Source organism: Artibeus jamaicensis, unplaced genomic scaffold, assembly GCF_021234435.1.
Source record: "Artibeus jamaicensis isolate MK-2021 breed Jamaican fruit bat unplaced genomic scaffold, CSHL_Jam_final contig_490, whole genome shotgun sequence".
NCBI classification, from domain to species: domain Eukaryota; kingdom Metazoa; phylum Chordata; class Mammalia; order Chiroptera; family Phyllostomidae; genus Artibeus; species Artibeus jamaicensis.
In genome coordinates this window covers 14,543,941-14,655,416 of record NW_026521861.1, presented here as the reverse complement: position 1 = coordinate 14,655,416, position 111,476 = coordinate 14,543,941, and the positions used below count along the sequence as shown (strand labels likewise).

Sequence of the window (111,476 nt, the reverse complement as noted above, 5' to 3'; positions counted from 1 at the left end):
AGGGATGTGCTGCTTTAAAATGGGTTTCGGGGAAGTTTCTCTCCGAGGAAAGGCTGTCTGAACCGAGGTCTGAATGATGGAGAGGAGCCAGACAGTGTGGGTGGCTCCAGGATCCCGCCTTCTGGATCCTCTGCACCTTTACCCCCAGATCACACAAAACTAATTAGGGGGGTCCCTGGTGTCTACAATCCCACCCCCATGTCGTCTACTAATTTTTAAGTGTTCAAAATAAAATATTTCATACATAGGTACCAATCTAAGAAAAGCATGTGGTGACCACTCAACTTAATCGTTATTGTAAATGTAGTTGAAATACTTTCCTTCTCTCCCTGATCTCCTGCCCTCCCCTGCCCTCCTCTGCCCTGCCCTGCCCTGCCCTGCAGAAGGAACCGCTATTCTCAGTTTGCTGATTGTCTTTTTATTACATGTTTTTAACCTTTGACATATGTGTATGTTTCACTCAACAAAATACTGTACTCCTTTTCAAACATCCCCCCACTGCAACAATAGCTGACATTTACTGAGTGGTGGGCCCTGTCCTGGGCGTTTTACTTGTGTTACTTCCTCAAACGCTCAGAATCCCCCTGTGTACACATCCTATTACGACGCCCAGTCTACAGGTGAGCAAATGGGAAGGTGGCACAGTTCGCCCAGGATCATGCAGCTTGCGAGTGGCGGTGCCCGGAAGTGGACCGGGACAGTGGGGCTCCCACCACCCCGCACAGCGCTGTGCTGCCTCGTCTCCTGTTCTGTCACGTGCTGTTTGGAGTCATTGGTAGAATGCTTTTCCCCCTCAAATGTGTGTTTTTACAGATTTATCCATATTAATAGAGTTCGGTTCAGTCATTTTAACTGTTGAATGATATTTTGTGTATGAAAATATAGTTAGTTTCATCATCTGTTAATGGACATCAATTTGTTTCCTGTTTTGTTTTGTTTTGTTTTACTTTATCATCAGTGCTGCTATATTTTGAACAAATCTCCTTGTTGTACCTGCTCCTTACCTTGGGAAATTCCATATCGTGAAGGCTCAACTGCCGTTTCTCCCCTAAATTCAGGCAAAACTAACCTCTCCCTCTTCCGGAGTCTAATAGCATTTGGCCATAGAGCTAGGAATGGTGTATAGTTAGTTGTGTATGGCTCTTCTTTTTCTCCCATTGAACTAACCCCCCTGGGGGCAGCATCGTGAACTATGCAACTTTGAATTCCCTGTGCTTACTATTGTAGTAAATGTTTATGTTTCTAGTTCTCAGCAAAAATACACATGTATTCAGGGCTGAGGAGTGGGGACACATTCAGAATTAATTTGGGAGCCAAGAAGACACTTGCACTCATGTTTCATAGGCCTTCTAGGGAGTTTCTAGAGATAAGCAGATCCTCTCGTGGGTTTCCTTTAACAACAACCTCAACAATAACACTAGCCTGTGTTAATCTGCACCTTAAATACCTGGTGGAACACACATGCACACAAGTATCATGTGCAAGGATGTTCATTCAGTGCTGCTGGTAATAGTGAAAATGTGCAAATTACCTAGATATCTGCTAATGAAGAAACTGGATACATGATGGCTTAGTCCATATTATAGAATGCTACAAAGTCATTGAGGCAAGGGAGGCAGACGTATTTGTACTAACTCACTATGATCCCAGTGTGTGTAATACTTCAAGCTGATATATTGAGGTATGTCCAGAAGATAACTAGCCACATAATATGATAAACAGAAACATTTATTGAAGATACAAGATGCAAGAAACATCGTACATAGGAAAATGATGCCCTTCCAAGTAGGCACCTTGGGACCTCACACAGTTCTCCAGTCACCATCAGCTGCCCCATCATGTTTTCCTGAATTTCATCTGTGATCTGAAATTTCCTCCCTTTCAAAGGTGACTTTAGTTTTGGGAAAAGCCCGAAGTTGCAGGGTGCCAAATCTGGTCTGTAGGGGACTGAGTCACCAGGGTGACTTGATGTTTTGCCAAAAATCTCTGCACAAGACATGATGCATGAGTGGGCACACTGTCGTGATGAAGCTGCCAATCACAGCTTGCCCATAGCTGTGGCCTTCTGCATCATCCATAGTTTCTGCGGAGGAATGTTCAAGTTTAACACGGAATTTGATGCAGATTTGTTGCTCTGCTTGCTCAGTCATTTTGAATGCAACAGCCATACAGTCCACATGCTCACTCAATGGCGTCTACCGCCCCTACTGACTAGTGCAGTGAAGTCGTCATTGTTCACGCATGTGCATTCCAGTCCACTCTTCACTACTCTGCAGTGTGAAGGGCTGTGTAGCTGTGTGAAGGTGGAGTAGAGGTACAGTGAGCACCGAACTGTGAGGTGTCTTGAGACCAAGAAACAAAGCAGGTGAATTCATTGAATATGACGAATTTATAGTTGGGTAATTTACTTACAGGGAAGATTGGGTTAGAATGGAAAAGATGACCCAGCAGTCTACACAGACGCTTTTCCGCTACTCTACAGTTAGTATAGTAAATGTTTTATAGTGTAGCTGAGCTACTAAGGATTGACAAGGCAAAGGGACAAAGAATGTGGCTCGAGCCAGGAACCACACCTCCTGGTGGTCCTATGGTGGATAATTGCTTACAGTTGGTGCCAGTACCTAGTCTGATAGTTGTCTCAGTTGCTATTCCATTCTGGCCACTTACTGACAGGAATCTTGGTGACAGGACACAGCTAATCACTAGCTATGAGGCTTTGGTGCTGGCTGAGGCTACTCGGAATCCTCAGCATAGAAACTAGGAAGAACTTAGGGGGCACACAAAGATGGGGTCAGCTTTGTTTACATCGACATCTATACAGTACCCCAAACACTGTGAATGGCATAATAAAAATCCCAATGTATTTAGAAATCTGTTATATAAGCATCTATATTAATAAATACTTATAAGTGCATATATGTAATAGGTAATGCATATTAAATATATTACAGATTGTTCATAATGGTAAAAATGTCATTGGAAACATTGAAGGTATTCAAAGTCTAATAACAGATACTAATAAAAGGATTTGCTGACCTGGCTGGTGTGACTCAGCAGATTGAGAACCAGCATGCAAGCTGAAAGGTCCTGGTTCAATTCTCAGTCAGAGCACATGCCTGAGTTGTGGCCCAGGTCCTCAGCTGGGGGCGTGTGAGAGGCAATCTATCGATGGATCTCTCACACATCAATGTTTCTCTCTTTCTTCCTCCCATCCCCTCTCTAAAAATAAATAAATAAATAAAGTCTTTAAAATGGATTGCTTTAGGTAGGTAAGACTTCAGCAATTTTTCCTCTTTTACTTTATTTCACAATTTTAAAAATACTGTATTTACTTCAATAGTTCAAATTTTTTAATTTGTAAAACTGGGATGCATCCTACAATGATAACTTTGAGTGTTTTTTTAAGATTTTTATGTATTTATTATTTTTTTTAAGAGAGAGGAAGGGAGGAAGAAAGAGAGAGAGAAAAACTGATTGGTTGCCTCTTGTGCACACCCAACCACGGGCCTGGCTGCAACCCAGGCTTTTGCCCTGACCGTGAATTGAACTGGTGACCTTTCAGTTTGTGGGACAAGGCCCAATCAACTGGGTTACACGGGTCAGGGCTTTTCTTTCTTAATGGTATACAAAATGATGTGTTTAATCATTAATGGTGCATCTAGATTTGGTGACACATAATAAACAGAAAAACCAATGCGAAAATATGTTAAATCCGTAGACCTCAGATCTCCAGTCTTTCCCATTTCACCAAAGTCATTTGCTGACTCTTACAGACAGACCCTTGCCCAAAACATGTGTATAATTGCTCATGGTATTTTGGCTGGAAGAATCACTTTCCATAAATTAGCAAGACTGTAGGATTGGCAAGACTCGATTCTCCTGTTGAGTGTGCAAACATTCACAAAATAGGCACGGCATGGGCTCAAGGGTGGGGAGGTGAATACAGATGCAACCTTAGCAGGGTTCTTGCCTGTGGCCACCTTACAATCAGGAGGAAAAACAGAAAGATGGAAGGAAGGCATGACCAGAGCTATGGCTTCCGGGATTTCAGACCTGGAGATGCAAACCTGAGTAAAAAGAAAACGGTGCTGAGTGTCAGAGGTGGAGCAGGATAAAAGTGTGCTGGGTGTACCGCCCCTCCTTGTTCCCAGTGGGGTTGTTCATGTCGTGTCTCCCGCGGTGCCTGACCCTGAGTATTTCTTCTTCAATGATATATCAGGGAGCAGCCTCATGCGGCCAAGGCCCAGGGTGCCACCTTCGTCTCTGGCATACAGGAGACACCCAGGAAATGCTGAGGATAAAGATGCTGCTCGATAGATTCTAAAACAAAGGAGCAGAGTGAGAGAGGGGTGGGCACAGGGAAGGGCTAATGAAGGCTGTAGCTGGCCCAGGGGGAGTGGGACACTGGGCCGGGGCTGGGAAGGTTTTCTGTGGGTAGAAGGATGACTGGAGCCGGTGCCTCCCTCCCTCCCGTTTTACCCCTCGGTGCTGTCAGACTGGCCAGACAAGTTCCCCAGAGTTAAGAGGAAAGAAATAAAAAGGTAGAGAGAAGAGACATATTCCCAACCTTTAGCAATAAGACTGTCACCGACACAAGGAACTGGGGTGTGGACACAGACAAACTGGAGCTCTGATCCCAGTTCTGCCATCTTTACTTGCGAAACCTCACTCACGTTGCCTGTCTTCTCTGCACTTACATTCTCAGTGGGCAAGTGGAGCTATTCATAGTGTCCTCTGTGCCTCTTCCAGTGAAAATCTGAATCAAGAAAAACCTTTATGCTATTTTTATAGGTAAGGATAGCCTTGTGCAGGGGGTCCCCAAGACAACCCCCAGATTCTATTATTTTGGGGAGACCCACGTGATTCAGCACACAGCTATCCTCATGCCTATGATTTATTACTGCCCAACAATACAAAGTCAAATCAGCAAGGGAAAGAGCCACATGAGGCGGTGTCCAGAGGACAGTAGGCCCACGCTTCTTGGAGTCCTCTCCTAGTGGCGTCACATAGGATGCACTTAATTCCACCAGCAACAAGTTGGGACAACACATGCGAAATAATGGTTGACCAGGGAAGCTCATTAAAGACCTAGTGCTTATTAGAGACTCGGGGTTTTTATTGGGGGACCAGTCACGTAGGCATCTTCTGCTGAGCACATACCAAAATTCCAGGCTCTCGGAAGGAAACAGGTGTTCAGCATGAACTCCACTGTTTGTACGAATTGTTTAGGCACAGTCAGTCACTCCTGCAAATTCTGGGAATGGTGGGAGCACTCCTGAGGCCGAGTTCCCAGACCCCAGCCACGGGCCTCCCTGCCAGCAGACGTCAGGGATGGCAGTGTCAGGCCTGCTGTGTCCTGTTTGCACAGCCCGCCCACTCCCTGCTCTCCAGGAAAGGAGCAGGAAGCGGTTGGCATGGATGCGGATCGGGGAAATGTCCCAACGTCTGGGCATGTAGATAAGATGTTCTAACTTCCAGGTCCCTGGGAGCCAAGTGGGCTCTTCATCTTTTTCCATAATTGGATTCAGTGAGAGATGAGGCATGTGCCAGCTAAGGGAGCCACCGAGGCTGGTTCTTTGAAGGGTTTCCAGGCCCACTGGGGCACCAGGAAGTCACCCCTGGAAAGAGCTTCATCAACTTTCCTGACGTTCTGTCCTGACAGTTAACCGACTTCCAGCAAATCTGAGGTTTCCAGAACGTTCCCAAAAGGAGATAGTCCTTGGGTTCTTCACAGATTTAGGGTGCTGATATCGAAACTTGAGCAGATCCCAAACCCCAGGGAGCCCAGCACTGGAACCGTAATAAAAGAAATAGTTCAGCAAGAAAAATGTAATGAAAATAAATACGGATCCTTACCTGAATTTTTCAAAGAACATTAAAGAGGATAAAATTCATTACCTACAGTGATATACCTTAAAATCCCTTTCCTCTCATATTTTTAAAATAAACTTTAAATCTTATTTCATTATTTATTTATTAATTTTTTGGTGCCAAAGCCCAGGATAAACTTTTTTAAAGAATACTTTTAGGTTTACAGAAGAGTTACAAAGATAATGCTGAAAATTACCATGTACTCCTCATCCAGTTTCCTGTGTTATGAACGTCTCACATCAGTAAAGGATATTTGTCACAGCTAATGAACTAACACTGATACATAGTAACTAAAGTCCGTGCATACTTTATCCTTGGTTTCCAGATTTCCTTAGTATCCAGGTTTCCTTAATTTTGAACCAAGGTCTTTTTTTTCTGTTTCAAGATCCTATTTAGGATACCATGTTGTATTTATTTAACATGTCCTCTTGGCTGTAAGTTTCTCAGACTTTCCTCGTTTTTGATAACTGTGGCAGTTTGGGGGGGGTGCTCTCAGGGTATTTTGTAGATTGCCCCGCAGTTAGGATTGTCTGATGCTTTTCTCATGATCAGATTGAGTTACGCGCTTTGGAGAGAAAAACCCCAGAAGTCAAGTGTCATCCTTCTTTTGTCGTAACCGGGGTCCATCAAGGTGATAACCTTGCTCGCCCTGCTGAGGCAGAGTTTGCTGGGTTTCTCTCCTGGAGAGTTACTCCCCCCGCCCCCAACTTTATGCTGTCATCCTTGCGTGGAAGTCACTATGCACAGCCCACAGGTGGGGAGGGGAGAGTTATCTCCACCCCCTGGAGGGCAAAGCATCTACCTAAATTATTTAGAATGTTTCTCCATGGGAGATGTGTCTATTCTTTCCCATTTATTTACATATTCAATCTTTATGTCTATCAGTATGGGCTCCCTCCATATTGCAACTAACTATCTCTCATTCATTCAGCACAGGCTCTGAAATCTCTGAGCTCTCCTCATATTTAAATAACTCTCCCTGTTGCCAACTTCTCTCCTCTTTCCTTTTCTTTTCCATTAGCCTTTTCCTATGCCCTCTGTTCTCCCTCTTTTATCTCAACCCTTCTTTATTTGAATTGCCCACCCCACTTCCCCAGGTGTCCTCCCAATTTGTTACCCCATGGACCTAAAAAAGTGGGAAAAGGGGGAAGGCAGGAGTGGAAAATGCTTATTAGTCAATATCAGAATATTATAGTAGGGGAGAAAGAAACTGTGACTGTTCCATGCATCGATTTTGTCCCTCTTCTGTTTATTTATTTATTTATTTATTTATTTTTAAGATTTTATTTATTTATTTTTAGAGAGAAGGGAAGGGAGAGAGAGAAAGAGGGAGAGAAACATCAATGTGTGGTTGCCTCTTATGTGTCCCCCTGTTGGAGACTTGACTTGCAACCCAGGCACATGCCCTGACTGGGAATCGAACTGGCAAACTTTTGCTTCAGAGACCTGTGCTCAATCTGCTGAGCCACACCAGCCAGGGCCTGTCCCTCTTCTATTTGTATATGTGAAAATGATCTCCCCAGAGGTCGTGTCAGGAATTGTGCTGAATGCTACTGGTAGTATCTCATTTAAGTCTCAAACGAACTTATCATGTTTATTTCATAGATGATAAAACCGAGGCTCAGAGAAATTACTTGCCTAATGTCATAGTGCTAGTAAGTGGCAATGCTGGGGTTGGAAGCCATGTCACCCCCAAACCTGGCCTGCCTGCAGGATGAGCTGAGGTGCATTTGCAATCCTAGTTCTCCAGGAGAGAAAGCACACCCCTGCATTCTAAAACAGCAGTGCGGGCCTCCGAGTCCTCCCACGGGGCTCTTGCTCCAACAGTCTAAGTCTGTACAGTTTCACCCAGTTTGCCCTTTCCCTTACTGAGCTGTACTTTTCATTTCATGCAAGGCGAAATCACTTTAGAGTTTTAGACTCCATCCGTGTTTCATTCTTCTTTCTCTGCGTTAATATGGAGAAAACCACAAAGGTCTCTGGATTAGTTTTCTACTGCTGTGTAACAAAATGACCACAAACTTAGTGGCAATTGGAAACATTAAACTGTGACAATGTGAGGAGCTAATAACTCACAGTGCTGTGGAGTCTGAGTCCAGGTGTGGTGTGGTGGGGTTCTCCCATCAGGGTCTTGCCAGGCTGAAGTTCAGGTGTTGGTGAGGCTGTATTCCTTTCTGGAGGCTCTGGGGAAGAATTTATGTCTGAACTCATCCAAGTTGTTGATGGAATTCAGTTTCTTCAACAACTGTAGGACTGAGGACCCTGTTCCCTGGCTGGCTGTTGGACAGGAGGACTGCTCTCTGCTTTGACAGGTCGCCTGAAGTTCCCTGCCACGCCGCTCCCTCCATTTTCCCTCTCATGCTTTGAATCTCTTTGAATGCTTTAAAGAGATTTTCAGTGCTCCTGAGATTGGTCAGACCAACCCAGGTAATCGACCCTTCTTCCAGTCCATTGTAACACATAACATAGCCTAATCATAGGAATAATATAACCCATCATATTTACAGTCCTGGGTATTCTACAGGGTACGTTCATCAGAGAGTTGGAGTCTCGGGGGGCATCTTAGAAGTTGCCTATAACAGTTTCCATTCCTTTATTTATTCACACATCGCATATTTACGTGCCGGGCACAGTTCTAGGAGTTGGAGACACAATGGTGACCAAGATAAACTTGGTCACTTAGAGCTTCCCAGCTAGTGATGGGAGACAGACAGTAACCAAGGAAACCAAGAAAACTATCAGTAATGAGAAACTCTGCTGAGAATTAACAGGATGGGATTTGGGTTAAATTGGGTGGCCAAGAAAGGAGGAGGGAATCTCTGAGGAGGTGCCATTTCAGTTGCTCCGGGAGAAGATAACACAATCAAAAGGTCCAAGTAAAGATTGTCTAATATCCACAAACCCAAGATGAAGCCACGCCCTGTGGTTACAGGGTTCCTTCTAAACATGTTTTATATGTTTAACAGAGTAGCCTGTTTCCAAGCCACACCCCAAACCACTATGCACATTGCCTTACTCACTGTTTTCTTGGCCCTAGCTGGCTTATGTAGCTTTGGGCTCGACCTCCTCAGTTCCCACGCAGAAGCTGGGCTTCAAGGCATGCCAATGATGGCTTGTATAAGGACGTGCTCCAATTCCCACAAACATGCTTCTAACTTCCCCTCAGCCGTCTCCTGCAGTCTGGCAAAATATGAACGGGTGAAGACTCACAAGTGTATGTATGTGTACAAATACTACCAGGACATGTTTCTGATAAAAACACACTGAGCCGAACCTGCATTCCCACTGCCTGCTTTAAATTTGCAGAACTTAAAGATTCTGGGAGAACTGCCTAGCACAGGAACAGCGCACCCCACACCTGCCCTTGGGTTGCTGCTGTTGAAAAGATTTCCAGCCCCAATTGGACACTTGCCTGCATGGTTAAAAATGCAAGGCTGTGAGGTTTGTTAGTTATTGTGCAGTTGGAACCACCAAGATGCTCTGAAACATACACTAAACAAAACAAAACAAAACAAAACTCTTCTGGGTGTTGATCATGTGCCAGGTGCTGTCCACACACAAAGATGAACTGTCCTAGTCATTACTTTCAAGGGACTTCCAGGGTCATACTAGAGACCAACGTGCAGATGGGCAATTATAATATGGGAGGCTTGCTTTAACCAATTACATCACAGACTACTTCCTCTGTGTGAGGCAGTTATAGACACCAGAGACAGTGTGGTTAAACAAAATAGACACAAATCCATGCCCTTATCAAGCTTATTATTGTCTAGAGGGGTAGACAGTAAAGGCATAAACTCATAAAACATATTGGGAATCATGAGTTAATAAGCAACTAAATGCTATGGAGGGATATAAAGAGAAGGTGTCTGAAAGGGCAGGAGGAAGGGAAATTATCACTGCATTAAAGAGTTGAGGGAAGACATCATTGAAAAGGGATATCGGTGTGACATGGGAGGGACATGGGGAGGGAAGGGGAGTTGTGTAGGGCCTTGCAGGTCATTAGAAGGACTTTGCCTGGAACTGCATGAGCTGGGGAGCCACAAGAGGGTCTTGATCAGGGGACTGACATGATCCTCTCACTTTTGTTCTGAAAGAGTCCCCTGCTTGCTATGTGGAGGGTAAAGAGAAGGGAAACAAGGGGAAACAAAAAGACAAGTTAGCAGGTTATTATACACTCCAGATGAGAAATGAGGGTGGCGGGGGTCAGAGTAACGGCTGTGATCCGAGAGGGTGACAGGTGGTAGACACCTCATTGAAGGACTGGTTGGATGTGGGGATGTGACCAAAAAAAAAGTAGAGTCAAGGATGTCTCCAATATTTTTGGCTGGAGCAGCTGTAGGAACAAGGTTGCCATTATCTTACATGGGGAAGGTGACAGGAGGAGCAGGATGGCTGCAGAAGCCACCAGAAGTCTGGTTCGGGGCAGGTGGGGTCATGCTTTGTGTCAAACATGTAATGTATGTGTCAGATAGACATCTGGGTGTGAGACTGGCTTTCAAGAAAGAGGCCAAGTGCTCGCGACACCACTTAGTACCTTAAAAGCATAAAGGTGATATCTGAAGCCATGAGCCAGAGCCAGGAGATGAATGTAGGTGGAGGAGGGAAGAGGTCCAGGGGCTGAGCCCTGGGACCTGTCAGTCTTAGAGGTCAGAGTGATGAGGAGACATCAGCAAAGGAGGTTGAGGAGTAGTCAGAGAGGGGGGAAGAAAATCAGGAAAGAATGATTCTGGAAGCCAAGTGAGGGAAGTGTTTTCAGGGAGGATGGTGTGATCAACCCTGCATGAGAGTGGAGATGGGATTTGATGCGTTAGTATGTAGAGGCTGCGTTTAGATCAGAGCCCCAACTGAAGAGTAACAGGAAGTAAGGCAGGTTGCATGAGCACAGGTGCAGGTGGGTCGGTAGGTGGTGGAGAACCAGAGTTCCCTTCCTATTACTCCATTGTTGGCAGTCCTATAGAAAATGAGGCCATTGGCTGAGAGCAGAGGATTGGTGAGAGGAAAGAGCATGATATTGTCAGCCGGAAGAATGGAGACATGGCCTAGGGAACTTTAATAGGAGGACTGAAGAGCGACAGGGGGCTCGTTGAGGTTTGTGGCTGGGAATGTGAAGTGCCGATTGTCAACAGGGTTGTGAATTTCATCCCACTCATGACAGGTTGCTGGCAAAGAATAGGTGGAGAGTTGGACTGGCCAGGGTTTAGGTAGAACAAAGGGAGAGCCAATCAAGAAAAGGACTAAATGATGGAATCCAGGCTGCGTATGGAGGAAGTAGAGCACACAGGGGTGAGGGGCAGGGAAAAACCAATAGGATTGCTGGATGGACTGTGGGGCTCCATCAGGCAGCGGGGCCGTTAGGCTGGGAGGGCAATGGGGTTAACTTCAAGAGGTAGCAGCTGGAAAATGAGATACTTAGAATCAAGATGTGGGAACTGAGATAGCTGGTGTGACCAGGGCTACGGTGAGGGTCAGCAAACCATGATCTGCGGGCCAAATTTGGCCTGCCACCTGTGTTTATGCAGCCTCGAGCTAAACCTTGGGTTGGGGGTGGGAAGACACTGGGTGTGGTGAGAGATGGGCTGGAGAGACACTGGGGACCCAGATGGGAGTGGTGTCTGTCTTCATGGAGCTTCTGGCCAGTGTTTGAAGTTTTTCTCTCTCTAGAAAGCAAAGTCCAAGAAGGGAGAAACTCTGTCTGGCCTGTTCACTGCTACGTACTATGGGTACTTACTTCCCATGTCTGATACATGGTATGCACCTCGATAATGGCGTGTTGAATGAATCCGTGAACCTTGGTTTACCTCTCTGAAACTTATGTTCATCGGTGTACACATCATCGCTACAGTATTCTTGTAAACAAAACAATGAATGTGAAGCATTTTGTGAACTGTAAAACATAGTACCTGTTTTAAAGCTATAAGATTTCATGTTGCAAATATGTATAAGGTAATGTCTGTTGTGCCCTTAACTGTTTTTTTTTTGAGAATCTTATTTACTTCACTCAAGTCAGAAAAAAACCTCAAAATATTGAAATAAAGAAATTATCCAGTCGCATGTAGCACAAAAGTAGCTTCTTTAGGAAAATCTTTCATCAGCCTGATCACTTCCTTCTACCATTTCCTAAAGTGACTTCTGACATACTCAGGTTGCTTGTTTTCTACTAAGTGAGCATTAATCAACAGCAAGTAATTATGCTTTTCTCCTGGCCCAAAATGTTACATCCTATCTTGTCCCTCCTGCACCAGTGAATCATTAATTCCTTGAAAGCAGGCATTTTGTATCTATTTCCAGCATCTAACATCATGGCTATCAGTTAGTACTGAATACCTGTTGGTTGAATTGAATAGGTAAATTTAGCCTGGAAATTGACGTTCTATTTTTACTTATTCACAAATACTGTACTAGGCTCTAGTTATTTTTACTTAATGCACTTTAATGATCATTGGCTATTATATTACCAAATGCTTCATATATTTTAAATAGCTTGAAAGAGTTAAGGTAAAGAAAGATATAGAGACACTGGATTTCATTCTACCTTCCAATTTTCTAGTGTTTATCTTGTTTTAGATCTACCAAGTACTGAGTATTAATAAGGTAATTTTGCCATTTTCACTCAATATGGTAACAGAAAGTTAAGAATGTTTGGAAAAGTTTTTCTGCTATTTAGGACAAGTTTTCTTTTATTTTATTGTTACATCTCTCTATGGCCTACTAGTTTTCTATCCACAGCATTTAAAAGCTATAATTGTTCTTAGGTGTAGCTTTTTAATTTTGACTTTATTATATACACAAACAAGTCTCTTGATCTTGCTCCATAAAACAGTTACTACAGCTTCTTAGTATTTGTTGTTCAACCCCATCTGGCTCCTAATTTTTGGAGAGTGACCTCCGACATTTACACTGGTTTAAGCATTTTGGAGGAGGAACTCTCTGAATTTTAATTTTGAAATAATCTTTTTTCTTAGAATTTGTGATTTATTTTTTGTCTGCCTTTCCCAGCTTTTCTTGCTTTACATTGATAAATGTAGATAGAAAAAACCTCTTTGCTGAGCTAGAAAAAATCACATGGGGGAATGCTTTTTATGTACTGTGGTTTCTTCCTTCGTGAATGTGGTACCATCATTAATTCACATATGCCCCTCATTATTACAAAATATGTAATAAAGTTGCAACGATGTATTCCACTGCTGCTTCCTGAATTCTTCTTCTGAACTCTTCAATTTCATACCAAGGGCTTGAGTAATTAGGTTTGGTTTAAAAGACTTTCATATTCTAGGTCTAAATAGTTAATGTTTGGACATTAAGAGTATAAATAATAAAGACTGCAGCAAAGGGTCTATTAAAAATCGACGCTCTTTTCACTAACGCTGTTTCTGAGGTTTATGATATGTGCTGAATGTAAATGCGACAACACGCCATGTATTTTCAAATATGCAGGTCTGTCCTGCTGCAGCGGGGCTTTCGTCTTCTGCCAGATAGCTCTGTCACTAGTCTGTCCCCATCTTTAAAGCCTCGCCTTGCCTGAGTGCTCTCATTCCTCAGGCAATGTCTGTGTCACCAACTTTTAAAGTTTACCTGGATATGAAATAAGCTTGCTTATTTGTCTAGTTATCTACTGCTTCCCTCCTCCTCAAGCTAGTCCGTGGTGTGACAGATCACCACTTTTTCCAGTGGTGAGCAGCGCTGACCTAAAGATACCTGACCAATGTATTTCCGTTAAACGGAAAAATTCCGCATTTTCACTCCAAGTCGCGCCATTCCCTAGGAGGCTGGGACCTCATTGTAACTTTGCATGACACCGCACAAATCACGGTAAAAATAAATCTGTGCAGACGCCTGTCTTCCAGCCGAACAGAAGCTCAGTCCCAAATCTCACCTCTCCCACCCCAAGTCTCGCTTGAGGAGTGAGGGCCCTGAGAATCGCCCTGCTAACGTTTAACCTCGGAGTTCCAAGCCGCCCCAAACGCTGCGAACTCTCTCTCGCCGCCGCCACGTCAGCCAATGCGCCTAAACCCCAGGGCGCCTGCGCGCGGAAGAAGGGCGGTGCGCAGGCGGAGGCCCGCCCTATATCCGGGGCCTTGGCGGCGCGGCGACGCCGCCGTACGGACGTCACGTGGCTCCCTCCTTTCCAGCTCTGGCTAGCTGGGCGCGGGCCACTGCTAGCGAGGCGCGTGGAATCTCGCGCTGGTTCCCCTCCGTCTCCTCTCCCGCCCCGGGCCACTAAGAGTTCACTGGCTCCGTGTGAGCCGACTCTACCGCCAAAATGCCGGCCTATTTTCAGAGGCCGGAAAATGCCCTCAAACGCGCCAATGGTGAGTAGGAGCGCGAGGCGCACCGGGCTGGGGCGGCCGAGGCCTCAGAGGTCGAGGGTCCCGGGCCTGCTTCTCGCTGCTCCGCTGCCTGACTGCGGCGCGGCCGGAGAGGGGGTTGATGCGGCCTGCCCGCCGACGTCCCAGCCCGTGGTTGGGCTTGGTTTCTGTAATCGCTCCAACCAACCGGGGACAGGAACTGTCGCCCTGGGGACTCTGCCTTCCCCCCGCCGCTGTATGCTGCGTCTTGGGGGCCGCGGCCGGGGAGACTGGGCTACCCGGGCTGGTGCTTGTCCACCCTGTCTTCCTCTGCCTTGCTCTTCTGGCCACGGGTCTTTCGTCTGCTTAGGCCCTGCGCCCCGGGCCGCCATCTGGGAGTGCCGGGGAGGAAGAACATGGCTCCCTCCCGGGGACAATGCACGCGAGAACCTCGACTCCACCTCCCGCTGGGGCCGGGAGCCGGGCAGTCCCACCTCCAGCCCTCCCACGGCCCCTTCCGCCCCTTAAATCTCTCGCGGTTCTTTGCTGGGTCAGGGTCCACTTACCCTTCCTCCAGCCACTGTGTCTCTGCTTTGGGGACTCTGACCCATTTAACCTGTTTTCAGTTTTTTTCTGGCACTGATTATTGGCAGCCAAAAAGCTTATTCGGAATCACAGGAAGTTGGAGTTAACACTGTAGAAGGGAGGTTTAGACGTTCTCTTTTAAAGATAACGAAACTGAGGCCTAGAGAGAATGGTTTGCCCAAGGTCACTCGGGAAGTTAGTTGTTGGTCCAGGGAATAAAACTGTGAGGTCTCTTGACTTCCAGATGAGTCCACAGCGTTACTGCCTGCAATTTGTATTTCCACATGTGCACTTAAGCCGCGGGCCGTCTCGGGAAAAACTTGTGCCTGTATTCAGTGGGCATTTATTACGTTGACATTAAGGGGCTGCAAGTGTATTATACATATCTCTGGTCTTGAAAAACTTTATCGTTTAGGGTCCCCCTACCCCCAAGACTAACTGTGTTAGGGCGTCCAAAGCCTTTCTTTACACCCTCCTCCCAGGCAAGTCTTGGGTCTGATCCATGTCGTAGATGGATAGACCGTGTGTGGTGCAGTATATTTGTGGAGCTTATTTTGTAAGGTGGTTTGAAAATTCCTCTTGTGAAAAGTCAGTGTCAGTCATGACCTAAAATTGATACTACTGAAGATCTGTCAGGGCCTGAGATCTGTTTGTCACATGCTTATTATATTAACTAAAAGTAACAATTTTGGGGGAGGGTTAACAGTCTGGGATAAGATAATTCTACATTCTATGGAATGCTGTAATTGTTTAAGAAAATAGTTAAAGGTACAATTTAGGGTCTGATCCCTACTCATTCTAACCAGCCATCTAATGGTTAGAACAGGGGGGAAGTTTAAGTTTATAGGAAAGACATCAGATGGAAATTGATCACTACCAGATAAAAAATAACTGTAGCAAAGTTTAAAGTTCAGAAATTTAGGATTGTGTTAAATAACTTGGGTAAAATTACTACTGGATTTGCTATTGTGGATCTGTTTTATAGTCATTTGGATGCTTTTACTAACAGGCATTCCCCCCACCCCCACCCATAGGGTGAAGCACTGTAATCTCCATGGCCTAAATATTACACATTTGATGTGTTCAGGTCTTGTTTTCTTTTTCACTCCTCCCTTCTGAATCTTCACATGAACTTAATATTTAAGTAACTTTTGAAATTTAGTAGAGATACATGATGTGTAACGAATCTTCAAACTTTTTCCCCACATTTCTGAAGTTGAAATTGATTTGATTCATAAAAAGAAAGGTGGGGAAAGCATCTTAAAGTAGGCAAGATGAGAGGGGGATACTGCTTGGGTGGGCAGAGTGGATTTTGTTTCTGTAGTTTCAAAAAAGGCTGTGTTGACTCCTCGCAGCCTTTTTAAGGTGTAGGATGGGTGTTTCTGTGGTTGAGATGATGCCCTACCCAGTCAGGTAGTAATTTCTGTGCCTTTGATCTTTTGAATAAGAGGTATTTTCACACAAAGTATCAAGGTGAGCAGGATGTGGACAGCATATGGCACTGATCATTCAGTGGATATAATCTCATTTTATCTAAATAAGTGATTTATCAGTAACATTTGTAACCTCAAACACATTTAGACCTAATTAATTGCATTGTCTCAGTAAAATGTGAATACATTTAAGTAGAATAGTCCTTGGGACACCCTGTTTTTGGAAACAATTGCAGTAGATGGAAGATGAGAGCTTGGCCCAGCAGTTACAGGCAAACAGTTCAGACCCAAGCATCACTTGGGAAAAAGCCCTTTTCCCAGAGTATGTTGTTATGTCCCAAGTTAGCTAGTCCTAACCCTATAATAGCTTTTTAATTAAACTACACCCAGGATTTAAAAATAAAGTTGTTATTAAGCCCACAAATTGTATAACATTATAGTTTATCTAATTGGTCTGTTGCATAAATAAACTAGTAAAATTGAAGGGTTCACCTAAACTTTTCCTTTATGGACAGATACATAGTTTCAGTCATTGTGTCTGAAAGGTAAACTTAGAATGTTCACCCTCCTGCTAATACAGTTTAAAATTCCAGAGTTTTTATTTTTATTTCAAGAGTATCAATTTGGAAAGGAGCATTCTTTAAACATTACAGTAGAGCTTTTAGTGTGTGACTGTTTCTTCCAGCCTCAGTTTCCCCCCCAATCTTGATAATTAATTCAGAGGAACTAAACCCTCTCTTCTGGTCTATGTTAAGGTAAAGGCACCATGGATTATCATGAGAAATCTGTTGCCATTCTAGTTTTTCTTTTAAAACATCCTTTGCTGGTATCCATGTTGTGTGTGTGTGTGCCTGCCTGTGAGTGTGATAGTTGAGGGGTTTGACCTGTAAAAAGTTATTTTTTAATGCATTTTCTTTGGCTTTTTAAAATCTATTTCAGAGTTGGTAGTATGGTGTGAGATTTGGAATCATAAATTTTGATCGGCTGTTTAGGTAGTAAGAGATACTTTTAGTTCTATTTCTTTTTTCTTTTTTTTTAAAGATTTTATTTATTTATCTTTAGAGGGGAAGGGACAGAGAGAGGGAGAGAAACATCAATGTATGGTTGCCTTTTGTGCATCCCCTGCTGGGAACTGGCCTGCAGGGAACCAGCCTGCAACCCAGGCATGTGCCCTGACTGGGAATCGAACCACGATTGTCTGGTTCGCAGGCCCGCGCTCAATCCACTGAGCTACACCAGCCAGGGCCTAGTTCTATTTCTAAACAAGACATTTTATTTTTTAGAATGACACAAGAAACCATACTTTCCCATTTAAAAATCAGAGGTTGGGAAAGTGAATTATTTTAGACAATTTAGTATTTTCTCATGCTGGGGCCAGCTCTCAACTTTAAACTCTCTTTGTGCCTATTTTATGTTACAAGATATTGACAGTACTTACATATACTAGTATAAGATTTAAACCTTCAATATAAAATTGGGAATTGGATAAAATAGTTTATTTGGGTGCTGATGTGATTTTTTAAAAGATTTTATTTATTTTTAGAGAGAAAGGAAGGAAGGGGGAGAGAGGGGAAAAGAAACACGGATGTGAGAGAAACATGATTTCTCTCTCATGCATACCCCAACAGTGACCAGCAACTCAAGCATGTACCCTGACCCACGCCCTAGGCATGTGCCCTGAATGGGAATTGGACTGTGACCTTTAGCTTTGCAGAAGGATGCCCAATTAACTAAACCACACCAGTCAGGGCAGTTCTGGTATTCATTTTAAAAAAAAATATTTTATTTATCTATTTTTAGAGAGAGGGAAAGGGAGGGGAGAGAAACATCAGTGTGTGGAAGATGGAGATACATTGATCAGTTTTCTCTTGCACACCCCCAACTGGGGACCTGGTCTGCAACCCAGGCATGTGCCGTGACTGGGAATTGAACCAGCAACCTTAGGTTTGCAGGCTGGTGCACAATTCACTGAGCCACACCAGCCAGGGCTGTTCTGGAATTCCTAGTGTAAAAGATAACATTAAACTAAAAACATTTGCTCCTCAATTTTTGGCTAATAGATACTGTTTTCTTGTTAAATAATTGTGAAAAACACCTACAGTTCTGTTGGGTTTTAGGAAATAACCCTATATGCATGCTCCAGTAATAAACTAGGTAGGTCCACCCCTTAAAACAGGCAAGGTTTATTATTCCAACAAGGAATGTGGTTGTTTTACATCTTTGTTTCATTTTGTAGGATTTGGGAGAGGGGTAGTAAAATTGACAACTGAAAATGGACTTTCTCTCACAGTGGCGAGATGAATATTGAGTTTATTAAGTATTGAAGAGAGATTTGCGTTCATTTACATGTGAGGACTGTGACTTGATGTAGTATGGGGTGAAGTAGGATATTGTGTAAAGGTACTTGTTCCAGTATGTTGTGTTGCGATTTGTCCTGTTGCAAGCTCTGAACATACTAGAGACTCAGAATATTGTTTGTAGCTTTCCTGTGGGGAGGAATGTTCACAGTCAACATTCCTGAAAGGTGTTAGTTGGAAGAAGAAATGCTGGAGAATTACTAAACCTGTAGATCTAGTAAAACTCAAATACGGGCTCTTTTTGGCTATTCTTTGCCTAAATAGAGTTGCATGGTAGATAATGCTATATACTTTGTTAGTTTAACTCTTAAAGAATTCTTTGTCAAAAATTTTTTTAAAGATTTTACTTGTTTTTAGAGGAAGAGAGAGGGAGGGGGAGTATTGATGTGAGAGGAAGATCGATTGGTTGTCACTCATACGTATCCAGGCTGGGTGCCAAACCCGCAAGCCAGGCATGTGCCCTGACCAGGAATCGAACCTGCCACTTTTCACTTTGCAGGGCAGCGCCCAACCAACTGAGCCACTTTGGTCAGGGCACAAAGTTTTTTTTTTTTTTTTTTAAGGAGAAAAGATAAATGACTTTAAAATTTGGAGATGTTGTGGTTTCATACTTTTTTTTACACTAGTAGTGTAAACTAGTGTTTTAGTTTTCCCAAATTATTTTTCAAGTGTTCAGTGAAAAGTTTCTGTTTAAGATTTTATTTATTTATTTTTTAGAAAAGGGAAGAGAGAGGGAGAGAAACATCAGTGTGTGGTTGCCTCTTGCGTGCTCCCCGCTGGGGACCTGGCCTGCAACCCAGGCATGTGCCCTGACTGGGAATCGAACCAGCAACCCCTTGGTTCTCAGCCAGCACTCAATCCACTGAGCCACACCAGCCAGGGCAAAATGTGGCGATTAATGAATTTTAAGTTGAACATAAACAGATGACTTACGTTAAATAACCTTTTCCCTCCAGTTTATTGAGGGTTTGTGCAAAGGAAAGCCAAAATTGAGGAAAAAGAAGATAAGTTTCAACTTAAGTGAGAAATAATGTGATAGAGGAGCCTTTGCTTTTGACCAAATTTCACAATGAGCAATACACATAAAACATGGCATCAGAACTGGGTTTTGAAATACTGCTACATAGAGAATGCCTTCACGTTTAAGTGGTGGTAAACTCAAGAATATAAGTTTCTTTGCTCTATATTCTGAAATGTTTTTTCCCAGTTTTTAATTTTGAGATTTATAGAATTATTACAAAGATAGTATAGCATTCCCATATATATATATACCACACACATTTTCTCCTATAAATATCTTTTATCAGAATGATGGTACATTTGTCACAACTAATGAATAAATACCGGTGCATTATTATTAACCAAAGGCCGTATTTCATTCCTATTTCCTTAGCTTTTCCTAATGTCCTTCTTGTATTTCAGGATCTCATTCAGGATGCATCACCTTAAGTTGTCCTGTGTGTTTAGGCTACTGGTTCTTACAGTGTAGACTTTCTCGTGAGGGCTACTCATCTGTATTCTATAGAATGTCCCTCAGTTTGGATTTGTTGTAATATTTTCTCATGTTTAGACTGGGATAAGTAAAGAGATACTCTGTGCTCATGTGTTGGAAGACTAAACTTTGTTACATTGTTGGTTCTTCCATACTTGAAGTATAGAATATCACAATTGAAGATCCCAGTGAGCTATCTTGTAGGTATTTAGAAACTAATTACAAAGTTTATATGGAAAAGCAAAAGACTTACTATAGCCAACATAACGTCGAAGAACAATGTTGGAACACTCTAAGTGGCTTCAAGAGTTTACCGTGTGTTCTTCTTCAAGACTGAAGTATTAGCAAAAGACTAGACACGTAGATGAATACAGAATGATCAGAATGGAGAGCCCAGAATTAGACTGACAAAAATAGTCTCATGTATTTTTCTGCAAGTCTTAGGATGAACTAGAAAAAAATTACATCAGCCAGAGCACTGGTGACTAAAGTCGTATTTTATTTGTGGGGAGTATTTTTTCCCTTCATGACTTTGAGCTTCTGGAATTTTAAAATCACTTGGAACTGAATGAAATCTAGCTTTACCTGTAGACCAGATCTTGAGACAATGCCAGGTTTTCAGTTTTACCTTTGATAATTTTGGCATAGCTTTAGAAGTCAAAAATAAATGTGACCTAAAAAGAGATGGTAATGAGTTTGGAAATTAAGACAGGCTATTTAAAAAGCAAGGTTGAGACTTTGTATAGTATATATCACTGATTTTAATTCTCCTGACTTTTCCAGAATTTCTTGAGGTTGGCAAAAAGCAGCCTGCTCTGGATGTTCTTTATGATGTTATGAAAAGTAAGAAACATAGAACATGGCAAAAAATACACGAGCCAATCATGTTGAAATACTTGGAACTTTGTGTCGATCTTCGCAAGAGCCATTTGGCTAAAGAAGGATTATATCAATATAAGAACATATGTCAACAGGTATGAACAGAGCTGGGTTTAATTTCTGATAAGTGCTTTTAGTAATTTTGAGTTTACCTTTTTAAAGAAAAAATTATTTATTTATTTTTAGAGCATGGGGAAGGGAGGGAAAAAGAAAGGGGGAGAAATATCAGTGTGTGGTTGCTTCTCGCATGCCCCCATCTGGGGACCTGGACTGCAACCTGGGTGTGTGCCCTGACTGGGAATCAAGCTGGCGACCCTTTGGTTTGCGGGCCGTCGCTCAGTCCACTGAGCCTCACTAGCCAGGCCTCTGCTTCAATTGAAATAAGTTAATATGTTGGAGAATTTACTGCTTTGGCCAAAAAGTTTGCTTCAGTTTTTAACCTTAACTGTAGGAAATCATACTTCATCTCCTTTGGGTAAACCACTAAAGATGCCCAGAGAAAGAGATTGTAATTACTTTTAATGATACTGTTTTTGCTATATTAACTTTTGTTAGTCCACAGACATATCTGAAAGTCATAACTACATAAGTGTATTTTCATCTTTATCAGTTAGAAACAGATTGTAAAGTGAGCAAGTAGGTTTTTTTAAAAAAGGTTTTATTTATTCATTTTTAGAGAGGAGAAAGGGAGGGAGAAAGAAAGAGAGAGAAACATCGATTGGTTGCTTCTCCCACACCCCCATACTGGGGACCAGCCCTGCAACCCAGGCACGTGCCCTGACTGGGAATCGAACCAGTGACCCTTTGGTTTGCAGGCTGGCACTCAATCCACTGAGCTACACCAGCCAGGGCTACTTTACCTTTCAAAGTTAATGTATGTTGTATCATAAGATTTACTTTGAAAATATTTCATGGTTTGTTGGGACGTGTTTTAAGTTCCTTTTTTGGGGGGGGTTAGGTGAACATCAAATCTCTAGAAGATGTTGTCAGGGCATATTTGAAATTGGCGGAGGAAAAAACTGAAGCCGCTAAAGAAGAGTCGCAGCAGATGGTCCTAGACATAGAGGATCTGGACAACATTCAGACTCCCGAGAGGTAGGTGGCCAGTAGTCTCTCTTCAGTGTTTGTCTTTACATGTGTCTCCCATTCTTGTTTGAGGTGGATGTTTATTAGAAGTGCTGCTTACCTTCAAAATGTTAAATGTATAATAACCAACACATCATGTCACTCAGAATTCATACAGGTGGCAAATTGCAGCCTGCAGGTAAGTGGGTGTGTGCTCGTTGCAGCGGTTGTACTGTAGGTTGGGGAGTCGACACTCGGGTGCTCAGCGTGACAGCTCTACATGTGTCCGAAGTTGTGGGAAGAGCTTCCGCTGTTTTGTAATCATCGTCTGGTTTTGGTGTTTTAGCCACATGGCAAAGCAGGAAAGCATGTCTAACGTGTTTTTGCCATTTTCTGTTTTTGTAGTGTCCTGCTAAGTGCTGTAAGTGGTGAAGACACTCAGGATCGTACCGACAGGTTACTGTTAACTCCATGGGTCAAGTTCCTGTGGGAGTCGTACAGACAGTGTTTGGACCTCCTTCGAAACAATTCTAGAGTAGAGCGTCTCTATCATGATATTGCCCAACAAGGTAAAACGGGAACTGATTTGAAATGTTGAGTTAGAAATAGGTTTTGCCAAAGATTAACTGTTAACATTAACCTCCTTTTCTCCATAGTACTTATTTTACATAGCTTTTATTCTTACTGAAAAATTGGCATTCATTTGAATATTAAATAAGTGACTATAAGAAATTTGTTGTACTATTTAAGGTAATGGTATGTAAGATTTTTTCCATTAATGGCTGAAAGTCATTTTGGAATTTTTAACTTTTTGATTGCTTTTTGATAAATGAGTTTTACTTTTGTCTTCACTGCTGCATATTCTTGGGAAAGGTACTTAACTGCACTGGATTTGTAAGGTCTTTTAAAGCTCAGGACTTAAGATAGTTTTCTTAAACGGTATTATTAAACATAGAACAAGCCTTTTTGATGACTCTGGGTCATCATTAAAAGTGCTCCATTGTTGGCTGCTCTGTCTGTGGTGTGGCCCATTCTCTCTAATACATTCACTCTCATTTTAAACTGTACAAAAAAGAAAAAGGATCCAGTTGTTACACTGCCTATACTTCTGATCTGAAGAAAAGAAAGTATTTGTTCTCCTAATCAAGTGACAGCCTTACTGTCACTTGTCTCGTCAGTACAGCCCTTTAACGGCTGTATGTGGGACTTGAGGGTGGCTCTCAGCTTTTTTCTCCTTTGGCCTCGGCCGGAGCTTGGGCTGCCGTTCCCTTTACCGTGGGAATGGTTGGCATTTGTCGGTTCAGGCTTTAAGGGACTTTGTGATTATGGATGTTTTACTAGGAGTATTAGAACCCGTATTCTGTTTTTGCTTATGGCTAGCATATATGACTTTTCACTTAAAACAAGTAAATGGGCTTTTTGATAACTCTTGGTGTAAATAATTATCTTAAAGTTAATTGGCATCTCTTTGAGGCCTATTGAGATAGGAATACTGTTTTTTTAGAGATGGGCAGCAGAGTTCCCCCAAATTGTTCTACTATTGCATATATGACAAAAATGCTACTTTAATTTGTAATTTAAAATCATTAAGTAAATGTCCATTTATTAATAAGTAGATGATTAAAATAATTGATATTTTAATGACAACAAGTAGTGCACATGCACGTCTGGATGGAGTTGAAATTAGGTCACCGTAAGCCCCCAATACGTGTATTTTTATTAGTTACAAAAGCTTGCTGTCTTTGTAAGTTAGATAAAAAACTTGATTGTACATTTGATTCTTGAACAACACGGGTTACGGGCACCCGGCACCGCCCCCCCCATGCAGTTGAAAATCTGCATAGAACTTTTGACTCCTCAAAAACGTAACTGCTAACAGCTTACTTTGACTCGCAGTCTTACCTATAACAGTGAACACGTTTTGTAGGTAATAAGTATTACACACCCTATTCTTATGCTAAAGTAAGCCAGAGAAAAGATAATTATAAGGAAGACAAAATAAATTTGCAGTACTTATTGAAAAAAATCTATCTGTGTATAGTTGAACCTGCATAGTTCAAACCTGTGTTTAAGGGTCATCTGTATGTCAGGCTAGAATTTTTTTTTTCTCTTGGGATTTGAAATGGTGTTAGAAAGGTGAATCCCTGCTAGACCTAAATTTGAATAATTTCCCATTCGCAAACTCAGAATTATATTTTAGTCCTGGAACAGGACTGATGACTGTCCAAAAGGGGGTCAGGGCACACAAAGTGAGTTGGGTAAGTCTTGTTAAAATAACTGATCTTAATACATGAAATAAAACCTCTTCCAGGACTTGGGTTGGTGATGGAAAGTACCTAATATGTCTTACATTTATGCTTATAGCTTTCAAATTCTGCCTCCAATATACCCGTAAGGCTGAATTCCGTAAGCTGTGTGACAATTTGAGAATGCACTTGTCTCAGATTCAACGCCACCATAACCAAAGTACAGCAATCAATCTTAATAATCCGGAGAGCCAGTCAATGCATCTGGAAACCAGGCTCGTACAGTTGGACAGTGCTATCAGCATGGAACTGTGGCAGGTATGGTGTGAAGTACTAGCTTTTCATTCAAGTACTAACAGCCCACATTACTTGTATCCCTTTCCTGAGTATCTTTATCTTGGTATCTGTTAGTTAATTTCAGTAGATAGGTCAGGAATTTAAGATTACCTAATGGAGTAGGGAGAGATCTGGACAGGGACACTCAGAATTCTATTTTGGTTCCAGTTCCTGACTCAAGTCTGGGCCAGATCATGTCATCCCTTTGGACCCAGTTTCTTTCCAAATGAAGCAGCGCATCCTCAGTGTGCAGCTCAGTGCCTGGTGCCAGGCTGTGAACCGTTGTGGTGAAATAAGTCTGGAGGAGACACATTTACAAAGTGTGTTGTTTTTTTTTTTTTTAAAGCAGCAGTTTCATGGTAATTTTGTATTTGTTTACTTTGATTAAAAAAGAAACAGCTCGTCTTTCCACTTTATTTTGTAGTAATTTTATTGCGCAAGAGTATTGGTGGTGACAGGTTGGCAATTAAAAAACAAACTTGTGCTTTACAGCAGGTGGAGATGTGCTGCACGAGGTTGTCTTCTGCATTTCTTAGCGTTGCTTCGGCTGAGTTAGAATACGTGGTGGGGAACCCTGCGTTGGAGATCTCTCCGGTGTTGGGAGTAGTTCTCTATTTGGCTTTCCTAAAAATTTCACAAAGACATTTCCACATGATTTGGTAGTCATAAGGTGAACCTTTTATATATTTGATCCCCTCTCCCCAAAATCTAATTGAAATTACAGAGGAAGAAACTAAAAATCTTATCAAAAGTTTTTCAGCCAAGTGAAAATGTGATTTGATTTCCCACTGTCTCCTTATGGAACCTTCCTTTTCTATTGGGATACCCTTAACCGCCTGCCTGAAATAAAAGTAAGCATGTTCATTATAGAAAATATGGATAAATAAAAAGGACAGATTCATTCGTGAACTTGAAAATAACCTCTGTATTGTGTTTGTGTCCTTCCGGATTTTTTCTGAGTATTTCCCCAAGTGGTATGCGATTATACACATTTTTCTTAAAAAGTCTGCTGTCAACTTTAAGGAGTTTAAGGATTTAGCATTTTTGCAATTAGGACAGTTTTCAGAAAAATATCAGATATTAAATTATAGGTGAATAAAAAGAACCACACTTGAAAGCATTTTATTTGCCACTTTTATTGTGTTTTGTGCTTTAGGTTTTATAAAGAGATTTGAATTAGATGGGTGTTTTTGTTTAGAATGCAATGAGTAATTCATATTACTAATTTTAGGAAGCCTTCAAAGCTGTGGAAGACATTCACGGGCTGTTCTCCTTATCTAAGAAGCCGCCTAAACCTCAGTTGATGGCAAATTACTATAATAAAGTCTCAACTGTGTTCTGGAAATCTGGAAATGCTCTGTTTCATGCGTCTACACTCCATCGCCTCTACCACCTGTCTAGAGAAATGAGAAAGAATCTTACCCAAGACGAGATGCAGAGGTAAGAATGTTACAGAATTGAGTTTATGAAGCAGCTGGTTACTACTAAATGCCGTGGTGCAGTATGTTGTAGATTAGGGCTTCTCAGCGTCTGCACTGTTGACATTTGTGTGGATCTGGATAATTGATTGTGGTGAGGGACTGTGCATTTAGGCAGCAGCATCCCTCATTTCTGCCCGCTGGATTCCTTAGCAGTCCTCCCAGTTTGTGACGGCCAAAAGTGTCTCCAGACATTCTTCTTGGACAGTATTCTTGGTCTTCAGTAGCCGTCTTGTCCAATAACCAACTCTGCCAAAGGCACAGTTGAGAAAGATTGATTAAGAATATTGAATATAAAAGACAGTGTTAAGGTGTAAGCTTTCTATCCCCATACAGGTATTTAGAATCTATTCTTAGGGTACAGCAGGGAGAACACGGATTGAAAAAACAAAGGGACAGAAAAACCCAGTAAGAAACAGCAGAGCAGGGAAGAAACACTACTGGATTCACCAAGTAATAAGAAACGATTTTGCACAGAAAAGCAGTACTGCAGTATAGTAAACTGAACATAGTGTTTTTCTTAAACCTAAAATAAATGTGACTCGGGCAAAAAAAAAATCTTAGAACAAATTAGACACTTGAAAATACTTTCCATAAAGTCACTTTTTGTCCTGATTATAAAAATATTAACTATGTAAAATATTTAGGGTACATATAAAAATGACTATTTAAAATGGTCTATAAGCTAGCATTTTAAAGACCAATTTATTTTGAACATTGTCTGTAGTCTGTTTTCTTTCAGTCATTTTCCTCTTTTAAAAAATTAGTTTTCAGTTGGACTTAGGTGATTCATCTACCATTCTTTTTCTCTATGAGATTTTGGCCTCCAGTAGAACTGTGTTTTTCTTTTAGTTTTACAGCAATAATAGAATCAACTTAAATGAATTTTTCTAGTATATTTTTGAAACTCTTGAGGAAGGACCTTCTATAAGAGAGGACCTTACAGAGAGTACTGTAATAAAAAGCACTAGGTTATTTAGCTTTATGTTGTATCTTTCCTTAATCAAGTATGTTGCCTGAGATCCAGTCGTGAAAGTGGAAAAGTGGGCACGCCAGCCTGTGGCCGGGGGGCTGCGAACTTGCAGCCCTCCGTGTCCAACAGTTCACTTTTCCTTTCCTTTTGTGTTTCTAGGGGAGCTGAAATGTAGCTTTTATTTTCTTCTCTTAATTGTGTTCACTTACGGTCCTTACAGGTTTTTTCCCCCTTTCCTGCTATTATTTTTCCCTTAAATTTTAAAGCTGCCTAGTTTTTGTAAGGAGCTAGGGGTGTGCAAATGTGTTTCTCTTGCCTTTTAACCTCGTCTTTCTCTGTAGCTAGAAACCGCTGGCAGTAGTAAGTGGATGGATGAAGTTCTGATTCTCCAGGTGTTCATTTTAGCGTGGCCCATTTCTTAATTGGCCGTCTGCCTTGATGAATAATACTTACATGTACAGTTCACATGGTGGTATACATATTCTGTCACTGGTACATTGTACCAGATAATCAGAGAATAATCTCTTTCTGCCTTTTAAGTAACATTTACAGATTTAATAGGTTTGTAATTTTGTTCTCCAGAATGTCCACGAGAGTGCTTTTGGCTACTCTTTCCATCCCTATTACCCCCGAACGAACTGACATCGCCCGACTTCTGGACATGGACGGCATTATAGTTGAAAAACAGCGGCGCCTCGCCACACTGCTGGGTCTTCAAGCCCCACCCACGAGAATCGGCCTTATTAATGACATGGTACATGTTTGACATTTTTAGAGCTTTGAACAAAACTTGGGTCAGGTTTTGCAGTTCCTGGTGGTATATACTGGGAGTTCTGATGCATGGAGAGATTTTTCAAACTGGTGTTGTAGGTCAGCACTGTGTTCATTTGAGGTGATTTGTCTCTAGTGGCTGAGCTGGATTTAAACTTGATTAGTAGATGGAACATGGAGTAGCTCTGAGTAGCTATAGTATGGACCATACCACTCAGTAAGAGAAGAATGATGGGCGAGAAGTTTCATGGCTTATTTCATGGGGGCTGTAGGAAGACTGATCAAATGTACAGAATTGGGAAATAGGCTAAAATGCAGATTTCTAGATTTTACCTACTGCATACACTAAATCAGTTTCAGAATACGGAGCCTACACTTTGTATGTTTACAGTGTTTTACACTGATGGAATCTTTTTATTAAGCAAAACTTTGTCATGTGAATGCCTGTTATATGCCAGGCTAGTGATATGTAAGTGGAGTTTGTATTCCTGGGGAGTAGATTTTAGGGGTTCTCATTTGCCATGTGTGACTCAGTAGTTACTGTGGTAAACCTCCAGTAAGTAACTTCACACAAGAAAAACAGGGATGGGTGCTCCGGGAAAGGCCTGCCTTTCTTGGCAGAATTGCTTATTTTAGGTAAGAGCTACAGTAAATTTCCCTATGTTCGTGGGGGATACGGTCCAAGGCCCCTAATGCATGCCTGAAACTTCCACAAGTAACTGAACCCTATACATACTATGTTTTTTCCTATATGTATGTACTTAAGATAGAGTTTAATTTATAAATTAGCCATAGTAAGAGATTAACAATGGTAACTGAAAATAGAAAAGAACCATTATGTCCTATTATGTGAATGTGATCTCTCAATATTTTAATGTACTATACTTACCTTTTCACTTAAAGGAGAGCGATTTACAGCTTTGGTATCTCCAATTGTCAGCATCACTAGTCTCACTCTGAGCATTAAGTAACATAAGGGTGACTGGAACTCAAGCTCTGGGATGCAGCTGGTCAGATGACCTGACCAGATAACTGTAAGGCCACACAGTGTCGATAGCAGGACAAAGGGATGACGTGGCATAGAATGGCAGGACGTTGCTCAGAATGGCACACAGTTTAAAACCTGCAGTTTGTTGATTTCTGGCAATATAATATTATAAATAGTGATGCTGTGATCATTTTTGTGAGGTTTAGTTATTTAATTAGCAATAATCGCGCCTCGGATAAACCTCATTGGCTATGATACTGCCACTGGGCAAAGCTAGGTTTAGTTATTTATAACTCTGGTATTTTACTTGTTATTGATAACAAGTTAGATTATTTTGACCACGTGAGTTATATTTGTAAGTAACTTATTGGTAGTGTTTAGAGTTTTTATTTCCTTTCTAAGTTCTTGTGGGGCTTTTCACTGTAGATAGTTGCATAACTTGGAGCCAGAGACTCAGCAGTTGTCCTGGATTTCTCCTCAGTAAATTAAAGATGGATGCTAGATAGTCTTGCATTTTTCAGATATCAGGTTCTGTTTTCTTCAGTTTATCATCTGTTCAGAATCCCAGTTTGAAAACTTCCTTTAGCAACTCAACTTATTTTTAAATTTAATCTTTATTGTATTTTTTCCCTATTACCATGTAATCCTCTTAAACCTGCCTCCCCCAGCAATTAACCCTCTTGTTCTGTGTACTGCAGGTCAGATTCAATGTATTGCAATATGTTGTCCCAGAAGTGAAAGACCTTTACAATTGGCTGGAAGTGGAATTTAACCCACTGAAACTCTGTGAGAGAGTCACAAAGGTAGGCCTTCGCATTCAGTTTTGTGTTAGGTCCCCGTGCGAGCCTGGCCCGTGCAGTTGTAGTTTATGTTTCTATTAGTAAGTGCGAAGTATTATATTGTCCTGTGTATTTGAATTCAGTGCACATTTCTTTCTTGTTTTTTTTTTCTTTCCCTCCCTCCCTCTTTCCCTCCCTCCCTCACTCTCTCTTTCTTCATCTGAGTGCATGCTTATTGATTTTTTTAAAGAGGAGGTGGGGGAGGGAGGGAGGGAAGGAGTAAGGAAGTGAAACATCAGTCGGTGGCCTCTTGTATGTACCTGGAGGACCAAACTTGCAACCTTTGGGTTTGTGGGACAACATCCCAACCAACTGAGCCACACTGGCCAGGGCTTCAGTGCACATTTCATTGTCTGCTTTCTTTGTGACAAGAGAAAAGGTATTTCTGATGTGGGAAACAAACCTGTGGGGGTAAATTAGCAGTGTGACTGACCTTAGCTGTTGCTGCCAGTCGCCTTCAGACAAGACCCATGAGTTTTGTAAGACATTCTGCATTTCTTTGTGTTGTGTGATGTTTTTGTATGTTAAGAAAATTGGGGGAATAATTGAAAAGGTTTTGTAGGTGTTACAGTGTCTGTCCCATAGTAAGTATAACTCTTTCTCAATTTAATGTGTTTTTATAGGTTCTAAATTGGGTGAAGGACCAACCCGAAAAGGAACCAGAACTGCAACAGTATGTCCCACAGCTGCAGAACAACACCATACTTCGTCTTCTGCAGCAGGTAAAAATGAAAAATGGATGTTTTATGTAAGAACTGGAATTTCTCCCCTTGATTGTTTTTATTGTGAAACTGAAAAAATTTAAGAATGGCCCAGGAAGTGCAAGACTCCCCAAATTCTCCCTGTCCAAAATCAGTCTTATTGATATTTGATTTGGGAAAAAAGACTTCTGTGTAATTTATAATTTTTTTCTCTTCTTTTGTTGAATACTCTTAGTACATTTTTTCCTTGTTGGTAATGGCTTTTCATTGCCTGAGGGTACCATAACTTATTTATTCAGACTATTGATGCAATCTGTATTCCTGGGCTTCTTGCTTTTAGAAAGTGTTGCAGTGAGCATGTTTGTTACTTCTGTGACTTTCTGTAGCGTGAGTAGTAGAAGTAGTCATAGAGTTTATGCCTTTGAAGCTTTAATAGCTCCTGAAAAGATTCCTTAAGGAGCCCTCCCACCAGTTGCAAATGAGAGCCTTTTCTCTTGCATACAGTAGGTATTATCAGTCTTCTAATATATTTTAGCCCAGTTTACTACTTACGTTAGACTATTTTGACTATTTTGATTTATAATACGGTTTAAAGTTTGTTTTGTTTTCTTTCCATTTGTTTCATTTGGAGGAGGGGCTTTTATATGTTCTTTTCAGTAGTTGTGCACATTTCATTGACCTGCTTTCTCGTATATGTGAGCAGTGTTATTTCTTATGTGCTATACAAGTAGTTGAAGGTTAATTAGCAGTATAACTGCATAGTAATACTGCCAGTCTCCTTCAGACAAATAGTTCTAGAAAACTGTTCAGATGAATCAGGTAGCAGGTCTTTATCTGCAAATATGTAATCAGGGGGGTTGGTTTTGTTTTATGAAATTATAAAAAGATGCTTTTCAAAAATAGTATAGTATGATGGTTTGAAGCATAGGATTAGATGTTGAGAGCCTTGCATTGGAATGCCAGTTCCAGCTATGTACCGTTAATATAGATACTCTGAACTTCAACTTCTTTTCTCTGAATAATGGGCATAGTTTCTACTTCCCGTGTATGAGACTGCACATAAAAAATACTGAATAAATGATAGCTATTATTAGTAACCTTGTGTTTTTTATGCAGGTGGCACAAATTTATCAGAGCATTGAGTTTTCTCGTTTGACCTCTCTGGTTCCTTTTGTTGATGCTTTCCAACTGGAACGGGCCATAGTAGACGCAGCCCGGCACTGCGACCTGCAGGTGTGTGTCGTGAGAGGCTCTGAGGGGGAGGCTGGGCTTTGAGGGCTAAAACCGGCTGAGGGCTTTGGTGTCTCAGCTTTTGGTACGTTGGCAAAGCTTGAGTAAATCTTCCAGGTTTTTTATTCAACATCCTTTTGTTGATTTGCTTCTCATTCAGTTGAAATTTTTAATCAAAAGTTATTCATTCGAAGGATGACTTTATGTGCGTATGGATTTAACTGCTGATAATATCAATTTTCAAAGGTTCGCATTGACCACACCTCTCGGACCCTGAGTTTTGGATCTGATTTGAATTATGCTACTCGAGAAGATGCTCCACTTGGTCCTTATTTGCAAAGCATGCCTTCGGAGCAAATAAGGAACCAGCTGACAGCCATGTCCTCAGTACTTGCAAAAGCACTTGAAGTCATTAAACCAGCTCATGTACTGGTATGCATCTTTGGGAGAAAAGAACTGCAGAAATTTTGAGGGGCCCTTGTGCTACATCTTTCATGAAAAGGTTTGAGATGGTGTCTGAGAGAAGGGACTTAACTCTATTACCTATTCAGTTGTATTTGGTAGTTTCGATATTTTTATCAAATTTCTGTATCAGATCACCTGTCAGTGAGCTGCCTTCCATGGGATAAAATACCGCAGTCCACGTAATAATGAGTGTTGGGATAGACCACACAGTGATGATCCCCCCCAGGAGAGGGAGTACTGTCTGTCCTTGGGCTTTGCCTTCATGTCCAAGTTGTTTTTCCCTTGTTTGTGCATTCTTTTAATGTTCCCTTCTTGGCTAGAACATTTCAAAGTGGATTGGGTGCAGTGAAAAGTTGACTTTGTAGCGAATAGAGGTTTTTCAGCCATGTTACCGCTGTGGGAGGAGTGTCATGGCCTTTGGGACTGAGAGCTAGTAGCTTGAATAATCAATCATCTTGTGTTGTTAAATGCAGATGCATAAGGGTAATGCCTGGGGTTATTTAGTAGTTTTTGATGCCTAATACCGTGGTAGCTGACTTAAACTTTTGAATTAACATTTGTTTTCAAAGCAAGAGAAAGAAGAACAGCACCAGTTGGCTGTTACGGCATACCTTAAAAATTCACGGAAGGAGCATCAGCGTATCCTGGCTCGCCGTCAGACAATTGAGGAAAGGAAAGAGCGGCTTGAGAGTCTGAATATTCAGCGTGAGAAAGAAGAATTGGAGCAGAGGGAAGCCGAACTGCAGAAAGTACGGAAGGCTGAAGAAGAGAGGCTGCGACAGGAGGCAAAGGAGAGAGAGAAGGAGCGCATTTTACAGGAACATGAGCAGATCAAAAAGAAGACTGTTCGTGAGCGGCTAGAACAGATCAAGAAAACAGAACTGGGTGCCAAGGCATTCAAAGATATCGATATCGAAGTATGTGGTGCATCGCTCATTAAACTCAGTTTTGTCCAGCTTCTCTCCGGAGCATGGCCCATTGCCATTTGTTGGTATATTTTGAGTTATTTGGTTGTTCACTCATTTTGGTACATAAGATTTATTAACTACTTACATGAAGTAAGCATTTGTTTTTAATGGCTCTGCAATTTTCAGCATATTGGAGGAGTGAGAAATAGGTGGTATTTTCTCCTTATAATAAAGTAGAAGTACGGCTATTGCAAAACATTTTTACGTTGCCCAAATTTTCCCCTTGTAAACATTGACTCATTGTGTAAAAAGTAACTTAGGATTTGATTCTAGAAGCAGTGCTCCATTGCATTTCTTTTACATTCTTATTTATTTAAAGATTTTATTCATTTATTTTTAGAGAGAGGGGAAGGGAAGGAGAGAGGGAGAGAAACATCAGTGTGTGAGAGATACGTGGTTGCCTCTCACACACCACCAGCTGGGGACCTGGCTCACAACCTGGGCATGTGCCCCGACTGGGAATCAAACCAGTGATCTTTCGATTTGCAGGCCAGCACTCAAGCTACTGAGTTACACCATCCAGGGCTATATTCTTATTATTGGTTGTACATTTGTATTACTTTTCAGGACCTTGAAGAGTTAGATCCAGATTTCATCATGGCTAAACAGGTTGAACAACTGGAGAAAGAAAAGAAAGAACTTCAGGAACGCCTAAAGAATCAAGAAAAAAAGGTAAATGAAAAGACTGCTAGTAAACTTTTAACATGTTAAATTAAGAGATTTTTTTTTTTTTAAAAAACCTCCATTTGTTTTCATGTTACTCAGATTGACTATTTTGAAAGAGCTAAACGTTTGGAAGAAATCCCTTTAATAAAAAGTGCTTATGAAGAACAGAGAATTAAAGACATGGATTTGTGGGAACAACAAGAAGAAGAAAGAGTAAGATTTCAACTTAATTGAAATATTTTTAGGCTGTAAGCTGTAATTAAATCCTTTGCCAGCAATGGGATCATTGATTTCTTTTGTATTCTTTGCCAGATATGGTGCTTTAACGATTACATATGAACAGATGGGTGGGCAGAAATTTTTACAGTGAGACTGAAAAATGAAGCTTCTAAAGTAGCAAAGGACAGCTGAAAAGTGTAGTTTTTAAGACAGCTTTATGGGGATATACTGTACTTTTGCTGTGTATAATACACATAGTTTTGCCCTAATTTTTAAAGGAAAAGTAAGGATGTGCACTATACATGGGTAGTACTAATTCCGTATCTATGTAAATATTTTACTTCTTTTGTTTATGCTTATGTGTTAAAAGTGTAACTCTAGAGAGCAGTAACGATATCTGTGTTAAAAAATAAATGCTGAAATATCTTCATAATACAAAAAACAAGTATAAATAAATTAGTAATTGAATTAAAAAATTAAAGTGAAAGATTTTTTTCCTGAAAGTTCGGGTCAAAAACGTGGGCGTGCATTATACACGGCAAAATACGGTAACTCACGTGTCTTGTCATTCACCTATGGAAAGCGTGCAGTTGACGTTTTTTAGTGTATGTCCAGAACTGTGCAGCCATCTGATTTTGGAACAGCTCAGAAGAAACTTGGTATGCGTTATCAGTTATTCCTCATGTCACTTCTACCACCTGGCTGTAGGCAGCCTCTTTTTTGCCTTCAGATTTGCCTATTTTGGGTATTTACGTAAGGGAATCCTACAATATATGACTAGATTGCTCCCTCTTTCCTAGTCGCTGTTTACCTAATACACAAAAATAAGGTTTGTAGTGGCCGAAGTTGTAATACAACGATCTCATTCTGGTTAAGAAGAGTTAGGTAACCACAGGCAGGAGACAGTGTGCACTTGCGGGGGCTGCAGTGTGGAGAACGCAGCCCTCTTCTTGGTTCCGTCGGCTTGTCATTTGGGCCTAGTGTTGCCAGTTCGTTCTTTCTTTTTTTTAAGAAGTTGGAATTTTAGTGATAATTCTCTTTGAAATTAGGAAAAATGCTGCAGACCAAATAAAATAATTTAAGATGATTTACTGCAATCTCTGTCCTGAAGCCTCATCTTTTTTTTTTTACTTGGGGCACAAATAGAAAAGCCTGAACCTCCAGTTTTATTTCTTTTTTGTGTGGGTTGGTTGGTTGCTTGGTTGGTTATTTATTTAGAGGGGAAAGGAGGGAGAAGGAGAGGGAAACATCAGTGTGTGGTTGCCTCTTGCTCGCCCCCCTATTGGGAACCTGGCCCACAACCCAGGCATGTGCCCTGACTGGGAATCCAACTGGCCACCCTTTGGTTCACAGGCCAGCGCTCAACCCGGTGAACCACAAAAGCCAGGCCTATAGTTGTTTTTAAGGAAGAAATACCTTTAATAATTAAACCATAGTGCTTATTATTTATTGTTTGTATTTACTGTTTGTTCTAATATGTATATTACAGTTTTTCCTTTATAAAAATTTGTGGTACTGTGGGCCTAAATAAAAACAGTGATTGAAGATGCTCTGGGACTCCTTATCCATCTCCCTGATCACATTCCTGGGGGCCTGTTGGCACAAGGAGTAGTCGAGTCACCCTTCCGTTTTTTTGGCAGGGTGGGCAGGGCGCAAGAGCTGCTTGTGCTCTGCAAGAACCTGTCAGGACGTGGGCAAATCAGTGCTCACGTAATGAGAGCTTTGGGCGTTTAATTTTGTATTATGTGTTTGCAGATTACAACTATGCAGCTAGAACGAGAAAAGGCTCTCGAACATAAGAATCGATTGTCACGGATGCTTGAAGACAGAGATTCATTTGTAACGCGACTCAAGGCAGCGCGGCAGTCTGTTTATGAGGTGAGCTTGGGGTTCCAGGGCAGTGTTTGCTCGTGAGTTTTAGTTTTGCCTTAAGGCTTATTTTTTTTCAACACGGTGGCACATTCTGTATTGATCTAACAAATACAATGTTATCATTCATGTAATGTTTTAATGGAAAATTTCTTAAATATTTTCCAGGCTAAGCAATCAGCCATTACTATTTTTCTGAAGGTGAAGGGTGGACTGCATGAAATTGGTTGTTGATACAAGCTTTTGTTTACTGTTTAATTCAGAAAGAAACTAAGTGTCCCACTCTTAAGGTTCTAATTTAATCATTCAATTTAGTTTGTATGGGTGACAAACTGGATATTGTCCACAATTTAAATTTTTGGAAATCTTACATTTGAGACAAACTTCAGTCATTTGGAGATACTGGTTTTTATGCTTGAGGGTTGCTTTTTGTGTTTCCAAGAAATCTGCAATGCTTCTGTAAAGTTCAACCCTAACTGCTATTTGTAGCTCTTCAACAAAAACCTGATCTTTAAAAAAATATTTGGGGCGACCAATTACAGGAAAAACTTAAACAGTTTGAAGAACGGTTGGCAGAAGAAAGGCGTAATCGCTTGGAAGACCGGAAGAGGCAGCGGAAAGAAGAACGCAGAGCGACCTACTACCGGGAGAAGGAGGAGGAGGAGCAGAGGAGGGCGGAGGAGCAGATGCGGAAAGGTAACTGGACCCGGGTTTGAAGGGCACACAAGGTCGATACTAGGTCAGGTTACAGCAGTTTTGTTTAGAAAATAAAGGAATCGAGGAGTCGGGATCATTGGCTTATTAGCTATACCTCACTAGTTTTCAGGTTCTGAGGATCTTAACCTAGTTGTCTGTAATTTGTTGCGTTTAAAGGTATTAGGTCTTAACCTACTAGCTGAATTTTACGTTTTTGCTGTTCCTTTAAAAATTAATACTGCTTTTTAAATTTTTATCACTGTCTCTTTGAGGGAAGAGCCCCAGGAAAACTCAGAATTACCTTCTGAAGGGCGGGCTGCTTGTGGTACAGGCTTCCACTGCTAGATGGATTCTAGGAACCCATCTGTATCAGTGTACCAGCTGGTGGTGTGAGAGGCTGTATTCTGTTTCAGCGATTTTTTAAAAAATGCTGGATGCATTTGCCCATTTCATGATGGGTGATTTACATGTGCACCTGCCCACACTGCACTGAGTCTTCAGCAGTATTTACCAAAAATGGCAATGACCCCCGTGCCCTGCCCTCCCTGTTCACCTGATTTCACCCTGATTTTTCTGGATGAAAAAGATGTTGAGGAACAGGAAATGTTTTGCTAATGTGAAACAGGTGGAACAAAAAGTAACAGAAGCACTAAAAAGCATCAAAATCAATGAGTTCCGTAACGGATTTGATCAGTGCAAAAAAGTCTCGATAGGTGTATTGCATCAAATGGAGAGTACTTGGGAGGTGACTGAAGTTTAAACATGTAAAACTACATAATTTTTTATAAATTCCAGTTTTTTGGGTCCCCTCTTGTGAGTAATACTAATATTTATTTAGGATTAACTGCCAGATGAGGGCTGTCAAATGATCCTTTTTCTGGTATTGCATATACTTAGGAGTTGGAGGGGATTCCTAGTATTTTCTTCAGTCATTACAAAACTATTAATGATGAATGGCATTAATGACTTGTTTTCTTAAACATCTTCTGTCCTTTAGCTGGTTGTAAGCTATTTTTATATTCTTAAGAAGCATTTATTTCTGCATTATGCTGCATGTTCAGTACCAGAAAAGTAGACCTAGCACTAAGGGAAAGGTGCGGGTAGGAGGCACACTTTCTAACTAATCCCTCATGTAGAGCGTGAAGAGAGAGAACGTGCCGAACGGGCAAAGCGTGAGGAAGAGCTTCGAGAATACCAGGAGCGGGTCAAGAAGTTAGAAGAAGTAGAAAGGAAAAAACGCCAAAGGGAGTTGGAAATTGAAGAAAGGGAGCGTCGCAGAGAGGAAGAGAGAAGACTTGGTGATGACCCCCTTTCCAGGAAGGTGAGTATTCGGACGTTGTTTTTCCCTGGGATGGCTTGTGTGTATCGGCGCTCCTTTTCTTGCGTGACGTGTATATATATGTCAGTGTGTGTGTTGATGTCTGGGCTGGGTGTTTTAAACCGCTTACATTTACGTCTCTGGTATTGGTTCGTCTTCCCACTGACAGAGGGTTCTTAAGGAGAGAGCATTACACATGTTAGTGAGGCTGAGATTTTTACAGGCTTTGGCGTATTGAATCTCATGAGACTAAATAGTTGACAAAAGATAACTCATTAGTGCTATTGCAGGGGAATTGTTCTTTGTTCCTTGGAAGGAGTTGCTGTGAATTAAGAGGGTGAGGTGAGTTCTCTAATTTCTTGGCACTCAGGTTGGGTCTGATAGACCATCAATATTCAGCATCCCCTGGGAGCTTGTTAGAAATGCAGAGTCTCAGGCCCAACACCAAACCTTCTGAATCAGAACCTGCTTTTTAACTAGATTGCTAAGCAGTTCAAACACTGCTCTATTTATTATGTTTAATTTGCACGCATGCCCAGAACTGACCTATTTCCTCTCCCTCTATCTTGTGTGGCTTTAATTCCCTCTCCTGACTGGTGGCATTGTCACCCACTTAAATCACAGAGGTCTGAATCCTTCTCTGTCCTTTCTGTTTCTGCATTCCTACCTTAATTCAGAGTTTTTTTTGTCTGCATTATTTACTGGTCTTTCTGTTATTCTCCCTGGTCATAATCTTCCCCCAGCTTCAGATCTCCCTCCACATTGTGACCTGCTTGATTTTTCATAGTGCGTGTTTGGTCATTACACCTGCTCTTGGGTTTCAGACCTTTCTTTGGTTGGTCCTCATTACATAGAACAAAAGGTTAAAACATGTCTTAGCAGGCAAGGCCTTGTGTATTTACTGTTCTTTTTCATGAGCTTCACCTGTGCCATTTTCTTCTTAGTCACCTATACTTCAGCCAGACAGAGCTAGTTTTATGCTCTATCATGTGTTGTGACATCTACCTATGTGTTCTTTTTTCCCTGGGATGTGCCCAGCCTGCCTCTTAAACAAAATACTGCTTGTTTTTAAAGTTAAGAGCTAAGCAGCTGGAGGATTTCTCACCTGCCTTTTCTCCACTCCTTTTTTTTGTACCCTGTCTTTCCAAGCCCTTGGCTTCATTGGAGGAACCCTTAGTAGGTTACCTGCGTGGTCTTTGATTTCAATTTTACATGTAGGAGGATAGGTTGTCAGTTTTGTTACTCTTGTTGCTAATGTATGTTTTCACTTTCTTGTTATCAGTGATTGTGGCCTGCTTGGTTTCTAACTTTTGGAATTTAATGCATTTTTTCCTTTGTGTCTTAAACCATGGTCACATTTTAGGAGTACTTTTGGTTGGGCACAGAGTTCTGTGTGTGCATGTGAAACCAGAACAGTTGTGTTACTGGACTTAATTTAATTTGCTTCATCCTGTCGATTTATGGGAAGTCCATCCTCTGAAGGAAGTGAGGTAGCTTTCCCGTGATTGTGCGTTTGTGACTTAGTTTTAGTTTTTGCAAATCTGTGTTCATCCTTTCATTTCTGTTTTGTGCCCCCTGCCTTCCTTCACTTGTTCTTTTAATTGGAGAGTTTTTAGTTTTATCTCTTCAATTTAGCATGGTAGATGCTAAAACTGTTACACTTGTTTTATATCTAACATATGGTTTGGACCTTACTACTCGCTTCCACGTCCCTGCCATTCCTTCTTTTCTTCAAACCAGACTTAAGAACTTTATTTTCTTTACTCTTTTATGTTTTCCAAAATCTGTGAACTTAACAGTCTGCAAATTTTGGGAACTCTTCTGCCCCTTCAGAACAAAACAAAAGTCTGAGCATACTTTTATTTATGTTTTATTGCAATCAACTGTATGTTCTTGCCTCCAGAGCATTAAAACATGTTCTGTCTTTATTTAAGGACTTATTATCATTATTCTGGCAAACATGATTTAGTTTCAAGTACGTTTATACTGTATCACCTTTTCCCTTTTGCAGATAACATTTTGTCGTGTATTTTATCTTCCTGATTTTTTCTAGAATGTCTTTGTGTGTGTCTCAAATGAGGTTTTGTTTTCATCTCACGGTGGAACAGTGGCGCGGCGGTTCCGGCCGGTTCAGAGCCCTCCTCCCTCGGAGCCTGGGCTGGCTGTGCTAGGGCACGCGGGGGTGGGGGTGGTGCAGGCTGGGGAGGCGCTGTTTTATTCCTGGGGAGCTGTTGGCATGTTCTCTGTGTCCTCGATGTGAAGGGAGTCCAAGGCTGTGTTGGGGCACCAGGTGTGGTCTCTACTGGCCGTCCTTGGTGGTGCAGGCGGCCATGTCCTTTCGGTGAGAGGACAGTGAGAGGACAGCCGTTTACTCAGAGGGTGGTGGTCCCTTTTTTTATGGAAATTTTTTTCTCCTTTTCTCTATTCTGGTCTTTCAAAGTTCTTTATCTTTTTTAGTGTTTCAGTTTTTTCAATTCTTTGTCCTTTTGTAACTGGTTTTCTGAGATTCCTGTTTATATGTTTATCAACAAAGCCTATTCTGCTGTTTGATCTGTCAAGTGAATTTAAAGGTTTGGTGGTTATGTTACATTTTTAGAATTCTTTTTATTTGTTTAATGGCTCTCATAACCACCTAAGAAAAATCTTCCGAGAGTCTAATATTTGCCCTAAAACCTCATAATTTGAATTCTTTGAGTTTAATTTGCAGGTGAGTGTGAAGGGTAGGAGAAACTTGGTGTTCTGGGGTGTGGACGTTCCTTCCCTTGGATTGGCCATGAGTGACAGTGACAGTTGAGGTGTCCTGCCTTCTCCCGCAGTGTTCACTCGGGACTGTCTTGGAGAACAGCCCCTGACAGCTCCGAGTCGGTGGCTGTGCCGGCAGCAGACCGACTCGGGCATCCTAGTTTTTGGAGGTTTCTGTTGTGAAGACACCTTTTAAATTTCAAATTATGATCCTCATATTTATCTGCCAGGGATTGTAGTTATTCTTGGTTTTATTAGGTTTTTATTTCAGTCCTTCCACCGCATCCTGAGAGCTTGTTTTATATTGTTCTTTTCTGAGCGTGGCCGTAGGTTGTGTTTGTAGGAGCAGTCGGGCTGTGTCAGGGATTTGCGGTTAAAACTGTGTGCATCTCCCCTTACAAGGATCGCACTGCATGTACATTTTCACCTTAAGGATGTTGAGTGTCTCCCATGCCCTTTCCATAATTTTTATTGAGCAGGGGACAGTATTTTGAGCAGGGAACTGCTGTTAATCTAACTGTCCCCTCTTAGACCTCTTAGACTTGTCACTTGCTCCACCTGTTTAGCAGGCACTGTGATGTACATTTTGGGACACTTGGCTTTTTTCACATAATCTTAAAAGGGAATTGCTAGGTCAAAGAAAATCCGTAGGCATTTTAATTATTCCAGGGGGATGCTGCCAGCTTGTTTTCAAGTGGTGTTTTACTGTTTATAAAACCACAGTTTCACTGTCCTGCCCGTCTCATTTCAGGTTAACAGAGAAACAGTTTTAAAACTTACTTATGTCTAAAGACTTGAGATTGCTTATTATAAGTACAAAAATGTTTGAGTGGTAATACCAGTAGTAGTCATCGTGGCCAATGTGGTGCGTCTCACCTTTCAATACAGGACTCTCGCTGGGGAGACAGAGACGCAGAAGGCACGTGGAGGAAAGGGCCCGAAGTCGATTCCGAGTGGAGGAGGGGCCTGCCGGACAAGTGAGTGGGGTTGAGGGCAGCGGTACCGACTGACCGTGGGTGGTGGTACTGACTTGGTAGTGGTTTTCTAATTTGGTTTATTTTGTAGGAGAGGGGAAAGCAGAGCTGTGAAGAATTGTGTGCATGTTTGTTACTGAACTGTTTCTTGTAGTTTACTTCAACACTGCTGTAATTACTGACTTGTAATCATCTTGAGAAATGAGTTTTGGGACAGTATTAGAGTTAGAGTAAGAATGAATGAACAGTTTTATAACAAATATTTTTTTAAACCATCCTTTAAAATGAAATTGCCAAGGGACTCCTGGAAAAGTTCAGATACCCTTTTTTAAAAAAGCAGTTGTCTGCTCTATTTTATTATTTGTTGTTGTAATATTTCGAATTTACTATTTCTTTTTATTAAGAGCACATACTATTTTAGGGTAGGATTAATGAATTTACACTGAAGTGATGTTTGAAAATAAGTGAAGTAATTCTCAAAAAGACTATGTACTTTTTAAAGAAAGTTTAAAGATGTTTGGCATGTTGCCTTGTAGGGAGTGGAGACGTGGAGAAGGGCGGGATGAGGAGAGGCCTCACCGGAAAGATGAAGATCGCCTGAGGCGGTTGGGGGAGGATGAGGAGAGTCAGTCTTCCCATAGACCAGATGACGACCGGGTCCCCAGGCGTGGCGTGGAGGATGACAGAGGTCCCAGACGTGGTCCTGACGAAGATCGCTTCTCTCGCCGAGGGGCAGACGATGACCGGCCCTCTTGGCGTAATGCTGAAGATGACAGGCCTCCCAGGCGAGTTGCCGATGACGACAGGCCTCTCAGACGAATCGGTGATGACGACAGGCTTCCCAGACGAGTTGCTGATGACGACAGGCCTCCCAGGCGAGTTGCCGATGATGACAGGCCTCTCAGACGAATTGGTGATGACGACAGGCCTCCCAGACGAATCGGTGATGACGACAGGCCTCCCAGGCGAGTTGCTGATGACGACAGGCCTCTCAGACGAATTGGTGATGATGACAGGGGAAGCTGGCGTCACGCAGATGATGACAGACCACATAGACGACTGGATGAGGACCGAGGAAATTGGCGGACAGCGGATGAAGACAGAGGACCAAGACGGATGGATGAGGACCGGGGACCTCGGCGAGGAGGTGCTGATGATGAACGATCATCCTGGCGTAATGCTGACGAGGACCGGGGTCCCAGGCGAGGGTTGGATGAAGATCGAGGAACTTGGCGGAATGCTGAAGATGATAGAATTCCAAGGCGCGGTGCAGATGAGGACAGGGGTCCTTGGAGAAACATGGATGACGACCGGGTCTCAAGACGGACCGATGATGACCGGATTCCCAGCAGAAGGGGAGAGGACTCGAGACCTGGTCTCTGGAGACCATTTGTCAAGCCAGGTAAAATTTTAAGGATTTATTATTTACTTATAATAATTTAAATTTTTATTGCATTTTTACTCATTACCATTTATGCCTCCGTCCCCTCTTCCACCTCTAGCATCCCTGCCTTTCTGTAATCACCACACCGTTGTCTGTGTCTACCAGTTCTTTTCGTTTTCCCTCTATTCCTCCAGCACTGCCCCAACCCGCCCCAGCTGTCAGCTTACACTGCCTGAGTCTGTTTCTGTTTTGTTTGTTCAGGTTTAGAGAGGGGAAGGGAGGGAGATGGAGAAAGGAGAGAAGCATCAGTCCGTTGCACCCTGGTTGGGGTCAAATCTGCAACCCTGGCATGTGCCCCGCCCAGAATCTAACCCAGCGACCTTTTGCTTTGCAGGCTGCCGCCCAACCAACTGAGCCACACCAGTCAAGGCTCAAGTGACTATATTTTGATATTTTTAATAAAGAAGTTATCTTTCAATGGAAAAAAAGAAATTTTAATGGATATGTGACAGATTGGTTCATATTCCTATTAGTTTCTAGATAAACTGGTCTTTTCTTTTTTCTTGAATATCTCTGCAGTGACTTAGGTCAAAGCTCACTTACCTTCAATATCCAACATACCAAAACAGAGTGACTTGGCCCATTTTGTTTTCCTATTGCTTTTTTATTGCTTTAAGGGCTCTTCTGTGTCCATACCTTAAGTGTCTGTTCTTCCGGTTCTGACCTGGACCAGCCTCCTTGTAATAAATAACAAAGAGCAAAATACACTTGCCAGCCATGGGATTGTACTCATGGCAAGAGCTCATTTCCTTGTCAGTCTTAGGCCTGATCATCTTTTCATACTTTGCTATTCTTGAGCAATTGTATACAAGTCTGTGAACTTTATCATAGTCTCCAGATGACTTCTTTTCTGCCTTCAGACCTGGTGTTTCCAACTGCATACCGTACACAGCACATCTCCACTCGGGAGTGTTGCTGACAGTTCAGACTCACTCTTGTCAAAACTGCATCTGTGCGCGTGTGCACACACACGAGCACCTGCTTCTCTTCAGGGACACCACTTTCCATCTAGCTGTGCGAGCTGCACATCTGGGAGTGCTTGGCTTTCTCTTCTTCAAGCGAAATAATTTCATTTAGTTTAGTTCTCGCTTGTCAGTGTTCCTTAAGCCACTTCTGCTCCCCCTGCGTGTAGTTGGCTCTGGGCCTGTCCTTCCTTCTTTGAACTCTTGCTGGTACTGTCTGTGCTGGCTGTCTCACTTGCAAGTCCAGTCTCTGTGCAGTAGCCGGTGCAGGCTGTTCTAAATGTGGGTGGAACTGAGCAGCCTCCTTGCCTTTCCCCCTCAGTGGTTTCTGTTACATGCGACTCTCTCTTCTCTTCTGCCTTACTCCATTCTGCTGTCTAGTTGTGTGACTGTGGGCAAATCACTTCACTTTTCCATGCCTCATGTAAAAGGAGGACAGCAGTATCATTCGTGCTTGTTGGGTTTTATAAAGTCTCTGTGAATACTGAACTGGTTGCTCCTAGGGAAATAAAGGTTGGTGTCCTGTGAGCCTTCTGGTTCCAACAGTTTCGTTAACCCGTCAATACATAACCTGTTTCTTATATTTCTATTTCTGTTTAGAGATCCCTTATTTAATATATATTATTGACTCCTTAACATGGAATTCATGGCCAAAGCTCTGTAATGTATTCCGAGTGAAGCTTATCTAACCCATGTATTTTCTTCCATGCATTGCCTTCTTGTGCTTGGGAACACTAGAAAACACTTCAGCCCAGTGCTTGGAGGCCATTGTAAACAGTGAAATTGCCAATGAAAAGCACAAAAATGCAAAAACATGGCACTAATGAGGCCTTCAAAAGGATGCTTATTTAAAGTCTGAGAGATGTAGCAAGAAGACAGAACATTGCCTTATTCAGCCTAGCTGAGAATGTATTGTACTTGTTAGTCAACTGAAATATTTTGCCACTTTGCACATGTCTGCAGGTGACTGTAAAAGTTCTCAAATTTACTTTTGGGAGTACAAATAAATGTTAGCATATAGGCAAACTAGCAAGTACAAAATCTACTTAACTCAGAGCTATGGATAGTATTGAAGGAGGTCATATATCAGTTTGGAATAGTGCCATGGCATGTGGTAATTAAGTGGTAACAGGATTAATAATTATTAGCCTTACAACTGTAATGTGTTTTCATTGAAATCGCTCCTCTTTTTGGCCTCTGTGTGTACATAAAAATAGTGTTCCCAGATTTGGACATTCCGTGGGTAAGTATGAGGTATTGGGCAGGGTCAAAGGATTTATCCTTGTTTCCTGATTGTGTGGGTGGCAAACGAAGGAAGGCAGGAATATGAAATAAAAGGGTGGTTTTGGTCACAAAGGTTTTAAAAATGTTGCAAGATATAAATGAAAATATAATTGGAATTCTGTCTCAGAGATCTGGCTTCTACCCTTCACCCTTTAAGTTCTCTGCTTAAATAAGTTGTTTACCATCAAAACAGGTTTTTTATGCCCAGAATATCTGCATGCAGGTTATTCAACCCAGGCTTATAGAAATTTCTTACATCACGTTCCTGCGTGTTAGAAAAACAGGATAGGTGGTCATATAAATAGGAGCTGGGGCTTTTGTGAAATGAGGTAAATGGCTTTAGTTTTGTTTTTTTTTTTAATGAAGTTGGAGTGCCTTAAATTAGTATTTAGAATAGTGATGGATTAATGCCAACATTAAGAGCTCTATTCATTGTTGCCAATCTGTGTTTCTTGAGTAGAAAAATTTTTTTTATTCTTTAAAAAAACAGGTGGATGGAGAGAGAAAGAAAAGGCCAGAGAAGAGAGTTGGGGTCCACCTCGAGAATCAAGACCATCAGAAGATCGTGAATGGGACAGAGAAAAAGAGAGAGAGAGAGAGAGTCAGGATCGTGACGAGAGCGGCAAGGACCCCGAGAGAGAAAGGGACAGAGAGAGAGATGGAGACCGAGAGGATCGTTTCAGACGGCCTAGGTGTGATGCTCTCATTGAAACTGTGTGTGGGGCTCTGGTTCGGGTCGTCTTCCAGACTCCTGTGTGTTCCCAGCTGCTTTTGAGAGATGGAGCTAGCTCCTCATTCTTCCCCTTGCCTAAATTCATCTATGAGAATCATAGCTTTTTTTTTTTTTTTTTTAAGAATCTTAGAGGTTATCTAATTAACTGTTTCTTCTTAACCAAGAGTGAAAATGAAAGCAGGATCTTTGTGGCTTTTACAGTTCAGGCAACTCTTCGGGGGTGGAACAGGGGCTGGCTGTCTTCATCAGCCCATGGCTTTTCCCCTGTAGTTTAGGTCGGTCAGTCTTAGTGCCCTGAAATTATTAAAAACCTCTTTTCTTCTTTTTAAAATGAGTTTGCTAATAAAATTTTATAGGTTTCAGAAAGCTGCTTTACTTATCAGTGATAATTTCTACTACTTTTGGCCAAGATGGCTTTGTACTGATAAGTCTGGACCATCACTGTGTAATAGAATTTTCTGCAGGGATGAAAATACTCTGTATCTGTAATGTCCGTTATGGTAGCCAACAGTCATACTTGGCTGCTGACCATTTGGAATATGGTGAGTGTTACTGAGGGAGTGTCTTGACTTCATTTAGTTAAATTTAAGGAGCCACGTGTGGGTAGTGGCTGCTGTGTTGGATAGCATACACCCGGGTGTTTACTTGACCTCCCTGCCTGAGGCATGAGATCGAGAGTAAGTGATGAGTTTGAACTTGATCCCTCTCATTACATTCCTAAACTCTTGAGCACCATGATGTATTATGATAAATTCTCTTACCATCATCCATGTAGTCTAACGTCAGAATGTAACGTATCATTTTGAATGATTGCAGGGATGAAGGTGACAGGAGAAGAGGACCAGCCGAGGAAGCCTCGAGCTGGAGAGATTCAAGTCGCCGCGACGATAGGGATAGAGATGACCGCCGACGGGAGAGAGATGATCGCCGTGATCTGAGAGAGAGGCGAGATGACAGGGATCGCCGGGGACCTCCGCTCAGATCAGAGCGTGAAGAAGGTAGATTATGTGTACAGCTGCTGAACTGCTGGAGAATCGTGACTTCTGGGGGGTTTGGGGTTTTAATTGTCTCATAGATTTATGTGAACACCAGAAATACGACAGTGGTGCTTAGCTTAGAATTCACAGTTCTCGTAAAAGTCAGTCAGTGGTTGCTCCAAGATTCACCAGTGACTATCGATTTGGCGGTCGTGAGTCTGCCAGCTGTCACCGTGTGGTGGAGCGTTGATTGTTCTGTGTCTCAGTCTGATCTCTGTCAGCGTCGGCTGGTCCACCCGACCGTGGAGCATCGTCCAGCAAGAGATCTCCAGCATGAGACCTCGCAGACCACTTTTGATGTGTTCGATCAGTCACAGCACTGTCTTCATACACTGCAGAAATCTTTTTCTGCATTTCAGTTGCATTTTAATATTCTTGAAATCATAAAGCAAACCGTCAAAAATGTTGCATATATTCTTCCATCTTCAATATTGAAATGGCTACACAAAATTAATTTTAATAAGCCATCGTATGGAAAAAAACAAATGAACTTTTTTGGCCAACCCAGTAGAGTAGTACACTAATTAAATTGGTTACTAAGCAAAATATATATATAGATAAAGAGTTCCTTTTATGTAAACAAGGAAACAGTTTATCACTTTTTTTTTTAAGTAAGGTCATAGTGGATTAGGAGAAAGTATAATAAATATTCTTTCTCTGAAATTGTGACAGTTGAAACTTTAGTAAAAAATACTTGATATTTAAAATTACCATTGCACTTAAATAATTGTCTTACAAGCTTCTAATACTTGATTAGTACAACTGTGCATTGTAAGGGTATTTCTGAGCCAGAAACCCTTTAATTTAAAAAATTTTTAAATTCAGCCATTTTGTTATCACTTTCTTATAGTCTTTGTAGATTATTGGGTTGGCCAAAACATTCATATAGTTTTTTCCATAAAATAAAAGACATTTTTCATATTTTCATCAGTAACTGTATCGATCTGGATATTTTGAGTGTGTCGGCTGTCTCCCACATAGCATAAGGTTGACTGTTCTCAGCTAATTTCTCCATTGGATCGCATTGTCCGGCGAGAAGTCTCTGGCGTGATACTTCACGAAGCACTCTTCACATGCACAGTCACAGCACCTTCTCCACACGCTGCACAGATCTTTTTTTTTTTTTTGCTTTTTGTTGTGTTACTACCTTTCTTGAAATAGTAAAGCATAATATTCCATCTTCAGTATTAAAATGGCTACACAATAATTCACCAGTTTTGATGTTACTGTTTTAAATGCATGCTGATATGACAGCTGTCACAATACAACCTAACCAAATTGTTTCAAATGAGGTTAAAGACAACCAAGCACCACTAGAGCCATCTTAGGAGAAAAAAACCAAATGAATTTTTTGGCCAAACCAGTAAAACAATTAGGACACTTCCCAGGCCAGTGATTTCTTGTTTGCAAATTTCAAGTATATCTCTCTGCATGTTTTCAAGGTTTTGTTAAGAAAATGTATCAAAATGATTATAATATATTTAGCTTTTATTGGTTTCAAATGCCGATTCCGTATCGTTCTTTTCAGTACAGGATTTCTGAGTAATTCGAGGCATTCCTTTTGCCGAAGTTCTGCTTAGTTTCAGCCGGTAGAGGACACTACAAACTAATTCTCTTTCCTTTAACTTTTTAGCAAGTTCCTGGAGACGTGCTGATGACAGGAAAGATGATCGGCCAGAAGAGCGGGATACCCCTCGTCGCGTTCCCCCTCCAGCTCTTTCAAGAGACCGAGAAAGAGAGCGAGAGCGAGACCGAGAAAGAGAAGGCGAGAAAGAGAAGGCCTCGTGGAGAGCTGAGAAAGACAGGGAGTCCCTTCGTCGTACTAAGAATGAGACTGATGAAGATGGATGGACTACGGTACGACGTTAAGTCTCAGAACGACAGACTCAAACTCCTGTCTTACATAGGTTTGATCACATCCGAGGATTACTATTCTTGTGCTTCAGCCAATCTGAATTGGATTCGTTAATGTTGTCTCACCATAACACAGCATGAACTTGTACTAATCCTATATAATAGATCGATCATGCGCCGTTTCCACAGAAGGTTGGAAAACAATGCCATTTTCTGGAATTTAAGGTGTTGCATTATTTCATCAATCACTTGTTTACAAAAAAGGAAAAATAAAAAATAAATTTAAAATGTGAACCCTTCAGGTATTGAGTAATACTCGTATCTTGGTATAGAACTGATATTTTTTTTGATTTTTGAAATATATTAATTTGGAATGAGGTAAGGTTCTATTATAGAAAATGTATTTCAAGACACTCTAAAGCAAGGGGCTAAAGCAGTTTTCACCCCGTTAGCAGCTGAGACATGCCTCTCGGTGTTTTGAGGTACTGACTAGATATAAAACGTTTGGGTTCACTCTGAGCGCAGTGAACTTTACAAATATCCGGTGCAGTGGGAGTTTCTGTAGATTTTACTTGAGAGAAGGTGAGTATAAAGCAATCTGCAGTTGTTGTAATGACAAGAATACTGCTCACGTGTGAATCCAGAAGTTACAGCTTTTAAATTTTAAAGTATTTGGTAAACCTTTGCTGAGTTTTTTTTTCCTGTTGCCAATAGCAAATTGCTCTTCCATTAATGGAGAATTCAGCCTTTCAAGCATTTTAAATAAGACAATATTTATAAGTGTGGTTTGGAGGAATTGTTTCAATTCTTTTTCTTAATTTCTTTTCAGGATAGGTTCTTTCACCAAGTAATTGTAGTAATGACTGTGTTGACTTCAATTTTGGGGTGTAGTGGCTGTGTTCAGGATTAACTTTGGTCTCATTGAAGCCAACACAGAACTTGCTGCTGTGGTTTTCTTTAATGATAAATAAAATACTTACAGAATTTGTTTCTGTGTTGATTTGTGATTATATTTAAAATGTTTTGTTTGTAATGGTGAATTTGCATATTGAGTTTGTTTTTTACTTGACTTTTGTCTGCACCAGTAAATGTCTTAGTTTTTAGTGTCAGAGACAAGCCAAGTGCACTGTCAAGCAGACGTGGATAGGTTGTGTCCCCAAGACGATGTCCTGCATTAATGTGGACCCCTTGGCTCCTGGGCAGTGCTGTTGTCTCTGTGAGCTTGTGTGTGTTGTGGAGTGTGCGTGCGTGTGTCTACTTGACCATATGGGTTATCCTCTGAAATTAGAAAAATTATAACTCAGAGACGTTAGTTGCAGCTTCATAGTAGCTATAGGCACTTAAATTATTTCTGATACTGAGTGGTGAGAATTCCTGTTGGTATAGCCAGAAGAGGGAGTATTGATGCTTTTATACTTAAATATTATCACATGTGGCCTTTTCTGTTTGATGTTCCCAATGATAGAAAGCACTTTTTACACCTGTAGCTTTCTTTTCAAACAAGTAGAAGTCTTTAAAAGGTCTTGTGGGGAAAGGGCCTTTCTTTTGTAACAAAAAGTTGGGGCAGTGACCTACTGGGAACTGACCCCCCCTGCACCTGAACTCCACCCCCGTCTCAACATGCACGTAGTTTTTCACAGGTGTCAAAGCTGACCAAGCAGCCTACTTACTAACGTGTAGAAGTCGCCATGTTCCCAGTGGCTACCACATTTTTAAATGAGAATACCATCACTGTTAATAATACAAGTGGATCAAGGTGAGCGGAGATAGACACTGGCCAAAAAAAGACAATAATCCCACCAGGTGTCTCCAGGGGCCCCCAGGAGGAAGTTGGCATCTGTGGGGGGGAGATGCCAGGTACTACCTGTGTTTTGTTTTTTACTATTTTGACTATAGATTGATTCACAGTTTTATAAGGGTCATTGACACATGGGACACTATGGAAGGTATGTTTCTCATGTTGTGGCTAATAAGAACAGACTAGAAAATGACAACTAAAACTTTTCCTTTGATGAGAGTACATACATTTGTGGTATAATTTTAAAACATGTCATTTCGGCTTATAATAAATCTATGCCAAATGTTGTAGTCAAAGTTAGTCAGTTTTGCAGCTTCCAAAAAGGACTTCACAGGAGAATTAAAATTCAAGGACAAAAAAACCACTGAAAATGTCACTGCAGAGGACAGGCAGGGTAAGGCAACGCATCCCTCTGGACTTGGTAAGGCTCTTCAGAGGGTTCCGTACGTTGTGTTGATTTTAAGCTAAATGTGGAGCGTGTTTTGTTTTTTTTTAAGATTATATTTTTTAGAGAGGGGGAAGGGAGGGAGAAAGGGAAAGAAACATCAATTGCTTCTCTAGCGCTCCCTAACTGGGGCCCTGGCTGGCAACCCAGGCATATGTCCTGACTGAAATGGAGCCAGCAGCCTTTTTGAGGCTGGTGCTCAGTCCACTGAGCCATACCAGCCAGGGCTATAGTATGCTGTTATTGACAACTTTTTTCATACCAATTTTTAAACCTAAGAATTGGTAGGTTACATTTAAATACTGGGTTGGCCAAAATGTTTTAGTTTTTTCCATATGGTAGCTCTAGTAGTGCTTCATAGTCTTAACTTCATTGGAAACAATTTTGTTAGATTGTATTGTGACAGTTGTCATATCAGCGTGCATTGAAAAACAAAATTGGTGAAATTTTGTGCAGCCATTTTAATATTGAGGATGGAAGAGTATATGCAAGATCATCGGTGTATTATGCTTTATTATTTCAGCAAAGGTAAAAATGCAGCTGAAATGTAAAAAAAGATTTGTGCAGTGTACAGAGAAGATACCCTGACTGATCGAACATGTTAAAACCAGTTTGTGAAGTTTCTTGGTATTGATATTTTGGTCAAGTAATTCTTTGCTGTGGGGCTAGCTTATGCATTGGAAGATGTTTAGCAGCACCCCGGCCCCTACCCACTAGAAATCAATAGCTGGAAATAGGAGATATACTGAAAATACCAATAAAAAGTCAATAAAGCTACTGGTCAAAATGAAAAATGTCTTATTTCACATAAAAGACATAATAATGTACTTTAAAGCCAACCTAATTTGTGAGTGTGGTTACTAGACTTTTAATAAGATATCTCTAGAAACGTAAGGGTAGTAATACCCTCTTTATATCTCTCAGTATTTTAATATTAGCTGGAGAAGGCAAATTTCGGGGCGGGGGCAATAAATAATACAGGTTTTGTTTTAAATGGATTAATACAATGGTTGCCAACCTGGCTGAGGGTCTTTTGGATCCTCTTCCCAACACGCTCCTGACCTCAAAGCTAAAACCGATGTTCAGTGTGTTCCCCTTTAGGCACGTCCCACCCAGTGACTTGTTTTGAAGATCTATCTAGTGAAGTCTGGGACGGGGAAAGTGTCTATAATTCAGCTCCTCTTAAGGATACAAAGAAACTGCCTGCCTGCTCCTCCTGGTCTGAGGAATGCACTGATCTGTTTATAGTGACTCGCTGAAAAGATAGGGAACAGCAGGAGGAGGGCTAAGGCGAATTCACATCCACCTGAAAAGTACCCCATAAGCACAACTAACTTACGCTGGTGTACTTTCTAGCCAAACAAGAGGGATTATGTGGCTTTATTAATCTACTTGAGTTTAGGCCCAGTTAATTTGGAAGTTTTTCCGCCTAGGGCAGGAGTGGAGTTTCTCTTCCTGGCCCAGAAACAGTCTGCATGTCCCCCATCCCTCTCCCGAGTGACACGCCTTCTTCCTCTAACAAAAAGGCTCTCGAGGTACCCAAGAGGATTTACTCCAAGCTCTAGTACACCTTCAGAGTAGTGCTCAAGCCAGTTTGTTGTGGAGGATGCTAGCTCTTTAATATGAAAGCAGTCTAATCTCTTAAATTCTCCTGCTGGAATCTTTATGTGCTTAGGTTAATCTCCTGCTGATATTTTCAGATAGGCATTTTGTATTTCTGGTGGTTTTATCTTTATTTCCATTTCTGCCTCTCTGGATAGGCTGCCCGTGATGGTGTGGCATTCAACTTGGGGGATATAAAAAGGAGGGTGGCAGGTAGGATAGTGGTTAAGAACCTTTGCCTAAGAATCAGGTTTAACCTCATTTATCTATAACTGGTAGAGTTCCAGGAACATTGGGGTCTTCCAGTGAGAATGGGAACATAGGTTTTGCTCCTCGTCTCCAACCCCCAGCTCCATAATTACTGCTTCTTCTGGCTTGGGGACCATCCGAGAGTGTTCAACCCACAGGCCACATGGGGCCCAGAATGGCTATAAATGCAGCCCAACCCAAAACTGTAAATTTACTTAAAACATTGAGTTTTGCGGTTATTTTGCGGTTACCTGTTGCAATGCATTTAACGTGTGGCCCAGAGACACCAAAAGGTCCGACACCCTAAAGCCAGGCAGCCCAGAGTGGAACCTTCAGGAACACAGGTTATTACATGAACCTTCCAGGGTGCAAAGAGTTTCATCTTCCACTTAGCTTGAGAGGCGAGGGCTGGAATGGGTTTTCCACTACTTTGGAACCCAGGCATTGAACGATTCAGGGTCATTGCTACCTGCTCTTGATCTTAGTATCACAGTTTTTAAAGAACTGGAAATGGGGGGCGGGCACAAAGACAAAAAGCCAAGTAGCAAAGTTATAGGCAAGATTAATGAAATCGTATACTGTTACAGTATAAATACACAAGTCACTTCTTAAACAGCACCATTTCCAAGTGGGTACACAATATGATTATAACGGCACAACTTTTAAGGGTGGAAAATGCTAGTTGCTAGTTCAGTAATAAAAGATCTGGTACCTAAGAATAAATTGTATTCTACCCGCTACAGAGTGTGCATTTTTTTTTTATACCTTCAGCTAGGACAGAAACAAGCCACAAAGAGGGAATACCTTCTCAAATTAATACTGAAAAGAATTCTTCACTTCTCAAAACAGATGCTACCAGGGGCTTGCTTTGCCTGGAATAAGAGTAACGGATTAAGGACAACTAAAAAAAAAATGTTTCAAACAATAAAAGTCATTTTGCCAACATTCCATAAAATCATCGGTTTTAAGTTCAATTAAGAGGCTTTTAAAAAAATATTCTAGACCTAGTAAAGTGCCTCCATTAATAAAATTAAACATCCAAGATTTGATTGAGATAATTTCATATTGATGCGCATCTAAAATAGGTCGACGTGTACAGTAAATAAACGGCGCCTCTAAGTTGCAATATTTCAGTTAGTGGAATACACACAGCCTTCACTGTCCGGATGCGCACAAACTAGAAACTAGAGACAAATCAAGATTTTAGCGTCTTGACTCAACCGCAGTACTCCGAACGGCCTGCTTTCTTTGAAAAATCCAGAACGACACGGCAAGTTGAAGCAACTGCTGTCTCCACGCCTTCCCAACAGCAAGGAAGAGACGGTGCGCAGACCAAAGATGAGAGTGGGCAGGCGGTGACCCTCGTGGCGTCAGGTGGCAGCAGGCTGCGCTCACCGCAGCTTCTTGCCCGGCAGGGAGTCCCTGGTGCTGCGCTGGGGCGGCCGGGCGGTGGGCGGCGGCGGCGGCACTTTGGAGAGCGGGCAGTACTTGATGGTGTGCGCGTTGTCGCCGCTGGCGCCGCACAGGGGACACGTGTAGCGGCGCAGCACGGGGCACAGCACCCGCCCGTCGGGTCCCTTCAGGATGTGGGTGGTGTAGAGCGCCACCGCCTCCTTGTTGTTCCGGCAAAACACGCACACCTGCAGCTCGGGCTTGAGGAGCCGGGCAGCCGCGGCCCCGGAGGCAGCGTGCAGCCGGGGCTCGGCCGCCCACGCCGGGGCTCGCTCCTCGCGCGGCGTCACCTCGCTGGTGGCTGCCGCGGCGGGCGCGCAGCCCAGCAGCACCGCGGCGGCGCGACCCGCGAACGGGCTCAGCTCGGCGAAGCGCTCCTCGAGCAGCCCGGCCTCAGCGGGGCCTGCGCACAGCTCCAGCGCGCTCCCCAGGTAGCGGGCCCCGCACCCAGGCTCGTCACTGTCGTCGTCGTCCTCCTCCTCTTCGTAGTCCGGCGGCCCCAGCACAGGCCTCAGCGCCCCGGGCCCAGGCCCGGCGTGAGGGGAGCAGCAGGAGGAGGAGGAAGAGGAGGGCGGGGAGCCGCCGCCGTCTCTGTCTTCTCCGCGGGCACAGCCGAAGCGCTGCTCGCCGTCCACCGCCTTGGTGATGAGCGTGGCGAGCCCCAGATAGTCGTTCCACGAGCTGAAGGGCTGTGGGTGCGATGGGCCCTGGGCGCTCACGTAGCGGGCGCTGGGCACGAGCGCCATGGGCGGGGGGCCGCGGCGGGGCGAGTGGGGCGCCCAGGGGAAAGCCTCCATGAGCCGGCTGCGGGCCGCGCGGGCCGCCTCCCCGCCGCCGGCGCGGGCCGGACGGAAGGGACGCGCGGAGCTTGCCCGCTGGCCAGCCGCGGGGGTGGGGCCGCCTGGCCGCCTTTTATCAGGCCCCGTTCCTCCCCGCCCCCCGGCCTCGCCGCCGCGGCCCTGCCCCCTGCGCTCCCCCGCCCGGGCCACCTCGCCCGCGCCCCGGACGGAGGCGGAGCGGAGGCGGGCACGCGCTCCGCTCCGGACCGCGAAGCTCTGGCGCCCAGCGCTGCGCCAGCCTCCCCAGCTGCGGGGTGGCTTTCATTCTGGGAGGGGGCGGACGGGGAGCCGCCACGAGCCCCGGCGCCAATTGGCTGCCGACCAGAAACCCCCTGCGCCACGGGTGCCGCTCCGGATGCTGATTGGTGAAACCGGGGGAGGGGCGTGCCCTGCCCGCTCAGGGCGGCCTAGTGGGGTAAGTAGAGGAGAGGAGAGGAGAGCTGGGGAGGGGTGTCTGCTGGAACCTGCCTTCTCCCGAGTTCTGTACCCTGGGCTTGAACAGGTGACATACTGGGGTTTCAACAGGTGACTAAGCGTTGGGCTCCCTCGGCCTAGTGGTGAGACTCGCCAAGGACGGGTTAGGTATGGCGATGGGGGAATGACTCAAGGTTCACGCGTCCACCTCCCGGCCTTTAATCTCCAGGCCAGAAGCCCCTGCTCGCCTCCCACCTCCTCACCAGCATCAGCAAGAAAAGCCGTGGGGAGGTAGGACCGGGCGCGATCTAAGAATGCAGTTTTGGAGTCAGAGCCACCCAGCAATCAAGTAATTTAACGTTTGCACAGCACTTTGGAGCGATTTCAGCTGCATGAAATCCCCACCCAAACCTCCGAGGTTCACACAGGTTAGGGCTCTCGCCTTAGTAAGTAGTGGAGGGGCGCAGCACTTCCTGCAGCCGCCTCCCGACAAGTGTTCAGAGCCTGGGTGCCATTTAACTGGTGACTTACGTAGAGGTAGGGAGTGAGCCAGAAAACCTTCCAGCCCTAGGATTGGGGGGTGCGTTCGAGAGCAGCTCTGCCCCATTCTCCCGGTGTGTGTGTGTGTGGGGGGGGGCAGGCACTATTTCTAGAGCTGAGGTGTAGGTGCCATTTGAAAAGCAAAGCATATTTAGCACCACAATTTAATACTTTGAAACGAATACAATACTTTTGTAAAAACAATGGAAACATAAGATTTTTGAATAGGAGGGTGTGCAGTGGTCATGTCCTTCGTGGGAGAAGGGGCAACACCTTTTTGTGTTTTCATGGAAGGGTACTGGGAAGGGGCCTTGTAGGATTGCGTGGGGCTGGAACATGTCTCTCTTGGTGGCGGGGCTGGCAGGGTGGGGCTTTCCTTCCCCCATGGCGATGGAAACAAGGAGCAGTCAGGTGGCTGTGCCCAGCAGCTTGAGAATGGCCGAAGGAGGACACCCAGAACCTCTGATGACACCAGTTCCCGTTAGAATGACAGAGTGAGTCAGCATGTCAGCAGTGGATGGGGTCTTTGGGGTTAGATCAATCTTACTCCCCTCCTCTCGGGGAAAAGGTCACACAGTGAATGCACTAGCAAGAACTGGGTCCTGTTACGCCTGGCTTGGTGCCTTTCCTGCTATACTGTGGACCCAAAGGTGTTTCACACCAGGAGTCCATGTGTGCATCAGCAGAAATCAAGTTTAGAACTCAGGGGACACTGGAAGAAGGGGCCATACCTTTGGCTTGGGCCACAGCCCTTGGGGACCATCCAGGGGCCAGGAGGCAGGCTCCGGGAAGGACTTGAGGTGGTAATGCGATGCCTGTTCTGGCCACCCGTCCCTGTGAGGGGTCCAGGATTTGCTTTCCTAGTCTCTTCCTCACTTCCTCCTCCCTAAAGCTTGGTTTAAGTCCTGAAACCAGGCAGTAATGCTCTCCACTTGCCAACCCAGTTCCTCTTTCAAGTTTGTGTTGGCACCCAAGTGAAAAAGTCATTCCTTTATTTCCTCTCCTTCTCCCACCAAAAATAAATAAAAGAGCCTGTAAGGCGTGGGGCTCCTGCAGAAGCATGGCAGGTTTGCTGCCACAACTCTGAGCTCTTACCACGAGAACGAGGCCCCCAGAGGGGTATGAAGGTTATTATTCTATAAATGGAAAATTCCACTCTGTTCGCACAGCCCTGCAGCCCGCATACTTTCAAGGCATGCAGACATTGTACGCTCTGAGGGTGGGAGCCGCCGCTCTGAGGACAGCTTCTGCAAGGAGAGTTTAAAACCACCAGCTGCTGTGTCTGACCCCTTGGGCAGCCCAAAGAGAGGATGGCCGAAGGTGAGGCCCCTCTCCTTTCGACATGCTGTCAGCCTGAGGTTTTACAAGGCGAGTGGAGGCCTTTCAGTGCACGTGAATGAGAACGAGTGCTTTGATTTAGAGCCGCGGGGCGGGTGGGTAGCGATGATCTCCAGAGGGTGCCCTGCCAAGCGGTGGAAGGGAACTCCTGTGTCCTGGGGGATGTTTGGTGGCTCCATGCTGTTTCCACAGGCTGCTCAACTTGTCTGCGATGGCCTTGGCCATTGTCCTATGCCAGTAGGTCTTTGACTGGAGAGGACATCTGGGAATGGAGCCCAAAGTGCATGAGGGCTTTTGTTTTCCAGCACACGCTGGTCTCAGGGCACTGGGTGGCCACAGAAAGGCTGGGGTGGGTGCTCGGTTCAGCTCTGGGTTAACTGGGTGGTTGCTTTTGTCTCCCAGCACAGGCTGCAGCCTGCCCTGAGCTCTCCAGCTTTCTTTGAGGTGGTGGAGCTGACTTCAGAGATGTTCTTAGCACCTCCACTGAAGTCTGTCTTTTGTTCCCTTTCCAGAAGTCTGAAACAAACAGGCAGAAATAGCCAGAGTGTGAAAGTGTCTTCAAAGGACACCCTCGGATTGGTGGAGCAGGAGATCAGATCAGGATGGGCCTCATCACAGAGGTGAGAGGGTGTTGCTGCTCAGTGTCATCGGGGATGGGCCTGCGGGCACACGCGGAAGGCTCCGGCAGGGCGGAGGGCGGGGGGGGGGGGTGAGGAGGGCTGCGGGGCTCTGTGTCCCTGCCTCTCCGCGTGGCCGCCAGCCTGGGCCGTTTCCTTTGCCGGCAGCAGAACTGAACCAGGGGGGGGCCACACACAGGCCTCAGGCTTCTTGAGGCTCTTCAGAAACATGAGGTCAGCCCTGGGCAACGAGGCAGCTTGGCGGACGTCCAGGCAGCTACAGAGATGCCGTTTGTCAGGCTCTGGGTTCCTGCTGACTTGCCTGCCAAGCTCTTTCGAGGGGCAGGAAGGGCTTCGGGTCCTCAGCCGTGGGGCATGGATGCGGGTGAGGGGCGTCTGGGCCCGCTGGGGGCTCTCGTCTGTCACAGCGTGGACTTTGTCTACACTGCGTCTCCGGCCAAGCTCCGAGAGGCCTGGGGATGGTGCTCCTGCCCTTTGGGGCTTCACGTTGGCCACAGTCAGTTGAGAAGTCACGTGGGGAAGTGGTGGGAGCTTCTTGGGCCTTCTGCAAAGTCACACGTGTCCTTGGATGAGGGACTTAACCACTCTGGGCCCCAGTCCCTTCCTGTCAACAGTGAGGGGCTCATGGTATAAAGTGGCAGCCACCTGCCCCTTCTTGCTTTCTTACTCTTGGTCCAGGTGAGTCCCCTCCCTCTGTCTCAGGGATGAGCTGAGGGACAGAAACACCCATGTCCCCTGGACAAGGGTCGGGCCAGGTCAGGGCTGGTGGCCCTGTCCCAGTCCCTGATATATAAGCAGAGGTGTGTTAGGGGCACTCCAGGAGATGACTTCATCTTGTTGAAAAAGAGAAAAGCTGCCTGCCCTTCTTCTGGCCCACCAGCAGGTTGGGGAGCTGAGGTCACTGTGAGGGGCAAGTCTGAGGATGGAGCACAGGCATGCTGGGGCTGGGGACAGCTGACCTGGGGACATTTCCCTTGATGACTTGTGACGCAAGATAAACACCTTTGCTGTTGCAGGCCTGAGCCCAGTTTTCTGCCCCCTGCAGCTGAATTCCTAACTGGGATGCGTGGTGAGTAACACCAAGTGAGTGCATTTGGTGATTCTCTCGGAAGGGTAGGATAGGATACAATGTTCCGGCCAGAGGGCCGTGACAGCCCGGCCGGAACTGTGTGTGCGGACCAGGGCAGGAAGGAAATCAGAGAACCGAGAACAGGGGGCTTCTCGGAGTCTCCTTGCCCCCAGGCCCTGGCCCTGCGGCAGAGCCTCCCAGCTGGCAGTGCTGCTGGTGAACCCGCAGCGTCAGGCCAGGTGCTCTACTTTACGGCACTGAGGCCACGTGAGTCAGGTACCGTGATCGCCTCGGGTTACTACAGCTGTGGCGGAGGCTGCATGGCTGACATGCAGAAGGGCTCACACAGAAACCTGTGTCCCTTGCACCGCAGAGCTGGGCCTACTCAATGCACCTGGTCATTCTCTGGCCATAGGGCTTTGGGGACCCATGGGAGAAGTTGGCCAGCAGCACAGGCAGTGGGGGCCGGAGGGGAGCACCCAGGGATCTCCCCATGTCAGAGATCGCCCCCCAAACAAAATCCATTCCGAGTCAAAGCAGCCCGGGTTTTCCCGATCACCCAGTAGCGGGCACTTGGGTACAGTGAGTACTCCTTTCTGTCTCAGGCACGCCTACGGCCCCCCAGGAACGAGGTTTGCTTTTACATATCTGAGTTGTCCCCATTTGGTGTAAAGCAGGATAAGCCTGGAAGCTGACAGTCTGAAAGGCAGATATCCCAGGGCTGATTGGTGCTGGTAATAATAGTAATAACAACAGGTCTCAGGAGAGGTGCCCGTATAAGGCACTCAGCATGACCTGGTATCATTTCCTAATTCCCCCAGCAGTCCTACAAGGACACCCCATTTCACAAAAATGAAATGAAGTTTGAGAGGCAAAAAGTGCGCCCCACATCTTCCAGTGGGCTGGTGGGTGAGATTTCTCCCAGGCCTGTGCCACCAGCCGCCATCCTTCCTCCGCCACCTCCTGGCCCATGGACGCTCATTCCTGTAGAATTCACTGTATCCTGTCACTCCATCTCCTCATGTGCTTCCTTAAGTGGGCCCATCAATCTTCTCATGCTCCTCTTCAACCCCTGCTGTCTGCAAGGCGGGAAGAGCAAGAGCTGAGGCCCCGGGTGGCGGAGTTACACCTGAAACGGTGAACTGTGCGGTCGAGGTTGTTTTCCAGGGGGCTGAGGTCGGGCCAGGAGGTGAGACCAGATTGCCAGGCAGGGGTGCTGTGTACAGTTCTGCAGGTCATGCACTGCCCCAGGGCTTCCCACTTAAGGGGGCACCTTTCCCTGCACAGACGGGAGACGGCATGTTCCAGTGAATCTGTGATCATTTTCTGGCAGATCTGGAGTGAAGTGCCTTTTTCTAATGGAATCAGTCTATTGTGACAGTTGTCCGACAGGCGGAAAAAATTGTTCTGGGGATGAAGTGCCTTTTCCCAGTTTGCCTGAAGCTTTGACTCTGGCCAGAGGCGTGAAATGAAGAGCCTGCTTGAAAGCAGGCTTCAGGTTTGCCATCAGCTATGAGCCCGTGGGCCTTACTAAAGCTTCAGGTGAAAGTGCCTCCCTAGTTGAGCTGATCAGGCAGGTGCTGGTCCTAGAAGGTACAGATGGATCAGCTGTGCTGCGGAGACGAACACTGTAGACTGCTCAAGTCATTTTAGCCGTCTTATGGTCTTACCTGGCATGCACGTACATTTTCCCAGCTGTCCTGGGTTTTCTAGGGGTTTCTTGTGCCCTGACAGTGCCCCTCCATGATGGTGAGTTGGCAGTAGTGTCTGCCCTGGGGCTTCTGTGGCCTAGTGACTGAAGCGAAGGCAGGTGGTGGGCGAGGCTGGTGTAAATCGAGCAGCCTGGAGCAAGTCATTCCCCTTCTCTGGACCTTGGTTTCTCTCATTTAAAATAATTGGGTTTTCTTGGCTCTTTCTAGCTCTAAAGTTTATTTGTTCACCAGCAAGGCCTGGACCACGTGGCAAATGAGGCTGACCTTCTCCCGAGCTCCTGGAGTTTACACTCTAATTGGGCAGACAGACAAGCAAACAGGTGCTGATGCTTTGGTGGGATGCTAATTGGTTTTCTCTGGCTGCTGTGATCAATTACCTCCAACACAGTGGGTTAAAATAACACCCACTTGTTTTGTTACCATTCTGAAGTCAGAGGTCTGAAATGGGTCTCAGGAGCCTGAAATCAGGTGTCTTCTGCAGGGCCGGTCCTTCTGGAAGCCCTGGGGGGAGAATCTGCTCCCTTGCCTTTTTTAGTTTCTAAAGGCGCCTGCATTCCTTTGAATCACCTCCTCTCCCTGCTCCTTCAAAGCTAGCACTAGCAAACTAAGTCCTTCTTACCTTCTTAAACTGCCATCTCTCTGTTTTTTCTTCTGCTTCCCTCTTCCACCTCTTTAAAAATTGATTTGAGATAGAGAGAGATCAATTAGTTGTTCCGTTTAGTTATGCATTGATCGGTTAATTCTTGTATGTGCCCTGACAGAGGATCAAACCAGCAACCTTGGTGTATCAGGACAATGGTCTCACCAACTGAGCTACCTGGCCAGGGCCCTCTTCCACTTCTAAGGACCCTTGTGAGGACATTTCGTTCATAATCCAGGATAATCTCCCTCTTTTAAGATCAGCTGACCAGCAACCTTAATTCCACGTCCAACTTTAATTCACTTTGCCAGGTAGGGTAAGAGGCACAGGTCAGTGTGGCTGCTGTTGTGCAGCCACAGCAGCGGTGGGGCCTGGAGCAGGTGAGCATCTTCCTGAACCTCCGTTTCTCCATTATAACAGGCTCCTTAACCTCGGCACCATGCCATTTACTGACGGAAGAAAGAGAATTCTTTGTTCTGGGGGCTGGTCTGCACCTTGCAGGGTGTTCACACATCCCGGGACTCTGTCCTTTAGATGACAGTAGCAACTGCGTCTTTCCCCGCCACGTGACAACCGGAAATGTCTGCAGACTTTGTCACATACCCCATGGGGGCAGGACTGCCCCTGGTTGAGAATTCATCTGGAAAGTGGGAGCTTCATGGTGCGGTTGTGGGATTCAGACAAGAGGGTGACAGTAAGAGGTTTGCACAGTGGCTGCTGGGCGGTGAGGTCCCCCCGAGTGGTGGCTGTCTGTATTTTCCTTTTCTGAAGGCACATTTCTGTTACCGTAATTAAAACAAAAGTTATTAGAAATAAACGTTTAACAGTGGGGCACCAGGCTTGACGATGAAATATCCCCAGAGCCCAAGTTACCTTTTCAATGAAATTATTACGAATACATATTTATTACTCAAGTAGCAGATTAATTCCCATTGTGCAAAATTCTAACACAACAGACAAAACACTAATATTTTCCATCATCTCCCCAACCCCCACCCTCTGCCATTTCCTTCCCAGAGGTGACCCCTGAATATAAGTGCCATGAGGACAGGGGCTTGATTTGTACTTTTCATCATTTTATCTCCAGAGGCTGGTGTGGTGCTGGGCACACTGTAGACATGCAATTCATGCCTGTCTAACGCATGACTAAACGAGTGAGTCTAGTGTGCATTCTGATTTTTTAAAAATTGCTATATAAACTTTAGTGGCGGTTATTATTTTTTACCCTAGTTCCACAGCCTACTAGCCATATGGTCGAGTTACCTCACTTCGCACAACCTCAGTCTCATCTGCAGGCCAGGGTTGGTGATATGGCGGCATGGGGTAGTTAAGAGGTGGGACAGTTCTTCCGCCAGGCATGTGAATGGGTGTATACGCATTCCTTTAAATGGAGTATAGAACGTGGTGGTGTGCAGCTTGCTTTTATTCGCTTAGCACGTCTCTGGAGTTTTCCAGGCCAGGATATGTGGTACCGTCTCCCCCTTTAGCCGCTGTGAGGGTGGGCCGTGGTCTATTTAAGGGTTGGCGTTGATCTCCCTGCTCTCCGACTCCCGGTGTCTGGCAGGTGCTCCACGAGCAACGATCTTTTGCTGAATCATTGGGCGGAGTTGCTCCACCAGCTGGAGGAGCCTGTCGGTATTTCAGTTTCCAGCAGCCGTTCAAGTCTTTGAGTCTTTTTGGTTTGAGTGCGTCAGAGTCTGGTCTGGAAGTCTTCCCAAGGTTATTTTTAGCCTTTTTGGCCAGGGGACCAGCCGCTCTATGGAAACGTGCCCCTGGGGCCCGCGGCTGGTCTGCCCCTGCCGCCTTCAGCAGGCAGTCACAGGCTCTGGAGGGTGTGCCCGGCTCGGGAGCTGATGCAGAACCTTGGGTTCTGAATCTCCAGGCAGGACCGGGGTTCTCCTGGGGTCAGCTGCAGTCGGTAGGTAAGGGACCTGAGGGATTCCCGGGTCCTTTTCGGTCCTGCTCGGACGGTCTCTATTGTGGTGGCTGGACGCTGCTGGGATGTTTTCACTCAGGCCTCCGCCACTGCCCCTCTTGGCGCTACACAAGTTGTGAACGTGCACATCTCCGCACCTTTGCACACACTGTTCCTCTGCCAGCAACACCCTCCTCTTCCTCCCGTCATTCAGAGGTCAGCGTGCATGTCCCCTCTTTGGGAAAGCTTCCCCTTTTTCATCGGGGAACAGCTGGTCACTTTCTTCTCTGAGTGCCCAGGGTCTTTGCACCAGCTACGCTCTGGTCACAAGGTAGGGCTGACTGCTGCTATCTGTCCCCTGCCCTCGTGACACGGGGGCTTATGAAGGCAAGGACCTTTGGTGCCCTCCTTGTGCCTGGCCCGTCTTGGAGCTTCACATGTGTCTGCCGGGGGAGGGAGGCTCAGTGGCTGTGGAATAAAGATGTTTGGGAACAAGCAGGTGAGCTGAGGGAATGCAGCGGGGAGGAGAAATCGGGTGACAAGGAAACCCGGGCTGTCTTTAAGAGGCCACTCATAGCTGGCTCTGCTCAGACGACCCCTCATCGCCTTCAGAGTGGTCCTCACAGGCTGGTGCAAGAGACCCAGAGTGCCAGAGACTTCCATTCAACTCTGCTGGAACCTCTCTATGTTCCAGAAACCTATTAAAGGAGGATGGCAATCATTTCAGTGACACTGTGTTGTCTGTAATATTACATGTTGTTATAGACATGTGTGAGACAAAGCATCTCGAAGCACTCTCCATGGTGGAGGCCACATCCGACATGCATCCCCATGGCCACTTTTCTAGGGGGTCTGACCCCTGAAACCTCCACTGCCTGGCGCGAGGCTAAGGAGTGAGCAGTGAGGGAAAGGCCTTGGGTGACCCAGAGAGCTTGACCCAAGCACACGGGGCCGAGGAGCATCTCCTCTCTGGGGACCTATGAACTCCTACCTCACGTACATGTGTAACAGGATTTTACTGTACAATGGCAGGATATGATCTGGTGATGTTAACTATGAATTATTGGGAATAAATTTCAGTGAGTCTGTCTAAGAAGGCAGGCAATGCATAGTGCAGTTGAGAAAATGATTCGCACAGAGTTTGGTGTTTGGAGTATATTTCAGGTGCCTGCATTCACTTATGGGGTCTCTCGCCTTTTGCAGACCCAGCAGACAAATGATAATAACGGTGGGTAATGTGGCCAGCACTGCCTAAAAGCTCTACCCTGTTACCTCCTTTAATCTCTAACAACCCAGGGAGGCAGGTATTATGGGTAATCCCATTTTATAGGATGTGGAAGGTGAGGCTCAGAGAGGGAATGCAACCCATCAAGGTCACACAGCCAACAAGAGCTTGAAGGGACTTTGAACCCCAGGTTAACAGACTCCAAAGCCAGAGCTCCGGGCCCCTTGGCCCTGCTCTGCCGTGGTTTTCCTCTCTTACCCTGGCAGACTGCTGCCCTGTTGGGTGTGTCTCCTGCTGTCCGTCAGTCTCCCCACGTCACCCAGCTCTGTGACAAGGTTCAGGTGATGGAGTTGAGCCCAGGAGCCTGGCTGCATGGCCAGGACCCCTGATGTCCCCTGCTGTCACATTTGCTGATGAATAAAGAGGTCCCTTCCTGGAGCCTGAGCTTTTATTGTCCAGCCGCAGGAGAAACATCCCAGGTGTCCCCTGACAGCCGAGGGCGAATCCTGACTGTTTGTGTGGACGAGCTCCAGGTGTATCCATAGCCTTTGGTTGAACTGGTCACACCTTGTCTCTCCACCAGAGGTAGAGTCTGGGGGCATCACTCTGCATAGTGGACACCCAGAGGGAGGGCCGGAGGTGGCAGATTCTGGGAGGCAGGGTCCAGGGTCCCGGCCAGGAAGGCGCTGTGGCTGCCCCACAGGTTGCTGTGAGGCTGAGCCCTCAAATCTGCTGGGGGGCTCTAAGGATTGGACCACCACCCTCTAGGTGTTGTCTCAGGCCACCCCAGGTGGAACACGGTGTCACTATGGAAGGGGACTCAGCAGCAGCTGCGTCTTGGGCTGGGACAGTCCCTTAGTGAGCTGGAGCTGGGGGGGCTTTCTGGCCCACTGGCCGCTTGCAACTGTTTCCCTCCTCTGGGCCTCAGGTTCCTCACCAGGAAGTAAAAAGTCAGATAATGGATGGAAACCTTGCTGCCTGTCATGGTTGACAAGGGCCACCAAACTGTAGGACCTCCTCACTGTCGTTAAAGGAAACGTTTGGCAGGCAGAGTGGCCTCTGTATAGTTTATGTAAATTATGTGGAAACATATAAAAATATGTGAAAGTATAGAAGGATATTTATAAAATTGCTAATGATGGTCACCAGGTATTGGAATTATGGGTGAGGGGTTTTTTTTTTTTTGCATAGTAATACAGTACTTATTTTTAAAACTTTATTTTTTCAATTGCAGTTTACATTTCATGTTATTCTGTATTGGTTTCAGGTGTACAGCGTAGTGGTTAGACATTTACAAAGTGCTTATTCTTGTTTTTTACAAATACAGAAAATTCCGATCCAGGATGTTGGACTCTAAACACTGTGCTCCCGGCCCATCTGCGCCGCTTCCTCTGCACCGAAGCCTGCCGGCGGCTGCCCTCACTTGTCCAAGGAGCCCGTGGCCAGTTCTCCATGGCGACCAGGTCCACCTGCCCGGGAGGTCTCGGTCACCACGCCTGCTGAATTCTCTGCGTCGCACACCTGAGAGGCAAACTCCATTTCCCAAACAGCCCAAGTGGAAGTCTGGGTCCCGTATGTTTTGTTCGCCTCTCGCCACTGCCCTCACCCCCAGGTCCAAACGCCATGCTGACCCAGGAGAGGTGGGAATAGGAGCAAGGTGGGGCAGGTGAGTAGACCTTTCTGGGTCTCCTTCGCTTTCCTCTCTGTCTTAGCTCGGGCTGCTGTAACAGGACGACACACACTGGGTGGCTTATAAACAACAGAACTCAGTATCTGGAGGCTGGAAGTCCAAGGTCAAGGCAACGGAGGTTTTGGTGTCTGGTGGGGGCCTGCTTCGTAGAGGACAGTCTTCTTCCTGTGTCCCCATGTGGCCTCTTCTGTAAGGGCACTAATCTCACTCATCAGGGCTCCACCCTCTTGACCTAATCACCTCCTCGATGTCCTACCTCCAGCTGGGAGCGCCTCGGGATTAGGTGTCGACGTGTGAAGTGGGGGGCACAAACCCTTGGTCTGCAGCCTTTCCGTTCCCAGCCACTCTCTGGACTCACTCCGGTCCCACACTTTTCCCTCCACCCTCCTAGCTTTCACCCTGGTAGGTCCTCCCCAGCCATCAAGGGCTGCACAGGGGTGTCTGCTCAGCAAAGCCACGGACAGCCGGCTGGGGTGGTGAGTTCATCTGCCCGGCAAGCTTTCCCACACTCCTCTGGGTTTCTCTGGAGCATGCCCTAGTGCCACGTGCTGTCAGTCACGGCCCCGCCCCTGCCACGGGGGTGGTCAGGACACAGGCAGACCAGTCAGACAGTCCAGCCCCCATGGCCACCGAGATTGGCTCAGGGGTGGGCACGTGATGCAAAGAGGAGCAGTCAGACTCTTTGCCGAGACTGATGTGAGAATATTGCAAGCGAGAGGTGCTCTTCTCACCGCCGTGGCTCACCTGGCACGTCGCGAGCTCGCAGCCGCGGGGGACCATTCTGCCTGCCTTGGAAGAGCACCTCTGTGCCGAAGAAAACCAGGTACAGACAGAGCTTCTGTTGCAGCTGAGCCTGGAGCATAGCCCTGGGCTTCCTGCGTTTTATTTGAGCTGGTTAGACATGGGGTTCTGTTCTTGGCACCTGAAGGAGACCTGACCTGGATAACCTCTCTGACCCTAGGGCCCCCCACCTTGTACAGTTTTGGAGTTAGTAGCCCATTTTTTCTTCTCTGCACATTGTCACCACTTGCTGCTGTTCCCCTCAGGGGGACCTCCCACAGCCCCTCAGCCATCGGTCATTACAGTTAGTGAAGGGCGACTGAGTGAACGAGGCAGGGGTGAGCCTACGGCCGCCTTGAGCCCCTTCCTGCAGCTGCTACCACTTCTACCTAAGGACCTGCTGCGTCTGAACTTCCTTTGCGAAGAGACCTTTGAAGAGAACAAGCAGACCGAGCCCCACCGGCCTGCATTCCTGCTTCGGGAGTGAGGCTGGGCTTGCGGGCAGTGCCTCTGCGATCCGGGTGATCCGGGCCTGACCGGCCTCGGGCCGAGAGGACAGACAGAACTGTTTCTGGAGCAACGAGAGGGCCCAAAGCCACAGCACCAGCACCTGCCAGGGACAGCTGGCATCAGAATGCATCTTGGCCCCTTAGAAGGCAGCCAGGAGGTCAGAGGCGGGCCCTGCTGTGGTCGTGGGGCCATGGCTGGGGACGGCGGGCCCGTTGGAATGGGTAGAAAGCTGAGTTCCTGCCAGGAAGCTTGACCATCTACAGCCCCTGCTCCCTGGGAAAAGTTCAGATTTATTTACTGTGTCGCCACCCTGGGCACCGTCTTCAGTGTGGCTGCAGGAATAAAAGTTATGGCTTTGGGAAAAAAAAGGAATCAGAGGAGCAGCATGCTTCCAGGTCCGCAACTTGAGGAAGCTTGGCAGGTGGTTGGAGAAATGTTTCCCTGTAGTAAATTAGACAGTGTTTTATTTTTCCTTTAGCTAGTCTTTCATAATAAATTCTACTGCGGGGCGGTGGGCAGGGTTCTTTCAAGTGATTCTTTCCTGAAACATAACACCTGCTGGTCTCGAGGGCCAGCAAGGGCGCTTGATAAGTCTGATATTGATGGAAATAAAATATTTACAATTTGCCTACGTACTGTTTTGGTTTGTGGAAGTCCCCCTCTCCCCCTCTCCTCCTCACACTGACTCTTAAGTAAGTAGCACAGCTGTGACTTCCATGTTCAGTGAGTCCTTGGTGATTTTAGCGGGAGCGCGGCTCGCAGAGAAGTCACCTCCATATTTAGAGATGCTATTCCCATGATGGAAGGGATCCAATGCAGTCAACTCGCCACTGGATCGCTGGCTGGTCCCCTTGGGGGATGAACAGTGACACATCTGTAGCCAGAGGAGCCTGGAGGACGTGAAGTCCATGTTGCTGAGCTCGTGCCTCAGTTCCATGCATCCGAGTGCCACGGCTCCAAGGTCAGTAGAAAGCCTAGTTCTCCAGTGCGCAGGGACCTGGGGGAGGGCCGTGTTGGGGCAGGAGAGCACCTTCTCAAGGGGCCTGTGGCAGATTGTCACGCTTTTGTGCTGTGACATGGAGACTCCTGACTGAGCAGTAGAGTCTGTGACCTCTTCCCTTGAATAGGGACTTAGTTAAAAACTCACAACATGGCTGCAATTTTTATTACATGCCAACATGAGTTGGTTCAGGGATGCTCAGCTGGCAAAACACAATTTCTGGATGTGTCTGTGTGGGTGCGTCTGTATTAGCATTTGAAATGTGAACCTAGTAAAGCAGACGGCCCTCCCCAGTGTAGGTGGGCGTCATCCAGCCCACCAAGGGCCTGGACGGAGCACAAAGGCAGAAGGGCTAATCCACGCTGCAGGAGCTGAGATGCCCATCTTCTGCTCTCAGCCAGAGGTGCCTCTGGTTCTTGGGCTTTCAGACTCATACCAGGAGTTACACCGTCAGCTTCCCTGGCCCCGCCCCCATTCTCAGGCCTTCATTCTCGGACTTCACCATACCAGCAGCTTGCCTGGTTCCCCAGCGTGTAGATGTCAGATCGTGGGGCCTCTTGGTCTCCATAGCTCTGTGAGACGATCCCTAGAATAAATCGCCCTTTATATCAATCTTCTTCTTGGTTCTGCTTCTCTGGAAAACCCGACGAATACAATGGCAGTAGAGGTGCCCCTTGGCGTCTAGGGCTAGGCTAGAAAAAGCGCTCCGGTTTCCACCCAGTGCTCATTACGGAAGCCATGCCAACCTTGTGTCTGGTGATTGAATACCATCACTTGGCCTCCACGTCCTGAGATTGCATCCTCCCGGTTGAACTCAAGGAACCCAGTTGGGTGTCCCCCTCGTTCCCAGTCTACAGAGAACAGCCACTGTGGAGAGACCTTCAAGGGTGCCGCCCAGCCCCCACCGAAGCTGGGTGGTCAGTGTGACTGACGTGCCTGCCCCCCACAGGTCCTCCGTCCTAGCTGGTGTCCTTGCTGATACAGACCAGTGGCTGCTGAACCTTTATACTGAGAGACAGCAGCCGGGTCTGGCTCAGGGGAGCGTGTCCTCTCTGGATCCCAGAGAGGAAAAGAATCTACGTAGCATCGAAACAGAGGCAGCAGAGGCAGGCTGACCTGAGCTCCTGTGAGGAGCAGAGGACAAACGCCATGACAGGGGCAGCAGGAGTGCTACACCGGGCGGGCTGGAGGCACCTGAGATGATGCTTGGGGTCCCCAGAGCAGGACTCTTTACCGGGGCAGCTGGGCTGTGAGCCCATGATGTGGAGGCCAGTTGTGGGGTCTGTCTCCTTCCCGGTGGGGCCCCTCCTCTGCCCTCTCCACCCCGTCCTCCTGAGTACGTGTGGCCGTACCATTTGGCTGTCCCTTTTGGGGGTGCCACCTCTCAAATCAGACACCTTCATCCTGCACCTGATGCCTGGAGTCCTCACAGAGCCTTGGAGCCTCAGGGCTGCTCAGGGACCATGGTGAGGCTGGCAGTGGTCAGAGAAGACGAGCTGGCAGGTGGGGGGCAGGTGCCTGAGAGCCCCCACAGGGGCCCTGCTCCGAGAGGAGGTCTCTAGTGGTCCAGCTCTGTGGTTCTCAGTTGGAGGCAATTTTTCCCTGCAGGGGACCGTTGACAGTGTGGGGGGATTTTGGAGGTGTGTGAACCAGTGAGAAAGTCCCCACAGCAAAGAATGGTCCAGCCCAAGATGTCCTTAGTGACAAGGTGAGAGACCTTGGTCCAGGTGAGCACTGAGGTGAAGAACCTTGGTGTGGGGGACCTCAAAGGGTGTAGCAGGGACCTGTGTGACTCAATGACCAGAGGGAATGAGGGTCTCTCAGGAGCTGTCAGCTGGACAGAGGGCAGCAGGGGGCCCGCCTCAGCCCACGGCAGGATTCAGCACCAAGTGGCATTTGGGAGCCAGCAGGAGAATAGAGGGAGTGGGGACCCCTCCATTGATTAAGTTTTTACTATCCCGTAAAAAAGGGGCTTGCACAGAAATGAAGTTCAACCCAAGTGGAGTTCAGCTGTCGATCTGAGAACTAGATCTGCTGGTGCAGTTAACCTCGGCCGGGTGCTGTGTGTGTCACTCCACTTAATCTCATGGAGAGTTGGGTGGTTACCCCCTCTTATTTAGGGGAGGCCGAGGCTCAGAGCAGGGAAGCAAGGGGCCCAAGCTCTCAGCTGGTAGTCAGTGGTGTTGGGATTGGAACCAGCTGGTAGTAGGTGGTGCTGGGATCTGCCTCAGTGTAGCGGCAGTGCCTCTGGCGGGTGTTTCTGTTCGTGGGTAGAGTTGTGACAGGCCCCACTCTCTGAGCCTGAGTATATCCAGGCCGATCCCCGGCCAGGGGGTCCGGCCTACGACAGCAGCTCACGGACCCTAGCGTGGGACATGTTTGCTCGACTCATCCCTTGCCAAGGCCTTGCCTCTGAGCCTGGCCCTTATTTCTTCTAAGGCAGGGGTGTCAAACTCATGTCTGCCAGGGCCCACATCAGCCCCGCGCTTGCCTTCAAAGGGCGGAATATAATTTTAGGACTGTATAAATGTAACTCCTCCTTGGTAGTTAAGTGGGAGCTTGGTGCTGCTGCCAGGCAGAAACAAGGTGCTGGGCTGGATAAAATAAGGTGGAGGGTCGGATTCGGCCCACCTGTGTTCTAAGGAGATGTGAGATTGCCGCAGCCCGGTCCCCAGGAGCTCGTGCCCTCCCCTGTCCTACGCTGGGCAGCCCCCGGGGCAAGACTGGGTTATGGGGCAGCAGCCCCAAATCCGCTTTTTATCATGGGCTTTCTCCGCTCTTTGTAGGCACTAGCTGGACATGTAGGTGTGGTCCTGCAAAGAGGCAGGAGCGTCAGCTGCCGGGGAGGTCAGCGGCTCCTGAGGTCCCTGGGGAGGCCTTCTTGGCCACATGTCCTCAAAGTCACTTCATGACCATGGTGAGGCCTCCACCCTCCTCCACCCTGGCCAGCTAGGCATCTCCTTCTCAGCCTTTATCCACAGCCTAAGTCAGCTGAGCTGCGCCTCGTCCTGCCGGTGTCTCTCTCCCAGAGCTGTAGGGGAGGAAAGAAGCTAATTTACTCTTAGGTCCTGCCCCTGAGGCCTGCAAACGAAACTGACAAATGGCAGATCGACAGGGGAAAGGCATACCGATGTTATTTGACGTTTGACATTTTAATTTCTCTGTGCAGGGAGGCCTTCATAGCAAAGAAGGGAAGACCCGAAGAAGTGGCTGGACCTGGGGTCTTACAGGCTATTTCAGTGCATTGGGGACCATTTGGCCTTCGAGGGGTGAGAACTCGTGGGAGGGTAAATGTAGGCAAAACAGATGGAAAGGAAGGGTTTAGTAGAGCTTGCTGTGCAGACCCACCTCGGTGCTGACTCTCTGTCCCCAGGGCCAAGGGTGGGAGAGGGGAGGGAGGACACGTTCCCAAAGGGGAATTTATGTCCTGCTTTCTGGCAGGTAGGCGAGGAGCTGTGTGTTTGCTGTTCACGTGTCTCCAGCTCCAAGTTCTGTGCCCAAGTGGCATGTTTTGGGTGGCAGATTCCGGTCTCCCTCCCTGCTCCCTCCGCTCCCCGCACCTTCCCCCCAGGTTTCTATGTTTGCCCACATGCCCACACTTACTTCTGTAAACAATGTCGTATACTCCCAAAGAATCCTTGGCAGCTGCGGTCAAACGAATTGTCCCAGAGAGGGTGACAGTGCAGGAAAGAGGCCGGAGGGGGCTGAGGGGACCTCCTGGGCCCCGGGCTTAGGAGCTGGGCCCTGCTTTTCACTTGCTGGGAGGCCACAGGTGTGTGGTTTTGCTTGCGCTGAGCCTCAGGCATGTTGTCAGTATTGTGGGGTAGGAGCTCCCCAGCCAGCTGGCTTGAGGTCAGAGTGGAGATGAAGGCATTCTGTAAACCTTGGAGTGTTGGGTGGGGCCCAGTGGCCCGGAAATCTTTCCTCCTAGGGCTGACCTTGAATTCTGGCTTGCTGCCAAGGACAAGCTAGGGTGGGGACAGCAGCGAAATAAACTGATTCACTCCAGCTCAGAGAAGCTAGCAGGGTGTGCAGGAACTGTTGGAAGGGCGCCCCCTGGTGTCCATGCTGATGGTTTCCCCCTTTTCTGCTCCTGGTGAAGCAGGGGTGGGTGGTGCTGGTGGAGCCCTCCTCGCTCTCTCCTCCGGGTCAGGCTCCTACCTGCACAGGAGCCAGTGCTGAGTGGCATCCACTGCCTCTCCTCAAACCCCTAAGCTCACACTCCGTGTCCTGTTTACAAAAGCTTTGCCTCCCCAAGGTTATGAAAATAGTCTCTTCTTCATCACTTTTCAGAATACTTTTGTTTTACTTTCCATGGTCTATACTTGAAGAAAAAAAAAGCACCCTAAAATTTGCTTAAAGATTGGTTGCTGTAGAGTCAAATTCAGTATGAAACAAAAAATAGGTAATAACACCTAAACTTTGGTTTCCTTAGCTGGAAAGTGGGGATAATTGTCACGGGGTTGTTGGGACATAATGGGAGATAATTTGAGTCAAGTTGCTCAGAGTAGGGTGGTCATGCAGTGCGTAAAACTCAGTGTGGGTGCTAATGGCTGTTGTGGGCCCCCCTGGTGGTTTCTGTGGCCGTCTGGGTCCCGTTTGACAGCGACCGTCACGAAGGGGAGTTCCATTTTTCCACTCTGACAGTCTATGCAACCTGGGTGTGCTTGTAAATACAGGCACTTTACCAGTATTTCTGCAGGACAGAGTGTATCTATTCTTTGATTATTTTAATCCTCACTCAAGGATATGTTTATTGGTTTTAGGGGGAGAGAGAGGGATGTGAAAACCATTGATTTGTTGCCTCCTGTATGTACCCTGCACCCCAACTGGGGGTCAAACCCAGAACCCAGGCATGTGCCCTGACTGGGAATCGAACCTGCAACCTTTTGATAGATGGGACGGTGCTCCAAACAACTAAGCCACCTGGTCAGGGCAAACTATTTTTTGTAAAGAAATAGCTTTGCTTGTGTTTTGCACAGAACCGCAGTGGAGAGTGTCACAGATGCTGCTGAGCGGCAAGCCTGGGGGTTTACGCCACACACTCCCAGCCTTGCACGGCTTCCGCTCACCACCGCTGCTGGGGTGTGTCCTCTGGACTCTCTCCCTCAGCTGGAGGTGTGCATTCGATTTTGTCTGGGCATAAACATTTCTTCCTTTGTTGCCAAATGCCAGGATTTGTGAAGCTGAACTCTCAGCCGTGGCCTGAGGAATGTGCTGGACTGAGAGAAAAGAAGTCAGAGTTTCTTGGTATCCGGTTTCCAGGGAGGTGCCCTGGAGTCGGGATCCACGTGGGTCTATTTTTGACCGAGCAGTCCAGGCAGGAGTGGAGGTGAGTGGAGGCATTAGGGGCCCAGGGACGAAGCTGTTTCTGTGTGGCCCCTGTGTGCTCGTGGGGTGGAAGCAGGCACAGCTGTGGCCAGGTGGGGACCTGGGTTCCTTGAGTAAGACCCCAGATGGCAGGTGGGGAAGGAGGGGGCCGGAAATCCAGGCTCATGGATGCAGGCAGGTTGCCAACTCCAGTGAACTTTTGACGAACCATTTCAATATTTAATCCTCCCCGAGGTGGAGGGAGGGCTAAGGGAGCAGACAGGGGCCGTATTACAAGGCCGGAAAGCAGAGTTTGCTGGTTTAGAGAGTGCGCCTCCCCACTAACTCTCTGCAGGGTTGGCGCACTTTCTATACAGGGCCAGATAGCAAACCTCGTTGGCTTTGGGGGCTGTAGGGTCTCTCTTGCATATTCTTTTTCCTTTTTGATTTTTTTCTTAAAAAAATGTAAATGGGTTCTGGGCTTGCTGGCATGCAGAGAGAGGCCGAGGGCAGGGTGGGGCCCACAGGCCACAGGTGGCCAACCCTTGCATCCCATCACCCTTGCTTCCCTCACGACCCTCCCGCAAGCTGGGTGATTTTGTTTTATTTCCTTCGTTTCCTCTAACAGGAGTGTCTATCCTTTTGGCGTCTCTGGGCCACACATTAAATACATTCTGACATGTAATCACACACACACAAAAATCTCATCATGTTTTAAATAAATTTATGATTTTGTGTCGGGCCACACTCAGAACCATCCTGGGCTGCGTGAGACCGCGGGCTGCAGGTTGGACACCACTGCTCGTAGAACGTGACCTCCACGAGGGTCAAGGCCATGGCTCCTTTATTCTCTGCTCTGCCCTTCAGGCAGGGCCTGACACAGAGTGGGCACTCCAATCTGGACCGAAGGATTGGATGCGGTACTAGTTCTAATTTCATCTCTGGCGACTCACCCGTGAAACAAGGGATGTGAATTGGGTGGTCTTGGAGGGACCTTCCAGAGCTCAAGTTCAGATGTTCTAACTTGCCAACAATTATAGCAGCACAGAAGTAAAGCAAATAGCGCTTGTAAGCCAAGGGCTGGCTCTTGCCCACGTCCTTCCATGGCATCTGTTCTGCTGGTGCTCAATGAGAGACGTTTCTCTAAGAACCAGTCTGATCCTCTCAGTCTCTAATAGTTTGCTGTTCCAGCCCCTGTCCAAACCTACATGAGAGCTGGATTATTCAGCAGCCAATACAACCACAGGCACTGACCAATCAGGATAGATGCTGGCTCAAACGACTGGAGCTGCCATGGCAACGCCTGCAGCGCTTCTCTCCACCCACTTCAGCATTGCCCTGGCTGTTCTCCACCTGGGCATGAGCATTCCGTGCCTGGGTGTCTCCTATGCACCCTTTCAGACCCAACTCAGCCCGCAGCTCCTGGGTCCCCCAGTCACACTTACCTGTTTCCTTCTCCATCATCACACTTTGTTCCGTCACTGACTTAAGTTTGGCTCCCCTGTGGAATCCATCTTCAATGCCTGCATCACATCACTGGCTCCTAAAAGCCTCAATAAATGTTTACGGAATGAAAGGGATTTAAATCAGAAGATGGGATTCACAGGGCAGAATTCTGGGGCTATGAGTCTGGGATCGATGTGATGTCTCCTTTCCTGGGTTTTGACACGTGGCTTTGTCACAGTTGCAAGTGGGCATCTTCGTGAAGCTCTCACACGTTGAGAGAATTGCATGGCAGCCCCAGGCAGCTGGGCCCTCAGGAGCTGGCACGTGTCCTGATGGTGCCCAGACCACTGGGGCCATCTGCAGGAAGCAGGCCGCCTGGAGGAGGCAGGGCTTCCCAGCTGGGAGGCGGGCCTTGGGGCTCCCACCCGGAGACACCGCCCCTCTCTGGTTGGTTCCCTCACTTGTCTCCTGAAGGGGTCACTGGATTCCCTCCATAGGTGCGGTGTCAGTGACTCCATTAAAGAAACAGGCCCTTTTTCTGCCAATCAAACACCACCGTTCTCTAAGTGTACCCTCTCACGAGGTGCCCGAGACCCCACTGTCATTCTGCGCCCATGAGAGCCCTCCCTGAGCGCCAGACACCACGCGGGGCACCGGACGCTTCCTGGCGCTCAGCCTTCTCAGCCCTCCTGTGTCCACTTCACGGTGAGGCTCCGAGGGGAAGTGAGGGGCGGAGGGTGTGCTCCCCTTCCCACCCCCCAGGGCACCTACGGACAGTTCCCGCATGCCGCTGACCTCCTGGCTCGCTTTCTAAGGGTGCTGTCTGTCCAGGGGTGTGTACTGGCCCGTGGTCTGTGGCTGATCTGAAGTGGCAGGGAGCTGACGCCCTGGAGAGCATTCCCCAAATTCCTAACCAAGAGGGGGAGGGGGATTGGGAGGTCAATGCTGTCCTGCCATGCCCTCCGTGGGACAGCTCCTGGGGCTCTGCCCAGTCTCTCGGAGACTCACTGTGGATCGAGCCCCAGCCACCCACCGTGGTCGATGCTCATGAACACACCTTTGTCAGTGTTCTTCCCTTCCTTGCCACACCTGTCCGCCTCCGGGACCCTGTGCTTCCTGGGGTAGGGTCGCAGGTAAACTACCTGCACCCAATGCGTGCATCCTGGTCTGGCTTGGGGGAACCACGTCTGCTACGTGGTCAAGACTTGACTGTGTCCAGCTGACTCCGGGTGTGCTGGCGGGTCTGTGAAGTGTGTGGGGATGGCCGGCCAGAGTTGTGGTCCTGTGTGCTCACGGCACTGACGCCCGACTTCATTGTGACCTAGTGACCTTCCCATGGAGGTTTGCTGACTGGAGGAGCTTTCTTCCGGGAAGCAAGAAGCAAGAAGCCAGGGCTTGAGGAGAACCCTGCCTCACCTCAGGGCAGGCTGCTGGCTGAAGGGGACGAGAAGGAAAGGAGAGTGGGGAGGAGGGCATGGAGATGCCACCCTCACCCTTCCTCTTGTCACTGACACTTGGTCACTTAGGCTCCACTTGTCATCTTGGCTACAGTCCTCAGGTTCCATGAACTTGGCAGGGATAAGCGGTCTAATGCTCAAGGTGTGACCAGCTCAACCACATAGCCGTTTGGCGGGCACTGCGTGGGTGTGAACAGCGTGTAGGCTCCCGTCCCTGCCCTGGGGACCCCAAACAGTCTTAGCAAACGGGGCCGGCATCCAAAGAACAACTGTGTTTAGGGCAGCTGTCCAGGAGAGTTTCTGCAGAAGGTGAGAAGATTGGTAAGTCCTGGTAAGGAACAGAGGGGACACCCAAGTGGGGTCCCCAAGGAGAGACAGAGCTCAGGGACTGCTCAAAGGGGAGGGGAGGCATGAGAGAAGTCAACCTGGGGTGGTGTGCTTATCACCCCTGGCTGGAAGGGTCAAGGGCAGGGAGCGGTGTCAGAGCCTGGAGCTGACGCAGGCCCTGCGCGTTTGTGGCTGGCTCAGTTGCCCCCACCACACTCTCCCCCGGACCCCAGCTTGGCTGGGGCGAGCCTGACCGGAAGCTGAGCTGCAGGGCAGGGTGGGGAGGCCAGGAAGACGTCAGACACCGGGGCTTCTGTGGACCCCATCCTGCACTTGCGCCGGAGCAGTGTCTGTCTGCACCATCTTGCCGCTCCTGCTTAGGAAATGCAGCTGGAAGTCTGTGTGCGGTTTTGTTCCCGACTGGACGCCTCCCTCTCTTTAAGCAGGAAGCCTCTGAGCAGCCCACGTGCTCCTCCTGCTCCTTGGCTCGCACTCGCCTGACCTTGAACGAGCCATTTTCTGGGACCATCGCTAATGGACCTTCACATGATGATATAAAATATCCCGGCGCACGCAGAAAGAAAGGAGAAGCCGCCTGGAGTGATCCTTCACGTTCCCCAATGTCGTCTGATGAAATGGCCAAGGTCATGGATTCCCCGGCCACACGCCCATGGTGCCTTCGCCCCCTCTGATGCTGGAAATACCATTGCCTTTAAATTAAAAAAAAAAAAACCTCACTGATGATACGTTTTTTAAAAAATTGATTTTAGAGAGAGGAAGGGAGAGAGAGAATGAAACATCAGTTGGTTGCTTCCCATACACACCCTGACCGGGGATTGAACCTGCAACCTCTTGGTGTACAGGCAACGCTCCAACCAACTGAGCACCTGGCCAGGGCTGACACTGCCATTTATTTATTTATCTATTTATAAATATTATATTTATTTATTTTTAGGCAGAGGGGAAGAGGGGAGGAAGAGAGGGAGAGAAACATCGGTGCGTAGTTGCCTCTCATGTGCTCCCCCACCAGGGACCTGGTCTGCAACCCAGGCCTGTGCCCTGACTGGGAATCAAACCAGCGACCCTCTGCTTCGCAGACCTGCGCTCAATCCACTGAGCCATGCCAGCCAGGGCTATTTATTCATTTTTTAAATTAAAAAGTTATTATTGTTGTAGCATGGATGGAACTGGAAAACATTATGCTAAGCGAAATAAGCCAGGTGGTGAAAGACAAATACCATATGCTCTCACCTTTAACAGGAACCGAATCAACAAAACAAACAAACAAGCAAAATAAAACCAAAGACACTGAAATAGAGAATAGGCTGACAGTGTCCAGAGGGGAGATGGGAGGGAATTTCAGGGGAGAAGGGGAAAGGTTTACAGGAACAAGTATGAAGGACACATGGACAAAATCTAAGGGGGTAGAAATGGGAGGGAGGGGAGAGCACTGGGGGTGGGCTGGGATGGGAGTAAAAGACAGAAAACTGTACTTGAACAATAATTAAAATAGAAAAAATTATTGTTGTTTAAGTACAGTTGTCTGCATTTATCCCCCACCATTCCCCTGCAGCCCAGCCACCCCCACCTCCCTCCCCTGCTCCCACCCCTCCCTCGCTTTTATTCATGTGTCCTTAATGGTTGTTCCCAAAAACTCTTCTCCCAGGTCCCCTCATTGTTCTCGCTCACCTCCCCTCTAGTTACTGTCAGATTGTTCTTAGTTTCAATGTCCCTGGTTATATTTTGCTTGCTTGTTTGTTTTGTTGATTAGAATCCTTTACGGTTGGTGCAAAACCCACCTTCCCCTACTGAGTAACATAATGGCCAACAGCCGACCCTGGTTTTCACAGCCTCCCAAGGACGACTGAACGCGAATGCTGAGAGCCGGGGCTATGCGGCTGGTCGACCTGCCGGGAGGGAGGATCTGCCCGTGGACGCATGTGGAGTGTTCAGTGAGTTTTCTGAGGCCTGAATGATTCCTTGGACCAGGAGCTGCAACTCCGGGCCTCAGCCACGTTTGGTCTTCCCCTCCACTCCCAGCACACAGCCCGCCCCCGAGCTTGTCCAGAGGCCTGTTTGTGTCCCCAGCTCCTTCTCTCCTGGCTGGAGGGTGGAAATGAATCCTTGTGCAGGACAAGCCCCTCGAACGCAGTCTGGGAATGGGTGACAGCTCAGCTGGTGGCCCTGGCTGTTGTCTAACTGCTGTCTGGCTTCCTTGGATTGGCGGCCGTCCAGCAGGGCTGCGAGATGCCTCTGAGCCACACCGTCTGGGGCTGTGAGTGCAGGAGGCAGAGTTTCTGTGGGGACTGAGATCCATGCCGAGGTGGAAAACCTCATTCGGAAAGCCAAGCTGTGAGTGGGGGAGCCTCCCTCGGGGGTGGCAGTGTCCCTAAGCAGACCCCCGACTCCCAGGCTGCAGGTTAGCAGACATGGGTGCTGGCCCCGGCCCCGGCCTCTGGCTTGCCGTTGGGCCCCAGACAAATGTCCTTCCTCCTTCAGGTTTCTTCTCCTCCTCAAAACCAGGGCCCCAGGAGTGATGTGAGGTCCCTGTGGCTCTGACAGCCCAGCTTTGCTGTCATCTGGGGTCCCCGTGCTCGTGTCCTAGCCCCTCTGAGCACATGGGGCCTCATCCCCCATGACCTCATCACTCCGCCCAGTCTTGCAGAGCGGTCGGTGGTGATGGGCTCCTCCCTCACTGCAGGGACCTTGTTTAAGGTCCCCGAGTTGGAGGGTGGGGACCAAGTTCGGCACCTCTGGCATCAAACCTCACAGCCATTTCACTTTCTTAGGCCCCTACCTGAGCCCGTTCCTCTCCAGGGAACCGAAGGGCACAGTCCCTCTGGACTGGTTTTTGGGGGCTGCCGCACAAATGACTACAAACCTAGTAGTTTAAGCACAGATTTATAATCTTACTATTCTGTGGGTCACAAGTTTGATACAAGTCTCCCTGGGCTAAAATCAAGGTGTGAGCAGGCTTACTTTTCTTTTAGAAGCTCTAGGGGACAATCAGTTTCCTTGCTTTGCTGGCCCCTAGAGGCACCTGCATTCTTTGGCCAGGGGCCCCTCCCTCCATCTTCAGAGCCAGTGGGTTGAGTCTCTCTTCCACGCTCTGTGCCTCAGGCCTTTTCTTCTTCGGTCACTTCTCTGTCCCTTTCTGCCTCCTCTTCCATGTATACAGATTTGTGATCAGATCGGGCCCATCGGATGGTCCAGGATGGTCTCCCCTGCCTCAGGATCCTTAATCTTATTCGCACCTGTAAACCCTGTGGCCGTATAAGGTAATGGATTCACAGGTGTCAGCAATGAGCATGTGGACATTTGGGGGGGCTATTATTCTGCCTGCCACCCCCTCTCCACTCGGAGGCTTGGGGCTCGAGCCATGACAGTTTCCCTGTGGGGTCTCAGTTCAGGTGCTGGGAAGGCACCTTCCCTCTGGAGCCTTACCCGATGGCAGCAGGGAGAGGTAGTCGCTCTGTACTCTGCACTGCTAGGGTCCCAGGTGCTCTCAGTCATACCTGTGTGGCAGGGCTCATGGGTAGGTCTGGGAGCACGTGGGAAGGGACCTTACCTCCTTCTCTCTGGGCCCCCAGGGTGTGGAGAGTGAGCACCTAGGGTGGGCTTCGAGAGCGTTAGCAGCTGTTGGGTGGGACGAGAGCTCCTCCTGGGGTCCAGCAGGTGCCGATGGGGCCTCCCCTTTGCACACTTCTGTGGATCCTTTTCTCTGCTCCGTGGACAGTCTCAGTGGCGGGGGGAGCATGGGTCATGACCTCTGTTTTACAAGGAAGAAAATAGAGGCTCTGAGGAGCTAAGTGACCCCTGGGCTTCCTGGGGAAATGATAGAACAGAATTCAAACACAGGCCTCCCCTCCCCCACCTCCCAGCCTCCCCTCCCCCACTTCTCCCCTATTCTCCCCCTTCTCACTTAGTTATCCTTCATCCCTCAAACTGCCTGTTATGGGTTGAATTGGGGTGCCCACAAATTTAGACGTTCAGGTCCTAACCGCCAGCACCTCCAATTCTGATTGGAAATAGAGTCGCTGCAGATGGAAGGAGTTAAGATGAGGTCATGCCGGAGTAGGGGGGAGGGTGGTATGACTGATGTCCTTATCAGAGGGGAGGGGCCCCGTGAGGACAGAGGCAGAGACTGGGCTGATGCTTCTACAAGCCAGGGATGGCCCGCAAACCCCCAGGAGCTGGGGGAGAGGTGCGGGACAGATTCTCCCTCAGCCCTCGGAGGCGAGCAACCCAGCCATCGTTTTGGTCTCAGACTTCCAGCCTCTGAACCGCGAGACAGCACGTTTCTGTTGTTCAAGCCGCCAGGAGCCAGGAGCCTAAGACGCTGCCGGCGGAGAGAGGCCCAGAGGTCCATGACGCCTGGTGGAGGGGAGCTGGCCGCCTACGCACTCCCGCCACCCTGGCTGTATTCGTTTCTTCTTTTCTAAGACTATTTATTTAGAGAAAGGGGAAGGGAGGGAGAAATAGAGGGAGAGAAACACCATTATGCTACAGATACATCAATCGGTTGCCTCTTGCAAATCCCCAACTGGGGGCCTGGGCCGCAACCCAGGCACGTGCCCTGGCGGGAAATCGAACCGGTGACCTTTGGGTTTGCAGGCCGGCACTCAGTCCACTGAGCCACAGCAGCCAGGGCTACGTATTCATTTCCTAACAGCTCCACTGGGGTGTGATGGACGTGCAATAAGCTGCCTGTGAAGTGTGTGATTTGGTGACTTTTGATACATGGGTGTGCCCACGCAGACATCATCCCCTCTTGAGACAGTGACCAGGTCAGCCACTCCTGGTAATCTCTCCCCTGCCCCTGCTTTCAGGCTGGGCAGCATGGTCAAGACAGTTTGTGTTTTCTGAAATTTCAGATAAATGGAATCTTCCAGTAATTTCTCTTTCTGACTTGTGCGCTGGTCTTCCTCCGCTTTCTCGGAACTCCCATTGCCCTCCCGCCACAGGGTCTGGTCTTCCTCTGTCCACATCCCCCATCTCTCCTCCATTCCTCAGCCAAGCCTCCCCTGGCCCCCCAGGCCAGGAGGGCCCCCATTTACCACGGCTGCCAGCCCTGCACCTGCCCTGGGACACTCACCGCAGGTGCATTTTGTATCAGCTGTGTGATGTGTGATTGATTAGTGCCCACCTTGCCCTCCAGCCTCAACGAGGGGCATGGCCGTGATGGATTCTGCTCACCATCATCCCTGGCACCTGGCACATGGGTGGCACCCAGGAGGCACTGGAGGGCCAAGTGCGCACCTGAGATAGGAGGAGCAAAATCTCGGAGCGTGAGGGCTGGGCCTCTGCAGTCAGCCTGCCCAGTGGTCTCAGGCAGGCGAGACCCTCCAGCCTGCCTCCGGCAGCCCCTGTCTAACATGGTGCACGAGCAGTGCCCGGGTCACTGTGTTGTCGTGAGGTCTAAGGGAGCTGATGTGGGGGAGGAATTTTGAAAAGCACCTAACATGTAGTTAGTTAGCACTCAGTTCGTGACGGTCAGATGGTTTGGGAGCGATCAAGGAATGTAAGATAGTTTTGTGACTTGAAGCTGAATTGCCTCCAAAGAGTGTGTCTTCGGGGCTCCTTTTCTTCCTCCCCTTGCTCACAGGCACCATAGTTACAGGCCTCTTGCTGGATCAGCGATGCTGGAGGATTAGCCGAGCAGGATAGATCACTGGTGCGAGCCTGGTTTCAGGCCAGTGTGGGGATTGATTCCATTAGCGGCTGACGGCGCTGTGCTCTCTTCCAGTCCTCTTCCCCGGGGACTCTGGCTGTGTTTATTCTGTGCAGATGTTTATGTGGGGACACTGACTAATGGCCCTGAGGGGCCCTTTGGACGGTAGAGTCAGACAGGTGGGCAGGCGAGGTGAGACTGGCTGTGGCGGGCGGCAGATTTCCCACCTGACAGCAGGAAAGCCCCACTGGCAGCCCTGGCCTCAGGCAGGACATGGTTTAGGGTGAGAACAGATTGGGGCTGGCTCTTGAGGGACCTGGTCTGTCTGGGCTGATGCGGCCATGAGCAGAAGGAGCCCTGAAAACAAGGTCAGGCGACACTGGACTCTGGAGTGGAAGGGGAGGCTGAGCCAGGCTGGTGTGGGGTACCACTTAGGGTTGCAGCCTATGTGGATGGCGCCCCCTGGAGTTGTGCAGTGTGCAGCCTGCGGGGCTGTACCAGGCTGCCCTGCCTGGGGTCCTGGTTTACGGATTAGCGTTCAGGTCCTTGGGGACATTGAAGAAAACAGTAGGGTGTGGAGGAAAAAGCTGGCGATCTGTGGCCTGAGAAGACGGCGCAGAAAGCTGAGGGTGGTGGGTGGGGCCCTCCGGGAGCTCACCGCACAGGCTTCTGGGAGGACTGAGTGAGCTGGCGTGCGTGGACTCCTTCTAAGCTGCTGGGTAGGGTGCACAAGTGTTGTGTCCTCAGGCACGTGGGCCAGGTGAGCGCTAGAGACCCTCTGCGTTGCAGCTGACCCTGCGAGGGGCACCAGGGTGGGTTTTCTGGGGTTTCTTGGGGACCGGAGCTGGCATGCAAGAGCCAGAGCCCCACACAGGTGGCTTTGGGGGGGGGGAAGAGCGTCCCCAAGGAGCTGCAATACCTCCTTCCTCGCAGCCTCCTGCTCTTGGGGACTGTGCGTCTGCAGGTGGCCAGGGCAAAGCAGACTGAGTGGCTCAGAGCAGCCGGGGGTTCGAGGCCCATCTGGCAGGTGTTGGTGCACGATGGCAGCAGACCACAGCGCTGGGGGGGGCACCTGGAGCAGGTGGGCTCCTGTCTCCTCTGGTGCCAGGTGGAGGTTGAGGATGTGGGCTCTGGAACCAGCCTGAGTGTGGTTCAAATCCCTACTCCTTCTATTTCTGTGGCCTTGGGTAAACGGCTCTACTTCTCTGGGCCTCAGTTTCTCCTCTAGAAAATGGGGATAATAAGAGCACCTTCCCGGAGTGAGAATTCAGGGAATTCAGTTGCCAAGCTGCTCTGTACAGACTAAGAATTTGGGGCAGGCAAGCGAGAAGAAGTGCCAGCGGAAGTCACCTGCTTGGCAGGTGACTTAACAGTTTTGTTGAGCCAGACCTTAAGCGGAGGCCCTATGACCCCTGGGGGTCCTGGTTCCTAAAAGCAGAGAACTGGGTGTGGCTTTGTGCTGATGGGCTGCCCCTGTGTGTGGGCGTGTCCCTTATATCCCTAGCGAGGTGGGGCCAGGGGGCCCCTTTTTGCTCACGGCCCCAGGAACTGGTAGGATCCCCAGGAACTGGTAGGATCCCCTTTTTTCAGAGGGCACTAAAAAGTCCTTAGAACAAAACCCGATCAAAGTCTCACTTAAAGGAGGTGGTGGAAAATACCCATCTGCCTGCCTAGACCCTGGGACAGACTCACACGGGGGAAGTTCCAGAGACACCAGCCGCCCACCCACACCGCGTCTCCAGCTGCACCCTCTCTGGTTCCACTTTCTTCTGAGTCCTCCGGGCGGCCCCACGCAGGCACAAGGCCGAGTTTCTCTGAACTGTCACCAGCTGGTGCTGGTGCTGCAGGGCATTTGGAGAAATAGCAGGGTAGCGATCACTCTAAGTCACTTTGTCTCCTGGGATGAGTCATGTGGCTTCAGTCTGCACCTGGACTCCTGATAGATGAAAGCCGGGCACCATCCATCAGCGCCGTGGGACCGTCCCCTGCTGCCCAGGGTTCACTCATTCTGGGGCTCTAACGGGCCGGTTTGTTCCAGGGTGCCGTGGCCCGGCCAGGAGGCACCTCTCGCAGTGGGTAGCTGAACTCCAAGTTCATGGCAGCACCAGAAAAAGTGTCAGGCACAGGCTGGGTTGGGTTTCTCTGTGGGGAGGAGACTAGGGACCTGGGGCTTTCTCCTGCCTCATATCAAATAGCCTATGTAGATGACTGTTCATCAGAGCCAAACGAAAGATCATTTATTTAGCAATTACTCTGTCAGACGCTGAGCTCCGGGGCCTCCTACATGTAACCTGGCTGCTACTGGGTCCTCTGTGTCCCAGTCTCTGTGGGGAGCCGTTTTCGACTAGTGTAGTTTGGCACCTCTGAAGTAATTAAAGGTAGTTCAAAACCTGACTCTGCCTCCCGAGGAATATCAAAGGCAGGAAAGAATATACCCCTTGCAGCGCGTGAATTTCTTTAGAAACACCTTCCTCCTCCACCTTTCAGCTTTCCAATGCCTTCCACACAGTCGCTGTCCTCAAACTAATCCCTTGTACTCCATCCTTAATGCCTAAGTCTCAGCTCTGTTCAGCTCCCCCTCCCCTCCCCCTCCCCTCCCCTCCCGACTCCAAACGATGCACATCCCCTCCCACTGCCAGTCTGTTTCTCCAGGTGGCGCCGTGTTTTGGCACCAAGGACCTGGGTGAAGAAATAATTCTTTGGGGAATATGGAGACTGGTGATAGCAAAAACTTCTAATTTGAAACGTCTTTTATGTTCACGTATGTTACTCTTAATAATCCTGACATCACGACTTGGTATGGTCAATACTAATCCCACTCACTTTACAGATGAGAAAACTGAGGCCTAAAGAGGTTCAGGGAATTAACCGCAGGTGCCTGTGGACCCAGGCTGGGGCCCACTGAGTGGGGCACGGGGGCAGCTCTACCTAAGAATGTACTTGGCATTTTCCCTCTTTCTGCTGCCTTTTTTTTTTTTTTTAAAGGGCCATCTCTTCCAGGGACTTTGTATTTCCACGAACCCTCTTGCATTTCTCGCTGAGTTGCACTCCCCCCGGGGTGGGGGCCAGCAGTAGGCGGTAGAGCAGGGTGTTCTGGGTACCTGGTTTGCATGCTCGGGCCGCCATAAGCCCATATCACAGGCTGGGCGCTTAACCAACACAAAGTTCTTTTCTCCCAGTTCAGCTTTGGAGGCTGGAAGTATAGGATCAAGGGCAGTCAGGGCTGGTTTCTGGTGACACCTCGCTTCCTGACCTGTAGACGGCCAACTTTTTGGTGCGCCCTGACATGGCTTTCCCCTGTGCATCTGCAGACAGAGGGAGGGAGCGAGGCGGAGGTATCTCAGGCATTTCTTCCTCCTCTTATAGGGACACAAATCCTGTAAGACTAGGGCACCACCCTTATGACCTCACTTAACCTAAACTATCTCCTTAAAGGCCCCGTGTGCCCATGTGGTCACGTTGGGGGTCAGGGCTTCAGCACATGAATTTTGGTGGTTGGTGGGGAGGGTTTGATCCACGGCATTTGATACACGCAGGATTTGACCCACGGCGTATACGCAGTTGAGGGTGGTAGGACCTGAAGGGACTGTGATGGGATGAGGCCAAAGGAACAGGAGGAGAAATCCAGAGTGGGCAGGAGATGCTCAGTTAGCTCAGGAAAGCGCTGGCGAGGACAGTGGGCTTTGGTGACTGTGGGAGTCCTGGACTGTGGCACCTTGACCCTCACTAGGCATATAAGCTTGTACTTGTGATTTAACACCTTTGAGGTGTGCTATTTCCTCATCTGGGAAATGCAAATAATAGTCATACCTGCTATGAAGTCATAGGTTGCTTTGAAGATACGCTTAGGCCATTTATCTAAAGGCCTTGGCCCTGGCACACTGGTTCCTGCTCACTGGTGGGTAGAGGAGACCGGAGCCTGGTTGATGGTGCTGGGCCCAGGTCAGTCCCCCAGGACAGATGCGAGACTTGTAATAGGGTCTCCCAAGGCTGTGGAGAGGCAGAGCCTGACAGGCAGAGGAAGCGAGTGCCCAGGGCGCTGTCTCAGTCACAGACCAGCACAAGTGCGTGCTGGGGCGTCAGCGGCCAGAGTGAGGGGGCTGGGGGTCCCCTCCCCTCTCTTCTGACAGGCAGGGCACCCCCCCCAAGCATGGTGCTCTGAAAATAGTTGGTGGCATTTATGAGCTGGTGAGTCATTCTATTGTTTTAAGTGAGATTAAACAGTTCTTTTTGGCCAAGTGCTGAGTTTCTTCATTGTGCTTTGTTGTGATCAGGGTCATTTCAAAGGATGGCTGCTTGGCAGCTGAAGCACCAGCGTTTGATAAATCAGAATAATACATGTTTTCTCCCCGAGGTGCCTGGCGCTTCCCTAAAGGTGCTTCCCCAAAAGCCCTGAGTGCGGACTGCGTCTGAGAGGCTGAGGAACCCGGAGATCAGGAGTCAGACCCACACTGGCAGATAACCAGCTCTGGGGTCCCGTCTTAAAGGCCCCGGGCGCTTGCCTGGGGTGCTCACATGTTCACCTGAAAAGTCCCCGGGAGGATTTCGGTGAACCTTCATGGAAATGGTCCGGGTGCAGGTCGCTGAAGTTCATGTGTTTGGGTATTTGTAGGGGCTGGACCACCCCGCGTCCCTTCCAAATCCTCAAGGCTTGGGGAGAGGATGTCACTTGTCAGAGGTCCCTCTGCGTCAGCCTGCTGCCAGCACAAGACAGTGCTCCCAACCTGAGGAGAATCCACCTGCACCTCATGACCTGGCCTCTTGGAGAGGCAGGTGTGGCAGCGTTTTTTTTTTTAATGCCCGGCTGGTTCCCTCACGGGGAGAAAATGAGCTCCAGGTTTTCCCTGGGGCTGGGAGAAACTCAAAGTGAACTTTCTCGGAATTTCAGTGGTATTTCTTGGCAGAGCCTTATCTTGGGAAGGAGGCAGCAACCCGGAGGTTTGGATCAGTGGCGGGAGGGTGAAATTTCCTGGGGTCTCATTGGCGTGAAGACTCCTTCTTGTCCTTTGCGGAAGCCCTGGGCTCGTTTCTGTGCTCATCAGACCCTGTCTGCAGGGCCGTGTAGCTGTGTGCTTTGCTCAGCTGCTGGGCTGATGCCTGCCAGATGACCGTGATGATGCCACACAGTGAGTGCTTCCTCTGTACAGGTCAAGGTCAACTACTTGATGCATAGTAGCTCATTTTGCCTTCACAATTGCCCCGTGTAGAAAGTACTGTCTTTTCTGCCTGTTCCTGCTGTGGAAGCTAAGGTTGCCCAGAGAGGTTGTTTAACTTGTCCAAGGTCACACAGCTAAAAACAGGTGGATTTGAATTTAGACTTTCTGACTTGAAGTGTGACCGTGCATCAGGGAGCTTCCTTGGTGTAGCTAGCTTTAGTCTCTTGCCTTCCCTCCTTGTCCTCAAGGTACCCCAAAAGTCCTTGCTGCCACACATGTGCTTCCTTGAGCTGGAATGCCCTTCCACTTGGCCAGCTCTCACTCATTTCCGGGACCTGGCTTGGTGACCACTTCCTGTAGGAAGCTCTCCCTGCCCACCCTAAAGTCCAGGCCGGGTACCTCTCCTGGTGCTCCCAGGGCATCCCTGGCTTCCCCCCAGCAGTCTGTGTACCGCCCACTGTTAGAAACAGGTGTCTACTTGTCCATTTCCTCCACGGGGCAAGCAACTCGAGGATAGGACCTGCTCACTACATGCTGGACGAATGAATGAGGGGACAAGTAGGTGGTTAAGTCCTGTCCCCCGCTGCAGTGTCTGAGATGGTCAGCCCTTTGTTTCTGAGCAGTGGTACTGCCTGCTTGCTGCGTTTCTCGCCCTCGTCTCCTCCCTCTGCCTCAGTTTCTCACCTGGAAGATGGGCAGAATCATAGTTCATCCTCGCAGGGTTGTTGTGAGGCTTCAACGAGTGAGTGAACCTACACAAGCCCTCAAAATAGCACAGCCACCTGTGAGCTGGGCGCTTTTCACCCTGGGAGGAGGAGGGGTAGGTGGAGGCCTGGCCCAGGCTGCTCCCTCAGGCAGGGCCCTCTGGGGTGAGTGACTCAGCCTTTGAAAATCTGACTTCTTTTTTAAGGAGCCACATCATTCCCCCATAAAATCAAAGATGTTAATCAAGGTTAAATGCCAACCAAGTGGGGTGGGGGTTGGAGTGCTGGATAGCAGGAAAATAGTTCAGATGAAATTGAAAGACCATTTGCCATGGAGGACAGCAAATAAAATGTGTGTGCGAAAGTGTGTGTGTGTTGGGGGGGTTGGGGAGGGAGAAGGGAGACAGACATGTCTTCCGTGGGATGAGGGGCTACAAACTCTAGGAAGGCGAGTTCTTTTCTCCTTCAGTTCTGTGTTCTCTCTTGCAGTTTCCCCAAACCCATTCCCATTAGTCCATAGTGTCTCATTAGGGCTCAGAGAACTGTTGGGAGAAGTCGTGTTAATAGCACACTCCCGTGGAAAGAGCGAACCTGAGCCCTAAGCCACGAAGGCAGCTCTGGGTCATTGAGGGCTGACCCTGCTGGCCAGTTCTCATTGCTTTCTTTAATCCTCACAGTGAAGTGGATCACAAGAATCTGACTGCCATCGCGTATACCTGCCATTGTGTGGGAAGGAGACCGGGTCTTGGAGGGGCTAGATGACTTGCCCAAGGTCCTAAGGAGGTGAGAGACGAAGCCAGGACTTGAACCAGACTGGAGTCTGGTGGAGTAAAGGTGGTTTACTCCAGACTCCCCAGCCCTTCATTTGCAGTTGATTTGAGCATAGAACTTGGCCCCAGTTATCAGTGGGCAGTTGGAGCCCAGCTCTGCTTAACCAGCCACGGACCCGCACTGAACCCTCACTGCTAGGATGTGCGGGACCCCAGGCTTGCTTCAGGAATCGCGTTAGAGGATTAAGAGGCAGAGATCGATTCAGAATAGCTATTGGAGCCAACAATAATTATTTTTTGCTACAACGGGTAAATTTTCCTCTCTGCTCTCGTCCCCCTGCTGAAAAGAGTCAGTCGAGTAAGCCAGGGACACAGCAGCGTGTGTTGTTTGAAAACTGTTTACTGCGATTACTGCTGCAGACTGGACTGAATTGGAGAACGATGGATGGCAAATCTTCATTTCCTCAGCTCTCTGTGCCAGCCAGCAGTGTTTTAAAGACTAGTAGTGCGGCTAATTGCCCGTGCGTGATGCCATGAATACACGGTTTTCCCTTTTATATAACGCATTATGCTAATCACCCTGTATTCCATTTTTCAATAAAAGGTCAGCGGAGCACTGCTTGTTCAGAGTGTGCAATTTAAACTTCATGTCTGTCATTAGAGATAATCTAGGTTTGCTGTGTCAAGTAGGGTTGTCATAGAAACCAGACCCCTCAAGCTCTGTTTATGGCCTTCGGAGAATCAACACTCTGCATTCATTTCTCTGGAAAGGAAAAGAAATCAGAAATCATCGAACAATTAAGTAACATTTGAAAACACTGCAGCGATAACCCGGCGGAGAGAACTATGTCATTCATCAAAAATCAGTAACTGTCACGAAGTCGGTAAACCGCAGCTGGCATTCAAGCAGGTGACTTGATGGAGGGGGTCCTGGGTCTCCTCTGGGAAGAACAAGTAAGGGGAGGGGGTGTGTGATTACGCTGAGTATGAGTTAATGCTAATGGCTTTTATCTGAGCAATTATATCTTTGAAAAATATTTTGTGTGAATCGCACTGAGCGTCTCATCAGGCATCTTACGCCACATATTGATTGGACTTTCATTCATGAACCCTACAGAGCCAAGATGGCTCCGCATGACCGGTTCTCTGATCTTCCTTCTGTCCCTTCAGGACCCTCCAGGGGGAGCAGTTTCAGGGCCCTGGGCCTGAGCACTTTAAGATCCTGCCTGAGTAGCATCACCATATTTATCAATAAAAGTAGAGGATGCCCAGTTGCATTTGAATATGTTTTTAACGTAAGCATGGTCCCAAAATTTCATGCGATATGCTTATCCTGAAATTACTTGTTGCTTACTGGAAATGCAAATTTAACTGGGTGTCCTGTACTAAATCCGTTACCTTGGGCCTCAGGGGCCATGGGGATGAGGAGGTAATTCTTCCATCTCCCCTGTCAGCCTCAGGCTGTGTTCCCTCTAATAGAGGAATGAGAAGTGTGGGCACAGGAGGTGCGTGCATGACTAACTCTGTGAAGTCACAGTGTAATTGTGGCTCTAATTTGCTGGAGGCATCTGCAAAGTTAAGTTCAAAAAAGTCACCCACTTGGAAAGGACCAAACACCCACTTGGCGCAGCTACTCCATAGGGGTAAAGCTTCTGGGGGCTTTTCCACCTGGGGTGGGTCCGGGTCTCCACTCATGGGGGAGGAAAAAAGCATCCCCAGTTGTTTTTGGAGCTGGTCCAGAGGGAGAACCTGAGCTTTTCTATGGGGTGTGATGCTCAATTTGGGGTGAGAGCGTGGGTGATGTGAACCGCAGCCCCGGCCAAGGGCAACCCCACTGTTGTAACCCACGCAACATAGCTCACAGAAACCTGGTGATTGGCAGAAGGAGCATCACTAGGCTATTGTATCAGAGTCAGGCTGATGGAGCTAAGTAAAACCCAACACACACACACATAGTTCAACAACTGGGAATTCAGTACGCTCTGTCCTGGGTCAGGTGCTCTAGGGGACTTAAAGCCAGTTCACAGTCAGTCTGCCAGGGACTGACCTTGGCCAGTGGGAGAGAGTCAAGCACCGATGCCACTCTAGAATGAGCAGACAGGGCCAAGTGCCAGAGCAGAGGTGGAGACAGAGTGCCATGAGAATGTTGGTGGATGAAGAGATGAATTTCCCACCATGAGTCCAGGAAGCCTTCTTGGAGGACGGGGATTCTCAGCTGATCTTAGAAGTGGCTGTGTACTTAAACGAGATTAGTTAATACAAGAAAAACTTGCCTCTTACAAAAACACTCCCTGCACTTGGAGGCCATCTGAATTCAGTATGACTCCATATTGATTTTTAACCTCAGTGATGTCTGCAAAGCCCTATTCCCAGATAAGGTCACGTTCTGAGTTTCCAGGTGGACATGAGTTTTTGTAGGACACTATTCAACCTGATGGAGTCACCAGTGATTAAAACTTGGTAGATTTCACAAAGTATAGAGCTTTCTGCCTTCTCTTGAAAAATCAGCTGGCCCCAGTGGGCCTGTGGTAGGCTGAGGTGAAGGGGCAGCTGGTCCTTTTCCCTGGCATGTTCACTCCGGGCACTTGGGTGTTTGGTTCAGTTCTTCCTTGCCTGGGCCCTGCTTTTGAGTTCAGGTGAAGCAGTCACACCTGAGGCTGGAATTAAGACAGGCACTCACTGATTCTATGTGTGAACCACTGGTTAACAGTATGTATTTCCAGAGTCAGAAGTATTTGATTCCAATTAGGAACACTGAATTGAAATCCATGCAGCATCAGAAATGCAGGTCAGGTAGTAACTGAGAGCCTGTGACGCAGGGCAGGGGGAGAGAGTGTGGGCTCCCGGATGAGCCAAGCCATGCAGCGCCTGCTCTGATCCCTGTGTGGTCCTGGGTTCATAACTCTGTCCTAGCTAGCCTCAGTTTCACACCTGTGAAATGGGTATAATAGCAGTTCCTTTCAATGTCCTGAGGACTTGGAATCCTGTGTGTAGAGCGCTAAGCACAGTCCTGGAATGTAATAGAGGCTTAATAGGTGTGTGGTGAACAAATGATGAACGTACTAGTTTTTTAAACTTTGTATCACTTTCAGCTGAAATAGGAGAAATAGTTCAGATGCAAATCATAATCTCCAAACCACACTGACGAAATCAGAAAAGAATGTTCCAAGAAAGATTCTCCTTGGCCCTGCAGTGCAATAAACTAGGCGTTTTTTCAGTTAAAAGGGAATTCACTCCAAGATCAAGATGTAGCGATTCCAAAAGTAAAAATAATGACAAACATCAATGGTTATCCCAACAGATGGGAGGTTTACATAATTAGGGAGCAAAATAAAGTGTTTTTTGAGCATCTCCTGTAGCATTTCCAGTTGTGTGTGTTCTGAAAGAAGTTAAGAGGCGCCCTATAAAAAAAGGTTCCTGGTTAATTTTAGAAAAATACTCACATGCAAAAGTTTTCTCTACGGCAGGATTTTCCAGAGCCTTTAATATATTAATATGTAGCATGAATTTCTGAAATGCAGATAGAGTATGAAGTATTTTCCAAATACATTTTGCCTTCCACCCAAATCTTTATTGGAGCTACCATTGCATGAAACACAGCGCTGGGTGATTTTTGATGAATATGGTCCCCCATCAAATGATAGACGTTCTTATAGGTTTTAGGAGGGTTCTAATCCTGGGTAGGGCTGTCTGGCTTCACAGTCCTATGCTTTCAATTATGAAATGATGGACTGATCACAGGGCTTTGGGTATGGAAGGAAAGACACCAGGCATGGAGCCTGAGAGATGTTACCTTCACGGCAGTTGGTGAGAGATTTCCTGCAGGCTGCCTACCGACTGCCTAAATAGGAGGGGTTGAGAGAGCCAGGGCAGGGGTTCAGCTACCCCCAGCAAGCTCTTATCTCTCTCTCCTTCCAGGTCTTTGAGGGCCACATCTCATCTTCAGACTAGCTCCCAGCAGCGCCTCCTGAAGTGCTTGAGTACAGATGGGGCTCCCTGGAGCCTGGGGCCAGGGGTTGCCTGTTCCTCAAGCCGTCACTTGCAGTCTCCTTATCTCTCTGCCACTAAACCCGACCTGCTGATTCTGCCCAGTAGCCCCCTCCACGCATAAAGGACTCACACAACATTTGACTTTAAGCCCTTGGAATTTACCCGAGTCATCTTTTATCATTTCTCTGCTCATGTCTCTTGGCAATCAGTCACATTAACTTTCCTAGCTGCAAGAGAGGCAGAAAAATTATTCTTTTACCTCGGTGTCCTTGTGGCCACCTAGAAGGCTCCTTTAAGAGGAGAGAAGCGGGTGCTGGGAGGTAACTAGCAATCTGCTACAATATTCCTGACTTTGCTTTGGACAACACACTCTTTTTTTTGTTTGTTTTATTTTCTTTAAATTAAAAATTCCATACATGCTCGTGGCTGAAAATCTAAAAAATATTGACAGTTTTCAAAAAGAAAAGAGCCATCAATGAGCACTTATCCTGCTTCTTAGAGATAACCATTATTAGCACTGTGTAGAAATGTCCCCTCCCCCCAATTTGAGGTCATCTCTTTTTTTTAAAGATTTTATTTATTCCTAGATAGAGTGGAAGGGAGGAAGAGAGGGAGAGAAACATCAATGTGTGGTTGCCTCTCATGTGCCCCCCCACTGGGGGACCTGGCCTGCAACCCAGGCATGTGCCCTGACTGGGAATTGAACCAGTGACCCTTTGGTTCACAGGCCAGCACCCAATCCACTGAGCCACAGCAGCCAGGGCTGAGGTCATAGCTTAAGTTGGATTTTATATGCTGCTTTTTTATCTTTTTGCATGTCATTAAGAACCTCTTCACACATATTTTTAACAATGACATGAAATTCTATCACGTGGCTATAATTACACATACCATAATTTACTTAGTCATTCCCCTAATGGATATTGAAATTTTTAGCATTTCTTTATTATTAACAATAAAAAGAAAATTGCCTGGGCTTTGACCTCGTTTTGGCTCATTTTTTCAGGCTTGATTTCTAGAAGCAGGTTCACTTGAGCTAACATTTGAGAGTTTTTTGCTATACAATGCCAACTCGCTTTCCTGAAAGCTGATTCTCCTCACTTTCTCCATGATTGAGAAGAAATACACGTTTAAAAAGATAATCTTGGCCTTTTGTGATGGTGGTGGGGAGACAATTGGTTGTTAAAACGTTCTCCCTGAGGCCAAAGCATTTATATAAAGCATTCGAAATTTTTCTACCCTATCTCCCCCGATTTGTATATTTGTTTATTTATTCAACTGTTTGTTTATACCAGTATGGACTCATGGGTGTTTTTTTTTGCACAAATTACATGTGTTTATTTTTATAACAGCTTCAACGACACATAGTTGCAAACCCACCCATTTCAAGTATACAAGCCAATGGTTTTTCACTATATCTAGAGTCGGCGACATAGCCACAGTTCGTTTTAGAACATATTCATCACCACAGGAAGAGACCTCGTATGCATAAGCAGTCTCTACCCATGTCCTCCTGACCCCCCAACTTTAGGCACCTACTTTCTGTCTCCATAGATTTGCTTCTTCTGAATACTTCATGTTAACGGGGATTATATAATATGTGGTCTTTGGAGGCAAGCTTCTTTCACTTAGCATAATGTTTTTATATTTCATCCGTACCGTAGTATGTATTAGCATTTTAACATTTAATTTCTTTTTATTGCCAATTGTATCCTATGGTGGGGGTAGACCACATTTTATCCATTCACCAGTTGGATATTTCTGTTGTTGCCACTTTTTGGCTCTAATGGATAATGCTGCTATAACCACTCACGTTCAAGTTTTTGTGTGGACACATGCTTTTAATTTCTCCTGGACGTGTATAACTAGGAATAGAATCACTGAGCTGTAGGTGTGATGTGCTGTCTCGTTGTGGTTATGATTCGCAGTTCCCTGATGTCTCATGATGTGGAGCATCTTCTAATGCGCTTCTTGGCCATTTACGCATCTTTGGAGAAATGTCTATTTTGATCCTTTCATCATTACAAATTGGCTTGGTTATCATTTTCTTATGGAGTCATTCAAGTTTTTTCATATATTCTGGACAAAGTCCCTGATCAGATATGTGAGTTGCAAATATTTTCTCCCATTCTGTGGACTGTCTTTTCATTTTCCCGGGAGGCAGGCAGCGTGGCGGTGAACCACCAGGGCTCCAGAGCCAGACCCTGCCTGGGTTCATTTTCTCGCTGTTATGCCTTTGGAGCACAACAAAGGCTCCAAACTTTGATGACTTTGATGAAATCGAATTTTGACTTTGATGAAATAGAATTTACTTATTTTTCCTTTTATCACTTGTGCTTTTTGGTATCACACTCAAGAAACCTCATGTAGTTTCAGTTTACGTTTCTGTAATAACTAATGATGTTGCACATCTTTTCATTTGTCATTGTGTATTGTCTTTGGTGAAATGCCTGTTTATGTCTTTTGACCATTTTAGAATTAGATTATTTATCTTTTTTACCTTTGGTTCATTCTGTATTCTAGATACTAGTCCTTTGTTGGATTTGTGTTTTGCAAATATTTCCTTTTACTCTGTATCTTGTGTTTTATCTTCTTAACAGGGTCTGTTAGCAAAAGTTTTTAATTTTGGTGACCTCCAGCTTGTGAGTTTTTCCATTTATGGATCATGCTTTTGGTGTCAAATCTGAGAACTGTTTGTGTAGCTCTGGATCCTGAAGATTTTCTCCTGTTTTTTAAACAGTTTAGAGTTTTTTGTTTTATACTTGTTTATGATCCATTTTGATTTAATTTTTTATATAAGGTTTGAGACTTAACTAGATGTCCATTTTTTTGGCCTATGGATGCGTGATTGCTCTAGTGTGGTTTATTGAAAAGACTATTGTCCCTTCGTCAAATTGCTTTTGCACCTTTGTCAAAAATCAGTTGGATGTATTTGTGTAAGTATGTTTCTGGGTTCTCTATTCTGTTTTGTTGTTTTTAGAAGATTTTACTTATTTATTTTCAGAGAGAGGGGAAGGGAGGGAAAAGAGAGAGAAATATCAATGTGTGGTTGCCTCTCGTGTACCCCTAACTGGGACCTGGCCTGCAACCCAGGCATGTGCCCCAACTGGGAATTAAACCAGTGCCCCTTTGGTTTGTGGGCTGGCACTCAATCCACTGAGCCACACCAGCCAGGGCTCTATTTTGTTTATTGATTTACATGTCTATCTTTCCACCAATACCATGCAGTCTTGATTACAGTAGTTTTATTCTTTTTCAGAATTGTTTTAGCTCATGTAGTTCCTCTGCTTTTCCATACAAATTTTAGAAAACCTTGTCTATATCTATAATGTTTTTCCTGGGATTTGAAAGTAACTGCCTTAAATTATTTGCATATCAATTTTGGGACAATTGACATCTTTCTTGTGTTGGGTCCAAACATGCTGTGTCTCTTTTTTTATTTAGAAATTAAAAAATTTCTTTCATCAGCATTTTACAGCTTTCAACACATAGTCCTGTCCATACTTTGTCAGATATATGCCTAAGTATTTTAACTGGGGGAGCAGTTTAAAATGATACTATATTTTTCATTTTAGTGTGTGCATGTTCATTGGTAGTATCTGAAAATACAAAAATTCTTAACAAGAATTGATTTTTGTATGTTTATCTCATGGCCTAACCTTGCTGAGATCATTTATTAGTTCTAGGAGTTTTTGTAGATGCCTTTTAATTTTCTATGTAAATAATCCTGTCATGTGCAAATAGAGACTGTTTCATTTCTTCCTTTCCTATCTATAAGAATTCTGTTTCATTTTCTTGCTTTATTGCCCCGGCTGGAACATTTAGCACTATGTCGAATAAGAGTGGCAAGAGTGAATAGTGTTGCCTCATTCCCAGTTTTAGAAAATATCAGCCTTTCACAGTTAAATATAAGGTCTTTGTGGCTGTGCTTTATCAAACTGTGGATGTGTCTTTACCAAATTATGTTATCTTAACATAAATGTGTTTTGAATTTGATAAAGTGATTTTTTGGTATCAGTTGAGATGATCACATGATCATTCTTTTTTAGCTTGTTAACAGGGTGGATTATATTGATTGATTTTGCATCCCCTGCTTCATGCAGTAAACTTCAGCTGGTGTTAGAGTGGGGTTCTGATTATGTGTTGCTGGATTCTGTGTGCTCGTGTTTTGTTAAGAATTTTTGTGGCTACCTGTATTCAAGAGGGATATCGGTCTGGTTTCCTCTTTTTTGCATTGTCTTTATCTGGTTTTGACATTGAGGTAATAGCAGCTTCACAGAATGAACGGGGAGTCGTTCCCTCTTGTTCCGTTTTCTGGCAGAGATTGCGCAGAATGAGGTTCATTTTTCTTTAAGTATTTTGTAGAATTCACCAGCGAAACTGTCTGGATCTAGAGATCGCTATGTTTTTTTTTTCCTTTTTTGGAGGGAGGTTTAAATTATAAATTAAATTTTCTTAATAGAGAGCTACTCAGGTGATCTCCTTCATATCAGGGGAGTGTGGTAGTTATGTTTTTTGAGGAAGTGGCTCATTGCCTGTAAGTTGTGACATTTATGTGTGTGGAGGCGTTTGCGCTATTCTACTGTTCTGCTATTGCACTATCCTACTATTCTAATAGTGTTTGCACTATTCCCTTTTTATCCTTTTGATGTCTGCAGGCTCTGAGTAGTATTCTCTCTTTCACTCCTCATATCAATAGTTTGTGTCTTTTCTCTTTTTCCCCCCATTGGTCAATATTACTACTGGTTTATCAATTCTGTTGATCTTTCCAAAGAAGTGGCTCTTTGCTTTGTTGGTTTTCTCTATTGCTTTTCTTTTCTTCCCCCCCCCCCCCCCAATTTCACTTACTTCTATTTCTGGCTTCATTATTTTCTTTATTCTTCTCGTTTGGGGTTTATTTTGCTTTTTTTTCCCCTTTGTTCTTGAGGTGGGAGTTTAGATGATTGGTTTGAGAGTTTTCCTGTTTTCTCTGTAGTTAGTACATACATTTCTCTCCCAAAAGTGCTTTAGCTAGGTCCCCACATTTTTGATATAGTGTATTTTTATCTTCAATCAGCTCAATCTATTTTTTAATTTCCCTTGAGACTTCCTCTTTTCTTTATGATTTATTTAGAGGTACATCTTTAATTTCCTGAAGGATATGTTTGCTGGGTATGGGATTCTAGGATAACAGATCTTTCTTCCACCAACTGAAAAATGTGCTGCCTCCTGCTGCCCTCCCTGGTTTCTGAGGAGAAACTCACTGTTATTCTAACTGTGCTCCCCTAAAGGTAAGGTATCTTTTTTCTATGGCTTTAGTCTTTAGAACTTTATTCATTTTTGCTTTTGAATATTTGTTTTATTTTTAGAGAGAGGGAAGGGAGGGAGATAGAGAGGAAGAGAAACACCGATGTAAGAGTGAAACATTGACTGATTGCCTCTCGTATGTCCCCCGACTGGGACCAACCCCGCAACCCAGGCATGTGCTTCGATCAGGAATTGAACTGGCAACCCTTCAGGTCACGAGATTACACCCAATCAACTGAGCCACACCAGTCAGGGTTAGTTTTGACAATTTTGATTATGATTGCGTCTATGTGGATTTCTTTGGGTTTATCCTATTTGGGGTTTACTCATCTTCTCAAAGTTTGGTAGATTTACATCTCTTGCTAAATTTGAGAAGTCTTCAGCCATTATTTATTTGAGTATCTTGTCCGCGTCAGCTTCACCCTCTTCTCCTCTCTTGTGCAATGCTGATGACAGGAATGCTGGGTCTCTCACTGTACCTGAGGTCCCTGAGGCTCCGTTCTGTTTTGTTTTTTTTAGCCTATTTTCTTTCTGTTGTTCAGGCTGGGTCATTTCTGTTATTCCTTCATCCAGTTCACTGAGTCTTTCCTGTGTATCCCACTTGGCAATTGAGCCCATCCACTGAGCTTATATTTCAGTTCCAAAATTTCTGGTTCTTCTTTATATATTCTATTTTTTTTTAGCATTTTATTCATTTGCTTTTAGAAAGAGAGGAAGGGAGGGAGAGAGAGAGGGAAAGAAACATCATTGTGTGGTTGCCTCTTGCACACCCCCAATGGGGGATCTGGCCTGCAGCCCAGGCATGTGCCCTGACTGGGAATTGAACCTGTGACCCTTTGGTTCTCAGGCCGGTGGCACCCAATCCATTGAGTTACACCAACCTGGGCTACGTATTCTATTTCTTTGCTGAGACTTCCTAGCATTCATTAGCTTCAGGTGCAATTTGTAATTAGTCATTGAAGCATTTTTATCATGGTTGCTTTTACATCTTTGTCACATAATTCTAACCTTCCTGTCATCTTGGTGTTGACTTCTATCGCTTGTCTTTTTTGAATTTGGTTTGAGCTCTTCCTGGGTCTTGGTATGATGAGTAATTTTTGTCTGGGACCTGGGCATTTTTATATTATGCTGTGAGACTCTTCATCTTATTTAAAGCTTTTGTTTTAGCTGGATTTCTCTGACCCCACTTCAGTGGGGGAAGTTGTAGTGCTCTTGTGTTACTGCTGGGTGGAGGTAGCAGTCCAGGTCTCCTAGTTGGTATTTGCTGACAAATAGGGCAGAGGGGTAGGAGTTCTGGCTCCTGTGTAGTCCTCATGGACACTGCAGGGGTGTGGGCAGGGGCTCATTACCACCATGCAGGGATGGGATAAAAGCCCTGGGTCCCTCCTTGGTCTTGTCTGATACCATCTGGGTGGGGGGGATGGGGACACCCTGTTAGAGCTTTAAGAAGGTGGAAATCTAGGCTTCCACTTGGTCTTTGCTGGTAGGGGGAGGAGTGGGACACAATTTTTACTGGTGATGACTGGAGTGGTTATTGGCTAAAAGTGTTCTGCCTTGCTAGGCTGGTCTTTCCAGCCCCCCATTTTTTCTGTGCATGTGTTGGCATTTTTGGGTTGTTGGCCCTTTCACTCCATGACTGGGATATATTGAACAAAAAGAAAACCCAGGAAACTCAGTGTCATTCCTTGGATACCGAGGTCTACCTTCTTCCCTTTACCTTTCAGTCTACTTACGTGTTTTTACACATGATGTTTAAGACTTTTAGTTGGACACAGTAGAAGAATCAGGGGAAAGTAGGTATATTCCATTTTCCTAGAAATAGAAATCCTGGGTATTTTATACTTTAGGTTCTAATCTAATACCACTGTTTTTTTTTTTTTTTTTGCTCAAAATTTTCCATGTATAGTCATTGGGAGTGTATTTCTTTTTTGCATCAGAATCCACCTGAGCTGCTTTAATCGCCAGGGAAGGAAGGACCCTCACGGAAGTGGCAGACCTCGGTTTCATTGTGGGAGGAGAGACTTGGCTTCCTTCAAGCCCTTCTCCCGTCTGATGGCTTCAGCAGATGCCTGACATGAAGCCAGTTCTGTGGCTCTCCCAAGAGCCATCCTATGTAAACTGGAGGTGGCCTAATAAAAGGCCACCAAGCAAAGGCCCCAGACCCCTCCCTTTCCTTCCTGGAGCCTAGATTCTTCCTGTTTGATTCTCACAGTTCTTCCTCCCATCTTAGCTTGTGAGGAAATGGGATACAGCCGAGGTGGTCACTTACTTGGGGCGACAGCGAGTAAACATGAAGAATGTGCCAGGGAACACAAAAGGACAGGGATCAGAAAAGCTTTTTCTTTCAACCTAAATCATGATGTTCGGGGCGTCGGCTAGAGTTTCCCAGGTTATTTGTAACTGTCCACCCCTGTTAGGGGATATATGTTTTATCTAAAAATAGGTAATCTTCCTAATCAAATGATAAATGCGTGTGTCCCAAATGGAAGCCCCATAGTTAGCCATCTTGTTAGAGATGTTCAGGTGCGTAATGGACATATTACCAGCACAACAGTGGGTCAGATGCTGGAATATACTCAGTGTTTGGCTGTCAGGGCTCTTCGAGTGTTTTTGGTGGAAGACCCTTCATGTGAGCAGGAGGCAGCCCTTCCAAGCCAAGTTCTCTTAGAATGATATTCAAAGTACTTCCTCCTAGCAGCTAGTGATTATGTGTGGGAGGTTGGATTGTGGTCCTTTGGAGTTTATGTTGCATTTAGCCAGCATCTGGCTCCTTATTTCCAATCCTTCCGGAGAGATCCCAGTGGGGCATCTCAGCCCCAGACTTAGTGGGTGTATAGAACTCGCTTCTTAGTCACGCAAAGGGAAATTCACAGAAGGTTGCAGCTGGCAAAACCTAATGATTACTTCTCAACCCTGGTTGCTATTTAGAAACCTCCTGAAAATTAAAAAAGAACCACTAGTGCCTGGGCCCCACTTGCCAGTGATTTTGACTTTTTACACCAACCTGGAAAAACAGCTAGTGTTATTATGTCCATTCAACAGATAGAGTCCATGAGGCCCAGGTTAACTTTCCCCCAGAACCCATAAGTGCCTGTGGTGGGGTAGGATTTGAACCTAGAAGATCTAAGTCTGGAGATTCGGGTCTTAATCAACATACTACCTGCGAGTGGGCCTTGACGCCATGTTGGTTCCCTTCTACACCAGCGCTTCTCCAGCTGGGCTGAAGGTTAGACTTGCCTCGGGTGGGTTGTACTAACATGGACACCTGGAACCCACCCTCCGAGACTCTGGTTAATTGGTCTGGGGTGGGGTCTGTGCACTCTGGTTAATTGAATGGGCTTTTTGATGTTGCCAGGTGACCTGAATGGGCCTCCAGGGTCAGGAACAACATTATAGGCTTGATTGTGTAAACTACCTTCCACTTTCCAGAAACAGACCCCCCCCCCACCCGCCCAGCAGAGGTACAAGTGAGCTGGAGGCAATACCCAGCATCTTCAGGGGCTGCCCAGTTTTCTCACAGAAAGCCATCTGATTGAATTAGAGACCCTTGATCTTTTTTAAAAAATTCATTTACTCTTTGGGCTTACATTATATTGAAAATATTTTTAAACCATTTAAGAACATTAAAAAAATTGAGAGATTTCATATGAAAGTCCTGATTTCAGAATCCACATTAGAATACCTGGTAATACTTGGCTGGAGCTGAGCAGGGGCTGCTGCCTTGTGACAGGGTTGTCCTCTCCAATTAGACCTGTCCACTCTGCACTCCCATCTGTGCCCGAGGGCTCGGCAGTCCTCAGCCTCTGCATACCTGTAATGTTCCACATCACGAACATCTGGGCACTGGTCTTAGCTGATCTTCTAGATTGCAAACACCTTCAGGTTTTCAACCTGGGGGATACTCTGCCTCCTAGGGCCATTTATCACACTGGGAGTGGAGGGGCAGTGCCACTGGTGTCTAGTGGATAGAGATCGTAGATGCTGCTCATCACCCCATAATGCACAGGACAGCCCCACCCCTGCTAGGAATTAGCTGGCCCTGAAGGTCAATCGTGCTGAAGCTGAGAAACTCTGCCTTAAGGCTAGTGTCTGTGCCTCTTCCTCATCTCTGAACTTTCCGGCTTGGTAGCACAGAAGATGGTCAATTAAATGTCTGCTGGCGGCCTGACGGATGTCGGGCTATGTTGGCTTGTCCCCGGCTCCTGCTGGGTTTCAGCCTAATGCACCGGTGCTTTCCTCTGCAAGCGCCATATGGCTCCGCCATAAGTGAGTGAGTCAATAAAAAGCCTGCCATATGCGAAGTAAGTGATCTTATGAATGAAATCCAGGGCAGGGACACAATGATTTCATCCCAAGAGAGAGGCTAATTAAACACAGGATTGCAGGGAGACATTTGTGTGGAGAACCAAAGCATTCTGCTGCCGGAAGACTCATTGCTCATCCCTTGAGACCGGTAGTAAGAGGGAGGAAGTCCTACTCATGTTTTTAATGATCAAAGGTGTCCTCAAAAATCAGTCCTTTCATCAACTGGGTGAAAAGCAATACTGACCTAGTGGGATGTCTCAGGTGGCATAAATTAATTCTAAATCGCTGCACATCGTCTGCCTGGTACCCAGCACCCCTACTTTTGCAGGAAAGGGTCTGCAGGAGTTGATAATCAAGTAGCCCAAGCTGGAGCGTGCTGAATCAAGGCTGCACACCACCCTTTTGGGGACCGTTTGAGAATGTGGGCCATGGCAGCCTTAGCTGGCCACCACTATGTCTGCCTTGCAGTGATGTCCACGATGAGGTGACAAATTTAGGGTGACCAGCAAGCCATCCGGGTTTGCCTGGGACTGTCCTAGTTTTAGTGCCGAAACCGTGTGACTCAGGAAATCCTTCCTTAGGATGTGAAAAGTCCTGATTTTCAGCGATGAGTCCAGCAGGTTGTAAGAAAAGTACAAAACCCCCCTGCAGCCCCAGGTACAGGCTGAAAACAGCGTTGCTCTCGAGTCACATGGAGGAGAGTAGGTCATCGGCCTTTCGTAGTTGCCGGGGCTGTTTGTCCCCCTGATCAGTCTGGCTCAGATTTATCAATGTCATTAACGTTTCCTTGATTTTCTCTATTGTTTTTCTGGTTTCTCTTTCATTGAATTCTGATCTTTCTTAGTTTTCTTCTTCTACTTGCTAGGTTTAGTTTGCTCTTCTTTATCTAGTTTCTCAAGGCGGGAGATGAGGTCACTGATTGGAGACCTTTCTTTCCCAATACAGGTTTTAGTGCTAGAGGTTTCCCGCCTTTGGCACTACGTCAGTGGGACCGAACAAACTTTTATATCTCATTTTAGTTCCCTGCGAAGTACTATTTCCTTATGGCATTTTCTTTGACCTTTGAGTTATTTAGAAATGTGTCATTTAGACTCCAAACATTTGAAGACTTTCCAGAGATCTTTCTGTTATTGATTTCTCATTAAGTTCTGTTGTAGAAGGGGAGTATATACCGTGACTTGAATTTTAAGTTTCCTGAGACTTGTTTTACGGACCAGCATCTTGGTAAACGTCCTGTGTGCACGTGAAAAGGATGTGTGTCCTGCTGTCGTGAAGTTGTCTGTAAATATCAGTTTGACCACGTTGATTGATTGTACCCAGTCTTCTCTGTCCTTTCTGATTTTCTGCCAACTTGCTCTATCAGTTATTGAGAGAAGGGTATTAAAATATTTAACTATATTAGTAGATTCCTCTGTTTCTCCTTTAAGCACTATTTTTTTCCATGTATTTTAAAACTTTGCTATTAGGGGCATAAACATTTAGGATTGTTAATTCACCTGATGAACTGGTCCATTTATCATGAAATGCTGTTCTTCATTCCTGGTAATATTCTTTGCTCTCAAATGTATTGGATTGGCCAAAAAGTCCATTTCATTTTTTTCATAAAATAAAAGACAGATTTTTTTGTTTTCACCAATAACTTTATTGACTTGAATAGTTTGGGTATGTCAGCTGTCTCCTGCGTGGTATATGGTTGATTGTTTTTAGTTAATGTCTCAGTTTGATCACTATCAACTTCAACTTCTCTACCCAGCCACAGAGCATTGTCCAGTGAGAGATCTCCAGCACGAAACTTCACAAACCTCTTACTAGTCACGGCATCTTCTCCATACACTGCACAAGTCCTTTTTTTTTTTTTGTATTTTAGTAGCATCTTGCTTTCTTGAAATTATAAAGCATATTGTGCTGAAAATGTTGCATATTTTCTTCTATCTTCAATATTAAAATGCTATATAAAAATTCACCAATTTTGGTAAGTTTTTAAAAAAATGTACAGTGATATGACAGCTGTCACAATATGATCTAATAAAATTGTTTCGAATGAAATCAGAGACAACTAAGTGCTACTAGAGCCATCTCACCTAGAAAAACTAAATGAACTTTTTGGCCAACCCAATACTTTATCTGATGTGAAAATAGCCAATATGATCCATGGAACTGTGAGATAATACATATATTTTGTTATAGGACTCCAAGTTTGTGATAGTTATGCAGCAATAGAAGGCCAATATACAAGGTTTAGAGTTCAAGCTTGAAGGTTTTTCTCTGTACTTTGAAGATGTAGTCCCACTCTCCTCTTGCTTGCATTGTTTCTGAGGAGAAGTCGGCCTTCATTTATCTCTTTTTTCCTGTGTGTGTAATGCTTTTTAAAAAGCTTGCCACTTTTAAGATTGTTTTCTTTATAATTAATTTTGAATAATTCGACTACTGTGTGTCTTGGGATCATTTTTTTAAAAATTTATTTATTTATTTACTTTTGGAGAGGGAAAAGGAAGGGAGAAAGAGAGGGAGAGAAACATCAATGTGTGGCTGCCTCTCATGTGCCCCCTACTGGGGACCCGGCCCACAACCCAGGCATATGCTCTACCTGGGAATCGAACCGGCAACCCTTTTGTTCACAGGCCTTCACCCAATCCACTGAGCCACATCAGCCAGGGCAAAATAATTTCCTTTATATGTTTTTGTGTTTGGGTACATTAGGCTTCTTGGATCTGTGGGTTTATAGTTTTCATTAAACTGAAAAATTTCACTTGTGATTTCTTTAAATATTTTCTTGTGTGTTGCTTCCCCTCCTTTCTCTTCTCCTTTGGGGACTCAGTCACACATGCCATAGTTTGTTCTAAGCTGTTTCACAGCTCATTTGAAAAACTTTTTTTCCTATTTTTCATTTTGGATAGTTTTTATTGTGGTCTTAAGTTTACAAATCTTTTCTTCTGTGATGTTTAGTTTGCCATTAATCTCAGTGAATCTATTGTTAATCTCAAACATTATAGTTTTAACCTCTCAATTTTGGTCTTTTTGTTTTTTTTTATATCTTCCAAGTCTCTACTTAACTTCTCAAACACATGAAATAAGTTTAACATTGTCTTAGTGCTCTCACTTGATAGGTCTAATAACCGTATCAGTTCTGGGCCAGTGAAAACCCACTGGCTTTCCCCCTCTCGTGGCTGTTATTTTTCTGCTTTGCACGCCTGGTAAATTCTCACTGGATTCCAGACATTTGACTTTTACCTTTTGTGTGCTGGATGTTTTGTTTTCCTATAAACATTGTTAAGCACTGTTCTGGGGTTCAGAGATATGACTTGAGAACATTTGCTCCATTTGAGTCTTGCTTTAAAGATTGGTTAGGCAGGACCAAGGCTTGTTTAGTTTAGTTTGCGTAATTATTCCCCCGTACTGTGGCAAGACACTTGCTTTGTGAATTATGAGGTTTTCCTGTCTGGTGGGACAGGCACCATTCCCAGTCCTGCCGAGTGCTGTGTACTGTTCCCTCTGGTCCTGTCGGGTTGTCCATTTCCCTCTCCTGGGCAGTTTCCTCATTACTGTGCTGATTGGTACTTAATTGAACACTCCCTGAGGGCCTTCTGCAGGTATCCGGAGTCTCCTCTAAGTGACGCTCTCTGCTCTTTGGGACTTTTCCCTGTAAACCCTTGCTGCTCTGTCTTCCTGGATTCTCAGTTCTGCCTCCTTAACTCGGGGCTTCTCCTGGGTGCGGCCTGGATTCTCCCTCTTAGTGCTGAAGTCTGGAAACTCTGCCAAGGCAGCAAGCTGGGCTACTGTGGCATCACCTGGTCTCCTTCCTGCCTTTCTGGGACCTCAGTCTTTCATTGTCTAGTGTTCAGTTTCTTGAAAACTTGTTTCAAACATTCTGTCCAGTTTTTTAATTGTTTCAGGCAGGAAGGCATATCTGGTTGCTTTTTTCCACCTTGGTTGGAAGCAGAAGTCCAAATCTGTTTAATGTGTTCATGTTCCCCCTACGTTCCAGTTTAAATTCACCATGAGACTGCAAGAATTAGAACGATTTGCTATCTTCCTCCTCTTATCTCATCTGCTTTCCCACAGTGTGTGCATGACCTCTATGCTGTCCCCTGAAGTCTGTGACTTAATGCATTCTATTTTTACTCACTAATCTTGATTGACTTTCATCCTCTAATGCAATAAATTCTCTTCTGACCAATACTATCTGACATACACAGAATACGTTTCTTCTTCACCCTCTCACCCATCAAGCCAGGAATGGCAGTACTGCCCAGCTGCAGTGAGCCGAATTGTTCCCCCAGCCCACCCCATTCATAAACACTGAAGCCCTAACCCCCAATAGGATGCACTTGGAGGTGGGGCTTTGGGGAGGTAATTACGTTTAGATGACAGTGGGACCATAACGGGGTTATGTTTGTCTGGGAAGAGCTCTCTCTTTCCACGTGCACGCACTAAGGAAAGGCTGTATGAGGACATGTTGAAGAGTTGGTCATCTGTAAGGCAGGAAGAGCTGATCCAAGCAGAGGCCAAGCCCTGCTGGACCTTGATCTTGGATTTTGCAGCCTCTAGAATGGTGAGCAAACAGCTTTCTGTCATTTATGCCACCCAGCCTACGGTCTTTTGTTCTGGCAGCCCGAGCAGACTGTGTTACCTGCCATCTGTGTACAAACCTTTGCTCTCTCTGTCTTCCTGCTCACGCTGCCCTCCTGGGGGTCTTTCTCCCTGTCAAGCTATTCTACAACCTGCACACTAGTGTTATTTCTTCCTCTCCTGTTCTTAACCCCAGCACTATGCTAGGCCAGGCCTTCCTCATCCTGGTCTGTGATGGTCCTTTTCTTCAATCCTATAAAGCTGTTCTGATAGCCTTCAGGGACTCCCCTTGTCTTCAGAAATGGTGTTGGAAGTTCTTGTGTTCTTTCCTCCAGAATCCTTCTTCAGTCTGCCAGTTGGAGAGGTTTTCTCTGCTGTGCCCCCACGGGGCGTTTGTTTTCTCCTGAGTCATTGGATGTATCACCTTCCTCCTTTTCATTAGCTGTCAGCTGTCCTCTCCTCATTGGCCTGCGCATGCCAGGAAGGGGCACCAGGACCAGGGTGCCTCGCGGAGCCTCACCGACAGTGGGTGCCCACCGAATGCCCACACCAGAAATCCAAGTTTCTGTTAATGATTTTCAAATGACATTAGAAGAATTTGCTAGAGGAGAATAGAAAACCACCACAATAACCCTACCCTATACAATGTATCTTATTTTTACAGTCTTTCGGTCTTTGTGTATTTTCAGAGCTATATTCATAATGAACATACAAATCGAAGTTCTTTTTAAAAAACATACAACCTTGTACATTTCCCCCAATATCTAGCTTTATCATTGCGAGTAACTCTAATATCCCATTAACTAGAAGTACAATAACTTGCTAGGTTGCATTAAGATTTATTGGATTCCAGCCTGTGGAAATGTAACCTGATTTCAAGTGTCTCCTTGTTCAGGGAACCTGACTGTTTTGACCCCAGCCCAGGGCCTCCCATTAATGTAGCTTAGCCCCTTCTACATGGTTTCTATAAGAAATACAAGTGAACCGAGCACTGTTTGGCCCTTTGAAGATCTGTGGGTCTAGGAAGGAATCACATTGCATGGTGCAGAGCCTTTCACTTGAAAACTCCTTGTTTACTGTCATTTCTTCTCTATGGAGAACTGCCTGCACTCTGCCCCGCCCCCTGTCCCCCAACTGCCCCTTCCCGTACCCAGTGTCCAGCCTTCCTTCTTAGTTACCCTGGAAGTTTAAATGTCTCATCCTTGTTTTATTCAGAGCAAGTCACTTTGCCCTAGTAACCTCTTCCAGGGTATAGAACCAAACTCAGTAAAACAGAGTCTGGCAGTGATGGGACTTAGCCTCCTGAATGGTTACAATGCATGGAGATGATAAATTACATCCTTCCAATCACACCCCCACCTGAGCTATGGAAGGGATGGGGAAAGTCTATTTTGGAGGTGGGAGCTGACGCATCTCTGAAGGTGTTGGCAGGGCCTGGCTTTTGGCGTCTGGGAAGGGGCACTGTGGATAAGTGGGCACTTTCATGGCAGGGCAGGAACTGGGAATGGGGTTCATGGTGCCAGGATATTGCCGAGGCAAGTGTTGCTCTCAGAGAAGCCAGGATGCCTCCTTGTCTTCCAGGTGCAGCTGGTACAGGCTGAATGATATCTTTCCTGGTCTCCATCTTTTAGGGGAAACAGTGTTTTGTGATGCTGGGCTCCCACTCTTCATGGCCAGTTTTGGGGATTCTCCAGGTGGAAGAAACCAGGTCTTACCCAAACAAGGAGTGTATGGCTTGCATTGCTGGGAAGGGGCCCCATGACAGCTCGTGGGGTGGCTAAGAGCTGCAGCAACCAGGTTCCAGGATGAAATTATACTTAAAACGGCTGTGACCTGCTCCCTCCCCTGCAGGTCCCCCTTTCATCTCATGCTTGGGGTCTTCTTTCCAGTTGAAAACAGGTTTTTTTCCCCTCTGTGTTTTAGGGCAGGTGGACACTGGTGGACCCCCCTCTGTGTTCTTTGGGCACCGGGACCTTCAGCTCCATAGTGGTTAGTCTTAGGGGAGGCTTATCAGTCCAGCTTGCAGATCATGGCCTGATGGACTACCCTCCCCAGGGGAGTTGGATAGTGCAATGGGTCACAAGTCCCAGGTGTGGGGGTAAGTAGCAGCAGAGAGGAGACTGGAAAGGCCGAGCATGAGTTAAACAATCCTGTTCTGTAGCGCAGGGGCTCAGGCCGTCCTGCATCCGGGAGATGGCTGCTACTCCTGGGGACTCAGTGGTGAGTTGACGTCTCTGAGTTGAGCCCAGTTCCAGATCATTAAATATCACTTGCCTCCCTTGTATAAGCTCAGGGGTGGTTCTACCCACTTTGAAACTAACTCCCTACTGGAAATCCTTGACAGGAATGGGGACATATGACCCGTATCACACTAACACAGACGAGCATGTTTTTGCCCCTTTGTATGAAGGCGTTCAGTCTGTATGTGCATGTTTCATACAGAGTCCATGTACGGGATCAGTTACATTCAAACTGCTTGTGGGAAGGGCAGTCTGGATTAGGACAGTGTCTGATCCTGATTTATATTTTAAATAATTCAAGTATTCATGTGACGGATTAGGCTTCTAAGTACAGATGAACAAAACCCACTCTGGGAGGTTTAGACAGGAATGACTTGCTAGGAAACCCAGCTGGCCCGCAGGATGGCCGGGTGGCTAAAGAGGCAGACTGGAGGCTCCTCTCCAGGAGTGACCCCCAAAGCCACACTGCTGAACTGGGCCAGCGAGCGAGCTGCTGCCTCTCCGTGGTCTGAAAGCTGCTGAGTGAGGATGCTGCCTGTCCCAGCCCCTGGTGCCGGAACTGTTCCATCTCTGCCAGAATCTGCTGGTCACGTGGATACCTGGAATTCCTTCCCAACCCAAAGCCTCATGCAAGCACCTCTCTCCATCAATTAGTTTTCCATCGCAGTCTTGTGCAAGTACAAGCAACCACTGGACCTAAATCACACGCAGACCTCTAGCAGTAAGGGAGTTAGGAAAGCCAGTGCGTGGACTTTCCAGCCTCTGTGCAGGACAAGGGAGATGAGGGATGGAACAGATGTTCGATGAGTATCCTCTCTGTTTGGACTCCCCGTAATGCCTCACACAGAGAAGAGGCTTGGCAAATGTTGGCTCAGATGTGTGTGTGTGTGCTGTAGACTGAATATTTGTGTTCCCCCCAAAGTCATGTTAAATCCTAAGCCCCCGTGCGATGGTGTCCAGAGGCTGTACTTTTGGTAGGCAGCTAGGTCATGAGGCTGAAGCCCTGTTGAATGAGATTCATGTTCTTCTAAAAGAGACCCGAGGGGCTCTCTCATCCCTTCTGACGTGTGAAGAAGACACAGTGAGAAGACAGTCACTGTTGAACCAGGAAGTGGTCCTCTACCAGCCACCGAATCGACCAGTTCTTTGACCTTTGACTTCCCAGTCCCCTTAGTGGTGAGAAATAAATGTCTGATGTGTGTAAGCTCCCCAGTCTGTGGTCTTTTTGTAATGGTGACCCAAATGGACTGAGACAGTGAGCAAGTGGTAACAGAAAGCGCTGGACCAGCAGTAAGCCGACCCTACTTCTGAGTAAGGCCCCTTATCAATCTGGGCATCACTGTCTTTATCCATCAGGACACAGGATTTAACCAAAGGGTCCGGAAGGCCCCTCCCAGCTTGAATAGTCCACGATCCTTTGATTTTTTTATGATATCGGAGAGGCAGAGAAGAAAATCAGTGACGTCCATGAAGAAGCTTTGTTTTTTATTTATTGACGTCTGTTTCCCTAAAAGGGTCTGAGGAGATGGATAACCTTTCCATGGTTTTGCATTACACTTACACGCCAATGCATGCCTTCACCTAAAGGACAGTGGCTGTCTCTTTAAACTTGCTGGTGTCTAACAA

At 46.4% G+C, this 111,476-nt stretch overlaps 3 protein-coding genes, 2 non-coding genes and 1 pseudogene across 6 annotated transcripts; 4 read left to right on the top strand and 2 right to left on the bottom strand.

Moving 5' to 3' along the window:
- Positions 1-13,975: 13,975 nt before the first annotated feature.
- Positions 13,976-49,751, top strand: EIF3A (eukaryotic translation initiation factor 3 subunit A). The gene is made up of 22 exons (XM_037132849.2): positions 13,976-14,183; positions 20,810-21,000; positions 21,864-22,000; positions 22,376-22,539; positions 24,335-24,534; positions 25,784-25,992; positions 27,586-27,757; positions 29,461-29,565; positions 30,225-30,323; positions 31,419-31,535; positions 31,779-31,964; positions 32,567-32,914; positions 33,533-33,637; positions 33,731-33,844; positions 35,606-35,728; positions 36,262-36,415; positions 37,552-37,736; positions 41,364-41,452; positions 41,986-42,851; positions 45,630-45,831; positions 46,689-46,870; positions 48,543-49,751. The coding sequence occupies exons 1-22, from the start codon at positions 14,135-14,137 to the stop codon at positions 48,776-48,778; spliced, it is 4,233 nt and encodes a 1,410-aa protein (XP_036988744.2). The 5' UTR covers positions 13,976-14,134; the 3' UTR covers positions 48,779-49,751.
- Positions 28,911-29,037, bottom strand: LOC119040104 (uncharacterized; annotated as a pseudogene).
- Positions 29,939-30,068, top strand: LOC119040102 (small nucleolar RNA SNORA19). The gene has a single exon (XR_005080789.1). It is a non-coding gene; the product is annotated as a small nucleolar RNA SNORA19 (small nucleolar RNA).
- On the top strand, positions 30,965-31,092 carry LOC119040101 (small nucleolar RNA SNORA19). The gene has a single exon (XR_005080788.1). It is a non-coding gene; the product is annotated as a small nucleolar RNA SNORA19 (small nucleolar RNA).
- A 1,750-nt stretch (positions 49,752-51,501) lies between the features above and the next one.
- NANOS1 (nanos C2HC-type zinc finger 1) lies at positions 51,502-55,211 on the bottom strand. Its single transcript, XM_037132884.2, has one exon. The coding sequence runs from the start codon at positions 55,104-55,106 to the stop codon at positions 54,249-54,251; it is 858 nt and encodes a 285-aa protein (XP_036988779.2). The 5' UTR covers positions 55,107-55,211; the 3' UTR covers positions 51,502-54,248.
- Positions 55,212-56,209: 998 nt separating this feature from the next.
- LOC119040080 (uncharacterized) lies at positions 56,210-68,241 on the top strand. Of its 2 annotated transcripts, XR_008392257.1 has the most exons (5): positions 56,210-56,596; positions 57,272-57,422; positions 57,953-58,060; positions 59,095-59,147; positions 65,967-68,241. XR_008392257.1 is itself a non-coding variant. In XM_053668603.1 (4 exons), the coding sequence occupies exons 1-4, from the start codon at positions 56,439-56,441 to the stop codon at positions 66,866-66,868; spliced, it is 753 nt and encodes a 250-aa protein (XP_053524578.1). In that variant the 5' UTR covers positions 56,210-56,438; the 3' UTR covers positions 66,869-68,241. The 2 variants fall into 2 exon arrangements, 1 of the variants encoding a protein (XP_053524578.1); XM_053668603.1 differs by lacking the exons at positions 57,272-57,422; positions 59,095-59,147 and having other exon boundaries at positions 65,967-66,305; positions 66,721-68,241.
- Positions 68,242-111,476: the final 43,235 nt, after the last annotated feature.

What these genes read in the sequence shown, in the direction of transcription:
- LOC119040080 (XM_053668603.1), top strand. Translation starts at nt 56,439, where the DNA reads ATGTCTCTCTTGGTGGCGGGGCTGGCAGGGTGGGGCTTTCCTTCCCCC. An exon ending in GGATGGGCCTCATCACAGAG is followed by an intron (nt 58,061 to 65,966) that starts GTGAGAGGGTGT and finishes TTACAAATACAG; the next exon opens with AAAATTCCGATCCAGGATGT. An exon ending in ATAGGAGCAAGGTGGGGCAG is followed by an intron (nt 66,306 to 66,720) that starts GTGAGTAGACCT and finishes CCACCCTCCTAG; the next exon opens with CTTTCACCCTGGTAGGTCCT.
- EIF3A (XM_037132849.2), top strand. Translation starts at nt 14,135, where the DNA reads ATGCCGGCCTATTTTCAGAGGCCGGAAAATGCCCTCAAACGCGCCAAT. An exon ending in TCTGTGAGAGAGTCACAAAG is followed by an intron (nt 29,566 to 30,224) that starts GTAGGCCTTCGC and finishes GTGTTTTTATAG; the next exon opens with GTTCTAAATTGGGTGAAGGA. An exon ending in GAGACCATTTGTCAAGCCAG is followed by an intron (nt 42,852 to 45,629) that starts GTAAAATTTTAA and finishes TTAAAAAAACAG; the next exon opens with GTGGATGGAGAGAGAAAGAA.
- NANOS1 (XM_037132884.2), bottom strand. Translation starts at nt 55,106, where the DNA reads ATGGAGGCTTTCCCCTGGGCGCCCCACTCGCCCCGCCGCGGCCCCCCG.